This window comes from Dreissena polymorpha, chromosome 12 (assembly GCF_020536995.1).
Source record: "Dreissena polymorpha isolate Duluth1 chromosome 12, UMN_Dpol_1.0, whole genome shotgun sequence".
Classification (NCBI taxonomy): domain Eukaryota; kingdom Metazoa; phylum Mollusca; class Bivalvia; order Myida; family Dreissenidae; genus Dreissena; species Dreissena polymorpha.
In genome coordinates this window covers 7,021,913-7,158,900 of record NC_068366.1, presented here as the reverse complement: position 1 = coordinate 7,158,900, position 136,988 = coordinate 7,021,913, and the positions used below count along the sequence as shown (strand labels likewise).

Sequence of the window (136,988 nt, the reverse complement as noted above, 5' to 3'; positions counted from 1 at the left end):
TTCAAATGTTCTTTTTTATTTTTCTGACGCTTACAAATGCCTTATTTCGTGATGCATTTGATGACGAACTATATACTCTGTTGTCATTAATAAGCATCCTGTTCTAGTCTGTGCAACTACAATTTGATTTGCAAATACGGATTAGTTGGTCAAAATGTCTACAAACTACATGAATAAATCCAGTTCCGTCATCAATATATTTCAAATTCAAATATAAAATGTGTATTCTGCTTGTATAACAGTGATAGTTTATCGGCTTACGTTGCATTTGCTACCTTAATCTCAGTCCTCTAACCGAAAGTTAAGGGAATTAATACTTGCATTTTTTTCTTTTATTGTTTAAATGTGTTTCGACAATTTTGAACTAGATTGCTATCTTATCCACAAAGTGTTTTATTTAACAATTCATACACCCACGTCTTACACGCAGATGAAGTGATATTGTAATTGCTGTTAAATTGTATACCCTTTTTCTGTATATTTGTTTTTTCTGTAATCGTCGTACCGGATTGACAAAAAATATTCAATTATTAAATTAGAATTTCACAATGGAAATATGCATTCATGTTCCCAAGCTTTAATGAATCCGTAATTATTGCTTCAATATTGTACTTGTCAAAGGACAAGTTGACCGGAACGCTCGACCTATCTGACATAAATTTCTCGTATCGCACTCTCTGGTTGCTGTTGTGAAAAAAAAATATGCTCAAAGCTAACCACTTAAAGTTAGTTGATGAAATCCGCTGTTTGTTCTCATGGTTATCAACCTTATTAAAAAGTGCATGTTAAGCAATGCGGTTAGATTATCCACCTCTCACGAATAATATATCAATATCCATGCATGTTCAATAGTGTTTTAAGTGCTTAAGAACGTTGCGTTGACTATGCATAACACTACAGTTTAACATTGTTTAGCATGTTCTCCTTAAAGTGGAAAATTAACATGCCCCTATCGTGGCCTATACGGTCGTTACTATTTTAAAGCAGTGTTTAATTGTATGATCTAGCACAATCATAGGCATTATGCATTGATAAACTCCATTCTGTTCATTCGATTCGGCTTATTGAATCTAGTGAAAAGATGTTTTGCTGTTCACGTCAAAAATAAAAAAGGCACTGTAACAGCCAATTGCGTATTTAAATTCTACATTATTAAAAATTGAAACTAAACCCAAACTCGAATGTGTATATTTCATTTAGAAGACGAAATAACACTATTGCCTGAGATGTGTTATAATATCGGGTTGTTAATGCATACGTCTCAATTAAAATCGGTAAAATATTTAAGCTTCTGTAACACATGTCATCATTAATTGGGAATATACGTGAAATGCTAAATTTCGCAGATAATTTTAGAGAACGACATGCGAAGTGCGAGCGAGTAAGGTTTAGTTTTCTATGGCCCGGGCTTGAATCTAGGAGGTGGATAATTTTTGTAATCAGCTGTCTTTTTCAGGCTTTGATAATTATTTAAGACTATGCCGTGTAATATGATATCAGTAAATACATTGCATGACCTGTTTAAAAACATATCAAAATAAAATATGTAAAAAATCAATTGAATACAAAAGACTCATCCATAGTTTTGAAATATTTTTTTACTATACAAGTATAAGAAGATAATAACTAGTTTTCGCTTATATTGATGAAGTAAAATGATACATGTTTACTCCTTCATACATGTCAATGCTTTTTCACCACAATCCGCAGGTATCAACCACTGCAACGCAGCTATCACTTTTTATGTATTTAACTTTATTTTAAAACGGTGCGTTTTATGATGCGCACCATTTAAATATGTTTAAGGACAATTTCTACAAAAATTGGAAACTTGAGCTGAATAATTAGAGCTAGGGCTTATGCATTTTTGAGATTTTAAAAGGCAACTTTATCTAACAAGTATAATAGCTAACACGTTTAGAAGTGTCTTAAGTTGACTTTGTGTATCCTCACATAGAATGAAAGTTGATTCCATATAAAGAGGGACATTGTAATTGTTGTCATATGCTCGGAGATAAGTACCACTTTGTTATTGAATTTAACTTATATACAGAAAAAAACAATGCTGTACGTGGATAACTACTATTGGAAAAAAGACAAATATGTTTCAATGTCTTGAATAATTGAAATGCGAAAATGTTTGAACCAATAACAATCTTTCATTATATGTGAACAAAGCCTTTAAACTTAGAAACTTGTTTAATCTCTTTTATGATTAGACAATTTGAACACATTCGTACATAACCATTGTATATAGATTTATCATGAAAACAAGGAGAGAACTCTGGCTTTATTTTTGTTTGATTATGAAAATGTACTCTACTTTTATACAACATACAAGTCACTTGACCACTCGCTTGTTTTATACATAGAATTTATATGCTGTATACTCATGGACAATTGTCTACTGCTTAAGCAATAAATTGTAAAACTGGTATCATACATGTGCTCGTTCTTCTCAGTATGCAAGTGTGGTTATTGATCTAAACCCGTTAGAAACACAAATATAACAAATTTTATTCTCATATATAGTAATTACATAATGGTATAATCGGTGTTATTATCCTGCATATCAAACAATACTTCATTTTCCAAAATTGTCACAATAATAATGTAACAGTGTATGCAATACGTGTGAATGGGATTATTACTGTTATCTTTAATGCTTGGTAGTATATTCTCACAATACGCTTGAAAATGAAGGATTTCCGATAAAAACGTGTCCGTATTTTCCTTTTGTAACATTGAAATTGTTCCTAATGAAAAACCTACTATAATAATGGAAATCTGTATTATGCTAGTTATGCTATAAAATAATAATACAAATTGTGTCTGCACATGTTTTTGAACAGTTGATATTTGGAAGCACAATCCAATGCGTTATGACTAGATTATGCAGGTTCTGATAAGATAGCATAACATAAATTAAAAAAAATGCCCGTAATATTTAAAAATGGTATAAATATAATACAAATGCGTTCTAGAATTTCAAGCGACTTTCTACTGCGTGTCCTTTGTAATCTGCGCCGTTAATTCATAGAAAGTACACACATTCTGACAATTTGTCCATAAACCTGTTATCGTAAATAGATATACTAAATGTATAATATGGCTTTGATGAACAGAAAGGCGCACATATATGGTACATACCGGTATTGCAACAACAATATATAACAGGAGTACAACGATTCCACACTTATTTACATTCCAAAGCATACATTTTAGCGGTTTGGGATGGCTGATCACCTGAATAATAAATTATAAATTAACATGATAACGAGATTCGCTCAGTTTTCAAGTTAGCATTCTAAGTTTGCATAATTATCCATGTTTGCGGATTTTCCCATCTTGTAAACCTCTTTTCAAAGGCCGTTGTTTGCTCATCCAGCTTGTTAGATTGTTAACTGAATAAATTAAGGTTAACTACCTTTAGGCATCGATATGCTTTTTCGACTGTCGGTTAAAGCACAATCATTGTTCAAATATAAATGTGCCGTATATATTGTTCACCAAAATTTACATTCATGTATTGTCTCTTACTTTAGGCACCACATCCAGTTACCAGTGTTAGACATTGTCGCAACATCCCATCGTTCTCCAAAAAGCATTATATTGGACGTTTTGGTATGCTTTTGATCTCATTTGAACGTTAGCAACGATTGTCCTTACCGTGTTTTCCTTCATAAAGAAAAACTAATTCTTGAAGGCGTTTCCTGCGTTATCATTGACTTCAATGTTTTAACTCAACTATTTCTAGATTTAATTGTGTGCAACTTCTTATTGCATATTCAATTGATAAACTCACTGTTTGTGATGATTCCAAACAGATTTTTAACCTGATAATTGTGCGTAATCAAGTTACTGGATATTTCAATTTTGCTGGAAAACAAATAACGAACCATTTGTTTGCCAATTATAATTGCATTAGCAATGTTATTTGGAAAACACACATCGAGAACAACCCACAAATTGTTTCGAGTATTGTTTGATATTCTTACATGACAAAGCAAGAGATGCCGTTTGAATATAATTATCCCATTGTTTTTTTCAAACATGATATATGCAAGAAACACAACTTACTGTGTAACACGTTTAAATTGTGCTAATTAGAATTGGGAACTTTGTGTAGCACATTATAATCTTGTTGATGAATAAATTGAGCAGATAGTAAATAGTAAACTTCCTTTCCATCACATTCAAGTTGTCGAAGCCTTGGGAAGTGTAGAAACATTCTAATTATATCGGGAAACACATTGTCGGAAGTAAGCATTTTATAACTGACGCGAGTTAATGCAGCGAACATATCGTCTTCTGAAATTATTGCTTGAGCTGAAATAATAAAAGTGCATGTCGATTGCAATTTAGCCAGATATATGTTATACTTAATTACTTTCATGTGAGAACGACACACTCATTTTATATGAAAATTTAAGTATAATGTTTCTAATATATGGATCGAAAAAAGTGAATCTGATTAGGGAAAATGTACATCATTTAGATATATTATAAGGTTATTTAAAACCGTAAACAATACTGGATGTCATATTTGAAAATGTTTCGTCGTGTAGGTATGGGGATTTAAAATTGATACATGGCTGAATCTGGGAATTAAAAACTTAAGACGTAATCTTGATTATTTCCCTTCGAAATATTGCAATCATTATGATTTTAACATTTAATTGAAAAAATATCTTTTTCGATTGGATTGTTGTTTGATCTGAATAATAAATAATGTAATCACATAAACACAAGTATTGTTGCGAATAGTCATGTGCCTATTGGGATGTTTGGTAATTAAATGCCTCAGTTAAATTGACATTGATTGTAGTTGGTAAGTAAATGCTTGCAGATAGAAAATCACGATTTATATGTCAAACTGTCCGACATTTAGTAAATGGCACTAAATAAACCCCGTTTTAATCTACCGAATTTGTATTATAGTGTGTTAATGGTCAAAGTATGTAGTGGTTTTGTGAAGTGTCAAACGGATTCAGCCACTTTCCAAAAGTTACACATTGGTCAATTCGCTGTACGTGTATTCGATGTGTTTTTTATTTGCAGTATCAAGTGCATTTGTGATGACTCAAGTTGTGTGGCAGTGAGGCAGTTGCCATTTGCAACGTCAACCTGATTGTACAAGTGTTGATCGACTTGTGCAACTAGAGATTTTCTTATATGCGATTACCAAAGAACTTATAAAAATGTAAGATTTCATTCTGGATGGTCACTTGCAAAGATTTATTGTTTCTAGTTATGTGTTGCCATAGTTGAAAGTGTTTATTCGAAAAGACACATTTACTTAACTAAGCTGTTATTAAATGTATCATTCAAAAAGAGCTTAACGTTCACTAGGCATACTATAATAGTTCGTTTATAAATTAACACATGTGTGAGTACGATAATATTCTGAGGAAATATGAATATTAACATTTTTTTTAATATAAAAAAGATACATTCATATCCGAGACAGCCCAGTCGGATGTAATAGGTATCGTATGTTGGCGCTATGCAACCCGCGACCAGGGACGTGCATATACGTTTGTGTTATCATCGTATTTCGTAACCTCACTACATAAAACGTCTTAATAAATGTTTGACGAAAACGAGTGAGGTAATATTTTTGTAAAAAGCTACAAAACTAAGCATGTTTAGTTCGACTCGTAGTATTTAATGCTAAGATAAAATTTAATACAACTTCTTGAACATGTGTCCAATTATTACGAATAGACATATTCAAACAAATATTCTTGAAATGTGTGCGTGTAATGACTGCTTATTGTGAACATCTGACTGGAATGCAATCAATTCTCAACGTGATAGTTAGCAAGGCAATACAACTTATGATGATTTTAATTCAACTTATAGATTAATACAAATAGGTAAAGTAATTGAAAATGTTTATTGTTGGATTCTAATATAATAAGTGATGGGTCTACAGGAAATAAACATAGGCGTCTGTCTGTTTGTTTTTTCCTTCCGCGGGGAAGTTCCCAACACGTTTTAAATAAAAACTTAATCTGGTTGTTCCTAACAAATTGCAGCTAAAAACAAATAACTTGTTAATAATTTAAAGTCAATCCTGAAAAAAAACAATTTACTGCCTGAAAAATTGGAAATATTATAATTGAGAAACACGTTTAAAAAGGAACAAGTATTTAAATTCAAGAAAAATTGAGAAGCGGTGTTTAACAAACACTTCATACCTGTTAGCCGTTTCTTAAACAAATAAACCCAAAACTCAAATCGTGCATTACACGTCCGTATCTCATTCAAGACATTGTTGAACATCGGTGTGAGGAGCAATCCTGAAAAAAGCAATTCATGATTTTTATATTTCTGTTAACAAAAGACTGTAGAACCAAAATTATTATTGGACAGATCGAACAGTTATATTTATTATTTCGTAATTTAATTTGGACATCCTTTATCACAAAAATAGTTTACAAAACGTGTTTGAATTGGTCCCAGGTTCGATCCCAAGCTTTTTGTTTAAAGACACCATGTTCTTTCTTGGCCGTACATGAGGATGCCTTGGTTGTATACAATTGTGTTTTCAAAGCTGACATGGTATTACTTAATTGATAAAAATATAAACATTAGTTTTACCACTAATTTTGCATTTCAGCACAGCTAAACCAAATTGTTGTATAAATTGTTGTTATATTGAAACAATTAAAATAAGTTATCGACATTTTAACACAACACCTTTCTAAATTTGCCTTAAGAAAAAGCGAAAACTAAAACGCATAAAAACTACTTCTATGCAAATGATCATACTATTTATAAAATTAAAAGTCATTTCCAAGTTGTTTAAGATAATTCGATGCATTTTTAATGTACAAATAACATACGTCAAACGAGTTATGTCGTTGTATTTAGACTGCCCCTCGAATTCAAAAGTCCCAAAATATAGACAAGAGGGCCATGATGGCCATGAATCGCTCACCTGACTAACCAAATACAATCCCAACCCAGTTTTTATCAAAATAAACATTCTGACCAAATTTCAAAAAGATTGGATGAAAAGTGTGACCTCTATTGTCTACACAAGGTTTTTCTAATATTTGACCTATTGACCTAGTTTTTGACCCAAGGTGACCCTAATACAATCCCAACACAGATATATCAATATAAACATTCTGATCATTTTTTTAAAGATTGGATGAAAACTGTGACCTCTATTGTCAACACAAGGTTTTTCTATTATTTGACCTAGTGACCTATTTTTTTAACCAAGATGACCTAAATTCAATCCCAACCCAGATTTCATAAAGATAAACATTCTGACCAAAGTTCATTAAGATTGGATGAAAACTGCGACCTCTATTGTCTATACAAGGTTTTTCTATTATTTCACCTAGTGACCTAGTTTTTGACCTAGTGACCTAGTTTTTGACCCCAGATGACCCAAATACAATTCAAACACAGATTTCATCAAGATAAACATTCCGACTAAATTTCATAAAGATTGGATGAAAACTGTGACCTCTACTGTCTACACAAACAAATTGTTGACGGTTTTTCGATTATTTGACCAAGTGACCTAGATTTTGACCTCAGATGACCCAAATACAAACCCAACCCAGATTTCATCAAGATAAACATTCTGATCAAATTTCATAAAGAGTGGATGAAAACTGCGACCTCTATTGTCTACGCAAGGTTTTTTCTATTATTTGACCTAGTTTTTGACCTAGTGACCTAGTTTTTTACCCCAGATGATCCAAATACATTCCCAAGGCAGATTTTATCCAGATAAACATTTTGACCAAATTTCATAAAGATTGGATAAAAACTGCAACCTCTATTGTCTACACATGGTTTTTCTATTAGTAGACCTAGTTTTTGAACTAGTGACCTAGTTTTTGATCCCAGATGACACAAATACAATCCCAACCCAGATTTCATCAAGATAAACATTCTGACTAAATTTCATAAACATTGGACGAAAACTGTGACCTCTACTTTCTACACAAACAAATTGTTGATGATTTTTCAATTATTTGACCTTGTGACCTAGTTTGTGACCCCAAATGACCTAAATACAATCCCAACTCAGATTTGATCAAGATAAACATGTAGTCCAGGTTTGAGTTCTGGTAAAGTGACATCAACCTAGGTTACTAAACAACCTTACTAAAATGTGCCTTATCAAGAATCCACATGACTCACTCACTCGTGCTTAAACGATCATATAAAGTTAATTTTGACAATACCTCAGCCAAGTTCTAATCTTGATAAAGTGAGGTAAGCAAAAACAAGGTTATCATTTGAATATATAGCCACTTATGAGACTGGGTCAAATAAGTACCAAAAACCAAGAGGGCATGAAAGGCCTAAAGTCGCTCACCTGAGATAACAAGATATTATTGGGACAAATCTTCTGACTAAATGTGGCCTCTAGAGTGTTAACAAGGTTTTACTATAGCCATATTAGAAAAAATGTTTTTCAACCAACGGGCATCATTTTTAAACTCGTCCAAGATATTATTTGGATGAATGTTCTGACCAAGTTTCATGAAGATCGGACAGTAAATGTGGCCTCTAGAGTGTTAACAAGATTTTACTATAGCCATATAAGGAAAATTGCCCAGCCCTTTGGAAGCCATGTTTTTCAAGCAAACATAATTATTTTTTAAACAAATTCAAGATATTATTGAGACCAATCTTCTGACCAAATTTCATGAAGACTGGACAATAAATGTGGCCTCTAGATTGTTAACAAGGATTTACTATAGCCATATATGGAAAAATGCCCCGCCCCCTGGTGGCCATGTTTTTAAAACAACCAAAACCATTTTCGAACTCATCCAAGATATCATTAGGACAACTTTTCTGACAAAGTTTCATGATGATCGGAAAATAAATGTGACCTCTAGAGTGTTAACAAGGTTTTACTATAGCCATATAGGGAAAATTGCCCCGCCCCCTGGCGGCCATGTTTTTCAACCAACCTGCATCATTTTCGAACTCATCCAAAATATTATTAGGATAAATCTTCTGACCAAGTTTCATGAAGATCAGACAATAAATGTGGGATCTAGAGTGTTAACAAGATTTTACAATAGCCATGAATAGACATATAAGGAAAAAGATTGAACAATAAATGTGCCCTCTAGAGAGTTAACAAGGTTAACAAATGTTGACGCCGCACAACGCACAACGGACGACGGACGATGGACAAAAGGCGATCACAAAAGCTCACCATGAGCACGTTGTGCTCAGGTGAGCTAACAATACGAAATACGTTAATGGTAATATGTTATTAACGCCTAATGAGTTATCTTATTCAAATTTCAAACTTGCTTACTGTTGCTTACTGTTGCCCTATTTTCATTTCTAAGCCTCTACGAAGAAACTTTCTCCATCTCGGCACCCACCATGTAATCTCTATTTACTTGAAAATGAAGTCAAATATCTTTAATAAGTTATTCTACACAAATGAACAAGCATACCTGTTTTAATCGCTGGCGGACTTTTTGTGCGGATTTCTGCAAATAAAAATTAATATATTGTATATAATAACTTTTTCGCAAGCTCTCGAGGTCTTTTGCAGGAAATAACTTATATTGGGTTTTCATATTGAAAATCGCAGACGTTTTTGTCATTTGTTATGAAATGAAAAATCAACGAACAAAGAGAATTCTCATAACCGGTAAGGGACATTTATTATCATGCATTGTTTATACGATTTGCTGCCATTTAGAGAATACTTCTATTATTTCTTGTCAAACCATTTACATAGGTATGAGCTTTACTTATTTACTTAAAGTCAGTTCTCAGAATGTGCTTTAGCATGTTTAAAAGCGTTCAAAGTTCAAACTATTCGTTTTGGTCAATAAACTTAAGCTGTATAATGAAAATCGATTAATCCGCTAAAGAAACAGGTGACTCTTGCAATCTCGGCTGCTGAACACGTATAGTAAATTTGCATAAGATATGAAACCATTCATACCTTAGCAGGAGGCACTAAATATAAAAAAAACTTACCTTTCATATTTTCATTTATCAAAAATGACGATGCTTCGTGTACATTCTTGATCAGTTTGCCGGATATATATTGATCTGAAAATATCATTATAAAAGCGTTTCATGTGTTGATCGGCTATAATTCGCCTGCACTGCTGATGACTTATTCCCTTTAAATTTAATCATAACTCAGCGGTATGTTTAATAATTAGTTGAAAATTCACTGAGAATATCGTTCTTATTATGACTGTAAAATAATAATAAACTTTCCGCACAAAAAAACTTATTCTCCCATTTTAACACATGCAAACATTTTCGTCAGTTATATCAATACTTGTCAGAAAAGACTCAATGTTACTAATTATTAAATTAAGATGTTAAATTCAGCGTTCAATCCGCGATATTTGACGGGTCGATTATCTCGCTATGTAATGTTAGCTATCTGGCGATGTCATGAATGTTCATGTCTTCAAAATACTTTTGCTTGATACAATATATAACTAATATAATATAATTTAAACACAGTCAGCCTTATTGTTCGCATACCTAAATATCTGAACAGGACCCAAATAAAAAATAAATGCAATTTCATCAGCGCCCTAACACTACTTTGGGGGAAGGGGTCCGCAGCCCTTAGGAGGGGGAATTTTCGCGGCGTTTCCCTTTTTGGGGGATTTTTTTTACTTTTTTTACTTGCACTATATTCATTGCATTTTTCATAATTGAGTATGTTTGCAAAGATTAAATTGAAATAGAATTGAGATATTATAATCATGAGACACATCTTTCTATTAAAAAAAAAATATTATTTTTTTTTAGGGGAAATTTTTCCCCCCAAAAGGGGAAAAAAGTATACTTTTCAGGTGGGGGACTGCCGCCGAATTTGCAGATTTAATAGATTGAGGGCCCTGTTCATATATTTTTTGATAAGCATAAATTTAAATTTAATTGCTACTTAGGTTTGACACAATTGACATGGTATTTTAGTTAACATTTGTTTAACAAGAGCACTGCATAACGGGTGCCACGCTCGGCTGCGAAAGCTTGTCAGAATATTTTTTTAGAGGTCACAGTGACCTTGACCTTTGACCAAGTGACCCAACAAGAGATGTGTTTGTCAGAAACACAATGTCCCCTACTGCGCCGCATTGAAATAAAATTTATATTTATCATTTGGCAGGTATAGAAATCATCTCCCTTTAAAGGTTATTACTTCCCTTGAATTGTGTCCAATCCAACCGAGGGGTGGGGGTGGGGAGGGCCTCACAGTCAATTATGACCATGTCAGACATCACTGACAACCAAGGCCTGTGGTTTAAAAGAGATCATATTCAGAGTTGATCATGTATCTATGGACATAAGTCCACAGGTATGTAATGAACATCAAAGGAATTATAATTATATCATTTAAAAAAAATTGACAAATCAATCATTTGGGTTATAAATAATCAAAAAAAATAAATCTGTACAGTAACTGTGAAAAGAACTTCAATTATTGGTAAGGAAATATATAATAACAGATTTATAATTACATAAATTACTTCCCTTGAAAATAATTGTCTGTAACAAATCTCTATTTTTAGTAGCAAATAATTAAAAGCCACTACTGTGACTGTAGATTCACCACTCAAAATGTGCAGCTGCATGAGATACACATACAAGCTAAATATATAAAGTGGCTATGTTCAATATTAAATAATTTTCTCACTTTTAAAAGCTTATTACTTCCCTTAAATCTGTATTTTTTACCATAGACCGTGAAGGATGACCTTGACCTTGACCTTTTACCACAACGTGTTTGTCAGAAACACAATGCCGCCTACTGCGCCGCTTTGATTTATTTAACAAAAATATATACGTGGGAAGGTCAGATAACTATGTCCATTTAAAGCTTATTACTTCCCTTGACTTTGTTTTTTCGACCCTGGACCTTGAAGGATGATGTTCACCTTGAAATTTTACCACTCAAAATGTGCAGCTCCATGAGATACACATGCATGTTAAATATCAAGGTGCTATCTTCAATATTTAAAAAGTTATGGCCAATGTTAAGTTTTAGAACGACGCCTACGGCGGACGGCGCCGGCGGACGACGAGCTGGCTATGACAATAGCTCGGGTTTTCTCCGAAAACAGCCTCGCTAATAAAACTATATGCTTATGGTTTTTACTTGTATGCGTTTAGTTAGACAAACAGTATGATTGATTAACTATGCACTTAACTATTTATATTAACTGCTATATATTTCATTTCCGTATTATGCTTAATGGTGTTGAAGCGTACACCAATACTGCATTTCAAATACAAAAAAAATACAAGTCCTTAATTAAACAATATTTGCAAAAAAATCATAATATTTTAATAGGGTACCATTAAACTATTATTGAGGAATAATATAAACATATTTTTACGGAAAATCCTATATAAATGAATGATCTGTAACATTTTTAAACCAGGTTTCGTTATAATAAAATTGACAGATCGCTATTGGATTTCTAACCGCGCCTTCTCAAGATATTTCTGTCAATTGATTAAGTCCACGCTTTCTGAAAGGCTAACCAAATTGTTCATCACAGCGTGTCGATCATTCAAATTATACTTACTCGTAACAATATTTTTAACATCAATACTTCCTCTCTGAAGATAGAGTTTGTTATTGAAATCTCGAAAGCTGAATTTCACATTGATATCCACGTATCACGAGAATTGAAAACAAACATGCCAAAGCAGGATGAACTTTAGAAAAAAATAATGTACCTCTTTTGTTTTTATTATTCCGATCTTGAACTGCTTTTAATAGATGTTCAAGCCAGGCGCTAGCATGTTCAAGTTGTTCTGAAAAAATAGTATGCACGTGTTAATAGGTCGCCGTGGCGTAGCGTAAATGGTATCTGTCAGGCGAGTGGGAGTTATTTGTTCCATCTCCACTGTGGGAGCATTCTTTAGATCTTCCCCATATACACCAAGTAATGGTCCCACCTAGAAGCGTTTCAAAAAATCTTTGGCTTTCGATGCAATCGAGCTCAATTTAATAGGTTTAAAATGAGTTTAATGTGTTGGTCGCATATAATTTGCTTTTACCGCTTATTAAATGTTTAACATTTAGATTATTAATCACATTCAACCCTACATATTGCAGCATGACTCAGCGTTGCGTTTTATAATTGGTTAATAGATTTAATAACATCGTACGTATCCTGACGATTACATAACATAATAATACACGTTCTGAAAGTAACATCATCCATGTTTTAAATATTCAATACAAATGAAACATGCTTGCGAGTTCTTTAGATGCGTGTTAGTAAGACATATGGTTAACGATCATTGTCTCAGCATTAACCTAAGATTGTGCAGTACGCGTCAAATCTGCGATATTAAATGGGCCGATTTTTTCGACAAGAGATGTTGGCTAGCATACTATGTCTAAAATGATGGTGTCTACTAGATCATAAATGTGTGTCATTCCCTTGTTTGGGCTTAGAATCGTTCTAAGTACTGCATTATGCACAATTATAAGAATTGCATTAATTTTCCTGTCGATCATCTATATTTACTTACGACTTATCAATGCCGGAATTCCATTAGTACGAGATTGCGTATTTTGTCTTCGTGCTATTGTCTGTGACTATGAAAAGTATTACATATGACAGTCTTCGCAGCGTTTATAAAGATAAAGTTCCCATTAGTTAATGAAAGCTGCCGTTAATAATGGTTTGATTCCAAAACATTTAATAACCACATATATTGTTTTGTAAAAGAAATAATACGTTTATTCTTGAAATTTTAAATTCTAAAAAAGTACAGTTGAGCTTAATTAGAAATAAAAACTAGTATGATTTAGCAGGATGTTGTATATTACTTAATCATCTAACCTATGGCGATATCATAATGAAACACTTTTGATGCATTAATTAGATTGTTCACCTCTAAACCGGTAAAACATTGTTCTGAAAATAAGAGTATACCCGTGTTTAATGTGTTGGACGCACATAATGCGCATGTAATGCTTCTAATATTATAGTGTATAATTTGCATTAATGAATCATTAATCCCCTTTAAATTGCAGCACGGCACAATGCTGTATTTATACTTTGTTGATAAAAAACGATTTTGTTGACGCACATTTAATGTGGAAATAAAGTCAGTCAAGACCAAATAAAGAATCTTACCTTGATAAGTTACATATGACCGCCTAAACTGGATTTTTTCTTAGAAGTAACTTTCTGTAAACGAAAAATATCCTGAAAGCCGCAAGTGTCGTCCTAGCTAAGCCTATTTGGACTGCAGAGGCTAATCTGGGACAGCACTTTACGCACATGAATTAAACCCCCTTACACAGAGCAAGGTTCATATTTCTTTCAATCACAACATTAATTTCATAAACAGCTGTTAACATAGGTATACTTTTTCTTTGGGTTAGGTCTCATGTACGATAAAATAGCGTCAACAAAATGGAAATCGTGATTAGGGTTATATTTTACTCTATTCTTGCACACGAACTGTGTTTTTCGAGAGAAAATAATATTTGAGCATCGCAATTCTCAAGGGTCACTTAAGGCATAGATTTGCAGATGTTTTTTTTTTCCATTTTTTATTTAACAAGCAATGACTAAAGAGCGTAATGTCGAATGGGCGTATTAAGTTTAAAAAATACATGAAAAATATGTTTACTGCGTAAAAAATACATCGCATTCTTAAAAACAAAAACAAATTGAAAATGACGCCATTTCGTACGCATAACGTCATTTAAACATAGTCAGCCTCGGTAAACAAACCCGCTTTATCTTTTTTACCAAGACAAAAACGGTAATTTCATAGAATAAATATATATTAATGTGTATCATTATGTATGACATAACTGAAAACTTATTTCGTTTGACATTTGCTTCACAAACAATACGTTTATGCTTTTGTTTTATGTGTTAAGTTAGATCAACCAAATTAATTAGACCATTATTGCAATTATTTTCATGAAATGTTGTAAAAGTGTATTATTTAACAATTATTTAAGAATTATAGTTATATCTTACAAACAAGCTTGTATAAAGACATTTATGACACGTTTAAGTCAGGATAAGTTATGGTGAATTTGGTCGATCGCTATTGGATTTACAAACGTGCATGTCAATATATCTCCTTTTATATATAACATAACATATTTTTTTATTGAAAGACGATGCTTTCTGAAAGACTAACGGCATTCTTTGTCACAGCCTGTCGATCAACCAACTTATACTCAATCGTAACCAATATTTTTAACATAAATCCTTCCTCTGAAGATATATTACATTATTGAAATCTCGACAGCTGAACATTAATAGCGACTTTTCATTGGACATTAAAAAAGTATGCTTTAGCAGGATGTAGTGTATAAATAAATCATCTTACCTTTACTGGTATCCAGATTTGATGAAAATGCTTCATATAGATTTTCCATCCCTACTCCGGTAAAAAGTTGTTCTGAAAACAAAATGATGCAAGTGTTTAATGGGTTGGTCGCATATAATTGGTTTGCACTGTTTAATATATAGGATATAGATTGAGCTGGGAGTGATAATATAAAAGTGTTAAATGTGTTGACAGCATAAACTAATCATATTTTGTATTTTATAATTTTATATTACACTCGCACTTAACCTCTTAAAATTACAGAATTGCTCAGCGGTGTGTTTTATAATTTGTTGATAAATTAGAAAAAAATATTGTGATGACAAAAAATTCAATATGGAAATGAAGTCAGTCGTGCAGGAATGAAGATCATAAAAAGAATCAAGCACTTGACGAACTGTTTGGGGTCTCTAAATAACATTTTTTCTAGCCGGTATTTGTTCTGGAATAAAACATCAGTTTGTGTCAGTCGTTGACAAAACATTCACTGATGTGATCGACATTAACATAACTCCTACATAATGATCAGCGCTCTGCGAATTACATTAGCATATAGTTTTGTATATGTTTGTCATATCAAAATTGTATAGAATTTAACAAAGTACTTGAAATTTGAAAATGAAGCCAATATATTTAATACGGTTATTAAAAAAATAAACAAGCGTCCCTGTATTGAACTCTTACAAAAAAGCATCGAACAAAAGGTCATGTTCATGACTGGTTTATAAACGTGATTTGCTGGTTGTGTGTTTAACGAGGACGAACATTTGTTAAAACGGTCACGACAGCGAAACATGTACTGCTCGCGCAGGAAGCCATTTTTCTGGTCGTCTCGATCGAACTTTTTAGCGTCTGCAGTTATCGATTATAAAGGTTGCAAAACACTATATTAAGTATTTTGTCATTCGTATTCAGCGTCAAAATCGTTTCTGGTAGATCGCGTTTTGTTTTTGTTTCTTTCACAAATTAAAAAATACATGCGTTATGGTTACAGAAGGGCACACAAATTAGTGCGAGCGGTAAAAAAAAATCCAGTTTGACAAAAAAGGTGCGGCAAATCCGACGACCAACAGATCAATTTGGTGTGCCCTATGTATTTATTTATAATTATAAGTTATGTCCAAAGCATGTTTTAAAGAGCACCAATTATATTTCAAACTTAAGTAAATACAATTGTGCACTTAAGGGAAATAAAAAAGCAACAGCATAAAATTGTAGAATCAGTGGAATCATCAAGCTTAATAACTTTCTAGAAACGTAGAGCCTTAACGGCCGGTTCCTGGTCAATGTATTTAAGTCTGATTCCCTTTGGATGACATTATAAAAACAGCCACCGTTCAAAACATTGTGTTGCGTTTATTTGAGATTTCATATAACTCATATTTTTATTTTGTTTCAGATTATTTCAAGCCTTTGTATAAATTTAAAGATGAATATATCCTCTTCCGTATATTGCAGTAAAAAAGATATGTCATATAACATCTAAGAAAATGCATCTCTCGTGATTGCAAACACATGCAGTAAACAGGGTGTCGGAAGTGTAATTTCGACAAAAGCTAAGTACCTCATTAAACGAACCCAAAAATTCAGATTGAAACTTAGCCTCCAATTTAATGAACCAAAACCGTCAGAGATTGAACGATTTTTTTACAACTAGAAAAAAGGAACTCGTTAGATATTGACATTGCATTATTTTAATTGTTTCATGACCGAAACAGAATATTGTTCCTATTAAGTTTTCATAGTCAACGCATAAGTCATAATAAATACCACGTATAGTTTTTAGATTACGCATCACGATCACACATTTCGTTACGAATCGGCGACATGAGTATAACCGTGTCATGATCCGAGTGATGAAATATTTCCTTATCATTGTATGTAATACAAAATCCGGAGATGATTAATACACAAACACGGATGATTATTTGTCTAGAAAGTTTCTAGTTAAAAGATTGTTCGAAATTACAACAAAGATGTTACAAACATACATCAGCTATACTGTTTATCTTAACGCATTTGGTAATAGTTCCTGGACGTCTCCCGGAGTTTTTCCTTACATTATTTATGTTAACACTGGACCGGCCCCATATGATATTTATTACCGCCTCAATGTACGATCGGTAGAGTAGCACTGACGTAGCATAGTGGTGGCCTCATTTGTATTCGCACAAGAATACACACTCGCATATTCTAATAGGAACATGAATGACGCTTTTCGAACGTCTCCGATGTTTAACGATGAATAGATTTATGGCGATCAACGTCTGTTGATGTAAGATAGATTAAGATCCATATGTATTATCATCAACACATATAAAACTGAATCAAATACAAAATGCCAAATAATATTGTAATATATGTTCATGACAACTACGCACATATTTTAGCAAAGACTACTTGGCGATGGATGTTGATGGCTGAACCGTAATATCCCTTTAAACAACGTACAAAGCATTGGATCATATATACGGGTCATTCATTTCGTACGCAATCACAATATCCAGTAAACCTTTTGATGTGAGTTATTTTTCCCATAATTACGCAAACAGTCATGCGTATTGTGTTTTTTTATGTCAAATAAAATTGAATGCTACGTATTGTAGTATAACCACAAATGCTACATTATTTTTTATAGTACCCATGGCCTAGTATTGATAGCGGAAAAAAAACACAAGTGTTCATAACTTCCTTGTTCTCTTTGACAATTTGAATGACAAATTGCTGATTGTTTTCTGATATAATGAAAGCAGGTAATGGGTTATTGCATTTCTTACGATACGGTACAGTGTTTTTTGTAAAAGCATGACTACATTTACTGTGGATGAATGCGAATGTTTATATCCTAAGCAAGTTTTTGAATATCCTTGATGACACAATTTGTATATCAACTATAACATGCAAAATAAAGACTTGTTGAGGCAGTATGTTAAATACAGCAGTTTATTTAATTTTAGGGATGAACTTTTAATATTCTTGTAAAATAAATAGCAGACAGTTGTTATCCTTCGGGATAAGACCATAAGATAAAAAATCTTCACACTTTACAGAATTCACGTTATATCCCGACAACAAACGGATTTTCTCTTAATAAAATGCTTTATGATTATAATTGTTACATAAATTTCCCTTTAGACTTTTTGGTTCCGTAACTAGTTTTTTGTACTATAGTAATGGAGTTAAAAAATGCCTGCGCCATGTTGGATGAATACATATGTTGTAATTTGTTGTTGCTGCTACTGGTCTTACTTTTTGAATGACTGCTATGACCGGATTTGTTTCGATTCGCCTAAGCACGTGTAGAATTTGTTTTTTAAGTGACCTCATAGACACGCTTAAGCGACTTGGAACTCAAGATATGTTTTTGCTTTTAAGAACAAGACCAAAACTTCGAAGGTGTACGGAAAAATAGAATTATCCGATGGGTTTTTAAATGTGAATTACTTGTTGTCTGCTTTTTGTTTTGACATATCCATGCAATTGGTTTGAAATGATGCCTTGACAACACAATGTAAATGGCCGAGAATTTAAATCTGGGCACATAAAAGTATTTAAACTCCTAGCGATTTAAATACCATAACAAGACTTTGTACATAGATGACAAGCTCCAATGTCTGATTGACATTATCAATACCCTTCAGACTTTATGGTGCAGTCACCCTGATCCAAGACGACATACCCCATATCAGTGGTAATAAGAATGTTAAGAGTCATATTACATATTTTCAAAATCAATATTGAGTATTTATGAGCAAGTGTTACCTGTGTCTGTAATGGGACTGCTATTAACATTTACAGTTTTGCAAATATTTACCATGATAATCGGTGAAATGAAATGCATCACTACTATATTTTAAATAAATGTTAAACTAGATGTGGATTATTTGTCCGATATACTTTTATACTTCATCACTTAGAACAAAGCATATCTCTACATTTTATCATAAGATACTACTGATACTGACTACTGCAAGTTGATTTGATCATAGTGGTCATGCTTGTCTTTAAACTGTTCATCTAAGTCAATCATTAACAAGTTGTAAGGATAAATCGGTGTTCGTGATAAGATGAAAGTTAAAAGTCTTAAATACTAATATATCAAACAATAAATTGATGAATGTTAATGCTATGTTAATTCTTCTAGTAACATGTTTGAATAAGAGCAAAGTATGGCTTCTAAATCTGATTTCTCAACGACAGCACACACATGTGGAAATTCCTCATTTCGTTATTCTCATGGCTGTGAGTCTTCCTGAGTCGTATTTATCCACTGTGACTATAACACTTACTCAGCAGATATTGGAGCTGGTAATCGTAGTGCATACGTAGTTTTAAAATCCAATATATATCTCCATTTTCATTTGTATGCAATTGTATTTGCCGAGGCTACATACTTATAACGATGACATTGATTAATAAATAGGTAAGACAGATATTTATTACTTGCAATAATCATTTCCAAATCTCTCTTCGTACATCTACCATTTAATTTTTCTTGTAAGATATTGTATGGATGCTGCTGTGTATTTTGTCTACCTAGCAAACATGTATGCCGTGTTACCTCCTTGCACATGCCGACTTAAACAAGAGATTCTCGACATAAATAGTGGTAGGACCAGGGGCAGCACCAACACATTACGTTTGCAATACATTATAAAGAAGTGAAACTCCAGCTGCTGGAGCAGTATTGAATTCTCATTAAAAACAATTAGTTGGTCCTTTATTTAAGGCAAGTGGCCGATTGCCCAATGTCAAATTTGCATTGTTCACCAACAAGGCGCCGTAATGCTGATATCTTATGCAAAATTATAACGAAAAAGTGGTCCATTAAAAGACTGTTTCAAAATAACAAACATGAAAATAATACTCAAAAGCATTCAATAAGATATCGAGCTATATTTCTTAGTAAATGGAGAATAATTTACATTTTCACCCGCCTGTTAGAGCACTAATTGTCTCCCTTAACTGAGAACATATTTTTTAGTACTAATATTACAACAAATGCAAACAGATAACATCTATACCAGACCTGGCAATGCAACGGGAGTAAGATGATGGCTTATTGCGTGTCATATTTACTTTGTAAAGCTATTGTTGCTGAAAGAAAGTCTATAAGAAAGTGTATACGCAACTTAAATAACATGCAACCAGATTGACACATATTTACAAAATGTAGATAAAATATTTACATATATATAATATATATATATATATATGTGTGTGTGTACGTTTAGTAAATTTATTTGTATTATGTATTATTATATGTGTTTATGTTGTTTATGTATGTGTTTATGTATTAATGTATATATGTATTTATTTTGTGTATTTAAGTATGTATGTATTTATCCCCACGCTTTTTGAAAAGCGTCCTGGCCACTATCTCCTCCTACACTATAAGCACTAGAACCTTGAAACTTACACACATGGTAGCTATGAGCATATGTGCGACTCTGCACTATTTGGAATATAATCTGACCCCTGGGCCAAAAGATATGGGGGTTGGGGCGGGTCGGGTCAGAGATTTTCACTCATTGTTTATGTTATTGTACATTAACGTCTTCATTTCTGCACCGATTTACTTCAAATTGATACTGAACCTCTCTTATGACAATACGGTCAATCTCAACTATGCATATCCCCATTACCAACCCTGGGTCGCCCCGCCCACATAGACCACATCCACCCAAAATTGCCTTTACCATAATTTCATCATTTCTACACCGATTCACTTCAAATTGATAATGAAATTCTCTTTTGACAAAACGGTCAATCGCAACTAAGCATGACCCCAGTACCAACCCTGAGGCGCCCCACCCACATAGGCCACACACACACACAATTGCCTTTAACTATAACTTCTTTATTTCTACACCGATTCACTTCTAATTGATACTGAACTTCTCTTATGACAATACGGTTAATCTCAACTATGCATGTCCCAATTACCAACCCTGGGGCGCCCCGCCCAAATAGGCCACACCCACACAAAATTGCATTTTACAATAATTTCTTCATTTCTACACCAATTCACTTCTAATTGATACTGAACTATTCTTATGAAAATACGGTCAATCTCAACTATGCATAGCCCCATTACCAACCCTGTGTACCACGCCCACATAGGCCACACCCAACCACAATTGCCTTTTACTTAACTTATTAATTTCTACACCGATTCACTTCTAATTGATACTGACCTTTTCTTATGACAATACGGTCAATCTCAACTATGCATGGCCCCATTACCAACCCTGGGGCGCCCCTCGGTCAAACATGCGGCGTGGGGATACGCGTCGGCCTCTGCAGCGCCATTTCTAGTTATTTATGTATTTATTTATTTATGTATTTATTTATTTATTTATTATGTATTTATTTATTTGTTTTATTTATTTATTTATTTATTTATTTATTTATGTATTTATTTATTTATGTATTTATTAATACCTTCATGTTGTTTGCCCGATGAGGTATCTCGACACATCACTCGTATCTTGTTATTCATCATGGTTCCGTCGCTCTTACAATTAGAGGTTGTATGCATGGACATTTCTTGAAAAATAAAAGCATTATAAAACATATTAAGCTGAGCCGCAAGCTTGTCTATGGCCGCTGTTGTTAGCTCTATGTACATATATTATATAATTCTACTGTATACATTCATCTCATTGTCGGTAGATTGTTAACCTTGAATATCATAATAACATACTGTAATTGGCAAAATCAAGTAGATGTTTACAATAAAATTTGTTTGCCTATGTTAAAATAAAAATTGAATTCTTCATTCTATATGTATACCTTAATGTAATATAAGTTTAATTTAACAATACAACAATATTTGAAAATAGTTGGCTGATTAAACATGATAGTTAATGGTTGTTTTGCACATTATTATTTAAGTAGTTCTATTATGTTAGGATGAAAATAAATATCAATACATTATTTGATGCATACATAAAGACTCAGACGTAAATAGATGCAAAAACAGGGAAAACGAATTATCATATCACCGGTCACACCAGATATGCCTCCTCTCTACGACCAAAGCTTTCATATTTTGGACAATATGTCGAACGTCTTTGTTGAGAGAATAAAACGCTTAATTTTTTTGCGGAACGTTTAATTAGTGTACATACTTCAATTTGTAAAGCCGTCATTTGATTTGAACGCATATTACTAGTTAAACGTTGAGGGTCGTGGGCGGGGAATAAATTAACGATATTTCCTGAGAGAGGCCCAGGGACTTCCTCGAAGTCTCCTAGCATTGCCAAACGGAAAAAAAGCTGAACAAGAACCAAAATAAAAAGAAATCCGGTCAGGTGATACCTAAACCAACACAATGGAAAGACTGTAGTGGAGAGGCTATGAATACACCCGCTATTTACTTAAAAGGCAATCCTTGTACAAGTAAACGGCCAATACAGTTGCCCTCGGGTTCTTGTTCTGCGTTCTTGACAAAGCCATTGCTCAAATAACGGTTGGAATGGAGCTATGCGTCTTTGATATGTGCGATAGACCAATTTGATCATCGGTGATATCAAGTCGTCTACACTACGTTTGAAGCATGACTTTTACGACACGGATGGGACCTTGACATTTGTACTGCGTTGCTTCTGCGTACACGGGGTTCTAGCAAGGATGATAAAAAGGATAATTCGGCGTTTACTTTGAACATGACAAGCGTAGTCGACGTAAAATAACAGACTAAGGCGTGCATGGCGTTTGAGCGCCGTCCTCATGAGTTCTCACAAAGACCCCGAGGCATCCTTGGCGATGCTACCATATCGGCGTTACTGGGGTATACAAGTTGTAAGTAGAAAGAGAGAGAGTATTTTTTCATTTGACACATCTGTTTGAATGAAAACATAATTCAGAAAAAAATTATTTGCTTATGATAGCTATAAAATATATTTAAGTTAAATGCGTCTTTATAGTAGATAAAACATTTAGGCTGAGAAAAGATGTTATAAACGTTATATTAAAAATATCACAACGAAGACTTATTATAGTTTAATATAAACGCAATGTTTCGTATTTAGAAGTAACGGCGTTATTCGTGATAACCAGGTGAAAATTACTTCACAACAAAGTCCACGTAAGTTTCCGTTTCAATTGCAGATTCTAGGTATTTTTCCAAATATGGCACAAAGTTAGATATTATACCCAATATTTCACGTTACTTGATAAGTCTTAAATTTGGATATCACATTCATCAATAAAAATATATCTAATAATAGCAAACAAAATGCGCATTCAAACATATATAGTTTATACTTACAATCAAACTATCTTTACTTTTATTATGTTTTATAAGTCATTTGTTTTTTTTGCTTGTGTAATATCATCATATCTTCTGAAAATATTAATTTGGAAATTATTCTATTAAACCGCTTAAAAGAAAGTCATAAAACTATTTTACAAGCTTCAATATACAATGTTTCAAATAAGCAACACACAAGACAATTAACAAACATAATTTTTTAAAGCGCCTGACTTCTGTAATAAAATGCCGTTGATCTTAGTAAAGTTCTTGATCAATGCGTCTGCTCCTTAAGTACAAGTCTGCATGTTTAAGTGATATCTTAACACGTTATCAGTAATGCGATAATGTTAAACAGTTTTGTGTTAGACATTCTTTAAGTATCATTTACATAAAATGAGAAATTGGATTGTACGAAATACCGAACCGGAACATATTGGATTTAATGGTTACCTTAAAATACAAAGAGCGCATACAACGTTCGAGTTTAGTTTACAAGATTATAAACGAAGATATTTTTACCAAAATACATGTAAATATATAAACAAAATACAAAACTTATGCAAACTGTGTCATGTAAATGTATAATACGAGTAAGCCTTTGTATATTTTTGCAATTTTGAGAATATACAGTAGGATATGTTTGCGTCCAAACATATGTCCTGCATGCATCAAAGTCAGTGAAACATTTTTCTGTTGTGGATAATTGAATAGTTAATGCCATATATGTATGAAGGAGTATTGTTTTCAAGTAGCGTATCTTGTTATGTTTGATGTGGAATGAAAGTAACACATAATTAAGAGTAGTGTAAAATTTCTGGAATGGATTATTTTTCCTTATGAATTTGTTGTTTTCTCAATTTTCTGTTCCACAATTGATTTCTCATTTTTTCGTAGGAATTGTTTAATTCAAATTGTCAGACTTCAGACTGATGAACAACATTTCTTTAACATGACTATTAAAGCTAGATATTATTCAATGCATGAAAGCATTTTGACTTTAAATTATTCAACCTTTAGACAGAATGAGGAAGGTTTGTTAGACATTATTTAAGTGGTTCAATACAGACGCATAAATGCACACTTCAAGCACTTCGTACTCACTAGGAGTGCTTTCCTTAACAAGAAAGATTTTAAGCTGGTTTGTCCTCATAATGATAAATGTTTATCTGACACTAAGTGATATCTGAACGACACACTCAACTTACTAATACCATCATTATGACTATGCACTCATTAATCATAAGATTAAGCATGCAGTTTTCGAACGGAAAAAGCTTGCTTCATAGGGAAGATTATGTGACGAAAGTGAATACACATGAGTAAAGTAGTAATGACCGATAGCGAGAAAAGTGAAACAATCTGGAAGCATGTGTTTTCTATTCCTTTGTAAATATTGTTCCAAGTTTGATTCATATTTTTTTAATTGATTCAAATGCATTTTCGTGAAATTTCAAATAATGTAAATACTTTTGATTTGTAAGGAATCCTATTCGTAAATGCCATGGTATAATTGTTATTGGAGAAGGTTTTAAACCTATGAAAAAAATAAATGGCATACACTTATCACAAGAGAACTGTCATTCAATGTACAACAAACACAAAAATAACCAATATATTGATAGGATAATGCATGCTGCTAGGAGAATGAGCTTATTAATACCTTTTTTGTAACTCGGCGACCTAACCGGATATAAATTATAGTATCTTACAAATCTTGAAGATAAAACAACTAAAACATACACAATAAGTGTATAGATAATATGTTAAACAACTTGAATCGATTATAATCTTATACGTATTATCACGGTACACACGCTGCTGTTGTTTGTGCACTTGCGTTACGAAACTTGACTCTTAAGGCGCGGTTTTTGTCAATATTTTCCGCTTGATCACCGAAAATCTAATTAGTTTTAACAAAGTTTTAAATCGTTTCTTAACGTCTTGGTTTATTAATTATGCGTGCTTATATGTATTTATTTAATAAAAATAAAATTAATAACGATGTTTAAGTTATGTGGCTAGATCGAGCATGGTTATTATGATGCATTTGATCAAAAACTTCTATCCTGAATACGTTCATTTAATTTCAATATTAATTTATAATTAAAGTTACACTGTCGCTTGGTTGACATCTATTATTATTCCTTTAACAGCCAAAATTAATTTAGGCAACTAGACACACCTATATATATATTGAACACACCGAACCAAAATGAAGAAATAATTTAGAGCGAACAATATCATAGTCGTGTGCTACTTTCGTTTTTAACATTGAAAATTATTTTAACATGTTTCCATAAACGCAAAGCATTTATAAATATAACGCATCCAATTCTTTTAAATTACAACACACTGATTTAATATTTATATTTTAAATATTTACCACACTACAATTTACGAATGCAATATATTAACACTACATGAAGTTATCTAGTTGTCAAATACGCAAACACATACCTTGACAAAATATATGCTTTTCAAACTTCTGACTACTCAAAACAAATAACTTCTATTTCTGGCTCAGTGTTTAAACTCATTTGATTTTTTGCAACGATACCGCTTCTATACGTAAGAGACATTGTTAAGCTTTCTTTACTACTAATCAGTGCGTGATATTATGAAACTGTATGGCGGTGGGAAATCCCAAAAGGGTCATGTTTGTAGCATGAGTAAAACGACTGTACGGACTTGTTTAACGAAATAGGTTGGTTTAATTGTGTGCAGACTTAACACATACCGGTTAATACAATTGTTCTTTGATTGGTGTTATTGTTTATATATATAATACAGTTTAATTTCTAAAAAATAATAGGTTAAATCAATTTATGTGATTATCATGTATTGTGATAGCAGTTTACGTCTACGTATAACACTATTTATATGGTTTGTACTTGCAATGTGCATATAACAAATAGTACACGCGTCTAAGGTAAAATTATTTTAATAGTGTTGTAGCGAACGGCTACGGCGCGATACGGTCTTAATAGAAACGGTGAGTAACTTCCCTTTATTTGTATTAGGTTTCATTGGTTACTTCCCTTAGTCATGAATGTGTATACTTAATATGTAAGTACGCAAACGGGATTTTACTAACAAAGTAAGCTTCATTTTCATTTGATTATCATAAAGTGTCTCTAATTAATATTATAAATACAATATAGTAGTTAATCACTGTATTATTAAACATCTATGATGCAAAGTTCGGTAAACTTCGGCAAAACACGAAGGGCATTCGGAAGCGCAGTAATTTCCAGATCGTGCCTTTCCGTTGGCTAGGTGGCGCTCTGTTCGCCACTATATTAAGGTTTGTCTCATGGTAAGTAGTCAATTCTCTTGCGGATGCTAACGGGATCAAATCTAAAAAGAAAGGAACAGTACTCGCATGAACAGTATTGTGGAGCAGTTGGGTATTTACGTTAATATTAAACAGTGCTGCCCGGGCTGCAGCGTTCCTGTTACTTGTAGAGTGGACTTCAGAACGTTGGAAGCCATTTGGTTCACGAAGTCAATAGGTTCAAGGAAGCCGAAACCAGTAGCTTTACGGAAGCCGGAGGGTTCGTTGAAGGCATCGGTCCCCTCTTTGGTCGCATTGTAAGTATCTGATGCGACTCGATTATTTTAAGTTCATAATCAGAAAGCAGGTATCCTAAGGAAAATTATTAATTACACTGTTTATTGTACTTAACGAAAAAGTAAGCCCTCCGAGGACTTCAGATGGCACATCGTGTGTTTGAGGTCGCGCACACAGCGCTCGGTTGCGGCCTCAGGAAGTCGGCTGCTCCCGCTACAGTGTATTGCATATTAAGTATGAAAAGTGACAATGATTTTAGAAAGATGTCGACGATATATCCGATAAAGGAAACTGATATAAAGTGAACATCTTTAGGGATATTTAAATTTAACATTATATTAAATTTCATAGAAATATTTCAAATGTTATATTTAATTGTTAACATTAATTTGAACAGTTACAAAATCTGTCTAGCTATTGATCCGAGCAATGGGCGGTATTGTTACAATTACATTTATTTGAATTATAAAAAGTTGAATATATATTGAATATAAATTAAAATCATAAAACGTTTGATAACCTAATATTTCGTTTTTATTAACTCACTTTATTATGTTTTGACACATTTCTAGTTTGATCTTGCTCGAAAACCAGTTGTACTTAGAACATTATACATATTGTTTGAAATATGCACATGTAGTTGCACTTTCATCAGATGAATAACCTGTTTTGAGTTTAGATCAACAGCTTTAAAGAGTATTATTGAATAACGTTATATTTCCGGACCATCAATATTCCGGTACACACGTTTGAATGAAGTTATAATTAAGTTTTCCGTCATAAACATTCTCTGGGGTATAGTTTTAAAACAATGATGTTTACAGGAATACGCAGAGCATTTGAGTATTAATGCGCAATAATATCTACAATACATTAAATTAGGCATTGAAAACACATAGTTTCCGCTATAAGTCTAAATATCCATTTAATACAGATTGTTAAATTTCAATGAAATCCCTCACGCTTTGTTTCGAAACAAATTCCGCAAGCATTCAGGTGCCTACATAATTCATGTATATATGCTAGTATAAAAAGGCAGTTATTATTGTGGCAAAGTTCTTAAAAGAGCTACGATCGTCGGCCTTATGGTAATATGAGTATGGGAAATTATGTTTTGATTTTGATTGAAGTCCCACAATCCATTTCTGAGAATCTTGGTTTCGTGTGAACGTAAACCTAGGTAGCACGCCGCACTTTGATTGTTGTATTGTTTGCATTTTCTGTATGACAAATCCAGATATCAAAACTAGTTATTTTATAGCATTTATCCCTTAACATCTATTAAGAATTAATGATTGCTCGGTCGATACACAAGAAGAGCACGTGCTTCAAACTAATAGGCACAAAGTTTCATATATACATGGAAAGGACTGTGGCTTAAATATTTGAATGATAAAGTTCCACATGGATGTATTAACAACAGTTTGCAATTATGGATTTATAAGCGTGAACCTTGATCGGTAAAATAACAGTTAACAATAACAATTTATCACATCTTCTTGCAGAATTATTGTCCACTTAACCAAACGATTGATCAAACATTTGAACGTATAAATCGCATAATCTGTGATGTTGATCTGCGCACAATGAGAACAAAAGTAATATTCATTTTACGGATAATTATTGTGAAATTGGGGAATTTTGTTTAGACTTCACAAGTCGTTTGAAATGGTCCTATCGGTTAATAGCGGCAATACAATTGTCACATTAGATGGGTGGCGTCAGGAGCAAACTCACAATTGTTGTAAATAGCAAAGCGTATTCCGCTTAATTTAACGAGAAAAAAAGCGGTATTGTAATGTTAGTTCATACCCATGTATGAAGACCTAGTTTTGCGTTTCAGATTAGCTTGGTGGGACAAAACTCAAGGAAAAGTGACATAAATAAAAAGACAGAACATTCAACAAATATAGACTAACCCCCATTTTCTGAGTCCATGGCTGGCATACATTATTCAATTCGCAAGAAACGAAGTTCGTTTGTAAAGCAGCAGATGTACTGTTACAAAATATTGATATCAAGTTTGTAAAATTTGAAACCGCATTGAAAAATAACTTCAACATATAACAACTGCTTACTTTAAAGCCCAGCAATATCAGAAATTTGTAAATAAAATTATGGTTTTCAAGAAAGTTCATTAACCTATGGACTGTATGGATTTTTTTAAAAAATAATCTTGTTTAATTTTAATGTATTTAATGATCTACAACAAACTTCAGAATTACACATTGACCAACAATAATAACAAAAATCATATGGTCATCCCTAAGACACTAATTTACTGAATAATACATTGAAGAAATGCATATTCTATTTATTTCCAATGTATAATCTATGACAAGACAATAATTGACTTGAATTTCAAAAGTAATTCACCCTGTGGTATTTGTTTTCAAAATCAAAATTAAGAAAATGACTGTGCGATCAAGACGATAACACATTAGTCGTGTCATTATATAAAAAATATAACCCAACCTCCAAACCATTGCTACAAAAGTTATTATAACTGATCATGTTAGGTTAGAAGGTCTTGTATAACATATCAAAAGTTTACCCAAATCCGATCACCGGAAAGTTTTTTTTTCACGATGGCGTCAAAGATAGCCGCAACAACCTATTAATGCAGATAACTATGTGACCATCCACTCAAATTTCTTAATTTTGGTGTCTTTACGTAGGTTTCGGGTGGCCAAATAACACATCAAGATGATAAAAATCTCTGTTTGTCTATTACGTATCACAACTATCCAACATGGCCTCCAAATGACCGCGAACACAATTACCACAAGTGCGTAACTATTGACTCAAGCGTGTTATTCTTTTTTCGTTTTTTATAGTCAATAGTTTTTCATGTTTTTTTTTATTTATCTCAAGTAAAACATTGAATAACATTTCCGATATTGAAGCTCATGCGTCATAAACAACAAAATATAAATACAAACCAGTATTGTACAAACACATTAGACCAGCGTGTACTAAAGACTGCCTCATACGTGTTGGCTTTTAAAGGTTGTGTCAAGAATGCCATTATATTGCACCCATGTACAAAAGTAATGAAATCTGAGAAATGCAGCGGATTTGTGGAACTTAATGTCCTGAGTAGTGATATAGATTTGTTGGAGATGTCTGTTCTCTTTGCCGCCAATAATGTTAAACACAATATTATTACCATCGACGCCAAAGGTACTTTTCATAGGATGGGTGTCACTGCATATATCGTCCCCGGAACACCGACGCACTTTCTGATTCCGCAAAACAGACCTCAGAGCTGAACACTAGAATAAGACAAACCTTTCTATTTTTGAGTAACGGTTGGTAAGGCATGTTTTTCATGAGATAGTATTCAAGGAACTGTCAAGATTTCTAGATTATGACAAGAGGGTAGATATTGTGTTGGAAGTATCCTTAAGCTTCAGGCAAGCCACACCGCATTGGAAGGGAGTGATGTATATTTTGCATCTGAGAAGTAAGCAACCTGGGAAGTCGTCAGTCAAATTATGGCCTATGACCAATATGTACTCTTGGGACAAATCATGTAGTCTGTATAAAACATTGTTTGCAACCTTGCCATAAGGCAAAACCTTCCCACCATTGTAACATTTGACCAATTCTTATATTGGAAGGCTGCTGAAATCATCATTGATGCCTAACAAAGTAGTTGCGTGAAAAATATTGTTATGATGTTTGGATGTTTTCATACAATCATGAACTTGCTGGGGGTCATAGGATCCCTCCTGGAAGGAACCGGTCTCGTAAACGTACTTGAGGCTGTCTATGGAGAAAATTCAAGTGTGCTCATTATGTCAGGGAAAGCTGTCCATGAGGTTTTGCGGGGTGATTTTCATGTTGACACGTACCTACACAGCGAGCCAATAACCGAAATGACCCAGAAAGATCCCGAGATTCAGATACTGCTGAATAAGATCAAAGAGTTGTACTCTTCTCTTCTTAAGGCCGAGTCAACGCTAGCTGATGCAACATGTTATGAGAATGTCTTGAGAGAGTTATATGAAACATGAACTTGCTCAAACCTCAAACACATTTTGGCTGAATTATCATTTTATGGTAAGCATGGGAAGGATGTTGATCAAGTCCGATCTTACTGGGTGTTGACTACTGCATTTGCAGGAAGTATACGATTGTCTATCCGTCTTTGCTGCAGCTTGGAACTTCAATTACCTGCGATAAGCCTATTACTATCTTCAGCAAGTGAAAAGCCTATAGGAAAAGCCTTACCCAAGTCGTTTATCGAAACATCGTTGAATGTTTTTTTCACGTTGTTCGTAGGAGCAATCAGTGCTGAGCCGGACTAAGCAGTGATCTTGTCATTGAGGAAACATTGATGAGGTCTCTTAAGAGCCCAGTTGGTCTTTCTCGCGGCAGAGACCTTTAGACCATATCATCACCGTTTACATCCGAGTATATCCCTACACAGCTGATCCTACTCTGAGAAACTTCGTCAGTGGGATAGTGGCTGGGTCAGATGTGAACGTGCATGCATTTCAGAAGGTTGGGAACAAGCTCATAAGAGGTATTACACTTGCTTATAAATTTAAGAGAAAAGACAGTACAGCAAAAAGTCTTGGGAAAAGCCCCGCTGCTAAGATTGCTAAAGACCGTGCTATTGATCCTGCCCTTGTGTTCCAGCGTCCCCTTGTAGCATCCAAATCTGGAGATCTTTCCCTTGAAAACGTATTTTCGTATGCACTGAGCCCCATCCTCCTGTCCTCATTGAAACCAAGAACGTACTTCGTAAAGCAGACAAGCCTCATATCATTCAGTCTATTCGAGATCATTCTTGAAACGCATCGATTGAGGCTGTCATGACCTGTATTCCTGAAAGAGATAATTACGTGTTTGATGATGGCTCTACGCTTCATCGTTTACCATGGAAAACGTGAGACACATACACGTATAATGAAATAGCCGAGTCTTATGCAGATTTCACTGTAAGGCATTATGGGCAAGCGACAGTGAAGTTCGATGGTTACGAAAACGGTCCTTCTTATAACGACAGCACAAACCAGAGAAGAGATTAAACAGTGAACCCGATTGTAAATTTCCCCAAAGATGCAGAATACTCATACAAAAGGAAGACAATTACAAAGGCAGGAATGATCCTCTCAATTCAATTCGGAAATATATATGAGGAAACAAATAACTTTTAACTGAAAATAGTGTAAGGGTTATGATTTTCACAATAAGACTATTTCTAATATCAATATATTTTTCTGTATGGAAAATACATATTCGGTTTTAAAATGTTAAAATGTTTCTTGCTTTTACGCAATGATTGCTTGATTTTGTACTGACTTCAAATACGACCCGTATTAAACACTTATTTTAAAGAACCGCGCACACTAAATTATTCATTATCGATATTTTAAATGAATGAAAAGTAAATATTAAGCTGTGGTTACATCCAATGCAATTCAAACTATGCTTGAACCTGTACATACATTTAAAAAGTTACCATGTTTTATATAATCGGTCTTATTTACTACCGATTATATCTTGTTTCTTAATCGGGATCTTTTGGGTATGTAAGAATATATTGATGTTTATTTCGTGTGATTAATGTTATTCATGAACTATTATTTCCATTTCCGCGTAAAGCACTAATTATTGGAATAAAATATTCTACAGTAATTTTTAGAAACATAGGATTTCAGTAACTAACAATAACTAAGCATATATTTTAATATTTGTAATATCAGTTTGCGGTCCAGTTATTATAATTTCTTCGTAATTCTTTACATACCGAATATTCCTGTAGAGTTAACAATATAATGTTATTAATTATAACAATACAATCCAAATACAACTAACATCACTTATCAACTATAAATTACCGCACTTAGATGAATAATACAAACAACAAATAAATATCCAAAAAGAAACTAATTATAAGAACAATACATGTAAAGCGAGACAGAATAATATGGCTCTGCGCGCAGCTTAAATACAAATCATTTACACTGGGTGCTAACTGGAATTAATCGATGTTTCCTTTTTTGATAAGTGCCTAGGTATATTTTTCTGGTTAACCAGTGGCCAATTAACTGGTATTCATAGATTTGTATAATTCCTATGTGTGCTGAATAAGTGACCCTCGATCAGTTTTGCGTACTGTTCTTACCCTGATTTATATTCTTGTAACTGGGATATGTGTTTTGCTGAACAAAATTCTTCTATATTTATAGGTCTTTAACCTCAACCGAAGTATATGTTTTGTTTCGTTTTTGTTAAAAAGAGTTTGCTTTCTAAGTATTTTTTTGCTGTTTTTGGTAACCATTTGCTTTTCTAATATGATTATAAAATATGATAATTATATTTAATATAAAATAATATGAAACTTATATTTAATATAAAAATGAAATTAACAATTTATGTTAATATATTACTCCATGAGTCAGTGTTTTGTTTTTAAAAGGATTACATTAAACTGTGTAGAGGCGTATTCGACTTTTACAACTAATTATTTTGAAAAACTAAATTGACGAAGTTCATTAAAAAAAATACAAGGTCATATGTCACACACTTTTTTAATGTAACTGTATGCAAAAAGTTGTACACGTCAACACAGATGTTTTGGTATTTTTAAAACCCCGTATATTTGTTTCCGATTATACAGAGATAGCACTAACGAACAATCGCGCTCCTTAACCAATTTAAATGGTGTGCATGATATCGCTTCATATACATTCGGCCTAAACCGGGCTTATCAATATCAATGGATATAACATTTTAATATATTAATATATGAACGTCGCGACTGTATGGAAAAAAGCTTCAAAGAAACAAAGTCTTTCATAAAACCATTATTCAGTGTTATTCATGTATATATAATATAAATATAACATGTATATATTATATACGTCAAGGACAATATAAACTATATATTTCTTAATAAGTTTTCAAAGAAATCGCATAATATAAAAGCACGTGTAAAAATAATAATTATACGTTTAATAAAATAACAATATAAAACAAGATAAGTATTGATGCAAAGCATCAACGGGCGTCGGGAATTTAGTGTAAAAGGCACTCAATGAAGTTACATGGTACGATTTTGTTTCTTCTGTAAATATTAATATATTGGCCGATTATTTTAAACAAAATAGAAAAAGATACTGGTATAACCATTATCTATGATTTTGTGTTATAACTCCCAAATAACCATTATCCATGATTTGTGTTGTTACCCAAAATATTTTATAGTTCATTTTCTTTACATTGGTTTCATTTTTTTCCTGGCTCCCGTGTGCAGTTTTCAATAATGGAACAGAACTGTGTAGGTTTTAAAAAATCTACTTCATCTTGTAAGCGTAATTTCATATTTTTCTCAACTTCAAGGGGAGATGATTCTGAACTTATTTTTACGTTGCTCATTTACGATAGGGGTTGAGTTCTCATTGATATGAAAACACTGTAAAAGTTTTAATGTGTTTACGACCCCCCCCACCCTCTTACACATAGATTTCATGGGCACAATAAAAACAAAAAATGGTTACAATAAAACAGCATATTTATTTAAACAAAAATGTTTACATCAAAACAAAAAGTTGACATAGAACACAAATAAAATAATTTGATTCTACTGGGGCTCGAACCTTGGACCTCTCACATGTGAAGCGAGCGTGTAAACACTACACTACGGAACCGCTTGAAACATCACCTTCTAACTAAGATATTAATAAGTGACTGTACTGTAATGGTTATCAATAAAGCAAAAAACCGTGTAATCGCTGTCGTCTTGTATAATTAAAGAAAATACGCGTTAACCAAAACTCGAACAGCAAAAGTCTTCGTTAGTGTTAAAAAAAACCACAAAATAAATATATTTTGACTATGTTTTGTTTTTATACAAATCCGGAAAGTTTCATCGATTCGCGTATTTGCCCAGTCCCTGTGATCTTTTATTATTGGCCAGTCCCTGTGATCAGTTATTAATTAAAAGAATTAGCTTTGCATTATTGGCAATAAATGTTGTGGTGAATGTAATAGGCACAAATGCAGTACTTCTTTACACTAATTTACACAAAAAATCACCACTATGCAAGATATTCTGACAACAAAAATATATGCAATGATCCGTAAAATAACTTCTCCCATAAGCGAAAAAAACGTATTACATACTAGTCGCCGCACTTCACTGCGACGCCAATAGAATTGAACAAACAGTATCATTAAGTGAAGAAGTCGCTATTCAAAGCGCTATTTTATAGCTGTATGGGCATTATTTTACAGTTATTAGGTCATTGCTACATAAACACGAAATTTGTTTGACGTAAAATCACATTATTTCATTGTATTATTATTATTATTATTATTAGTAGTAGTAGTAGTAGTAGTAGTTGTGATAGTAGTAGAAGAAGTAGTAGAAGTGAACCTACAGTAGTAGTAGTTTTATGAGCAGTTGTTGTTGTTGTAGTAGCAGTTGTAGTAGTGGTAGTAGTAGTAGTAGTAGTAGTAGTAGTAGTAGTAGTAGTAGAAGTAGTAGTAGTAGTAGTAGAAGAAGTAGTAGTAGTAGTAGTAGTAGTAGTAGTAGTAGTAGTAGTAGTAGTAGTAGTAGTAGTAGTAGTAGTAGTAGTAGTAGTAGTAGTAGTAGTAGTAGTAGTAGTAGTAGTAGTCGTAGTAGTAGTTGTAGTAGAAGTAGTAGTCGTAGTAGTAGTAGTAGAAGTAGTAGTAGTAGAAGAAGTAGATGTAGTAGTAGTAGTAGTAGTAGTAGTAGTAGTAGTAGTAGTAGTAGTAGTAGTAGTAGTAGTAGAAGTAGTAGTAGTAGTAGTAGTAGTAGTAGAAGTAGTAGTAGTAGTAGTAGATAGTATACGTAGTAGTAGTAGTAGTAGTAGTGAGTAGTATTAGTTGTAGTAGTAGTCGTAGTAGTAGTAGTAGTAGTAGTAGTAGTAGTAGTAGTAGTAGAAGTAGTAGTAGTAGTAGAAGTAGAAGTAGACGTAGTAGTAGTAGTAGTAGTAGTAGTAGTAGTAGGAGTAGTAGTAGTAGTAGTAGTAGTAGAAGTAGTAGTAGTAGTAGTAGTAGTAGTAGTAGTAGTAGTAGTAGGATTAGTAGTAGTAGTAGTAGTAGACGTAGTAGTAGTAGTAGTAGTAGTAGTAGTAGTAGTAGTAGTAGTAGTAGTAGTAGTTGCTGTTGTAGTAGTAGTAGTAGTAGTAGTAGTAGTAGTAGCAGTAGTAGTTGTTGTAGTAGTAGTAGGAGTAGTTGTAGTAGTAGTAGTAGTAGAAGTAGTAGTAGTAGTAGTAGTAGTAGTAGTAGTAGTAGTAGTAGTAGTAGTAGTAGTTAGTAGTAGGAGTGTAGTAGTAGTAGTAGTTGTAGTAGTAGTAGAAGTAGTAGTAGTAGTAGTAGTAGTAGTAGTAGTAGTAGTAGTAGTAGTAGTAGTAGTAGTAGTAGTAGTAGTAGTAGTAGTAGTAGTAGTAGTAGTAGTAGTAGTAGTAGTTGAATTAAAAAATATGATGCAGGCATTTATAAAAGGACTTAGATATATACTTAACATATATATATATCCCATTGCAAAATCTTCAACTGAAATAAATTAATTTGCAAATCGTATCAAACGCCTCCCAGTGGGTACCCATAGGACTTTGCCTATTGTTTTTCGTAAAACTGTATGAAGAGGCTTTGACCGCTTATTTTTATAGCGGTTGAGATATCTATTAGGCAACTTTCGTGAGGTCTATCCTTTGTGATGTGAATTCTTGAGATTGTCATTCAATATATTTATCAATAAAAGTAAGCGATTTACAAACTTCAAACAAAATAATAGAAAAACTATAAGACAGTAACGATATATATATCACACATATCGCCAGTTACGGGGTCTCTGATTTAGAAATATGTCATGAGGTTCCCAATTTAAATACATGTATCTCCATACCCTTTTTTATCCGATATTAACACGAATTAAGGTATATAGGGGTACCTAATATAGTATTATATATAAATACGTTATTTATTTAACGTCTCATACAAGGAAATAAAGTTATATGTTAAAAGTAGTTTATTTATTTTTCAGTTTTCTTTAAAAATTATTTTAAACATGTTTTATTAATAGTGATTGTTGTTTTCGACTTGTTTTCCGATGGGATTTGACAGCACGTGCGTACATATATGTTCTTGATTCCACTTGTTACACCTTTTTAACTATCTTTAACGCACATGTTATGCTATGAATAAAATATATACCAAGTCGGTCTTATTGGATGAATGTTTTTGTTCTTCGGAGAAAAATACAATATATGGCCCGCATATATGAAAATGTATAAGTTTGCGATGTAATTGATCGTAATTTTTTCTTAAATTTTGATTTTGTATGCCGCAGTCCATAAAACAAATATGTTTTATTATAGTTCTAAAACCCCTGAGCTTCCAAACTTCTGAACTTAAGATCTGCACCTATTACACGTGCGTGCCTGTCACCAAAATATTTTGCATTTCTATTGTATAAAAAACATGTCCTTCTCGTTATAGTATTGAATACTCTTACTCTACACCTGTTCCAAAATGTGTTCATATCTCATGTTTCATAAGAATATTTTTGCATAGTATGAATAAATCCCTATTGGAAATATTGACAAGTGACAAAAACCTCAAAGCATTTCTAGCTTTGTTTATTTATATTTGTACGCCCGTCCTTAATGGTATCTTCAGTAATATTTAAGTAGATGCAATAGTCAGGTCAATATAAAATTTGACCTTCCGAAATTGTTCGTCAAATGTATTTTAACTGTTCATGGTAGAGTAGAATGTATTATATAAAAGGTTAACTGATCAGACCGCCGTAGTAAAGATTTTTTTCAAGATGGCCGCTCAAACCTGATCATAACTGTGTACCTATCACTCAAATATGTTTTGGTCTTTATCATGGTTTTGGGTGTATGTGGTGTAGTGGGAGAAAGGAACACAATAAGCTTTTCAGAAACAGTGTACGTTAACTATGTTACACACATATCTAACATCGTCCAAAATGGCAACCGACGCAATCAGTCGATAACTTTGGATGCAAACGTGATGGTTGTAATGTTAAACATCGTTTGGGAGACAAGGAACACATTGATTGACTTGTTGATACCATTTGAATAATCATGGAATCAATTGAATGGCATTCAGCTGTCCACTATCACTACGATGAATATTTCGGAAGTAGCAACTTTATTTCTAAACATGTTATGGCGCAGTGATTCTATGGAATCAATAGACTTCCCATCAAACATTTGAAAAGATTTGAAATGTCCGCTTCATACTTGTTTGGAAGTAGGAATGAACTAGCACATCACTTTATGGTAGGAATAGGTTTTACTAATTTACTAAGGCTGACTTTTTGTCAATGCAGAAAATCCATGAAGATGAATAACAACGTGAGTAGGCAAGAAAAAAGAACCACCATTAATCACGTAACTATCTGTTTCATAAATGCAAGTCATCACAGCCTTACCTGATGCGTCTGCAGCATGATATCTAATTCCCTAAGCGATATGTGGATTTTCAGCTTAACAAAGTAAGTTTTGGCCTCCAAGAAGGCAGGCATGTAGGGGCTCAGTTAATACGACACTACGTCTTCAATGGAAAGATCTCAAGGTTTTGACACCACCACGAAACAATGAAATAGAAGAACAGTATCAATTTCACTTTAAGAAGCAATCTTAACAGCTGACCTATTTGTACTAGTTTTGGTTCTCTCTTTTCTATTGAAGTTATAATCGAAAGCCAACTCCCTTTGATATCTCTTATGATCTTGTTCAAAGCCTCCTTAAATGCTCGACCATTTACATCTGACCCAGCAACTATCCCAATTGCTATAGATTGCCGTGGTGTAATTGATATGGTGTCCGCCTAGCGACCGGGATGTCACGGGTTCTATCCCCACCGTGGGGGCGTTCTTTAGATCTCCCCAAAGACAATGCAAGAACTGGTTCTATGCCCAGGAAACGGACTCGATAGCGTTTATATACGTTTCAGGCTTTCGATGCAATCGAGTTAAAATAAATAGGTGTAAACTTTATACTAACTATCCCAATTACAATGTTTCTCAGACTATGGTAAGCTGTGTAGGATGAGAATGTTGTGATCTTTTCCTGCATGTTCTGGAGATCAGAAGCGTCTCTTTTCATTTGCGCCTGCGTTGAATCTTTGTGTTTTGGGCTTGAAGTATACTCAAACCCGATATTCTCGCGTGTCGGCTATTCTTGCGTTATTACCCGCCTGCCTTTGTTTAAAAATAGACCTTTATGCACAATATAAATGAAAACATTTCTCGCTGCAAATATTAATCGATGTTGGGTAATTTTATGTCCAAATATCATGGAGAACATACTTTGAAGCCGAAAATTACTACAAATGCATCTTGAAATGAAAGTTCCCATGCAACTTTTTCACTTTTTCGAATTTTTGCTAACGTCTATTTGCAGATTCTTGGGTCAGACATTAGTATTATTGTTAAAATTCGGATTATACACAAATAATTTCTCACTTCTTTATATTATATTTTATAATTGTTTCGGCCGGACTCTTAAAATCTTTAAATTTGTCGAGTTAAATTGTTTTTTTTAAGAAAAAAATTGTAACAGTGTTTTAAAAGTACATTCACATTTATCTATGTATTGTGTTATATATTTAAATTATTTAAAATGATATTTTATAAATTAATTATAGCTTTTGATGGTTTCTCCGATCTATGTTCAATTACACTGAACCATTTTTCTACTGGTAGTGGGATATTGAATAACCTATTGGACTTGCCTTACAGTGGCTCAAACAATGCGTATACAACCGAGATATATATAAAAAAATAACATTGTTAAAAACGAGTTTCTCATAATACAACAAACCCCGAACGATAGATCTCGCATGATTTTTAAATAACAAGAACGCATGTTATGATTCTTTATGCGTTTTACAAAGTTCCAAAATATGCTTGTACATAGTATATACTTGAGAAATTGCTATTTGAAAACATTTTGAAATTGTAATTCATACCATTTACGTTGATCATGTCGTAACCTGATAAAGTAGTTAAAACTCATTTAAAAATGTTCATTTGGCTGCATGAACTGACCAGTGTTCGCGCATAATGTTTTAGAATATATAAGTTACAACTATTGGCGAATAATTCTACTTTCCTCGAAACAATAAGAGGCACAATTGTTGGGAACAATATAGCATTGTACTGGTCCAGAACCACAACCACATACATTACATTAGTTCTTTTTTTTTTAAAGCAAATTCGTTTATTTCTGGGTGATGTTTGCTTTCTTGGTGATATTTGCTAACTAATTAAGTAAAATGCTTGACAACAAAACCAATCGCGGGGTCGATTCCCGACTCGGCCGCATAACGAGATTGATGATTGACTGTTTCTTATCCAATCTTCTACTATATCTGATTGTCTTTTTAATAACATTCGTATCCAGGAAAAGAGTGGCAATCAATACTGACCGTTGTAACACGATTGAAATACTGTTTAAACCTGCGGACATCCAAATTAGCAAATTGTATAGATGCTTGATCAGACTTTTTTTTTACGGCGACCTAATGAACCTTCAGTAAACCATTTATCTGAAGCGCAGAAATTCGCTAAATTAAAGATTGATATTTCGCTGAGTTTATTTATAGGGAGAGTCTTTTGTTCGAGCATTTCCTTGCAATCCGAACAAGTTTTTTACTCGAAACGCTGTCATAATACAAGTTTCGCTCAAAGTAATGCAAAATCAATCTGGTCCATTTATGAGATATGCCATGTTTCATTTCAGGTCTCTCTTCCTATCAATAGACGTCCTATTGATGAAGACTTATTTAGTTTCATTTTTACTGAACGTCGTCAAGGTAAGGATACGGTACTGCCAATTGACAAACGGTTTCAGTTACAATTGATCAAGTTGTTCGTTGTAGAGTGTCATTGATTATTAGTGTGCGCATACCTATTTGTGCACAAACGGACGACATAGCACATTCACCGTAACTTACCAAGACGCGAGACTATATATCGAAGAAATATCGCGGAATTGTCATTATTGTATGTTAATGCTCAAAGCAGAGTATGTCAACAAAAGCAACGCATATTATTGAAAGCAAAGTACTGCAATCTGCAGTGACACACAATATGTGCTCGATACACTTTTTTGCGTCGTCTGTCAATACCATGTGTCGCGGTGAGTGGTATTGCATGGCAGTGTATGTTTTGATCGAAGAGTAAAGCACACATTAACACACTATCGGGCAAAAAGTATTATGTACTTCCAACAATACTTCTGTTTCAATGATAAACATAATCAAAATGAAAGATATTATTCAATATTACGAAAGGTTTAACTTTCGTGTTTTTTTACAATTTGGTCTATAATGTACTAGATACAACACTTAGTATGAATACCAGCGTCTAAAATCACAATTCAGCAAAAAGATTGTTGTGCATATTACACATTCACATACACATATAAAAACTCAATCGCTTATGTAAAAACTATGACGTCAATACCAGGACGTTAATATCAATGTTCCATAACGCTGTTAGTTGTCTTAATACAGCTTGCCTAATTGCACTGCATACAATTTAAATTCACACGTCTTTACAACAGTTTGTTTCTTCTACTGGTGCTTTTGTTCTTTAGAGTCATTATCCTCCATCGTTGGAAAGTGTAGGAACATTCGTATTACTTCAGGAAAAATATTTCTGTGCAAAATCAACAGTGAACTCACAATTTCTAATGCAATATTGAGCATTTCGAGCGTGATTTTTACGTAAGCGTTCAACTGTGTTCTGCATTCCTTATCGTTCGATGTTGTTTCTGAAATTATACAAATACAGTTTATAATTGTGTATACATATAAAGTTGTTTATTCTAGGCATCATCAATCATCGATTATAAAATTCCTTAAGCTGTAAGGAACACATGAAAATTGACAAATAGAAAGCAATGCCTTGTGAAATCATGAGCAATGAGCATGTAATTGTAATAATGTAATAATGGTTATGTGTGCATGATATATATAGTCCCCGATCATAGCTATATATATATATATATATATATATATATATATATATATATATATATATATATATATATATATATATATATATATATATAGCTATATATATACATCAATATTTATGATTCGACACATTAATTCAAACCTAAACAAATCAAAGTACTGACAGTACTGGTGTGACGATGCTTGTTAAGAGGATGAATATAAAAGCATCAATTGAAGTTTATCTATATCAGCACATTTGTGTATGTGGGTACGAACATTTTGGGTACTAAACAAATTTGGGCACGAACAAATTATGCCCCAAAAAATTTGGGTACGTCAAAAAGTTTGGGTAAGAAAAAACTTGGGTATGAAAAAAAAATTGGGTACGAAAAGAAAATTGGTAAGAAAAGTTTTGGGTACGAAAAAAACTTGGGAGTACGGGGAAGTAGTACCCGTTGGGAACTTGACCCATTCAGCGAAACTGGGAGGCGCGTTACATTCACGATCAAAACTAAAAGTAACTACATTTGGGGTTTTCCCAGCGTAACCGCGTTTGAAGTGCCAGCTGGCAGTGTCGTGTCTGGTTCCTGTCCCGAACCTCTCGATAAATTTGAAAGAGGACGGAAACCAAGCTGCCTTTACCTTAATCAATGATAATCAGCGAGGTATGCCGATTGAGAAAATTCAGCTTACTCAATCGGACTGGATCGGTCTTTTACATAGGTCGCCATTGTTAAGAATTTGTTCATGGAATGATAACTTAGACGAGCTGCTTCAGTGAAGCAGCATTGTCAACAAAATTGCGGATACGGGCTAATTTAGCGGAGAGAAGGTAAAAACAAATGCAAATGCATCTGTTACAGACGGAAACTGAGTTTCAACGCTACGTTTTTGCTAAATCTATGTATTTATCTTCCGTATGCTTATAATGTTTAGCGAAAGCTAAATATAGATATAATTTGCATAACTCTCGACGCTGCATTTTTTTCGCCTATTGCAAGTATTTATGATCATTTATATATTATTATGTCGATTCAAAACGGACTTTGACCAGGTTTTTGATGTCAACCTCGATACAAAATATATTTCAATGAATTTATGTAAAGTTGATTTCTCGCTATAGGATGTATATGCAAAAACCGATGGACTGTTACTTTAACACCGAGTGTTAAAAAGTTTCGAACCTCAACGGCCGAATACTCGAAGATTAACCGCTATTCATATTTATAAAAAGTTAAGTTGTTATGGATTTTTTGGTTTTATTATCATGTTTTATCCAAAGAAGCACTGCCTTTTACTTACCAGTGTATGCACGAGATTCTATGCGGCGATAATTTGTCATCGTCCCTGAAAAAGCGTATTGTAAACAGTCAATTCACATTGAAACAGCTACTTTCACTTTCGTTCTGTAAACGAATTATTAAAGATCATAATTATGCATCGAATTAAAATATTTTAAGCGTGCTGAAGTAAATGAATAACCTATTTGTGTTCAATTCAAAGGAATGTACAATAATAACTCATGAATTGTGTATATATATATATATTTTTTTTTTATTTTTATTTATTTATTTTTATACTGATTTGTTGAATACTCTTTATAAATATAGTATAATAACTTTTCCTTGAGTATAACAGTCTTTAGTACAGTATGCATGTTCTCTTTGCTCTTCACCAGTTATAAGATCATACAATAACGCCACAGAGTAATACAAACAAAATGAAACTACCATTACTTACCAAAGTAAATAAAGCAATCTATTCCAACATTATTTGCGCGTGTTTTTTAATACTTCTCTACCTAAACTCTATTTTACTTAACTAAAATACATGAGCGAAGCACGCTTTTTGCATTTTCAAATAACGCTGCATTTTGTATTACATAATACTAAACCGATTAGCGATATGATTTTCATTCCGCAATCAATGCATTGTGCATGCTAATTATCTCGTAAATATCAATAATATCAATAAAATCATTCAAGAGGCGGACCAATGACGTACTACATAATGTGATGACAGATACGAATTGTTTGACATGTTAAATAACAATAACATGTATGCAAATAAAATTTTATATCTTATATTAAAATGTGTGTTTTGCCTGAAAAAGTATGTTACAAAAATGACGATGTCAGGCAGCAAGGTTTTCAACGTTGAAGATTGTAAAAATATTATAAGTGACAGTAATTCTGCTCAAAATAGTTCTGCACAACCTACCTAGGCTACACACGAACTTTAAGCGAAATACAAACGTACGTATTTGAGCTGTTAATAGTTTTTAAATTTTAGTTACAGTGGCCTTAACCGCATTGGCAAAAAACATGATATCAAGCTAGGTCTGCATGTAAGCTAACAGCATAATGCTTCATATTACATCAGTTTCATCAATTGAAAGAAAAGGCAAGATTATATGGCACTCATCTATTCACTTTTTTATTTGTAGCAACAGTGACCTTGCATTTTACCCGACGGCCCAAAATGCAATAAATAGCATAGTCTTTAAGAAAAATATATACTTACATAATTTAAATTCAATATCACCATGCAAACTAAAGTTTTTAGCGGAAAATGCGTTTTATTTTAGTTAACGTAACATGGACATTGGACGGATACTCAACATACACTATTAAATAGGACTCCAAGCACGCTCCCCACATTAAAAGTTTCATTTAAATCCGAAAATGCAAACATTTATTGATAGGACAAAGTTATTGACAGGAAACGAAATGGTGAACTGGTTTTGATAAGGGCGCGCAATTAGGTCATATTTGATTTATGAAAGATTCCGCGAATTCGAACATTTTCTTGACGTCATCTCACTGTCTTTTATGTTCGTTTTAACAACACCGTTTTATTTTAGATTGATAAGTATTACTTTCAAAAATATGATTTTTGTGTTATCCCATTATGGCTTGCAGTGCATTGTTTCCGAAAGAATATTAAAATAAATAAGTAAATTCATAAGTCACTTACTCCTGATGACATGTTCACTCCGGTTGCGCGAATCTGAAAAAATTATATAGCCTTTATACAATCGATTTCATTTCAGTTTAAATAATACAAATTTAGAAGGCTTTCGAAGTTTTGTCAAATCTATGCGATTTGTTAGGAGACTACTTAGCTATAAGTTTATATATTCTGATTGCCATGGCATACCTTCGTTCGCAAAATTGCCCCCGGTGTCCGTTAATAACTCTAAAACACAATATACACACTGTTTAATATTAACAATATTTATCGCGAGAACTACTTAAAATAAACACAACAAAATAACCATAAGGCCACGACTTTTTTTTTTATTGGTTTACAAAAATTATTTTGAAAATGGTCCATCGGGCGGTCGAAAAAAAAAAAAAAAAAAAAAACATCATTGGAAAAATAAGTTAATACTAATAACATCAGAACAAAGACATCATATCTTTTATAACCTTAACACAGAGACGAAAAATCAAATTATGCAATGAAATGAAACACATCTATATCTTCAAATGAAATGAGTCACCTAAAAGCACCTTTTGTAACATCAGGCAATTTTAAACACTCCATTAAATGACATGCGTTCTTCTCCCATTAAAACGAAAAACTGCGCTTCATTTCCGTAATTCGATGCGCACCATTACGCAATGCGATGCCCGTTGCATAAATCTTATATAAGATAAACTACTCATACACAAAGTATGTGTTTGCTCTTATTCGACTTATGACATCGTCCATGAAAAAAAATCGAGGTAGATCGATCCCCTCGTCGTCGCGGTAATGTTTGTTAAAGTTGTTGTTGTCATGAAAACTCGTTGATTTACAACGCAAAACGTCTTATTTGAACTGACGCGAATTAATACAATCATATTTGTCAACTTGGCTTTTGCTTTATTTTGATAATTTAATCCAAAGTTTAATGTTAGCAAGTGTTTTTACTGGAATTGTAAACAAGGAGCCAGTTAAAGTCTTTCGAAAATGTGCAGTCTGTGTGAATTGACAGTTTGACGTCATCAAAGGAAAGCCGCTTGCTGTCTGAAGCAATAAAGCGACAAATTTCGCGCCGACAAAATTGGCTTCCTTTGTCTAGCAATCAACATGCCGAACAAATCGTGCGTTTGTTTCTCAATTGCAATCCTCCAATTTAATAATAGCACGTGCATAGCTCCGCCTTCGAATCTTTTGCAGAGAACAGAGGCGGAGTTTAACGGTTAATTGAGCTAGTATTTTACGCAAGTTGAGTTCCGATTTGCCGAAATTACTCGGCCCTAAGCATTAAAACGACAAATACATTTATCAATGATTTTCCGAGATATACCGATTTGTTCCGATTTCCAAACTTTCTGTACAGTTCCTATAAACTATGGCGGACGTGTTTACAAAATTCCTAAACACATATATCGTAAATAATGGCAGTGTTTTATTGGATTATTTATACTAATTATCAAATTGCAAGGTAATACTTTTTCATCTACTATAATATCGGGTTTGTTTAATATAATAAACATGTTAAACAATATAGTTGCGTCACAGACTCGGAAATAAATTTTGATGCGGTCGACATTTTACTGACGCTGATTTTCCTATTGTCTGTAATTAAATAAATTTTGAGCAGTGCCCATAAAAGGACTGGTACATACTGTGTCACATTGAAAAATATCCCGATCTCTGTAATATATGTGAACCAATCGTTGATTGTACTTACTTGATTTTATTCGCAACCGTTCTCAAACCGGCTCGTTTTTTTCTCGTTTCGCTCGTTTTTCAGTGCGGTCGGGAATAAAATATATAAAAAAAAGACGATTTTCCGATTTTATTTTTTTTCCCATTTTCCAAAAATTAGGGTCGGCGGTTTTGTAAACCAAGAAATATAAAAGTCGTGGCCTAATTACTATGACAATATATTGAAATAGCAAATAAGATTATCATGATACGTTACATTCATAGAATTAAGAAATGAAAATAAAGGGCCTATTTAATCGCAAATTTAAAGAAACAGTTACTAACAGTTTTGTAATGCTCAATTTGTTATGGTCGCATCTTTCCATTACAAATATTTTGACGTCATTACTGTTTTCACGTTTTGGAGAGACACTTATATTAACGTACTGGTCTTGCAAGCGAAAGTGCGCCTGTACATCGCCAAAACTTGTGGTAATGTATATTAAAATTTCGTGGTGTAACATTCCGGATAGGCACGGGTACACGGACGCACACAAACATGTAAATGCACTAAAAGTGTAATTTATACATAGTTTACTACCAGAGACTTCGATTCAAACAAAATAATTTAATTTACCTGTCAATTCAATGCAGGCTTTCTTGTGAACATCTGAAATACATAACACAACACAATCATAAAAAATCATAAAACCGTAATGTTAAACATTAGTATATTTCGTGAAGTTAAGTTTTATATGTAAAGTATATGTTTATAAGTTATTACATCGACCAATTGTCCAAACAATACAATTCCTTTTTTGAAACGAATATTGATATGTGTTGGATGAATAAGTTCACGCTTATACATACATAGTTGTTGATTCGTTATAATTTATCGTTAAATCGCACTTTTTCGTTTGTATGTCGCTTATGTTGTTCATGGTAAAAGTTTACTTATTTAATTGTGACACGCCCGGGAATAATACATATAGCATTGTGTAAAATTGTGTTGTTGTTTTACATGCAAATACTTTCTTACTGTTTTTATGTAATGTTTACAGAACATATTATGATCTTAGCTTATTAGACCGAGATTAGCTCAAACATCACAAGTCTGTGAACGATAACGGTGTTAAGACTGTGTTAAGACGGCGTCATTAACGGTTCCGTTAATTTCCACTCTATCGTATTGTGTGTGTGCGTGCGTGCATTCGCTTGAGTGTTCGTGTATGCTCGTGTTCGTGTATGAGTGTGCGTGCGTTAATGTGTTGACTGTGTATACGTTGTTTAAATACAAGCCTGTCAATATTATTTATGCATCTAAAATTGTCAAATAAAATGCACGACACATTTTGATCGATGCTTTAGATTCATGTATTGAATGGTGAATGACAAACTATGCGATGTTCATTTGTGAGAATTGCCATTTATGTGTAAGTTTTGCCAATGGCATACACCATTTGAAAAAATAAGGCATGCATCGTTAACCTTATAACACAAAAATCAGTTGTAAACTATAAGTTTTATAAGTTAGGCATTTAACATTGAATTGTGTGATTAGAATAATGAACACGCAACACACAATCACTAAATGTGTATCCTTTGTGGTAACATATTTTCAATTGTTTTGTTATGTAAAAATACATGAATTAAAAAGCACGAACATCAACACACACGAACAAGTTAACATTTAAACAAATTTGACAATTAAAGTGAGGTTGCAGCACGCGGCTTTGAGCAACATAAGTTAGCGTACCTTTTATTTCCGTAACAGTTTTCTTGTCAGCACCTAAACAGGAAAATTGAAGATATCAATAAATAATGGCAATGTCTATTTAAATATTAGATCTTAAAGATATATTAAATATATTAAAAGCGAATTATGAAAAATTATCCCATATTTATTTAATTTTATTATCGCTGTTTGATTTCCAGAACACATATGATCTTGACATTGTTTTACTGACATAAATGTGGATCGTGCGTTCAAAGGATGTTTACAAATCCAATTTTGTATAAGATTTTAAACATGGCCAGGATGCTTGGTAGATGTGGAAATGTTAGCGTTAACATAATCATTTTAATTACGATAACATATTGACACATATAAATTAAGCATGAACATGCAACTGCATTGATGCGCGGGATAAGCAGTGCAAATACGTTGGCAATTAGCACGGTACATGAACACAGCAAATTGCTTTAAATAACAAAACGTTTAATACAAAAAGCAAACAAACACACCTTTAAGTAAAACTCCTCTTCGATCATGCTTTTCTGAAAAGAATTTGATTTAATGAATTTCGGATTCTTTATAAACAAAACATGTGCCAAAGAAAGAATTAGATTGCGTTGCAACAAAGAATGTTGTTTATAATAGTCAGGTGGTCGTAGTAACAGTCAAGTAACATAAAATCGATTGTTATATGACTGACGGCATTTAATTAAAAATGTAACTATAGTTATGTAATCTCATGTTGAAAAGATCTACCAACATTAGGTCTAGTATTATTCAAAACGCCATATATTAAGACCATGACATTGGCTTTATTTATGTTATATTCTAAGTGACGCATTTGTTTTATGTCGAAAACAAAATAGATTCGGATAACGTTTATACAATGATATATTTGAGTCAATAATACTGCCGTTGCATAAAACAAACTAATAACAACACACTTGTTTTACATAATTTATATATATCTATCATATATAAACTGAAATCATTACTTTAAATCTAGCCTAAAAAAGATCACAATACATTGTGTCATATCAAGAATGACTATAATACAACACCCAAAAGCTCGTATAACATCCCGGAATTGGACATACTTATCAGAGGCGCAAGTGTACGTCCAGTTAGAATAAATCACGTAGGACAATTATCTCGGAAAACATTAAATGTGACTGTTTAAAGTGAAATAGATGTTTAACGTTTTTTAAGGATGGAACTAAGTTTTAAGCTTACTGCAATAAGCACCTATGCGCGGTCTAAAATACGTACGTGAATAACATATGCTAAGCATAAACAAACCTTTCAGTAGTTTTAACCTTCGTTTATTTTCTGAAAAAGAAGAGAATAAACATGCGCTAATAAATTATCGACGCATACAACCAATGCACCAAATTATACACATACATGTTAAATATGTTATTTGTAGCAAACATATTCGGATTATGTTACTACATACATACATATAAATTAATGCTATTGCGATTGCATACACTAAACTTATAAGACCACACTATGGAAAACAATATATCATTTATGAATTGAAACCACAACATTATAAAACTATACTAAAGTTTACCCTTTGAATTTTCAATCGATGTTGTGGACAAAACATTGTTAAATTGTTTTTAATAGTCAGGTGGTCGTAGTAACAGTAAAAAAACATAAACATCTAAGTGACTGACGGAGTTTAATTTAACATGATTCTATAATTATGTTTTCTCATGTTGAAAAGATCTTCCAACATTCGGTCGATTATACTTAAAAAAACAAATATTTTTAAATTATGTAATTGACTTTATTATTGTTATGTTCTAAGTGACGTATTTGTTTTATGTCGAAACAAAGGATTCGGATAACGTTTATAGAATTATATATTGAAGTCAATTATGCGTTGCCGTTGAATGAAATTAACTCATGACAACAAAATTGTTTTACAAAATTTAATACAGTATATCATTAATAAACTGAAAGCATGACTTTAAATCTAGCCTAAACAAAGATCACGATACATTGTGTCCTATCAAGAATGACTATAATACAACACCCAAAAGCTTGAATGATATCCCGGGATTGAAAATAATTATCAGAGGCGCAAGTGTACGTCCAGTTAGAATAAATCATTTCGGTCGCTTATCTCGGAAAACATTAAATGTGACTGTTTAAAATGAAATAGATATTAACTGTTTTTTAAGGATTGAACTAGGTTTTGCTGACTACAATGAACACCTATGCGCGGTCTCAAAAAACGTACGTGAATAACATATGCTAAGCATATACAAACCTTTCAGTAGGTTTAACCTTGGTTTATATTCTGAAAAAAGAGAATAAACATGCGCTAATAAATAATCGACGCATACAGCCAATGCACTAAATTATAGACAAACATGTTTAAAATATTATTTGTAGCAAAAATATTCGGATTATGTGACTTAAAACATACATATAAATTAATGCTATAGCCATTGCATACACGAAACTTATAAGAACACGCTGTACAAAACAAAGCATGCTAATATTGCATTAACGTTTAAATAAAATGTTGACCATTGAGCCGGAGACACATATCTTGCAAGCAACACCTCATCACAAAATGTGAAACATATGGGGATATTTATTCATTAACTAAATGGTGAATGATATATAAATACTCTCCAAGATTGTCTATGGTCATGTGTGAACATTGTCATTTAAGTGTGACCTTAGCCTAATGCATTTGACATTTGTCGAAAATGCGGTGTTATCCTGAAAAGAACAATAAAGTGTATATTTTAAATGTTATAAGTTATTTATCACATGCTATACCCTGTTTCCCATGTAATACAATCATTACATATTTTTTATTACACATGTGTAATTCAACATTTTAAAGCATTTTCATTGGCTTAGTTTTATGTACCAAACGCATTATGTTATTTTGCTGAAATGACGTTGCAACGTCAAATGACGTCACGAAATGTAAACAACATTCGGGATTTATCATTATGTTTGCGTGAATATTTATTTAATTTGCTCATTTAAAAGCATGTGATAAAAAAGATCGTACACTCGTCATATCATACCATATTTTATTAAACTCGTCCAGGAAATTCGTGAGTAAGCTCGCCAAAGGCTCGCTTGCTAACAAAATTCCTGAACTCGTTTAATAACATATGGTATGATATGACAACTCGTGCCAGATCCTTTATGTATTTAACATTTATATTTGTTATAGGGATAAAGGTGTTACACGCGATAATCTGTCACTTCATGGATAACCTTTGTCGTAACCTATTTGAAAATTGTGATTAATTAAAGAAAACTAAACCGAACTTGCACGCGGTTTTGAGGAATATAAGTTAATGTACCTTTTATTTCCGGAACAGTTTTCTTGTCAGCCCCTGCAAATACAGAAACATTAGACGATACCATATTGAAACATTTGACGATATCAATAAGTAATCACAATATATGATATAGTACTAGATCTTATAGATTTATTCAATTTATAAAAAGTTTATTATAAAACAAATTCACTATTGTTTGTTTATGCAATTATTGCTATCCTTTCACTTTCTTGGAAACACATGGTGGTCACCGCGTTTGTATGACTAAACCGGGATCTTGCGTTCAAATATTGTTTATTCATTTACCCTTTTCTCGTTCCAATGACACGCGCTTTTGAACATTTTAAATAAACACAAATAAAACTTACATGAAATTGAGCATATTCATAAACGATACAAGATTTAGTATGCGCCTATCATTTATTAAAGCTGTTAAGCATTGATTTAATCAAATTATTTAGTCAAACAAGTCTATAGCAGAAACCTGTTTTTATACAAAAAATACAAACAAAAATCGGACACATTACTTGATCTGAATCAATCTTATTGCCATTGTATAAAACTAGAGCTTTGTCACAGACGTGACGTATACCCCCACGTGTCGCATTGACACAGACTAGTTTACATGCTGTCTTCACAAAACAAGAGAATCTAATTTATGGCGATTTTTAAGAATTATTATGCCATTATCATTTCGACCTTTGAACTCTTGAATTCTTTCGCATGACACGCCGTCCAATGACTCTGAACACAATAAATGCACATAGTAATTTTTAAATCGCACAAAGAATGACATAGTTATGGCCCGGACAAGCTCATTTATGGCCATTTTTTACTTGTGAACTCCAAGTGTGACATTGACCTTGGAGATATATACGTAATTCTTTCGCGCGACACACCGTCAAATGATTGTGAACAAATGTGCAAAATACTTTTTAATCTCACAATGAATGACATAATTATGGCCCGGACAAGCTCATTTATTGCCATTTGTGACCTTTGAATTCAAAGTGTGACCTTGACCTTGGAGATATGGACGTAATTCTTTCGGGCGACACACCGTTAAATAATGGTGAACAAATATGCCAAATGATTTTAAAATCTCACAATGAACGACATAGTTATGGCCCGGACAAGCTCATGTATGGCCATTTGTTACCTTTGAACTCAAAGTGTTACCTTAACCTTGGAGATATCGACGTAATTCTTTCGCGCGACATTCCGTCCAATAATGGTGAACAAATGTGCCAAATGATTTTAAAATCTCACAATGAACGACATAGTTACGTCCCGGACAAGCTTATTTATGGCAATTTTGTACATTTGAACTCAAAGTGTGACATTGACCTTGGAGATATCGACGTAATTCTTTCGCGCGACACACCATATAATGATGGTGAACAAATGTGCAAAATGAATTTAAAATCTCGCAATGAATGACATAGTTATGGCCCGGACAAGCTCATTTATGGCCATTTTTGACCTTTGAACTTAAAGTGTGACCTTGACCTTGGAAATATCGACGTAATTCTTTCGCGCGACACTACGTCTGATAATGGTGAACAAATGTGCCAAATGATTTTAAATCTCGCAATGAACGACATAGTTATGTCCCGGACAAGCTCATTTATGGCCATTTTTGACCTTTGAACTCAAAGTGTGACCTTGGAGATATCGACGTAATTTTTTCGCTCGACACACCGTCCAATGATGGTAAACAAATTTGCCAAATGATTTTAAACTCTCACAAAAAAGAATAAAGTTATGGCCCAGACAAGCATTTGACCTTTGAACTCAAAGTGTGACCATGACCTTGGAGATATCGACGTACTTTTTTCATACGACACACTATCTCATGATGGTGAACAAATGTATCAAGTAATTTTTAAATCTAACGATAAATGCCATAGTTTTAGTCCGGACAAACTTTCGGTTTAAAACACAATTGACCCCGTGACCTAGTTTTTGACCCGGTATGACCCATATTCAAACTTGACCTAGACATCATCTAGATATAACTTGTAACCAAGGTAGGTGGGGATCGAAGAAAATTTCGGGACAGACCGACAGACCGACCGACAGACAGACCGACAAAGTGACTCCTATATAGCCCCTATTACCAATGGTAATGGGGGTATAATAAAGGGCCTAAAGAAAGAATAACATAACAATACGCATAAAGTAAGCCTTCATGCAAGCTCGTCAAATTCAAAGTTTCATTCAAATCAGTACATGCAAACAGTTAATGACAGCCTAACGTTATTGGCAGGAAACGAAATGGTGAAATGGGTTTGATTAAGACGAGAAATAAGGTCATTTTTGCAGTATTAAAGTTTCCGCGAAATCGAAAACAATTTGACGTTATTTTATTGTCCTTTCATTCATTTGAATAACCCCGTTTCATTTAAGATTGATAAATATTACTTTCAAAAATATTTCGTTTTATCCCATGACTAAAATTTTTTTTGGGTAATCCCATAATGAATTGCAGTGCATGGTTGTCGAAGGGTTATTGAAATAAATAAGTTAATTCAAAAGTCACTTAATCCTGATGACATGTTCAACCCGTTTGCGCAAAGTTGGAAAATTTATATAACCTTTAGAAATTCGATTTTATTTCAGTTTAAATATTACAAATGCACGTTTAGAAGGCTTTCGAAGTTTTGTTAAATCTATGCGATTTTTCAAGAGACTAAAAGCGATCAATTATATATTTTCTTTGTCAAGGCATGCCTTTCTTAGCAATATCGTCATCGGCGTCTATTAATAACTCTACAATACACCAAACAACAAAACAGACATATTAAAATATTAAATTTTGTTAGCACTATATATTGTATTTAAATTCACAATAAAAAAATCATACACAAAGTTGCATTTAATAATTAACACAATGATTATGAAGGAACCATTTGAACGAGGTTTTTATAATATAGTGATTTACAAAATTAATGATAGACGGACAGACAGACTTACGGAAAGATATGACAAACGAAGGATATACCTATTCCTCTCTATAGAAGACTAATAAGCTAATTGTCAAGGCATACCTTCGTTCGCAAAATCGTCCCCGGCGTCCTTTAAGAACTCTGAAATACAAGGTACACATTGTTTTTAACAAAATTTATCTCTAGAATTACTTGAAACATGGGCTGTTTGTAAAACACGCATGCCCTCCAATTGGCTGTCAGATGAAGTGGCAGTCCCATTTTATTGTTTCAAATCACTGTGACCTTTGACCTAGAGTACTGAAAATCAATAGGGGTCATCTGTCAGTCATGATCAATTTCCTTATGAACTTTCCTGATCCCATGCTCAAGTGTTCTTGAGTTATCATTCGGAAACGATTTTACTGCTTCGAGTCACTGTGACCTTGACCTTTGACTTAGTGACCTGAAAATCAATAGAGGTTATCTTCCAGATATGATCAATGTACCTATGAAGTTTCATGATCCTAGACCAAAGCGTTCTTGCGTTATCATCTGGAAACCATTTTACTGTTTCGAGTCACTGTGACCTTGACCTTTGACCTGGTGACCTGAAAATTAATAGGGGTCATCTGTCAGTCATGATAAATGTACCTATGCAGTTTCATGATCCTAGGCCTAAGCATACTTTAGTTATCATCCGGTAACGATTTTAACTGTTTCGAGTCACCGTGACCTTGACCGCTGGCCTCGTCACCTGAAAATCAATAGGGGCCATCTGCCAATCATGATCAATGTACCTAAGAAGTTTCATATCCTAGGCCTAAGCGTTCTTGAGTTAACATCCGGAAAACATTTTACTGTTTCGAGTCACTGTGACTTAAGCTTTGACCTAGTGACGTGAAAATCAATAGGGGGCACCTGCCAGTCATGATCAATGTACCTATGAAGTTTCATGATCCTAGGCCCAAGCATTGTTTAGTTATCATCCGGAAACCATTTTACTGTTTCAAGTCACTATGACCTTGACCTTTGACCTAGTGACCTGAAAATTTACAGGGGTCATCTGCCAGTCATGATCAATGTACCTATGAAGTTTCATGATCCTAGGCCTAAGCTATCTTGAGTTATCATCCAGAAACCATTTGGTGGACGGACCGACAGATTGACGGACCGACGGACGGACCGACCGACATGTGAAAAACAATATACCCCCTCTTCTTCGAAGGGGCCATAATAAACACAACAAAAGAACCATAATTACTATAACAATATATTGTACTAGCTAATTAGTTTCTCACGATAAGCTAAATTCATAGAATTAGCAAATGATAGTGAAGGGAATATTGCATAAACATACAGGAACATTATGGATATCAATAAGTTATGACAATGTCATTTTAAATATTAGATCTTATTGATATATTCAATATATAAAAAGTGTACTATGAAATTTTTTATCATATTTTGTAATTTTATTATCGCTGTTCGATTTCCAGATCTTGACATTGTTTGACTGACACACAAACGGATCGTGCGTTCAAATAATGTTTGCAAATGCATTTTTGTATAACATTTAAAACATGGCAAAGATGCTTGGTAGATGTGAATATGTTAGCGTTAACATAAAAAATTTAATAAAGGTAACAGATTGACAAGTAAAAACTAAGCATGTGCACGCAACTGTATTTATGCGCGGGATGAGCAGTTCATATACGTTGACAATTATTACGGTACATGAACACAGCAAATTGCTTTAAATAACAAAACGTTAAAAACAAATAGCAAACATACACACCTTTACGTGAAACTCCTATGTCTTTGAGTAAAACTCCTATTTGACCTGCAAAAGCATGTGCTTATATGAATTTCGGCTTCATTATAAACAAAACTTGTGCTATAGAAAGAATTATAATGCGTTGCAACAATGCATGTTGTTTATAATAGTCAGGTAGTCGAAGTAAAATCAATTTTTATATGACTGACGAAATTTTATTGAACATGTTACTATACTTATTTTATCTCATGTTCAAAAGATCTATAATAAGTCGAGTATGGTTAAAAAACGACAGATTTTTAGGATATGACATTGACTTTATTTATGTTATGTTTCGAGTGACGTATTTGTTTTATGTCGAAACAAAAGGAGATTCGGATAACGTTTATATAAGTATATATTTGAGTCAATAATACTGCCATTGCATAAAACTAACTAATTATAACATAATTACTTTACATGATTTAATACCGTGTATCATTAATAAACTAAAGCATGACTTCAAAGTTAGCCTAAAAACGATCACCATACATTCTGTCCTATCAACAATGACTATAATACAACACCTAAAAAAGCTTGTATGATATTTCACTTAGGTCGCTGATCTCGGAAAACATTAAATGTGACTGTTTAAATTAAAAATATATGTTGAACGTTTTTTTAAGGATTGAACTAGGTTTTAAGCTGACTGCAATGAACACCTACGCACAGTCTTAAAATAAATACGTGTATAACCGATGCTAAGCATAAACCAACCTTTTAGTAGTTTAAACCTTCGTTTATATTCTGAAAATAAAAGATCAAACATGTGCCAATAAATAACCAACGCATACAACCAATGCACTATTAAACAGTAAAGATATTAAGTATGCAACTGATAAAAGCCGTATTTCAATATTAAGTACGCAAATGATAAAAGCCGTACTTCATATACTCAATTAAACTGAATTAAAAAATAGCATAGCTATATAATACTGTTCTAAATATATACTGGCGATAGGTGTGATAATATATATATATAAATATATAAATATATAAATATATATATATATATATATATATATATATATATATATATATATATATATATATATATATATATATATATATATATATATATATATATATATATATATATTTGTTATGACAATATGTTTCGCTGTTAACTCACTAATTTATTTAGAAAGCAAATTTTCCATCATAATTATACACATACATGTTAAATAAGTTATTTGTAGCAAAACATTCGGCTTATGTTTCTATTAACATTCATGTCAATTAATGCTATAGCCATTGCATACACTTAACAGATAAGAACACGCTCTGGAAAACAATATATCATTTATGAACTGAAACCACATCAATATTAAACTATACTAAAGTTTATCCTTTGAATTTTAGACCGATGTTGTGGACGAAACATTGTTATTTCTTGATATTCTCACAACAGCGTTCTTAAAAAAGTGGTAGCATGCCTATATTGCATTAACGTTTAAATACAATGTTAACCATTGAGCCGGGAACAGAGATCTTGCAAGCAACACGTCATCACAAAATGTGGGGATATTTATTCATTAACTGAATGGTGAATGATATATAAATACTCTCAACGAATTTCTATGGTCATGTGTGAACATTGTCATTTCAGTGTGGCCTTAGCCTAATGCATTTGCTATTTGTCGAAAATGCGTTGTTATCCTGAAAAAAACAATAAAGTGTAAATTTTAAGTAGTATAAGTTATGTATTTAACATTGATATTTATGATAGGGATAAAGGTGTTACACGCGAGCGGCGACAATCTGTCACTTCATGGATAACCTTTGTGGTAACCTATTTGAACATTGTGATTAATGAATGATTACTAAACCGGACTTGCACGCGGTTTTCAGGAACATAAGTTAATGTACCTTTTATTGCCAGCACAGTGTTCTTGTCAGCCCCTGCAAATAAAGAAACAATTGACGATATCAATAAGTAATCAAAATATATGATGTAGTACTAGATCTTATAGATTTATTCAATATATAAAAAGTATATAATAAAAAAATTATATCACTATTGTTTGTTTATGCTATTATCGCTATTCTTGCACATTTTAGCAAACATATGGTCGTTAACGTGTTTGACTGACTTAATGGTACGGAATCCGGATAGGGCCAAGTTGAGGTCAACACACGACATTCAAGCGACATTCTCTCGACGCTCAATACGACGCGCGACAATCATGTGACAATCAATATTTGAGTGTCGCATATCGCGCTGGGTTTTAGAAAAAAATATCGCAGAAAATCTTGACTGTTGACTGGATTGTCGCGCGTCGTATCGAGCGTCGAGAGAATGTCGCTTGAATGTCGTGTGTCGACCTTCGAGCGCTACACTCGACATTCGCTCGACATTCTCTCGACGCACGATACGACGCGCGACATTCAATATGATATATCGCGAAAATGTCGCCTGTCGACCAAAAAATCACTAGGTCGACAAAGGACATTCTCTCGACGCACGACATTCTCTCGACGCACGATATGACACTCGCGCGATATATCGAGCCAATATCGCGCAAGTGTCGTTTGTCGACCGGTGTGGGAGTATTTTTTTCATCTGCATGCAAGGTGTGATAGTAACTTTTTCAGTTTAAGTATAAATAGCGGCATCTAGTAAAAGCAATAACAGCATCAGCAACAGCAACAGTAGCAGCAGCAGCAGCAGTAGTAGCAGCAGCAGCAGCAGTAGCAGCAGTAGCAGCAGTAGCAGCAGTAGCAGCAGTAGCTCAGCTGCAGCAGTAGTAGCAGTAGCAGCAGTAGCAGCAGTAGCAGCAGCAGCAGAAGCAGCAGTAGCTCAGCTGCAGCAGTAGTAGCAGTAGCAGCAGTAGCAGCAGAAGCAGTAGTAGCAGTCGTAACAGAATAAGTAGTTGTTGTAGTAGTAGTAGTAGCTGCAGTAGAAGCAGTAGCAGCAGCATCAGTAGCAGCAGCAGCAGTAGCAGCAGCAGCAATAGCAGCAACAGCAGTAACATCAGTAGCAGCAGTAGTATCATTAGCAGCAGTAGCAAGAGTAACAGTAGTAGCAGTAGTAGCAGAAGTAGCTGCAGTAGTAGTAGTTGTAGTAGCATGAGTAGTAGTAGCAGTAGTAAAAGTAGTAGTAGTAGTTGTAGTAGTAGTAGTAGTAGTAGTTGTAGTAGTAGTAGTAGTAGTAGTAGTTGTAGTAGACGTAGTAGTAGTAGTAGTAGTAGTAGTAGTAGTAGTAGTAGTAGTAGTAGCAGTAGTAGTAGTAGTAGTAGTAGTAGTAGCGGTAGTGGAAGTGAGACTGGTAGTAGTGGTAGTGGTAGTGAGACTCGTGGTTGTGGTAGTAGTAGTTGTAGTAGTTACAGAATCAGGAGTAGTAATAGTAGCAGTAGCAGTGTAGTAGCAGTACCAGCACCACCAGCAGGAGCAGTAGTAGTAGTTGTTGTAGTAGTAGTATTATCTGCAGTAGAAGCAGTAGCAGCAGCAGCAGTAGAAGCAGTAGCAGCAGTAGCGGCAGTAGCAGCAGCAGTAGCAGTATTAGTAGTTGTAGTAGTAGTAGTAGCTTCAGTGCAAGCAGTAGCAGCAGCATCAGTAGCAGCAGCATCAGTAGCAGCATTAGCAGCAGCAGTAGCAGTATTAGTAGTTGTAGTAGTAGTAGTAGTAGCTGCAGTAGAAGCAGAAGCAGCAGTAGCAGCAGCAGGAGGAGCAGCAGCAGCAGTAGCAGTTGTAGCACCAGCAGTAGCACCAGCAGTAGCAGGAGTAACAGCAGTAGCAGCAGTAGCAGCAGTAGCAGAGGTAGCAGGAGTAGCAGTAGTAGCAGTAGTAGCAGAAGTAGCAGCAGTAGAAGCAGTGGTAGCAGTACTAGTAGTAGCAGTAGTAGTAGTAGTAGTAGTAGTAGTAGTAGTAGTAGTAGTAGTAGTAGTAGTAGTAGAAGTAGTAGTAGTAGAAGTAGTAGCGGTAGTGGTAGTGAGACTTTGTATTGGTAGTGGTAGTGGGACTGGTGGTAGTAGTAGTAGTAGTTGTATTAGAGGCAAAATCAGGAGTAGTAACAGTAGCAGTATCAGTGTAGAAGCAGTTGCAGCACACCCAACAGTAGCAGTAGTTGTAGTTGTTGTAATAGTAGTAGTAACTGCAGTAGAAGCAGAAGCAGCAGCAGGAGTAGCAGCAGCCGCAGCAGTAGCAGCAGCAGCAGAAGCAGCAGCAGCAGAAAAAGATGTAGAAGCAGCAGCAGCAGTAGTATCAGCAGCAGTAGCAGCAACAGCAGTAGCAGCAGTAGTAGCAGTAGCAGTAGTAGTAGTAATAGTAGTAGTAGTAGTAGTATTAGTAGAAGTAGTAGTAGTAGTAGTAGTAGTGGTAGTAGTAGTAGCGGTAGTGGTAGTGAGACTGGTAGTAGTGGGTAGTGGTAGTGGAAGTGGGACTGGTGGTAGTGGTAGTAGTAGTTGTAGTAGTAGTAGAATCAGGAGTAGTAATAGTAGCAGTAGCAGTGTAGTAGCAGCTGCAGCACCACCAACAGTAGCAGTAGAAGTTGTTGTTGTAGTATTAGTAGTAGCTGCAGTAGAAGCAGTAGAAGCAGCAGCAGCAGCAGTAGCAGTAGCAGCAGTAGAAGCAGCAGTGGCAGTATTAGTAGCAGTTGTAGTAGTAGTAGTAGCTGCAGTAGAAGCAGTAACAGCAACATCAGTAGAAGCAGTAGCAGTATCAGCAGTAGCGGCAGCAGCAGTAGCAGTAGTAGTAGTTGTTGTAGTAGCAGTAGTAGCTGCAGTACAAGCAGTAGCAGCAGCAGCAGTAGCAGCAGTTGCAGCAGCAGCAGCAGTAGCAGCAGCAGCAGTAGCAGTATAAGTAGCTGTTGTAGTAGTAGCAGTAGCTGCAGAAGAAGCAGAAGCAGCAGTAGCAGCAGAAGCAGTAGCAGCAGCAGCAGTAGCAGCAGCAGCAGTAGCAGTATTAGTAGTTGGTGTAGTAGTAGTAGTAGTAGTAGCTGCAGTAGAATCAGTAGCAGCATTAGCAGCAGCATCAGTATCGGCAGCAGGAGTAGCAGCAGCAGCAGTAGCAGCAGTAGCAGCAGCAGCAGTTGCAGCAGCAGCAGTAGCAGCAGAAGGAGCAGTAGCAGACGTAGCAGCAGTAGCAGGAGTAGCAGTAGTAGCAGTAGTAGCAGTAGTAGTAGTAGTAGTTGCAGTACTAGTAGTAGCAGTATTAGTAGTAAAAGTAGTAGCAGAAGTAGTAGTAGTAGGAGCAGTAGTAGTAGTAGTAGTAGTAGTAGTAGTAGTAGTAGTAGTAGTAGTAGTAGTAGAAGTAGTAGTAGTAGTAGTAGTAGCGGTAGTGGTAGTGAGACTGGTAGTAGTGGTAGTGGTAGTGGGACTGGTGGTAGTGGTAGTAGTAGTTCTAGTAGTAGCAGAATCAGGAGTAGTAATAATAGCAGTAGCAGTGTAGTAGCAGTTGCAGCACCACCAACAGTAGCAGTAGTTGTAGTTGTTGTAATAGTAATAGTAGTTGCAGTAGAAGCAGTAGCAGCAGCAGCAGTAGCAGTAGCAGCAATAGCGGGAGCAGGAGTAGCAGCAGCAGTAGCAGCAGTAGCAGCTGTAGCAGCAGTAGCATTAGTAGCAGCAGTAGCAGCAACAGCAGCAGTAGCAGCAGTAGCAGTAGCAGCAGTAGCAGCAGTAGTAGCAGTAGTTATTGTAGTAGTAGTAGTAGCAGTAGTAGTAGTAGTAGTAGTAGAAGTAGCAGTAGTAGAAGTAGTAGTAGTAGTAGTAAAAGTTGTGGTAGTAATAGTATCAGCAGTAGCAGCTATAGCAGCAATAACAGCAGAATCAGTAGCAGCAGCAGCAGTAGTAGCAGCAGTAGCAGCAGAAGCAGTAGCAGCAGCAGCAGTAGCAGCAGCAGTATCAGCAATAGCAGAAGTAGTAGCTGTAGCAAGAGTACCAGCAGTAGCAGCAGTGGCAGGAGTAGCAGTAGTAGCAGAAGTAGCAGCAGTAGTAGTACCAGCAGCAAAAGCAGCAGTAGCAGCAGCAGCAGTAGCAGCAGCAGTAGCAGCTGTAGCAGTAGTAGCAGTAGTAGCAGCAGTATCAGGGGTAGCAGTAGTAGTAGCAGTAGTAGAAGTGACTGTAGATTCACCACTCAAAATGTGCAGCTCCATGAGATACACATGCATGACAAATATATAAAGTTGCTATGTTCAATATTGAATAATTTTCTCCCTTTTTGAAGCTTATTACTTCCCTTAAATCTGTATTTTTTACCATAGACCGTAAAGGATGACCTTGACCTTGACCTTTTACCACAATGTGTTTGTCAGAAACACAATGCCGCCTGTGTGTTTCAGAGTTTATTTACAGGTCCTACTGGCCTCTTCACGAGGTTACGGTGGCCCGACCTGTCACAATGCCGCCTACTGCGCCGCTTTGATTTATTTAACAAAAATATATACGTGGGCAGGTCAGATAACTATGTCCATTTAAAGCTTATTACTTCCCTTGACTTTGTTTTTTCGACCCTAGACCTTGAAGGATGATGTTCACCTTGAAATTTTACCACTCAAAATGTGCAGCTCCATGAGATACACATGCATGTCAAATATCAAGGTGCTATCTTCAATATTTAAAAGTTATGGCCAATGATTAGGTTTTAGCACGACGCATACGGCGGACGGCGGACGGTGGACGACGAGCTGGCTATGACAATAGCTCGGGTTTTCTCCGAAAACAGCCTCGCTAATAAAACTATGTGCTTATGGTTTTTACTTGTATGCGTTTAGTTAGACAAACAGTATGAATGATTAACTATGCACTTTACTATTTATATTACCTGCTATATATTTCATTTCCGTATTATGCTTAATGGTGTTGAAGCGTACACCAATACTGCATTTCAAATACAATACAATACAAGTCCTTAATTAAACAATATTTGCAATTATTTTTCATAATATTGTAATAGTGTACCATTAAACTATTACTGAGGAATAATATAAACATATTTTTTACGGAAAATCCTATATAAATGAATGATCTGTAACATTTTTAAACCAGGCTTCGTTATAATAAAATTGACAGATCGCTATTGGATTTCTAACCGCGCCTTCTCAAGATATTTCCGTCAATTAATGAAGTCCACGCTTTCTGAAAGGCTAACCAAATTGTTTATCACAGCGTGTCGATCATTCAAATTATACTTACTCGTAACAATATTTTTAACATCAATACTTCCTCTGAAGATAGAGTTTATTATTGAAATCTCGAATTTCACATTGATATCCACATATCATGAGACTTGAAAACAAACATGCCAAAGCAGGATGAACTGTAGAAAAAAAATAATGTTACCTTTTTTGTTTTTATTATTCCAATCTGGAACTGCTTTTAATAGATGTTCAAGCCAGGCGCTGGCATGTTCAGGTTGTTCTGAAAAAATAGTATGCACGTGTTAATAGGTCGCCGTGGCGTAGCGAAAATGGTATCTGTCAGGCGAGTTATTAGTTCCATCTCCACTGTGGGAGCATTCTTTAGATCTTCCCCATATACACCAAGTAATGGTCCCACCTAGAAGCGTTTCAAAAAATCTTTGGCTTTCGATGCAATCGAGCTCAATTAAATAGGTTTAAAATAAGAGTTTAATGTGTTGGTCGCATATAATTCGCTTGTACCGCTTATTAAATGTTTAACATTTAAATTATTAATCACATTCAACCCTTCATATTGCAGCATGACTCAGCGTTGCGTTTTATAATTGGTTAATAGATTCAATAACATCGTTCGTACCATGACGATTACATAACATAATAATACACGTTCTGAAAGTAACCTCATCCATGTATTAAATATTCAATACAAATGAAACATGCTTGCGAGTTCTTTAGATGCGTGTTAGTAAGACATATGGTTAATAATCATTGTCTCATCATTAACTTAAGATTGTGCAGTACGCGTCAAATCTGCGATATTAAACGGGCTGATTTTTTCGACAAGTGATGTTGGCTATCATACTTTGTCTAAAATGATGGTGTCTACTAGATTATAAATGTAGGTCATTCCCTTGTTTAAGCTTAGAATCGTTCTAACTACTGCATTATGCACAACTATAAAAATTGCATTAATTTTCCTGTCGATCATCTATATTTACTTACGACTTATCAATGCCGGAATTCCATTAGTAAGAGATTGCGTATTTTGTCTTCGTGCTATTGTCTGCGACTATGAACAGTATTACATATGTTTATAAAGCGTTTATAAAGATAAAGTTCCCATTAGTTAATGAAAGCTGCCGTTAATAATGGTTTGATTCCAAAACATTTAATAACCACATGTATTGTTTTGTAAAAGAAATAATACGTTTATTCTTGGAATTTTAAATTCTAAACAAGTACAGTTGAGCTTAATTAGAAATAAAAACTAGTATGATTTAGCAGGATGTTGTATATTACTAAATCATCTAACCTATGGCGATATCATAATGAAACACTTTCGATGCATTAAATGGATTGTTCACCTCTAAACCGGTAATACATTGTTCTGAAAATAATAGTATGCCCGTGTTTAATGTGTTGGACGCACATAATTCGCATGTAATGCTTCTAATATTATAGTGTATAATTTGCAATAATGAATCAATAATCCCCTTTAAATTGCAGCACGGCACAATGCTGTATTTATACTTTGTTGATAAAAAACGATTTTGTTGACGCACATTTAATGTGGAAATAAAGTCAGTCAAGACCAAATAAAAAATCTCACCTTGATAAGTTACATTTTACCGCCTAAACTGGATTTTTCTTAGAAGAGACTTTCTTTAAACGAAAAATATCCTGAAAGCCGCAAGTGTCGTCCTAGCTTAGCCTATTTGGACTGCAGAGGCTAATCTGGGACAGCACTTTACGCACATCAATTAAACCCCCTTACACAGAGCAAGGTTCATATTTCTTTCAATCACAACATTAATTTCATAAACAGCTGTTAACATAGGTATACTTTTTCTGTGGGTTAGGTCTCATGTAAGATAAAATAGCGTCAACAAAATGGAAATCGTGATGAGGGTTATATTTAACTCTATACTTGCACACGAACTGTGTTTTTCGAGAGAAAATAATATTTGAGCATCGCAATTCTCAAGGGTCACTTAAGGCATAGATTTGCAGATGTTTTTTCCATTTTTTATTTAACAAGCAAGGACTAAAGAGCGTAATGTCGAATTGGCGTATTAAGTTTAAAAAATATATAAAAAATAAGCTTACAGCGTAAAAAATACATCGCATTCTTAAAAACAAAAACAAATCGAAAATGACGCCATTTCGTATGCATAACGTCATTTAAACATAGTCAGCCTCGGTAAACAAACCCGCTTTATCTTTTTTACCAAGACCAAAACGGTAATTTCATAAAATAAATATATATTAATGTGCATCATTATGTATGACATAACTGACAACTTATTTCGTTTGACATTTGCTTCACAAACAATATGTTTATTCTTTTGTTTTACGTGTTAAGTTAGATCAACCTTATTATTGAGTAACTGCGCACTTACTATTTATATTTACTCTTATCTATTTAAGATACGTTTTGGTGAATTGCAATGATAAGCGGTGTTAAGCGTACAGTAATAAAGCATTTCAAACACACACCAAAAAATCTTAATTAGACCATTATTGCAATTATTTCCATGAAATGTTGTAATAGTGTATCATTTAACAATTTTTTAAGAATTATAGTTATATCTTACAAACAAGTTTGTATAAAGACATTTATTAAGTTGCTATCTTCAATATTGCAAAAGTATTCATAAAATGAGTGATTTTGGCCACATATATTTGACCTCTGACCTTGAAGGATGACCTTGACCTTGACCTTTCACCACTCAAAATGTGCAGCTTCATGAGATACACATGCATGCCAAATATGAAGTTGCTATCTTCAATATAGCAAAAGTTATTGCAAAATGTTAAAGTTGGCGCAAACAGACCAACAGACCAACAGACCAACAGACAGGGCAAAAACAATATGTCCCCCACTACTATAGTGGGGGACATAAAAATGCAACCTCATAAATTAAATACATATCAATTAATCGTTAAATGACTACTTGGGTGTGACGCAACTGAAAACGAGGCCCATTATTATAACATTCCCCCTTTTTGGTCTCAACTAAGATATCAAATTTGAGTACCCAATCAGCTGAGCATTGAGATATTGGAGAAATCGCATAAGTTTTGCGAAAAGACGGACAGACAAACAAACGAACTGGCGGACGGATTGACGGACATGGCGGACGGAAAAGCTGATGTTTTATGTCCTTTGTGCAGGAAAGAAGAGCAGTTTAGAAATAAACGAATTTGTCTGTAGAATGTTCATTCTAAAGGTTTTTTCCGTGTCAAATTTGTGTTTATTGGTGTTATTATGCGTGTTTGTACATTCCTGCTTGGTTCATGTGAGATACATTTCAAAATGTTAAGTCCATATTTTTTACATCACACTTATATTGATAGTATTTTAGTGGCATACATTTTCGTTTTCTTACAAACGTATAATCTCATTTATTTATGAAACTCTAGTCATTACAATACTAATTGATAATAAATGATAGTATTCCTGCTGCTTTTGTTCGTACTTGCTCATTCGCTCAAACAAAACAGTCGTTAATATTACCTTAATGTCACCCACTACTTTGCGCGAAAGTACATATTCATTTCATTCCAACTACTATCAACTGTTGAAAACACAATAGCATCAACGCCGTATCTTTTTAATGATATTTCCTCTTATGTTTCACTTGAACGTGTTAGGCTAGACAATCATTATGCTTAAGTAACTACGTCCACGCACTATGAAAGACTTACAACATTGTTCAACGCCTTCCGATCGGTCAACTTATGCTCAATTATCATTACTATTTTTAATATCGATCTATCCTCTGCAGTCGGAGTTTATTCTTGAAATCAGTGCATAATTATTTAATGTTTGCTTCTATTAATTATTTATTGATATATTTATATTTTACTTTATAGATAAATCTTCTTACTTGTAATGAATTTGAGGTATTCATCAGAAAAAGATAACAACGTTAGAAACTTCTCTTTCCCGTCGCTTATTTTGACTTGTTCTGAAAATAAATATAGGGAAGTGTTGAATATTGTGCTCGCATATTATACCCTTTGCTGACAATATATTTTTAAATGTTATTTTTTAACTTTAGTTACTTTATCAAATGTTTCCTTTAAAATGTATCATATCAAAGTGATGTGTTTTACAATTGGTTACCTAGAAAAGATAGATTTTGTAGATTTATATTTTATTTTTCAAATATAGTCAAGTATTCTCTCCCAAATTGTCCTGCATTGTTGTTGTTGTTGCAACACTTGATGCAAATGACAAGAGCGTTGTTAAAATTTATCAAACATATGTAGATATTTTTTTGAAAGAAAATGGCAAAAAACCACTTGAAGCAAATGATAATTATTTCCTAACAAGTTGTACTCCATAAACAAAACAACGTATCTCTATCAGTTACTGACATAAATTCAATGAGTAGATCGCCCTTATAATTAATGTTACATACTGATTAAAGGCCTGCAAATGACGTTAAGCTTTTTTCTTATACATAAAATTCAAATGAAAACATGTATTTAGAAATAATTGTCAGAACAATTACATAATTACTTATCATTCATACATAGTGGTGTAGCAGGTTTGCAGTCCGCGATATTCAACGGCCCTATTATCTCGAAATGTGATGCTAGTTCTTACAATATAACGAAGGTTTGTGTTCATTAGATTGAATATGTATGTCATACCCTTTTCGATATTAGAATAGTTGTCTTAATTGATGTCCATTTATAATAATCCAGGAGTATCTTCGGTAGTTTTAGAGAAATCGCATGAACAAGTTTTACGGACGGACAGAACAATGAAAAGACAAACAAATTGACGAACATGACTAATGGGAAAATTTTCCTTTACCTGTACTGAAGTAGACGAGTTCATGATTAAAAGATGACAACGTTAGACACTTCTCTTTCCCGTCGCCTATATTAAGTTGTTCTGAAAATAAATATACGGAAGTGTTGAATATTGTGGTCGCATATAATACCCTTTGCTGACAATGTATTGCACATATTTTATTTTATATCTTTAGTTATGTTATCATATGTTTCCATTCAATTGTATCATATCTAAGTGATGTGTTCTACAATTGGTTACCCAGAAATGTTTGATTTTGAAGACGTATATTTTATTTTTCAAATATAGTCAATTATTCTCTCCCAAGTTGTCCTGCACAAATAGCGTTGTTTAAATTTATCAAACATATGCAGATATTTTTTGAAAGAAAATGGCAGAAAAACACTTGATGCAAATAATAATTATTAGCTAACAAGCTGTTCTCCATAAACAAAACAACGTATCTCTATCAGTTGCTGACATAAATTCAATGAGTAGATCGCCCTTATAATTAATGTTACATACTGATTAAAGGCCTGCAAATGACATTAAGCTTTTTTCTTAATCATAAAATTCAAATGAAAACATGTATTTAGAAATAATTGTCAGAACAATTACATAATTACTTATAATTCACAAACAGTGGAGCAGCAGGTTTGCAGTCCGCGATATTCAACGGCCCTATCATCTCAAAATGTGATGCTAGTTCTTACAATATAACGAGTGTTTGTGTTCATTTGATTGCATATGTTTGTCATACTCTTTTCGATATTAGAATAGTTGTCTTAATTGATGTTCATTTGTAATAATCCAAGAAGTATCTTCGGTAGTTTTAGAGGAATCTCATGAACAAGTTTTGCGGACGGACAAATAAATGAAAAGACAAACAAATTGACGAACATGACTGATGGGAAATTTTTCCCTTACCTGTACTGACTTTGAAGTGTTTATCAGAAAAATATAACGTTAGAAGCTTCTCTTTCCCGTCGCCCATTTTGACTTGTTCTGAAAATAAATATACGGAAGTGTTAAATATTGTGGTCGCATATAATACCCTTTGCTGACAATGTATTGTTTATATGTTATTTTATAACTTTAGTTACTTTATTATATGTTTCCTTTAAATTGTATCATATCTAAGTGATGTGTTTTACAATTGGTTACCTAGAAAAGATCGATTGTGTAGACTTGTTTTTTTTCAATTATAGTCAATTATTCTCTCCTAAGTTGTCCTGCACAAATAGCATTGTTTAAATTTATCAAACATATGCAGATATTTTTTGAAAGAAAATGGCAGCAAAAAGCTTGATTCAAATAATAATTATTTCCTAACAAGCTGTTCTCCATAAACAAAACAACGTATCTCTATCAGTTGCTGACATAAATTCAAGGAGTAGATCGCCCTTATAATTAATATTACATACTGATTAAAAGCCTGCAAATGACGTTAAGCTTTTTTCTCATACATAAAATTCAAATGAAAACATGTATTTAGAAATAATTGTCAGAACAATTACATAATTACTTATAATTCACAAATAGTGGTGCAGCAGGTTTGCAGTCCGCGATATTCAACGGCCCTATCATCTCGAAATGTGATGCTAGTTCTTACAATATAACGAACGTTTGTGTTCATTTGATTGCATATGTTTGTCATACCCTTTTCGATATTAGAATAGTTGTCTTAATTGATGTTCATTTATAATAATCCAAGAAGTATCTTCGGTAGTTTTAGAGGAATCTCATGAACAAGTTTTGCGGACGGACAGACAAATGAAAAGACAAACAAATTGAAGAACATGACTGATGAGACATTTTTCCCTTACCTGTACTGACTTTAACGTGTTTATCAGAAAAATATAACTTTAGAAGATTCTCTTTCCCGTCGACCATTTTGACTTGTTCTGAAAATAAATATACGGAAGTGTTGAATATTGTGGTCGCATATAATACCCTTTGCTGACAATGTATTGTTTATATGTTATTTTATAACTTTAGTTACTTTATCATATGTTTCCTTTAAATTGTATCATATCTAAGTGATGTGTTTTACAATTTGTTACCTAGAAAAGATAGATTGTGTAGACTTGTTGTTTTTTTCAATAATAGTCAATTATTCTCTCCTAAGTTGTCCTGCACAAATAGCGTTGTTTAAATTTATCAAACATATGCAGATATTTTTTTGAAAAAAAATGGCAGAAAAACGCTTGATGCAAATAATAATCATTTCCTAACAAGCTGTTCTCCATAAACAAAACAACGTATCTCTATCAGTTGCTGACATAAATTCAATGAGTAGATCGCCCTTATAATTAATGTTACATACTGATTAAACGCCTGTAAATGACGTTAAGCTTTTTTGTTATACATAAAATTCAAATTAAAACATGTATTAAGAAATACTTGTCAGAACAATTACATAATTACTTATAATTCACAAATAGTGGTGCAACAGACTTGCAGTCCGCGAATTTCAACGGCCCTATCATCTCGAAATGTGATGCTAGTTCTTACAATATAACGAGTGTTTGTGTTCATTTGGTTGCATATGTTTGTCATACTCTTTTCGATATTAGAATAGTTGTCTTAATTGATGTTCATTTGTTATAATCCAAGAAGTATCTTCGGTAGTTTTAGAGGAATCTCATGAACAAGTTTTGCGGACGGACAAATAAATGAAAAGACAAACAAATTGACGAACATGACTGATGGGAAATTTTTCCCTTACCTGTACTGACTTTGAAGTGTTTATCAGAAAAATATAACGTTAGAAGCTTCTCTTTTCCGTCGCCCATTTTGACTTGTTCTGAAAATAAATATACGGAAGTGTTAAATATTGTGGTCGCATATAATACCCTTTGCTGACAATGTATTGTTTATATGTTATTTTATAAATTTAGTTACTTTATCATATGTTTCCTTTAAATTGTATCATATCTAAGTGATGTGTTTTACAATTGGTTACCTAGAAAAGATCGATTGTGTAGACTTGTTGTTTTTTTCAATTATAGTCAATTATTCTCTCCTAAGTTGTCCTGCACAAATAGCATTGTTTAAATTTATCAAACATATGCAGATATTTTTTAAAAGAAAATGGCAGCAAAACGCTTGATTCAAATAATAATTATTTCCTAACAAGCTGTTCTCCATAAACAAAACAACGTATCTCTATCAGTTGCTGACATAAATTCAATGAGTAGATCGCCCTTATAATTAATATTACATACTGATTAAAGGCCTGCAAATGACGTTAAGCTTTTTTCTCATACATAAAATTCAAATGAAAACATGTATTTAGAAATAATTGTCAGAACAATTACATAATTACTTATAATTCACAAATAGTGGTGCAGCAGGTTTGCAGTCCGCGATATTCAACGGCCCTATTATCTCGAAATGTGATGCTAGTTCTTACAATATCACGAACGTTTGTGTTCATTTTATTGCATATGTTTGTCATACTCTTTTCGATATTAGAATAGTTGTCTTAATTGATGTTTATTTATAATAATCCAAGAAGTATTTTCGGTAGTTTTAGAGGAATCTCATGAACAAGTTTTGCGGACGGACAGACAAATGAAAAGACAAACAAATTGACGAACATGACTGATGAGACATTTTTCCCTTACCTGTACTGACTTTGACTTGTTTATCAGAAAAATATAACTTTAGAAGATTCTCTTTCCCGTCGACCATTTTGACTTGTTCTGAAAATAAATATACGGAAGTGTTGAATATTGTGGTCGCATATAATACCCTTTGCTGACAATGTATTGTTTATATGTTATTTTATAACTTTAGTTACTTTATCATATGTTTCCTTTAAATTGTATTATATCTAAGTGATGTGTTTTACAATTTGTTACCTAGAAAAGATAGATTGTGTAGACTTGTTGTTTTTTCAATTATAGTCAATTATTCTCTCCCAAGTTGTCCTGCACAAATAGCGTTGTTTAAATTTATCAAACATATGCAGATATTTTTTGAAAGAAAATGGCAAAAAAACGCTTGATGCAAATAATAATTATTTCCTAACAAGCTGTTCTCCATAAACAAAACAACGTATCTCTATCAGTTGCTGACATAAATTCAATGAGTAGATCGCCCTTATAATTAATGTTAATACTGATTAAACGCCTGTAAATGACGTTAAGCTTTTTTGTTATACATAAAATTCAAATTAAAACATGTATTTAGAAATACTTGTCAGAACAATTACATAATTACTTATAATTCACAAATAGTGGTGCAACAGACTTGCAGTCCGCGAATTTCAACGGCCTTATCATCTCGAAATGTGATGCTAGTTCTTACAATATAAAGAATGTTTGTGTTCATTAGATTGAAAATGTTTGTCATACCCTTTTCGATATTAGAATAGTTGCCTTAATTGATGTCCATTTAAAATAATCCAAGAAGTATCTTCGGTAGTTTTGGAAAAATCGCAGGAACAAGATTTTCGGACGGACAGACAAATTAAAAGACAAACACAGTTTGTAAGTTAAATTGATCAATCGTTTAGTAACGTAATCGTTTAGACAAACATATATCATACATCGTGCACAATATATCGCTGTATTTAACCTAACGCTTGAACTCATTTGCCACAGGATTAACGCATGAGCTGCAATTGCGGTCTGAAATTGAACTCGAATATATAAAAGTGTTGAACTCTAAAAGTCTTGAAATAAGTCCAAGTGAAATTATAATTTATTAATGTTCAGATATTATCATTTTTTGGAAACTCAATCTTCATGAATAATGTTTCAAATTTAACACATTTATAGGGGACAAGTTGCTTACATTGTGTGTCTTATTTTAACGTTAAAAAATAAAATGATAACCGCATAATATAATGAATCATACTTAACAAAAGCAATATTATTTCAATGTATAAAATTACTACGGTCATCTCATAAAAAGAAAAGATTATTTTTATTGCTGTTGTGCTTAGTTCTCTCCACGGTGCGATGAGTATGAATGCTTTGATACAAAAAAGGTAACTTCGAACGTTCGATATAAAATCGATACACTTTTCGATTAGATGTTCTACATACTCAGGCTATTGCCGCGATCTATTAATGGACAGAGATGGTCGAGACATTTTATTCTACCAACCTCGAAAAAAAGACGTGTTCCGAGCATAGCTCCTTTCAAATCTCGGCCGCCAGTATACACCACTTGTATTGGTGTTATTGCTCCTTTGCATGGCTTTTATTTTTTGATTTTCTACTTTTTACGTCTGTGTCAATTTCTAATTAATCGGTAGGATTCCTATTATGTTTTTAAACGCATGTGTGGACTTGGGCTTTGGTAATGTATCATACATTGCATACATTTATAAAGTGGTAATAATAAGTTGATGACATTGATGACATTTGTATGACACATATGTCAAACATGAGTGTTGATGCACGTCTCTAGTGAGATAAGAACTCTAGCCTACACTAATCGCGCGTTTGACAACGCTACTACATCGTGAACAATAGTGAGAAAGAGTATAGCGATTTCAAAAACTTTTCATTTGTTATGATTGTATTACTACTACTAATTTTTCGCGCTCGAAAATAGTGAGACATGTAAAACTTATATTAAACATGTACGACATTTGATGAGCGTTCATAAAAACGAGACCTGTATGCTTACCCACCAATATATTAAGACTGATATATAACAATATTTTTTAAACATATAGTGTTGTTGCCATTAATTTGACCCCTTTAAATTGTAAACTGTGATAATTAGTTAATTAATGAAATAATAAAATGAAATACTACAAATACTCAGCATTCAAACAAACATTATACTGTTGAAAACAAAGCAGGAAAGAACAAAGTCTGTACCTCTTGAGATGAAAAACAAAAATGGTGTTGAATATTTCAGAAGATACATAGATGATGATCAACATGAATGCATTCTACTTTCAATTAAACAAAATGTTACACAAAAATAATTTTGCTTGACGCTTTTACAAAAGGTTTCAACAAAAAACAAAATGCTTGTAAGAAAAAAAAACGAAACAAAATTAAAAATATAATATACTGGTGCATAAAGATACAGACATAAGTCCGAGCATAAATCTCAATATCGTAATCGATTAATCCCAATCGTTTTTGAACGAACGATCGTGTTTCATGATCAGAGACACATGCTCAAAGCAAAATCCCCGATCGCTTATGTCATACGGACCGGAACACTTTTCAAATTTCATCTGTAAGTCATGTAGGTAGACATCCGGAAAACGGTTAATATAGTGACAATTTCTTATGCCAAGGACCATAACTTCGCCAAAAATCAATAAACAAGAACAAATTCGATACTTCATATGTATGTACTGTAGGTAGACTCACATACCAAAAATCAGCTTATTATCTGAAATCGGTGCGTAAAAAACTCTGGGAAACGATCATTATATCGAAAATGTATACATCCACTTTTGTCTCAAATTTCTATGGCTTTCACTTAGTATTCTTGATCAGTTAAAGGCCAAAAAGCAGCTCAATATCTTAAAGCGTTGCGTTAAAAACCTTCGGAAAACAGAAGCCGGATGGACAAAAGGACAGACTATAGCGCTATATGCCACCCTATCAGGAGCATAAAAAACAGAAATGAATGTACATCCAAGACCGATTCCAAAATAGCAGGTGTGTTATAGATACCTGTGTAGTCTTCTCCTTGCATTTTAATCATCGATCGTTGTAGCTCACTAGCTTTACTTATGACTGCAATATTTGTCCATTTCTCATTTAAAGAATATTCAATAGTATTCCCCGTGGTCAATACAGATGTGTTCATTTCCTTTGAAAGCATGTCTTCCGATTTCTTTGTTTCTTCCAGGTAATCAAAGAAGACAACATATCCATCCACTGTAGCAAATTGTCCGTTCTTCAAAAATAAAATAAGAAGAATGATAAATTTACCATTCAAATTCCACAAAAATTTCATTCAGAAATCTATTTAATCCATTTACGCATTTCATAATTAAACCAAGGAAAAAACCTTTATCATTTTCTAACAATATATGCACATTTCTTGTATAACATAGATATTGTGAAGTCCAAAATTAATGCAATGCGCATATTTAATATATATTTTGTAATAAGTATATTATATTTTTAAGTCTATGGCGCTATAGAGACTTGTTGACATTGTGTGTTATTAGAAAAAATACGGATCTGTACTGATTACACGGATTAAAGTGTTCTTGCTGCACTTACGATTTTCACAATGACATTACATTCGTAACTTGGCTTTATGTGATAGCGCGAAACAACTCTTTCATTCGGATGTTTAAAACACCGGAGTTTAATTGATGTAAAATGCTACAAATTACACGCGATTACACAATTTACTCGTGTATTAATGGGAAACGGTCTAAAACACAAAAACAGATTAAAAAAACTAGAGCTTTGTCAAGGACGTGACGTATACCCCCACGTGCCGCATTGACACAGACTATTTTGCATGCTGTCTTCACAAAACAAGAGAATCTAATTTATGGCGATTTTTAAGAATTATTATGCCATTGTTATGTATGGCCATTTTGACCTTTGAACTCTTGAATTCTTTCGCATGACACGCCGTCCAATGACTGTGGCCAAAATTAATGTACAGAGTCATTTTTAAATCTCAAAATGAATGCCATAGTTATGGCCCGGACAAGCTCATTTATGGCCAATTTTCACTTTTGAACTCCAAGTGTGACCTTGACATTGGAGATATATACGTAATTCTTTCGCATGGCACATTGTCCAATGATTGTGAACAAATGTACCAAGTAATTTTAAAATCTCACAATGAATGACATAGTTATGGCCCGGACAAGATCATTTATGGCCATTTTTGGCCTTTGAACTCACAGTGTGACCTTGACCTTGGAGATACCGACGTAATTCTTTCGCGCGACACACCGTTCAATGATGGTTTACAAATGTGCCAAATGATTTAAAAATCTCACAATGTACAACTTAGTTATGGCCCGGAAAAGCTCATTTATGGCCATTTTTGACCTTTGAACTTTAAGTGTGACATTGACCTTGGAGATGTTAACGTTATTCTTTCACGTGACACACCGTCCAATAATGTTGAACAAATTTGCCAAATTATTTTAAAATCTCACAATGAATGACATAGTTATGGCCCGGACAAGCTCATTTATGGCCATTTTTGACCTTTGAACTCAAAGTGTAACCTTGCCCTTGGAGATATCGACTTAATTCTTTCGCGCGACACACCGGCCAGTGATGGTGAACAAATGTGCCAAATGATTTTAAAATCTCACAATGAACAACATAGTTATCGCCCGGACAAGCTCATTTATGGCCATGATTAACCTTTGAACTTAAAGTGTGACCTTGACATTGGAGATAAAAACGTTATTCTTTCGCGCGACACACCGTCCAATGATGGTGAATAAATGTGCCAAATTATTTTAAAATCTCACAATGAACGACATAATTATGGCCCGGACAAGCTCATGTCTGGCCATTTTTGATCTTTGAACTCAAAGTGTGACCTTGACCTTGGAGATATCGACGTTATTCTTTCGCGCGACACACCGTTCAATGATGGTGAACACATTTGCCAAATGATTTTTGGCCCGGACAAGCATTTGACCTGTGAACGCCTAGTGTGACCTTGACCTTGGAGATATTGACGTACTTTTTTATACGACACACCGTCCCATGATGATGAACAAATGCACCAGGTTATTTTAAGATCTAACGATAAATGACATAGTTATGGTCTGGACAAATTTTCGGTTTAAAACACACTAAGTGACCCCGTGACCTAGTTTTTGACCCGGCATGACCCATATTCAAACTTGACCTATACATCATCTAGATACAACTTGTGACCAAGTTTGGTGAAGATCGGATGAAATTTCTGGGCAGACCGACAGACGGACAGACCGACCGACGGACCGACCGACCGACCGACAAAGTGACTTCCATATAGCCCCAATTACCAATGGTAATGGGGGTATAATAAACTTTAACACGAAATATCGTTAAAAAAGATATACGGCGTTGATTGTGGTTGGATTTTGTGAAAGGTAAAGAGTTCAATGAATGAGATCAAAGATAGCGAATGTCTTTTTCTGTGCAGTTCTTAGCTGCATGACACGAAGTACGGGATGTTACGCGGAATTTTCGCGGCTTATTTTACATTATTACATATTGCTGGTCATAAGCATATAGATACAAAACAGAAAACCAAAAGAAGAATGGAAGTGAAATTAAAACAGTAAGTCAACCGGCCACACGCGAAGTATCCGTACATATTTTAAATATACATACGCGCGTTCTTCGAACAAACCTGTTTTAGTAGTTTGTCGATTATTAACAGTATCGAGAATCATCGCGCTCATGCTTACTACAGTAGTCAATATGGTAGAATAATTCTTGTTAAATTAATAAAAAATATTATATATCATTTTATTGTTGGAAACACATTAAGAATCTAGTATTGACATACCATAATTATATCGCTGAATATTTTCATTTAACATAATTCTGGTCTAAAGAAAATTCCACAGTCCAGGTTACATGCCAGATTTTCTTGAGTCAGATAGACTTCAGCCCTTATCAGCAATACAATAATGGTCTGGAGCTGTTAATGAGATAACATGCTGAGATTGACCCTTTGAGAAGGTTAACCCGAGAAAGTGATTTATTGCTGCTGACCACAAGTCTTCCAGATAACACAAACACGGGTACCCCACAAACACTTCACCTAGTTCACGCGATTGCGTCTATATTATATAACGATTATTTCACTGGCTGCGAAGTGACCGTGATACTGGCTCTGACAATCCTCTGAAAATTAAAGGTACACGCACAAACTGCATTGATGTCGAGAGTTGAGTGTAAAACTGTTCTATCTATCAATCCTTTTCATTAAAGATAAAAAAAACATGCAGTAAAACAGTGTTACAAAGACGAGTCCATGTTTCCGATGTTCTTGTGGTATGTTCAAATCAGCCAATTGAATAAATGAAGTGTATTCATTCGTATCTAGCCGCGGGAAATTTTATTCGAATTTTATTGGAAACTTACAAAGGTCAGGTAAGGTGAAAAGCTGGCTTATACAGCTACGCCAAAAAAATCTAAATAGTGGTTCTGTTGGTTTTGTTTTTATTGTTGACAAAAAAAAACGTGAAATACGCGTGGTAAAGTTGTAAAAAACAAATGGTAAAGGCTAAAACTTTAAGCTAAGGTTCGAAACCCAAGAGCACTTTTAAAATCCGTTTCTTGATATTACACATAATGTATTAAGTGTAATATCCGAAATTTGTCACGTAAGGAAATTAGCTAACATGTTGCAAACAAGAGTCCTAGATCGCTCATCTATGATATTTACGAATGAAACATAAACGTGTTGATTATTTTATGTTTTTTTACTTAATGTCCCTTTTCTAAGTTTAAAAAGTTTCAACTATTAATATATTAACAAAGCAAGTAACCTCTATGGTAGGCCAAAGTTTAATACTAGGATCATGATTTGAACAAACTTAGTGGAGGACAACCATATTATGTCGTGCACGGAAGGATAGACATCAAAACCGATTTCAAAAAGATGATGTTTATATAAGTCTATATAAAATCAAGTGGCGATTGGGCCTGAAAAATATTTACCCAAACTCAGTAGAAGTCCACTAAAATAGGTTTAAGGGCGGTTTCAAAAATAAAATTACGTATATATGAATAAGGAAAAAAACAAGAGCTGTCAGAGGACAGCGTGCTCGACTATTCGAGTGCTTGACAGTATAACGTAAGTCATCATGGGGAAATTGTTCATATTCAATAATTTATTAGACGATCTTTCAAAATAAAAAAGGAAAAATAATTTTTTTTTTGGGGGGGGGGGAGGGGGGTAGGGGGGTTGAGAGAGGGGTATAATGTGGGGTTGTGGTAATTTATTAGATGATTGTTAAAAAAAAAGTTGGGGGTGGGGGGATAGGGGGTGGGTGGTGAGAGGGGGGTATAATGTGGGGTGTGGTAATTTATTAGATAATGTTTTAAAAAAAATATATCTTTTTTTTTTGGGGCGGGGGGTGGGGGTAGGGGGGTTGGAGAGGGGTATAATGTGGGGGTGTGGTAATAATTTAGATGATGTTTAAAATAAAATGGGTGTGGGGTAGGGTGGTGGGGGTGAGAGGGGGGTATAATGTGGGGTGTGGTAATTTATTAGATGATGTTTAAAAAAAAATAAAACAAGATGTGTTTGTTAAACACAATGTTCCCCCATATGATGTTTGACCTTGTAGGATGACCTTGACCTTGTGAAGGATGACCTTGACCTTGACCTTTCACCACTCAAAATGTGCAGCTCCATGAGATACACATGCATGCCAAATATCAAGTTGCTATCTTCAATATTGCAAAAGTATTAATAAAAAAAGCGATTTGGGCCACATATATTTGACCTCTGACCTTGAAAGATGACCTTGACCTTGACCTTTCACCACTCAAAATGTGCAGCTCCATGAGATGCACATGCATGCCATATATCAAGTTGCTATCTTCAATATTGCAAAAGTATTCATAAAATAAGCGATTTGGGCCACATATATTTGACCTCTGACCTTGAAGGATGACCTTGACCTTGACCTTTCACCACTCAAAATGTGCAGCTCCATGAGATACACATGCATGCCAAATATCAAGTTGCTATCTTCAATATTAAAAAAGTATTCATAAAATGAGTGATTTTTGGCCACATATATTTAACCTCTGACCTTGAAGGATGACCTTGACCTTGACCTTTCACCACTCAAAATGTGCAGCTCCATGAGATACACATGCATGCCAAATATCAAGTTGCTATCTTCAATATAGCAAAAGTTATTGCAAAATGTTAAAGTTGGCGCAAACAGACCAACAGACCAACAGACAGACCAACAGACCAACAGACAGACAGACAGGGCAAAAACAATATGTCCCCCACTACTATAGTGGGGGACATAAAAATGGGGGATGAGGTTGGGGGGGAAAGGAATTCTGGTAGGGGCGTGGGGTATTGTTTGGGTGGAATCCATTGTGGTATTCAGGTAAGTGTTGTTGTGTCAAAGTAATAATAAAATGTGATCATAAATGAAGAAGTTATGGCCATTTAAGCAAAATGTTCAATTATCTAAGTGTAAAAGGGGCCATAATTATGTCAAAATGCTTTATACAGTGGTCTGCTCTTGTTTATAGGTTGGGGTAATGTTGGTAAACAAGTATGCAACATATAAAAGCAATATGTCAAAGGATATAGGAAATATTTGGGGTAGTACGCAAACTTTAACATAGATTTATCAATTATATGCATATTCTAAGTATAAAAGGGGCAATAATTATGACAAAATGCTTGATAGAGTTTTCTGCTCTTGTTTATAGGTTGGGGTAATGTTGGTTAACAAGTATGCAAACTGTCAAAGCAATATGTCAAGGGACAATGAAAATAAATGGGGTAGTACGAAAACTTTAACATTTGCTGCATATTCTAAGTGGAAAAGGGGCCATAATTATGACAAAATGCTTGAAAGAGTTGTCTGCTCTTGTTTATATGTTGGGGTCATGTTGGGTAACAAGTATGCAAAATATGAAAGCAATATGTCAAGGGACAATGAAAATAATTGGGGTAGTACGAAAACTTTAACATTTGCACGCTAACGCAGACGCTAACGCTAACGCAGACGGTCACGCCGATGCCGGGGTGAGTCGGATAGCTCCACTATATATATTTCATATATAATAGTCGATCTAAAAATCACAATTGTGTGGCTAGTTATTATCAAACTTGGTAGATGAATACTATCAGATGTTATATACCACATATTAAACCCTTGACACTTGTGGTTTCAGAGAAAAGTTTTTTTTAAGTTACGTCCAATATACGAATTACAAATCAAGTGACCCTAACACGTTTCCATTGGTGACCCCAAGGGTATGATTTAACAAGAGCTGTCACCATAGGATGACTAATGCCCCCTATAAAAGCTTAATAGAAGTTATAATCTTTTTTCGAAACCTAAACGCGGACCCTAAGTTCAAGGTCACAGGGGTCAAAAATTGTGTGCGTATGAAAAGGCCTTGTCCATGTACACATGCATACCAAATATGAAGGTTATATTTCAAGGGACATAGAAATTATGAGCATTTTTCGAAACCTAAACGCAGATTTCGAAACCTTAACGCGGACCGTAAGTTCAAGGTCAAGGTTACAGGGGTCAAAATATGTGTGCGTATGGAAAGGCCTTGCCCATATACACATGCATACCAAATATGAAGGTTATATCTCAAGGGACATAGAAGTTATGAGTATTTTTCGAAACCTAAACGCAGATTTCGAAACCTTAACGCGGACCCTAAGTTCAAGGTCAAGGTCACAGGGGTTAAACATTTTGTGCGTATGGAAAGGCCTTGTCCATATACACATGCAAACCAAAAATGAAGGTTATATCTCAAGGGACATAGAAGTAATGAGCATTTTTCGAGACCTAAACGCAGATTTTGAAACCTAAACGCGGACCCTAAGTTCAAGGTCAAGGTCACAGGGGTCAACATTCGGGTGCGTATGGACAGGCCTTGTCCATATACACAAGCATACCAAATATGAAGGTTATATCTCAAGGGACATAGAAGTTATGAGCATTTTTCGAAACCTTAACGCAGATTTCGAAACCTAAACGCGGACCATAAGTTCAAGGTCAAGGTCATAGGGGTAAATTTGTGTGCGTATGGAAAGGCCATGTCCATATACACATGCATACCAAATATGAAGGTTATATCTCAAGGGACATAGAAGTTATGAGCATTTTTCGAAACCTAAACGCAGATTACGAAACCTAAACGCAGACCCTAAGTTCAAGGTCAAGGTCACAGGGGTCGAAATTCGTATGCGTATAGAAAGGCCTTGTCTATACACACATGCATACCAAATATGAAGGTTATATCTCAAGAGACATGGAAGTTATGAGCATTTTTTAAAACCTAAACGCAGATTTCGAAACCTTAACGCGGACCCTAAGTTCAAGGTCAAGGTCACAGGGGTAAAAAATTGTGTGCGTTTGGAAAGTCCTTGTCCATATACACATGCATACCAAATATGAAGGTTACATCTCAAGGGACATGGAAGTCATTAGCATTTTTCGAAACCTAAACGCAAAGTGTGACGGAAAGACAGACAGACGGACAGACAGACGGACAGACGGAAAGACGGACAGTGCGATCATTATATGCCACCTTTTCTTCGAAAAGGGGACATAAAAATTATTCAAAGCTTATGTTACATTAACGATATTTAATACCCTGAGCATTGTGGTTTTAGAGAACATGTTTTAAGTGTTCCTTTTTGGTTAATACATTTCTAGTAATATTTACCTACAAATCACATTCATCATAACGATTCGAACAACTTTGTAAGAAGGTTAGCCGGCAATTATTCCTGTGAAGTTTATATAAATCTGTCAGTGGATTCAGAAGAAGAAGCTGTAGTAAGAAAATTTACAATGATAAAGGCTTCAAATAAATACTTTATGCTTAGTTGAGTTAACAATGCAACAGACGATGAACGAGCTCCTTTAATGAACCACCACTTGTAATGCATTAACAAATTAATCGAAATTACGACATTGCGATACGACTTTGGTTGCGGCTTGAACAATAAACATAGGTTGATACAAACACTTAAAACGTACACATATATATAGAAACTTACACGCTTTTTGTAATTACGCTATTGATTAAGCTCTCGTTAGCTTTATCAATGAAAATCAATCGATTTGTTAGAAAAGGTGTGTTCCTGATCTTTTAAAAAGTTTTCATTTTGAAGGCATTTGATTAACAAATGTTAAACTGGCTTTAGAAAACTAGGCGTAATTATTATTATAAACGGAGCTTTACCGTGCGCATACTTAAAATTTACAGTCTTTGTATCTTACTTTCAGCAATATAACAATTCCATGAAAACGCTTAAAGCAAGAGCTTGATCAATAAGATGGCTCTTAAACATAAAAAACAATGAACATGAACATAAAATAGTCTTAAAGCATTTATCTGTGCGCCATATCCAGTCTTTATTCCAACTTACTAACTCATTCTCTCTTAGAAGCATATTAAAATTAATTTGTCAATTTATAAATTCATAAAGATAACTGTTTAACATGTGCTTTGAAAAATACTGATGAAGAGTTTCTGCTAGATGTGTGCTATGTATATAAAAAAAAAACTAAATAATTATTAACGTCAATCTTAGGTCACCTTTCAAGGACACCCACGTAGATTTCATGGCTTATATTAAGTATATCTGTATATCGCTTTTCTTGTCAAGTTTTTCTTCAAAATATTTGTGGCGGCAATACTGCGTTCTGATTTATTCACAACCGACTCGTATGCTTGAATTATGTGTAACAATTATAACAGGCCCCGTATTCACATAACAGTTTTTGCAATCGAAAATCGATTTTGCTTGTCATTAAAAATGGATTTCCGTTGTAGTTGATAGGCTAAAATGAACATCGATGTCAGTTAAAATCGATTTTCGATTGCAAAAATGTTTTGTGAACACGAGGCCAGGTCTAACATAGTCCAAATATAAGTATGTTCAAAATAATTTTAAATGTACATGGTTTTCGAGATAAAGTTGCATGTTTAACTTATTGTGTTTGACATTTGTTCAAAGAAGTAAGCTTCGCACAGACGTACACGCGTGCAGACGGGCAGCGGGAATGTTAGATGCCGCATTCGACGACAGATGACATCAAATTACTGTAATTGTATTCGCTGCAAGCATGCTCTGCTATGCTTTAGAAGTGCGTTCTTACTTACGTAGACTGAATCTGACGTAAGTGTTAAAATATTTGTAAAGATGTTTTGCATCCAATATTTATTAGGATCGGGCAGTGTTTTTTCACGTTAAGCTTAATTTGTACCAAAATAATATACATCGATTATTTTAAGGTGTTTAAGGTCCCATTATTATACAATATGTGCACAGTATAATATATTTACAAATGTTAAATGTCCTTGATTAAAGGAAAAGTACTAGGTATCGAGTCTTTCTATCGTTTCTATCCCTACATTTTGGAGTGTACAAAGAGTCGTCGTGTGTGTATGCATAATTATTTCTATACCAGAAACGAAATAGAGACTGTGTTGATATGCACTTTATCTTGCTTTGGAAACAATTGATCTAAAATTATATTAAAACTTCTCATACGATGTGTCACGTAAACTATGTCACCTACCAGTATTAGGTGGTCAATATTTTCATTTGGAACTTGACAGTTGCGGGTATATGCCATCTTACTTTAATGGTGTAGCCAACTTGTTAAAAAGCATCATGTGTGTCCTGAAATAAAATCGAGTCATATCACCTGTATATGCATGTAAAATGACAATTGTTTGTTATTGAACAAAAGTTGAATATCGAAACTTAAAGGGGCTTTTTCACGTTTTGGTTAATTGACAAAATTAAAAAAAAATTGTTTCAGATTCGAAAATGTTCGTTGTAGTTATGATATTTGTAAGGAAACAGTAACACTAAACATTTACCATGCTCTTAAATATCCATTATATACATCTTTTGACGATGTAAAAATCTGAAAATTAAAAAGCGTAGTAACGCGAAACGATTGAATAATTTGGAGAGTTCTGTTGTTGTCGTTATATTTTGTGAAACTACGAGGATTGCTTGTATAAAGTTTAAACAAGGGCTGTTTGTAAAACATGCATGCCCCCATATGGGCTGTCAGTTGTAGTGGCAGCCATTGTGTGAATACGGTTTTTGTCACTGTGACCTTGACCTTTGACCTAGTGACCTGAAAATCAATAGGGGTCATCAGCGAGTCATGATCAATGTACCTATGAAGTTTTATGATCCTAAGCGTAAGCCTTCTTGAGATATAAACCGGAAACCATTTTACTGTGTCGAGTCACCGGGACCTAGACCTTTGACCTAGTGACCTGAAAATCAATAGGGGGTCATCAGCGAATCAAGATCAATGTACTTATGAAGTTTCATGATCCTAGGCCTAATTATTCTTGAGCTATCATCAGGAAACAATTTTACTGTTTCGAGTCACTGTGACCTTGACCTTTGACCTAGTGACCTGAGAATTTATAGGGGTCACCGGCAAGTCATGGTCAATGTACCTATGAAGTTTGATGATCCTAGGCGTAAGCTTTCTTGAGTTATCATTCGGAAACTATTTTACTGTGTCGAGTCACCGTGACCTTGACCTTTGACCTAGTGATCTGAACATCAATAGGGGTCATTTGCCAGTCAAAATCAATTTACAAATGAAGTTTCATGATCCTAGGCGTGAGCGTTCTTGAGTTATCATCCGGAAACCATTTTTCTGTGTCAAGTCACTGTGACCTTGGCCTTTGACCTAGTGACCTGAAAATGATCAATATACCTTTGAAGTTTCATGATCCTAGGCGCAAGCGTTGTTTAATTGTCATCCGGAAACCGATTTACTATTTCGAGTCACTGTGACCTTGATATTTGACCTAGTGACCTCAAAATCAATAGGGGTCATTTGCCAGTCATGAGCAATGTACCTATGAAGTTTCCAGATCCTAGGCCTAAGCGTTCTTGAGTTATCATCCGGGAACCATCTGGTGAACGGACGGACGGACGGACCGACCGACCGACCTACCGATATGAGCAAAACAATATACCCCTCATCTTCGAAGGAGGGCATAAATAGTTCAAACAAGAGCACCGCCTTGCGGTTGCAGACCGCTCATCTATTTTTCTTTTTTAGCTGTAGGGACTTATCTCAATTTCAATCACAAAGGAGAGAGGGGTGGAGTGGAGAGGGGTGTATAGTGTGAGGGTGTGGTCATTTATCACATTATATTCCAAAAAATGCAAAAAAAATGGAAAAAAAAATTTTTTGGGGGGTGGGGGATTCTTGGGTGGGATGGTTGGACGGTATTTCAAAAATTAAATAATAAAAATAAATATTTGTGTTTTTTAACCATGTTTGAAAAAAACAAGAGATGTGTTTGTAAGAAACACAATGCCCCCTATTGCGGTGCATTTAAAATTTTTATTGTTTGTTTTGTTACCTTTGACCTTGAAGGAGGACCTTGACCTTGAACTTCCACCACTCAAAATGTGCAGCTTCATGAAAAGGCCGCTTTGAAATATTATTTGTTTGACCTTGAAGGATGACCTTGACCTTGAAGGATGACCTTGACCTTGTACTTCCACCACTCAAAATGTGCAAGTTCATGATAACGCCCTTTTGAAATTATTTTTTTGACCTTTGACCTTGAAGGATGACCTTGACCTTGAAGAATGACCTTGACCTTGAACTTCCACCACTCAAAATGTGCAGCTTCATGAGAACGCCGCTTTGAGTTTATTTTTTTTAAATGACCCTTGACCTTGAAGGATGACCTTGACCTTGAACTTCCACCACTCAAAATGTGCAGCTTCATGAGAACGCCGCTTTGAACTCTTTTTTTTGACCTTGAAGGATGACCTTGACCTTGAACTACCACCACTCAAAATGTGCAGCTTCATGATAACGCCGCTTTGAATTTTTTTATTTTGTTTGACCCTGACCTTGAAGGATGACCTTGACCTTGAAGGATGACCTTGACCTTGAACCTACACCTCTCAAAATGTGCAGCTTCATGATAACGCCGCTTTGAATTATTTTTTTGACCTTTGACCTTGAAGGATGACCTTGACCATGAAAAATGACCTTGACCTTGAACTTCCACCACTCAAAATGTGCAGCTTCATGATAATGCCGCTTTGAAATTTTTTTTTTGTTTTTGACCTTTGACCTTGAAGGATGACCTTGACCTTGAAGGATGACCTTCAACTTCCACCACTCAAAATGTGCAGCTTCATGAGATACACATGCATGCCAAATATCAAGTTTTTACCTAAATATTAAAAAAGTTATGGCCAATGTTAGTTTTTCGGACGGACAGACGCCATATATTTGACATTTGACCTTGAAGGATGACCTTCACCTCCATCTTTCACCACTCAAAATGTTCAGCTCCATGAGATACACATGCATGCTAAATATCAAGCTGCTATCTTCAAAATTGAAAAACATATGGTCAATGTTAAAGTTTTCGGACGGACAGACACCATAAATTTGACATTTGACCTTGAAGGATAACCATGACCTTGACCTTTCACCACTCAAAATGTGCAGCTCCATGAGATACACATGCATGCCAAAAATCAAGTTGCTATCTTAAAAAGTTAAAATATTATGGCCAATGTTAAAGTTTTTTTCGGACGGACAGACAGACTGACTGACACTGACGGACAGTTCAACGGCTATATGCCACCCTACCGGGGGCCATAAAAATTAATTGTTTTGGGTTGGGGGTGGGAGGGTGTGGTGGTCATTTATTACATGATCTTTAATTAAACAAAAATAATGGGGGGGGGATTGAGGGGGGGGATTGAGGGGGGATTCGGGGGGGGGTTCGGGGGGAATGGGGGATGGTTTGGACGAAGTCAATTGTGGTATGTCAGGTAAGAGATGTTTTGTCAAAGTATCAATCGAATCTAATCATAAATAAAGAAGTTATGGCAATTTTAGCAAAATTTAATAATTTGACCTTGAGAGTCAAGGTTATTCAAAGTTCAAGGTAAAATTCAACTTGCCAGGTACAGTACTCTCATGATAGCATGAAAGTATTTAAAGTTTAAAAGCAACAGCCTTGATACTTTAGAAGTAAAGTGGATCTAAACACAAAATGTAACCATATATTCAAAGTTAATAAGTCAAAAAAGGGCCATAATTCCGAAAAAATGACAACCAGAGTTATGCAACTTGTCCTTTACTGTCCCTTTATGATAGTTTGCGAGTGTTGCAAGTATTAAAGCAATACCTATGATACTTAAGGGGTAAAGTGGACCAAAACACAAAACTTAACCAAATTTTCAAGTATAAAGGGCCCATAATTCCGTCAAAATGCCAGTCAGAGTTACATAACTTTGCCTGCACAGTCCCGTAACGATAGTTAATAAGTGTTGCAAGTATGAAAGCAATGGCTTTGATACTTTAGGAAAAAAGTGGACCTTAACACAAAACTTAACCAAATTTTCAATTTTCTAAGTATAAAAAGGGCACATAATTCTGTCAAAATGCCAGTCAGAGTTACATAACTTTGCCTGCACAGTCCCCTTACATAGTTAGTAAGTGTTGCAAGTATGAAAGCAATGGCTTTGATACTTCAGGGAAAAAGTGGACCTAAACACAAAACTTAACCAAATTTTCAATTTTTTAAGTATAAAAAGGGCACATTATTCTGTCTAAATGCCAGTCAGTGTTACATAACTTTGCCTGCACAGTCCCCTTAGGATAGTTAGTATGTGTTGCAAGTATGAAAGAAATAGCATTGATACTTAAGAAATATAATGAACCTAAATACAAAACTTAACCAAATATTCCATTTTCTAAGTATAAAAAGGGCACATAATTCTGTCAAAATGCAAGCCAGAATTATCTGACTTTGCCTGCCCAGTCCCCTCATGATAGTAAGTAAGTGTACCAAGTTTGAATGCAATAGCATTGATACTTTATGAGAAAAGTGTACCTAAACGCAAAACGAAACCGGACGCCGACGCCGACAACGACGCCGACGCCGACACCGACGCCGACGCCGACGCCAAGGTGATGACAATAGCTCATTTTTTTTTCAAAAAATTGATGAGCTTAAAATGAAACACAAAACACAAGAACACATTAAACGTAATGTGCACGTTGTAATTGATAACGGTGATTAATCTTTCAACTTGTCCATCGCAGTTGTATACGTTAAGGTGTTATATGTTGACGTTTGCAGTGTACAGTGGGTGGGGAACGCGATTTCTTCTTTAATTCGAAGGGGTGAATTTCGAGGATCTGGAATTCCCTGAGGAAGCTGCTTTTGTTCGGGATTCAGTGAACACAAAATACACCAACCAACCGTAACTCAGTCAATATAAACGCTATTTTAATATGAACTCAAACTAGTTTTTATTAGTGGCTAAGCTTTAAAGTTAAATATAATATTGATACTCGCGTACAGGTTCTATTGTACTTGAAATACTTTCTTGTTCAATTCGTTCTACGTACCTATTTAAATTTATTGCAACAAATACACGTATCATACCTGTGACATAGTAATTATTAATTCATATACATACAAATCGATCGTAACCTACGTTCACTTTAAACATTTATTGTTGCTGTTAATCCAAACACAGAGAACACTTAATCTTTAAGCAGTAGTATACGTATACATCTATGAAATTCAATACGTTATTAACAATTGGGTAGTCACACGTGACAAAAACGGATAATGGCAAGCCATTTTGGTTGACTCAAATTACACACATTTTAAACAACATGTCAGTGAAGTAAGCCAATTTACAATATTTTCCTAATTTAGGCCAAACAAAAAAGGTCCGTTTCTGGTCTCCTTGAAAAAAACAGGGTCGGTAGGTAGGGATGTTTTGTTTTTTTTGTTGTTGTTTTTTTGGGGGGTACTAGAATGGAAGGCTACTAAAGCTTATAATAAGAAAATACATGTGTATACATGCTTTGTTTGCTTTATATAACATCGTATATGAACGAAAATGAACGAAAAATTTTCTTTTCAATTTTTTTGGCGACCCCAATAAAATGTTGAGGGTCGGCGCCATGGTCACGGACACGGTCGGGCGACCCGAAACGGATCTATTTTTTCGGCTTTAAATGTATCGTAAAAGTTATCTGTATATTGAACGAAATAGTAAACCCAGTCAAACAATTTAATCCGATTATCCCGCTTACAAGTATAACTGAAATGTTAAACACATTCAGTAAAAAAAACAAATTCAATCAATTAATAAGTAACCGCTAAATAGTAACTAATTTGCTGTTTTACACATTAAAAACAAAAGCATGTTCATATAATTTTATTCACACTAACAGTATGTAATTGTCTATTTTCTATCGCAATTACGCATATTGTAATAAGACTGGTTCTTCCTTTATGCCTTTAACCGACTTTACCTTGTTTAAAGGGATCTTTTCACGTTTTGGTAAATTGACAAAATTGAAAAAAGTTGTTTCAGATTCGCAAATTTTCGTTTTAGTTATGATATTTGTGAGAAAAAAGAATTACTGAACATTTACCATGGTCTAATATAGCCATTATATGCATCTTTTGATGATTTTAAAACCTAAAAATTATAAAGCGTTGCAACGCAAAACGATTGAATAATTTGGAGAGTTCTGCTGTTGTCGTTAAATTTTGTGACACTACGAAGATTGCTTTTATAAGGTATAAAATACGTCATCTATGTATACTCTGCAGAATAGCCGAGAGGGTAAAAGCGTTTTTACTTCAGGGCCACGGCAGGACTCCAGGGGTCACTGGTTCGAAACCTGCTCCAGGCAAAGTTTTTTCCCTTTTTTAATTTTATTCTTTATTTTTACTGCAGCTTTTACAATCAAATGTTTACATTTATCAATAGAAAGCATTTAATGAATAACTTCAGAACATGCCAAAATCTGTGAAAAGGCACCTTTAAAGTCTATAATCCGGTGAGCATACTTTTAAAACTACGCTAACAAGTGCACCGACATTCTTTGTTGCCGTGGTATACACAGCGAAAGAGTTCAAGCCGCTCACCAATCTCTTGCACGACGGTTACATAACATTCACCTCTGTGTTGGGCTCAGAACGGACTATTGTTATGAAAGCGTCTCATTTATGTCATGATCATTCCAAGCGTTCATCATTGAAGTTACAGTATACTAAACGATCTCTTGCACGACGGTTAAATTGCATTCACTGCATTAAAGAAAACCATCTCATACCATGATATCTTATATCAGTCTTAATTCATTATTATAAAATTGATATGGTTTTATGATGTTAAGAAACCAACATACATACACACCTCGAAGCAATTCCTAACGTCACTCAATAAAAATTATGTTCCATTGTTTACATTTGTGAAGTGCGTGGAATGATTCCATCTGCGTAAATGGGCAATAAAATAGTTACAAAGAGTTGCATTAAAACTCGCAAGTTTTTGCACGATTTATCGTACATTTAAAAGTCATATTTCTTAATTTAATGCAGGCGATCTTAAATATCCAATCAAATATACATTGAATGCGTTTGTTCGGTTTTACCTATTTGATAGGCAAAATGGCAAGCCAGAGTTGAATGTGAGAGCAAGGAACGACAACTCTGCGTGGAGATTGGCCGCTCACATGCTCCGATTACCAGTCCAATCATTTAACTTTTCAGCGATAGACAAAGGAGAATAACCTGCCTTTTATAAATGAACATTAACAATAAAAGTTTTTGTATCTGTTATATGACCACATGAACCTAAGAGAGAGACATTTCAGATTAAAAGGACCACCATAGATATATTGCAGATGATACAGAAGAACATACAAGAGATACAAAATTGTGCTTCAACCACAATCCAAGATGATTACGAAGGTTATACAAAACCACATGCATGTATTGAAAAATATGATTTCGTAATGATCGGACATTTCGGGTATGATTGAAGATGCGTATTATAAATCTGCCACATACGCTCTTAAAATAATGTACACAATACTCTTTCCTTCCCATATTTGATTATGTATTTCTTCAAATCTGCTGTTGTCACATGAACAAATAGCTATTGTGTAGTAATAAACAATCGCAAGATTCAATGACCATTGTTCTAGTGTTCTATATTCCATTCCACTCCCATACAAATGCCTGTCCTTGTTTTAACACGCACGTCCCTCATGTGACAAAGGGTGTTTATTAATTGACTTTATGTAGTGCATCACATATTAAGAACTTACGAACTTGGTGCAATAATTTTAAATAAGACACACTGACAGTGATACAAATAATTGCTTTTAAATAATGAATTTAAATGGTAAAATAAAGTTTATATTAACTAGCATTATTATGAATTGAAAAAACTTCCACTAATTCATTTTAAAATGTATGAATTTGTATTATGTATTATAATATTACAGTTTAAAAAAAAGTATTGTTTCCTTTTCGAATCGCATATCGCCCTATGTTGAATATACTTGTATTAAAATTAAAATTATATACATATATGTATATGTTTACTCAATAGACTAGACCTATTTGTCATAATTATATTAATGCCGTGAACATATTTTAATGGCAAGTGTTCATTATGTATATTGATAGTATATAAAAATCAGAAATGTATAATTAAATGAAAATAATCATGGTTATTCTGTAAATGCTGCATAAAACACAATTGCTTATATTTTATAAAATAAGACAAACCTCGAAATCGTTGCATTTTCATAGCGGATGTCCGTGTCATATGACACCAAAATGAAGTAATAAATATCCCCGTGTGTACAAAAAGAACGTACATGAATATCAAATTTATCAAGATAACGTAGTATAATGTACACGTACTGAATTGTTAAACACCAACTGCGTACTGATAAGATGAACATAAAACTCCACTCAAATAATTTTGCACAGGCATATGAACGAAGAATACTGACTATTAAACCATGTAAATGCTGTTTAAACGATCTCAAGCTTCGCCGAACAAATATAACCACTTTAACACACTTCAATACAGACTCATGTAGATCCTGGTGACACGTGTATCTATTTTCAATAGCGCTTAAAGGGGCCTTTTCACGTTTCGGTATTTTGACAAAATTAAAAACAGTTGTTTCAGATTCGCAAATATTCGTTTTAGTTATGATATTTGTGAGGAAATAGTAATACTGAACATTTACCATGCTCTTAAATATCCATTATAAATATATATCTTTTGACGATTTGAAAACCTGAAAATTATAAAGCATTGCAACGCGAAACGATTGAATAATTTGGAAAGTTCTGTTGTTGTCGTTATATTTTGTGAAACTACGAGGAAAGCTTGTATAAAGTAAAAAAATACATCCTTTAAAGCATGAGCACGGAAAGCCGAGATGTCTAAGTGCGAGACTTATAACTCCAGGCCTTCAGGGGTCAGTGGTTCGAGCCCACTTGACGGTTACTTTTTTGTCTTATTTTTAATTGCATTCTTGTTTTTTGTACTGGAGATTTTGTTGGTCCCATGTTTTAATTTATCAATATAAAGCATTTAATGACAAACTTCAATACATGTCAAAATCTGTGAAATGGACCCGTTAATACCGTTAATACAACATTACCCTCACCGACACACTAAATATCTCATTTTATTATATACCTATTTAATGCTTTTAACAAAATACAGGTTGTATCAATCGTTGAAATAAAAAATCCCGTATTACGCTACTCGCTGTTTCCAATTCCTTATTACCATACTAGCCGGACTACTTCGACCCATTTAATAACGTCACATTACACGCACCGAAAATAGAAATATTTTATATTATGAAATATATTACGTGGCACATAATGTGACGTCATTTCTGTGACAAAACACAATAGTTTTATCTAAACTCTGTAAGGACATGTCGGAAGTGGTGTTTTTTTAGCAGTAAACTATGTGTTAAAAACGTATTTTGGAGTGTGTGTTTATCATGCATAAATGTATATTTCGATAGGAATACAATAAAATAGTGTGGTTCAAACTAAGTTTCGATAAAGACATGGAAGATAGAAGTGGAAGTGCATATCGTTTTAACGTTTTTGTTATAAACATCGGATTAAAGTTGTCAACTTAATTGTTATAAAAATTGGATTAACGATGGCATTAAGGTAAGCGTGTCGGAAACCTGTGTTTTCCCGGTTCAAATGTTTACACGTTAATTTACATAAACTGTATTCATACGCGTCTTAAATAAACAATTGCGTACCGTTTTAGTCATTGTTTTTTCAGTTTTGTTAAAGTAAAAAATAAATTTGTTACCTGTTTTCGTTAGTTGTTGTATATAATAAAAGGAATATTACGCTAGTCAATTGTTCCAAGAGTTTGTATCACTCTCGTGGCTTGTGCTATTTCGCATCACACTCGAGGCTCCGCCTCTCGTGTGATAAGTCATCACACAAGCCACTCGAGTGATACAAACTCTTGGAACAATTGACAAGCGTAATATTATATTCCGTATATATCCCTGATCATCCACACGATACGACTCGGGTTAAACTGTTCAAGAGGTTACGGAGTTACGCTGTAGTGACAGGCAATGGTATTACCATCATACCATTTGGTATAGGGTTAGCTTCTAGATAACCTGGCTCAAAGATCTATAAATAAACCGCTTATTTATAGATAATGGCCCTATTCCATTACGCCCAAGCCCAAACAAGCACACGATTCGCTACGATTTATCACATTTATTGAATCGGGAAGACTTGTGACAGTCTACGATTCAGTTACGACACTGGAACGATGGAGTTACGACGAATCGTGGGGTTCTGTTAAAGTCTTGCGAATAGGGTAGCGACTTCACTACGATGTGTAAGAATCTATTGCGACTGTACTACGAACGATGCAGATCGGCCTAAACTAAACTAGGACCTCACCGAACGCACCCATGAATTAGGCTCCAATATCTATTGGCATTGATCAATACAATGTGACCTACATTCTTCTGTGTGCAAGTACATGTGTAAGAAGGTCTCCGTTCCGATTTTTTTTCTTCCCCCTGCCCTTGCATTTTCTTGCAATTTTTGATAATTTTCACTTAATAATCGATTAGTTGTGTACGGCATTTTTGATAATAAAAAAATTACCTGTTATTCATACAAAGCCCTAACAACTGAATGACTGAACAAAAATCGAGAAGCACTGTTTATATACCACACCCATTCTCTGAAAATCGTAACTGCTTCGTAACTAAATCGCGAGAATCTTAGCGAGCTCGCAACTCACTCGAGGTGAACTCGTGAGAGTCTTGACAAAGTCGTAGCTGATTCGTTGACAGATCACGTGATGACCGATTACCCGATTGAGTCACGAATTACCTACGATTCCATTACGACGCCCAAGAACGTATTACGACGCTGTTGCGAGTCAACTAGGGCTGAAACAATACATTCGAATATTCGAATTACTCGAATACGGCTGTGGACGAATCGTATTCGTTATTCGCCACCTCCCGAACCGAATATTTGACGAATACAAACAATGTGGTTTCGAGTTTGAAAGTTTATGTTTAATCATCTTATCTTACCATACAAATGAAGGTTCATACAATTAACCCCTATATTTAAATGTTTTTCTCCTTATTCTGGCGTTTTTCATCATGTTACCCCACCCACTATGTTACACAGTGAGGTTATCAACAAAAATGGCGGGCACTGGTCGAATATTTACGACATTGAATTTAAAAATCTTTCGATTGATGTTTAATGCAGTGTTGTTGTTTTTTTTTTCCTTCTTTGGACGGGTCCGGTAAACGGACCCGTTCCCAATGACTTACAGAGCCGTTCCCAAAATGAACCGGACCCGTCCCAATTTCCGAAAACAAAAACAAAAAATCCCAATCAAAATAGAGTAAACAATCCCCGAAAACGACTTCGGCTTATATGGCCTTTTTAAAGATAAGCGAAATTCATATTGCCCTCATTTTATAGTAAATCCACAAACACTACCTGTAAAGCAACCTCCCATTTAAATTCCAGCAAACACAATATATTTCCTCACACTAATAATCCAATCTTGTTAAATCTCCGATAGTTTTCACACATTGCATCCTCTTAGGGCATAGTATGGAGCAAATGTATTGATGCTGTATATGACAGTACTGCATGTTGCCGGTAACGTAGTATTGATCAATGCCTTTTGGCAATTTGCCACCTGTTGAGGGTGTTACAATGTTACAGTTTTAACTTCTAGAAATCGGCCCTAACGTCAAAGACCTTTGATGTCTACCGACAGCATTGACTGCTTTCAGATCATTTTGAGGAATCGGTTTAATTGATGTCATTTAAGAACAATGTGGTGATTGTCAAAGTTTTTTGTTTGTGTTTTGATGTTTCTACTGGAATTTGATAAAAGGGTAATTATAATGTTTTATTTAGAAGACAAAATTAATATTTAATGTATAATACCAAAACTATCCCCCCTCCAAAAAAACATTATTTTTATTTTAATTGTGGGATGGATGGGTAGTGTATGTAAATACAATTTATATTAAGCACTTTCATGCACAATGAATGCAGTAAGATGGTTGTTTATTGTGCTGTTTTCTTCATATTTGTGTGTTGATTCATAATCACCAATGCACATCTTGTATTCCCAATGGCATGGGTACTGGACCCGTTCCCAAATGGGTGAAAAAAATCACTGTAAATTAATGTTTATCTTGGTAAATACGGGTGATTTGATGCTCAAACATACAAACAAAGGATAAGCAGATGGAATTTCTTTTTTGTTTATCTTTACGACAATGATTGTGCAACTTATCAACTAAAAATGTGAATGGGTACAGTCACTTATGTGTCAACAGTTGACTCTTAATAGTTCTACACAAGGATTTATTTGGTACTAGTTATGTTTTCTCAAAAAAAGTTTCAAAACTGTGTTCAAATTTTAAGCAGTGCTAGTCAGTGTTCTGTTATTTCACAGTGTTATATTTCATATGTTCGGTATGCAATTATACTCAATTAATCAAATTGACAGATACTCATAGTTTCATACTATATAATGTCATGTCAAGTTGTCTGTATTAGTTTTGTTCATTTAAATTCATATTCGCGAATAAATATTTGTATTCGCCACCCTGTATTCGTGATACGTATCGTATTCGTCACCTTGTGTATTCGTTACAGCCCTAGAGTCAACTGCGATTAAATTCAGTCTTGGAGATCCTGGCCATACTTTAAACACGTTTTAAATCTGGCAACGCTTTTTCGGGAGCTCACGAGTTGCAGGAATCACTTATGACCGGCCCATGACTAGCTACGAATGAGTAAGGACCTTCGCCGATTGAGCTACGAATGTTCTCGACCTCAAAATATTTGAAATCGGGACAAATCGTGGGGAATCGGGTCGTAGCTGAATACCCCCTATAAAGAATAACATTGGCTTAGGCTACGGTATCTCGATCTTCTCGATTATTTACTAAAACTAATGACAGAAAATGCCATTTTAGGTATTGAACTCACTAAATACTATAATATTGAATATAAATATGTATTTATACTTTGTTTTTATATTTTATAGAAACGCGCTTAAACAATCATGTTCATTCATTAAGACGCTTATTAATTATAAAATATGATACAATTAATCAATTATATGTCATAATTTATGTCTATGTGCATGTGTGTGCATTCAAAACGTGTTCTTATGTAAAAGTCTTCAGGGAAATATCGGTGAAGTTCTGTGAGTATGAAGTATTCACAGTGTTCACAGTGAAATCCAAGTTTAAGCTCTCAAAGACGCGTAAATATTTCAAGGCATTTTTTCAAATAATATAATAATGTATGCGCAAATTTGGTTTCTATGATAGCACATACTATATGTGAAATAAAGATTATTAAGAGCATCTTAAAAATATATTTCTTTCTTCCATTATCGTAGTTTCATAAAAATTGAATAAACACATGTGATGTTGATGATGATGATGATGATGATGATGATGACGCTCGACCAACCGACCAACAGACTGACGAAATGTACGAACAAACGGATTGAGGTCACAATTAAAATATTGTTGGTTTGCCCTTTACCGACCCTTGATTTTACAGGTGGGTAGGTAGGTAGAAAAATTATTTTATTTTATTTGAGGAATTATATTTTTAATACACTAATAGTCTATGAATATTTATAACACTGGTATTAAAGCACTGTTGCAGTGTAAGAAGTCCTATGTAGCTTCACCATATCTTGTTTGCTGTTTTCTTGCATATATTAATATCAAATTCATGCTTGTGTGTTATTACATCAAATATGTGTTCAATCAATGATGTTCATTGCCCTGAATGTAAATAAAATATCTACAATAAGGAAAACATCAATACCACTTATTGTAACAAAATATTTATAAATTATGATGTCAATGTAATTGTGTCAACTATCGTGCATGGGTTTTAGTTACTTCGATTTGCAGTAAGTATAAAACTAATTAAAATCAGTTTTCACTTGAATGAGTGAATGAAACAAACGTAAAGCAAACCGTTTAAGAAGCTATAGAAATCATTTGACTGACTGTGACAACCAAATTTAAACAAAATAAATCGTTTCAATTTGTCATCTAAGTTCTAACTTCAGGTTAAAAGCGAAAGTAGATTAACATGTGCAAATATTTACTTCATTTGAAAACTGTTATCCATTTCAAACTGAAATTCTCCGTTAAATAAAAATAAAAAAGATGTTCAAAGCACAAGAGATGCTGTGCTTTTAATTTGTTTAGATCGTATTCAAAATTGAACAGAAGTTTACATGTTGACCTTCATTGAGGATTAACACTGTCCGCCATTTTCATGATTTTGATTGTTTTGACAGGAAGCGAAAAACTCTTCTATTACCTGTGCAAAACAAATTTAAAAACTCGTAAATTAATTTCTTTTTACTGAAAATAGTTATACAATTTATTTTTAAACCATATGTGATATGAAACCATGCATGACATGTCTTTAAAAAAATAATTTCGAAATCGGAACCACATGTACTTTATTGTTTTAAACAAAATGGCGGACTAAGTTGACAGTTTATAGACGCTTGCATAACTGCGCTAAGACGGTTGACATAATCATTGATTTAATTGATAATGCACTATATCAAATATTATTTTTTTCTAACTATGTCTGAATAAAACATAAGCATGCAAGGAAATGCATTTTTGGAACGAGTTTATTGTTGTTGTTTTTTTTAACGAACTCCTGAATGGAACACAATCTATGAGCTAGGAATGGGGTTACCAAAAAAATCTCTCTACTTGACACATCTTCGCGACCAGTTTTAGAATATAACTACTCAGAAATGGAAATTCTTTCAGAATAAATTTAATTTAATAAACGAGCACAGATAAGGATGAAAACAAACAACAAATAGATCGATTTTATATAGGCAATATAGTAACTGATGTGAACCTTTATATGTCTGTAAAAACTTACCTTAATACATATAAAATAAATTCCCTGCCTAACTGTAATTGTTTTTGTTTAATAGTTCACACCAATTTTGACATTCTTTGTCTCTGTTTCAGCATTTTTAACGCGATATTTTTTCATTACCACTTTGTTCATCACAAACCGATTATCTCGTTATGATCGGATACTGTCCAAACAAAACATGATGTCATAAACGTAGGGACCTATAATTGGGTCCCTTTATAAAGAACATGTGGCAGACGACAATTTAGGATACCTCCATGTCATCTCTTGGCATATTGAGCAGTCATTTGAGCCAAATTTTTAAGCCAAAATACTGTTGCTTCAAGAAATATGTTAGCATGTTTTTTTTTAATGAAGGCATTTGTCCGAAATGGATTATAATAGCCAGTTTAATCATAATAATAAAGTGTTTAATAACTATAAATTTAAAATAGTGTACACATTACTGCCACACAATTAACGTATTTAACAGGTACCGGCAAATGTAAAGTCCACGTGTAATGATTGCATGTTACTGTAGTGAAGGAAACACCATCATAAAAAAAGCAATCACGTTAGGGGTAAAAAAATAAATACTTTCGTAAAATAAATATAATACATTTATGGTATAATAACATGCTAGATTGTAGCACTCATTATCACTGATAAAGAGATTTCAATATACATTTAAAGTCAGTTCAATTTTCATAATATGCAGGGGTTTTTTTTCAATTTGTATGCTAAAATGTATTAATATTGTCATTCAATGTAAACGAAACCAAAATTCATTCAATGTAAAAGAACATTACCACAATATTAAAAGATTTTAATGTATCCCGCGTTTTTAGGGCTTTGTTTTATAATTGATTCAATGCAACTCTTACAATTTCAATCGCTGATGAAAAATAACAATATCACATCTTCCACTTACAATTATAATCAAATTATTATATGTGGTATTATATTTGAAATATCATTTATTAAAGTCTTACTATAAGAAAAAATACGGCTAATTTATAGTTTTGTTTTGTGAAATTGTCAGTATATATCTAGTCTTCCGACCACCTTTACTCTGATGCTAATAAATAATTCGTATTTTTATAAAGAGGAAATTATATTAATGAATGTACATTATTTGGTACTAAATATGTTATATTTGCCCTATAATTTAGGTGTTTGAAAGTCTATATCGGATTTTTTTCTCTCCATTTATTTACTAAACAAACGCTCTTTATACATGTTTTACGTTACTGCAACCAGAGCTTTTTTTGCCAACCAGTCAGTGCGCATACGCGGAATATCCAGAATGTAAACAATAACAATCGACTGGTCTATACATCAGTAAGGGTGTACTAATGATTGATAATCGTTTTAGCGTCATCAATATTTATAAATTGTAAATACATTTGCCGTACCATGTCCTATTATTCCAAAATATTGACTACAGTATATGTCATTCACAGCTGTTGATAATGACTCCTAACACTTCCCATATACATTTGGTTTAAAATCATATCTCGCAATATTGAACGCTTAATTACGACAACCAGTTTTGAAAAAAGGTCGAACATAAATCAACCTTTACAACAATAATTGTTGCGCAGACACCATTTTTAAACAGAAGATTACTCCACGAGGTCGGTTATTCACGTAAAAAACAGTCATTTAATGAGCGAACGCATGCAAAACATCATTAAGTCCATATACAGTTAAGAGCGGTGTATGCACTTATTCGTTATTGAACATATTCCTCTTAATTAAGAACAATATATTTAAAGAACATACTTTTTTCTCTTCGATGATAGAAGCTTGTCACCGTTCGCCTACCAATTTCACTCCTCTGCACTTAACCTACTGCAAGATGGCTAACCTTGTCGAACGTTCGCTTCGCACGTACACCACTTTGACGGTTGGGATTGGTGGAATGTTTAAGACTTCCTAGTCAAAGATCCTAGTAACAAGTGGGCTGTAAGCAAATAAACAATACAGCCTTGTGCGTTCCGGCCGTTGTACCATTTCCGCCCTTAGTCTTACTTGAAATGACAAGTGATACTTGAAAAAAATTGCGATTGCTATAAAGCGGCCCCTACATGTGTAGAAACCGCGCTCTATGAAAACCGATTTTATTGAATGTGCGTAAAGTGTCGTCCCAGATTAGCTTGTGCGGTACCCTTCGTGGGTGTATAAATGCCTGTAATTTAGTATGTGTTTAAATAGATTTTAACAGAATTAATTTGTGATTACAGGTTTTTAAGTTATAATGTTTAACAAAAATTTGCACATTCATTATAATTTTAATTCTATTTGTCTTTATTGTAAAATATGTGTTTAAAAGCGGGTGCTGTTAAGTGTAAATTAGCTTTTTGCACAAAATGAAATTGATATCTACCAATGGGTTTGTGTGGGTTTGTGTTCGAGAGTGCAGTAATTTTCATGGAATGAATACTGGGTATAAGGATAATTTATAGAATGTAAAGAACTTAAAAAGCCGATTCAAATTAAAGTATATGCTGGATATTTTATACGGGTTCTAAGATATCACATTACACTGAAACATTTTACTGTGAGTGCTTTAAACTTTTCATTCACTTGGAGACTTTTATTAAAATTTGTAAGCAAACAAATACAACAATTATTTCACAATTTAAGTAAAAAAAACGACGCGACTTTTCCCAATCTGAAAGGCCCCAGTCCTGTTCTCGAAATGGTGAAGAATTAAAAAAAAACATTTCTAACTTAGCCAAGTGACTTGCGGAATAAATTGAAGTAAGTAAACGATGGACAATTTAAGAAACATATACTTCGTTAAAACGAAAGCAATTTAAAACATGTGTGTTCCCATACTGCTCGGGTCCAAGAAATATATCCAAATCATCCCAAAAAATGAAATGCTGCAAGCTATAGATCCCGCAATTACGTATTTGCTGAGTCTTCTTATGCCATTTGCGAGTTTTAAATTGGTTAAATACATTCATATTGAACTGTTCAGTACGACTAAAATTATAGTCAAAGATATACATTTTCGTGTGAAAAGAAATAAGTGCGGATACTTTGTTAGCGGTGTAAGGGCCTCAGCAAAAATATCTTTAAGTAAAAATATATAGTTTGTACATGAAGAAACACCTGTTTGGACTCCGGACCATTTTAAAGGGACCTGATCACGTTTTGATAAATTGAAAAAAAAATGAAACATAAAATGTTCAGATTTGGAAATGTTTGTTGTGTTGTTTTTTTTAAGAAAACAGTAATGCGAGAGTTGCCTTCAAAATGAACAAAAGAAATCCGTGTTTTTCAAGTACATGCACGGTTTTCTCGAACCATTGTTGTGTTAGCAGTTGTGCTATATACTATACTGCAGTGTACATGCAATTTGTCAATAATATTCAACATGCATCAGAAGAAAATTAGTGAAGCTGTGAAGGGCATTGTTTTAGGCCTTTTGAGATGCAAATGCAGTTACAGAAGCATTCAAATGAACTAAAATGGTGGACCATCTATTTCTTTGGGAAGTATTCGGAATATTCGACATTACGCTACTGTATAGCGCAGAACAACGCCTGGTGGTGCTACAATATCAACTTCAAGTAGACGTCCATATAAGGTCACGCCTGACGTCGTATGCAAAATTCGTCGGTGGATCTCTTAAATCAATCCGCCGACCCAGAGAAAAAAAGGCATTGGACCAGGAATGTCCAAGGGAACAGTATACTGCATCATTAGGCATGTTGTGAAAGCAAAACTACGGAAGAAGTTCAAGGTTCATCAGCTCAACATGGCACAGATTCAGAAGCGCAGGGCCAGGTCTTGGAAGCTATATATCTAAAGCTTAAATGTGGCAAGTGGAGAGATTTTGTTACATCTGACGAGCGATGTTTTATCTTGGTGGAATTTATGGAAAAAGAAGAGTATGTCAGAATGGGAGAAAACGTTGGCGATAACCTGAAGTTTGTAAAACGTGATGCGTTTGCCCGTGGCTTCATGGCGTGTGCTGCTTTACCGTCCAGAGGTAAATCAGTGATCAGAATAATTCCCAAAGGGACCAAGGTAAACTCAAAATACTATATCAATAAATTTCTGAAACAATTTATACGAAACGATGTACCGAGACTCTTTCCGGTGGATAAACACGTCATGACTTTCCATCAGGAAAGTGCATCTAGCCACAATTTTAAACACTGTTTTCTAAATAAAATATCAAAACATAAGTTCATAACACCCGAAGAATGGACTTAAGTCTCTAGATGCGGCCAAAATGGATTTTGGTAAATGGGGATACTAAAACGACGCTTACAGAATCGACACGTAAACTCACTTTCTGGTCTAAAAAGAGCTCTAAAGGACGAATGGCGCAAATTGGAACAAACAACCATCAACTACACGTTGAAATCTTATCAATTTAAAGCATTTAAATACAAACTTCAAACCAGGTCAAAAATCAGTAAACAAGCCCCTTTAATATATACAGATTTATCATATCCGTTTTATGCGGCGGCCACTAAAAAACGGAAACCGTCGCTTGCTGAAACAATAACAACATTATTGTCCTTAATTCATGACTCACTGACTCACTGTTCTTTTTCCACGAATGGTGTATTTTTAGTTTGGTTTTGGAATAGTTTGCAAACGGATAAACTGCACGATGCGGAGTGTTTATATCGTTATTCAAAAACGTTTTCCTGCCAACAAGCAGTGTCCATATTGCAAACTACTAGAAGTTGGTATACACATGTTTTAATAAAACGTACTTAACCCACCGCGAACGACAACGAAATGATGGTCAGAACATTTATCATTATACTCAGTTATATACATGGTTAATTTGTAAATTCACATATTCATTAAAAAAATATAAGAAATTACTTGACGTACACATTATTACCTTTTTATAAATTATTCACTCGAAATGCATTCAAGTAAGAGTTTTCAATAATTCATGAATCAAATTAACTTAATTGACTCGCGTCATGCGAAAATTGGTCCTATGCCATATGCGTCCAGCGTAGCTTGAGACCTGCCTGCGCATTTGCGCAGTCTGGATAGGCGATACCCAATCCGCTAATGAGACCACGAAACCTTAGGTAACATTATAGCGGACAGCGTAGATCTTGGCCGCCCGTAGTTAAAGCCGATTTTTGCATGTCCGTGAATATAACGAATACCCATATAACATAATCTAAAAACCACCAAGAATTGTTTTATGTCAGATATTGCTGACAGTCAGATCCTCGGACTTGCCTAATTTACAAAAAAGGCGTAAAAAAGTTGTTTGTTTTCACCAACCCAATTGCACTAACGTCCCTACGTGTTTGTACGAACCACACTCTAATCTTCGGTATTGCAATATTAGTTTTCGATCATATTCACTAAATTAACTATAACATAAAAGAAAACAATCGATCAACTTTACTTAACTGACTTCAAATTGACCAAAACCATATAAATATAATGTTAAATACAGAGTGGGGTGGTAAAGGTGGTAGAGATGGTTGGAGTGGTAAAGGTGGTATATAGAGTTGGGGTGGTAGGGTTGATATAGATAATTGTGGTGGTAAAGACGGTATGGCTGTTTGTTGTGGTAAAGGTGTTATAGATTGTTGGGGTGGTAAAGGTGGTAAAGATGGTTTGGGTGGTAAAGGTGGTATAGATGGTTTGGGTGGTAGGGGTGATATAGCTGGTTGGGGTGGTAACGATGGTATAGATGGTTTGGTAGGTAAAGGTTGTATAAATGTTTGGGATGATAAAGGTGGTATAGATGAATAGATGAATGGGTGGCAAAAGGTGGTATAGAAGGTTGGGTTGGTAGGGGTGGTATAGCTGGTTGGGGTGGTAACTGTGGTAAAGATGGTTGGGTAGGTAAAGGTGGTATAGATTGTAGGGTAGGCAAAGGTGGTCTAGATGGTTGGGGTAGTAAAGGTGGTATAGATGGTTGGGGTGGTAGGGGTGGCATAGCTGGTTGGAGTGGTATAGATGGTTTGGAAGGTTAAGGTGGTATAGATGATTAGGGTGGTAAAGTTGGTTTAATTGGTTGGGGTAGTACAGGTGGTATAGATGATTGTGGTGGTGGGGTTGGTATATATGGTTGGGGTAGAAACGTTGGTATAGATGGTTGGAATGGTAGGAGTGGTATAGATGGTTGGGGTAGTACAGGTGGTATAGATGGTGTGGGTGGTAAAGGTGTTACAGATGATTGCGGGAGTAAAGGTGATATTGATGTTTGGGGAGGTAGGGTTGGTATAGATGGTTGGAGTGGTAACTGTGGTAAAGATGGTTGGGTATGCAAAGATGGTCTAGATGGTTGGAGTGTTAAATGTGGTATAGATGGTTGGAGTGGTAAAGATGGTATAGATGGTTGGAGTAGTACAGGTGTTATAGATGGTTGGGGTGTTAGGGTTGGTATAGATGGTTGAGGTGAAAAGGTGGTATAGTTGGTTGGGTTGGTAAAAGTGGTATAAATGATTGGAGTGTTAAAGGTGGTTTAGATTGTTGGGGTGGTAAAGTTGGTATAGATGGTTGGGGTAGAAAAGGTGGTATTGATAGCTGGGATGGTAGAGGTGGTATAAATGGTTCGGGTAGAACAAGTGGTATAGATGTTTGGGGTGATATGGTTGGTATAGATGGTTGGGGAAGTACATGTGTTATAGATGGTTGAGGTGGTAGGGGTGACATAGATGCTTGGGTGGTAAAGGTGATATAGATGTTTGGAGTGGTAAAGGTGATCTAGATGGTTGGTGTGGTAAAAGTGGTATAGATGGTTTGGTTTGGTAAAGATGGTATAGATATTTGGGGTGGTAAAGGTGATATAGATAGTTGGGGTGGTAAAGGTGATATAGATGATTGGGGTGGTAAAGGTGGTATAGATGGTTGGGGTGGTAAAGATGATATAGATGGTTGATATGGTAAAGGTGGTATAGATGGTTGGGGTGGTAAAGGTGGTATAGATGGTTGGGGTTGGTAAAGATGATATAGATGGCTGGGGTGGTAGGGTGGTATAGATGGTTGGAGTGGTAAAGATGATATAGATGCTTGTTGTGGTAAAGGTGATATAGATGGTTGAAGTGGTAAAGGTGGTATAGATGCTTGGGTGGTAAAGATGATATAGATGGTTGGGGGGGTAGAGGTGGTATATATGGTTGGAGTGGTAAAGGTGGAATAGATGGTTGGAGTGGTAAAGATGGTATAGATGGTTGGTGTGGTAAAGGTGATATAGATGGTTGGGGTGGTAAAGGGGGTCTAGATGGTTGGAGTGGTAAAGGTGATATAGATCGTTGGAATGGTAAAGGTGGTATAGATGGTTGGGGGTAGTACAGGTGGTTTAGAGGGTTGGGTGGTAAAGGTGATATAGATGGTTGGAGTGGTAAAGGAAATATAGATGGTTGGAGTGGTAGTGGTGGTATAGTTGGTTGAGGTAGTAAAGGTGGCATAGTTGGTTGGGTGGATTAAGGTGTTATAGATGGTTGGGTGGTAAAGTAGGTAATGCTGGTATATATGTTATAGATGGTTGCGGTGGTTAAGGTAGTTAAGGTGATTAAGATACTGTAGGTTGTTTGGAAGATGGTGGGGGTTATTAAGATGGTAACGTATTTATTGAACGTGTTTCTTACGTATATGATTGTAAATATATAAGGACAGAAGCCCCAATATAGCCATGTGTTGAAATAAATTTTCAGAATAGAGCTTTTTAATAAGATTGTTTTAGTCGGCGATGTATATCTGTCTGTCTACTAAAAAAATGCATACGTGTATTTTATGTAGAGAAGATATCGGATTAATTGATTAAATAATTTAATTCAATACTGCGCAAAACTTGCATGTTGGTTTGCTTGTGATTTATTTGGGGAAAACACGTTTAATGAAGACTATTAACGAAAAACGAGACTTATATTGGTATATACTTAATATAACTTTACTGTGTATCATTCAATTTCTTCGCAGCAATGTTTTAACATTCCTTAATTCCATTCACTCCAGCCACGATTACGCTTTTAGCGCGAGACGTAACGATTACTTTGTACAAATTATAAATATATTCATTCATATAAATCAATACTTAACTGCTTTAACCATCGATACGCTGTATAATGTTTTAAATCAATATCGCTGTCAATAAGAAATTTAGTCATTATTGGATATCACTATACATACCTAGCAATTGACTTCCCAATCCGGTCGGCATTCCGAGCGCTGAAAACAAACACTTGAAATATCGATTAAAATGTTAAATTTTAAGAACGGATCTTCTCTACATGCGTAAAATGTACAGCCATATTTATACAGACAGAACAGACAGTTTATTTGCGAATCATATGCAGCTTATCGTCAAAACAAAACAACAAGCCATAATCATTCAATACGCAATACAGATGTGTCATTATTACAACAACAACAGTGTATACACCAAATGACTACTATTTTACCAGACGCAGAAAATACGATATCAGAGTATGAGAGTCATACATTTTTCAGATCAAACATAGAGCATCGAGGCAGGCATGGGATAATACTGAATGCCTTTGTAAATTATGGCTGATTCGTTTTTGTTTGGAGATCCAACGAGATCCAACCCACTTATATCACAATAATTGTGTTTGGAATAATGATAGGTAGCTTTACAAAATAAACATTTAAAGTGTAAAATATTAAAATATGCACACCCAATTCAATTTTCATATCAAGGTATATTCGCTCTCAATACCAAAGAAATCAACTATTTGTATTTGAATGAACAAGAAAGGATCATGAAAAAGAATTTATATGTTTGTAGTAACTTGTTTTCTTATCAATTATTGTATGAATGTTATTCATATGTCATGTTAGAAGCATAATAATAAAAACTGTTTACAGCAAGCAAGGATCATGTTACGTAAACACAATGAATCCATTGACGGCTTTTCGTATGCCTTCTTAAATGTCTTTATACTGTGAAAGTCAATACACGCAAGACCTTTTTAAACATTACATCAGCTGCGCCATCCAAACCTGTTATACAAAAAAGATGCAGGAATTATACATTATTTTTACCACGCCTTATAACTTGTAAAATGTTAGTTTTAGGCTATTTTGAATAAATCACGAGCATTGCATTCAACAGCATTTATTATATGATATACATGCAACCATTTCGAATGTGGTTTTAACAATACATGTTACAATAATCGTTATGCAAACACCATACATACATACACCGTAGTGTATCTTTTGTATTTCCTCAAATTGGATTAATACTGTCTCACAATACGCAATATTAAATACATGTATATCCTTACAATTCATGTAATTGCGTTTTAATACGATGACATTTACATATTTTCCATTATGGCCATTATTTGGAACGCATTATAGGCACACGTAAAACGAAAGTGAAAAAAGGGAAACAAAGTCAAAGCAATTAATTGTTTACTGATAAATAATGCGTCACATTAATACAGTTATATATAATTATGTATGTTTTGTTAGTCAAATCGATCACTAAATGTAATATATATTTAAAATAAAAATGTATTTCGAACTCGTTGTGAGCACAGTGTATCTTATATAACAATGAAAAGCACGGCCAAATGTTGTCATGATACGCCAACGTTAACATTAACTCAGTATTTTAAATTTTAAATCTATTTGATTGTATTTTCATATTCTTATACTTATGTGTAAATGTACCTTATTTGTTAGCAAATACGTTGGATTTCAGTTACACATACGATGATAACACGTATATCAGCGATTAAAAGTCTATGGTTTCACAATTGTCTATTTCCGGGGTCTATTAATAGATAAGCTACATGTATATAGCGTTTGGTCTGAGGTCAGACATTTCTTCTTTGAATGCCTATGGACAGTTTACAAATGGGTAAATTAATTATTAAAAAATATTTTTTATTCATGATGCGATATTGAGTACGTCATTTCACGAAAATGTTTTAACATATAATTATTTAAAACAATTATCAAGCTTATAATAAGTAGTAATTCCTGAGTGTATAGTGACATAGAATTGCTGCGATAACCTACTACTCAGAAGTACGAACAAGATTTACGCTTTGCTACGAATGTTATACTTTTCTATATTCTTTGATATTATAAATTGTGTATTGGTAATTTACATAATAGTACCCACTAGTGATATGCGTCACATTTACTGAGACTGCTAGGTTATCAAATATCTACCTTGGTTAATAAAAAGTGGCCGAAGCCATCAGCAATACCAGAAATATACGGGGTTTTGTTTATGTTGATGTTTAGTTAGTTTGTTGTTATTTGTGTTTGTTCGTTGTTTGTGTTTTTTATTTACTGAATTTGGTTTAATATCATGTGACGTAAATTATTATACGCTCTCTGTCATGTTAACTTACATGTGCGTTGTATCAAACTTGTGCAAATTTTATTTTCATTATCTATTCATAATTCGAAATATAACACGTTTATATTCATTGTTTATCCGTTTTTTTTAAGTAAAACTTAAGTATTGGCGTTTGTTGGTACTTTGAGTCCAGTGTTTCGTTAGGCAGGTAACCCTGAAACAGAAAAGGACTTTGAACGCTATCAAGACAATAGTCGGCTATATCCTTTGAAAGAGAGCTGGACTATTCGAGGGTCGTGTGGTTAGAGTCCACATTACAGTTTTCATAACATGTGTGGGGATATGTCTTGAAATAATTCATACGGCCAGTGTAGCACTTAAATTTTATAGCCTCAGTTCATAGCCTTAGCATGAGCACTTAAATCTGGTTAACCTGCTGTACTATGAAAAGTGTGAGTACGGTGTCACTTACCACCGTGATATGAGTTACTTTTTAATTCGCCTGAGCAAAGCTTGAATCCCACTCATCCCCGTCCATGTCCACTTCAACAATATAACACTGCTAGAAGGGCTTTGCAATTTCTGATTTATTTGTCAGATTAAGAGAAAAAATAATGTGTAAATAAGATCGTGTATGAAACATATAGAAATGGAAATAACCTTGCAAAAAACAGTTTAAACGTCTCTTACATTTTCTTAACCACATTTTTGTAGTCAACAACTACTTTTTTCGAGAATTGTAAATGGTTATTATAAAAAATTGTTCACATATTTTGTTCGTAAAAAAATATCATTACATGAACTTATTAGCACAAATGTTATATATTGAGTAGTTTTTAAGATTAATAATTACAAGAAACAAATAAATAAAAAAGCGCTCCTCTTAACTAGGCATGCTTATTAATCATTTGGTATTTGAAACGCTATGTGGGTTTGACACGATGTTTTTTTATTTTAATTTCTAAGAGTTCACATGTTCGGTATTTTAATAGCACATTAACAAATTTAATGTAGCCCTTCGTCACTCCATGTGATCTCATATCTATTTTATTAACAGCATATTCATGGTAGAGATATTTCAGAAAACGAGTCTTATCAGAGGTGGTAATCACTAAGCGATCAAGATGGCGTCCCTGTCTAGACAGGTATTCTTTGAGGTGTCACACACTTATCATTATTGTGAATTTTTATTGCAGCTCACTTTCCGGTCATATCAGTGCGACAGTTATTAGCTTTTATTTCGCATGAATATTCGCTTTTTCACGACTTAACTCGCTACGAATTTTCTGAATGTAGCTATTATTTTGTGATCCCGATAAAAAAAATATCATATTTAGTAAATTTCCGATAAAGCGGAAATTGAAAGGAAAATAAACATTGTTGCTGATATGGTTGGAATGTAAGCGGCATTTAAACAAAAGATAACAAAATAATAACGGGTATAAAACGGCGAAAGGACCTTGATTACCCCTCTCTGCTGATGGGACTGTTCGATAATTGCTATTACTTGTGATTTTATGCTGCATATATAATAGAAATCGAGTATTTCGGTAAGAACTATAGTGTGTAATTTCATAAACATCTGTGACAGCGCACAGTTAAATAAGGATTTAAAAAAAAAAGAAATGCAATAAAATTATAAAAGAAAAAATGCCTGTAATTACTTTTAATATAGCATAGATTGTGCATCAGCTTTTAAGCTCCGTAATAAATTTTTTTTATAGGGACCTAGATTTTCTTATTCGTAAAAATGTCATTAAACTATAATAGTCTTTAATATTCAACATAGCAAGAACAAAAGTTGAAAAAATGCCGTTCCCGGGATTTCAACCCGGGAAACTCTGAAAGCAAAAGCAGACGCGCTACCACTGCAACACGAAGCCTTTCTTTTTAATTTGCGAAGTTCGAGGTTCGAGTTCCCACTTAGGGAAACATTTTGTTATTATAGTCCTATTAGACTATTCCAATTTTTAAAGTGTTGGTAGAGCCTGTACATGGTGGGGAAGCAAATGAAGCTGCTTGTCCACAACTTGCTCAGCCTGGCCATCCCTGCGGTCGCCATGGCAATTCTTATTAAGACCTCTTGGACAGGGCTGCACCCAAGTACTTGAAGTTGGTCACTTATTCAAGCTTCTCGTCGTTCATGGTGATGTTTGCACTTTTGTTGGTCGAGCTGTTCACAATATCTTCGACTTTTTCGTGCTGACCTCCAACCCGTATGCTCCCCCCCCCCCCCGCTCTGTCACTTGCTGATGTAGTGCACTCCAAGACTACTACTGACGACAGCTGATTTAATTATGAACATTGTAAAATTATATTATATAATAATAGTACTTAGTTAAGTTTACCGGCAGCCAAACAAATAAGTTAACTATCAATTCAGCTACATTCAGATTAATTTTAACAACTTCTGGTATGTTATTATATATGTATGCATAAAACATATATTTCATTGTAAAAAGCAGCAAACACAAAAACAATAAAATCTAAGCTCTGGCGAGAAAACAATTGTTCTTTATAATCGATATATTAGTAATCATCCATTATAAATAATGTAGATTATCATACAAAAAATAATCAATTATCGCGTTTCTGGGAAAAATGTTTACATTTACACCGCATAAACACGCTGGGTATGCGGATACTTTGATAACAGATGGCACTTCGATACCAGATAACAACAAAAGCCTAGCGCGAGAGGTAAGTTCATCAGCTTTTTTAAAAGTTATATCATAAAGATTAGTTTTTTAGACAAGGCGCATGGTCGAGTTTATAAATGGTGTGTCCTTTTCTATTGCAAAGAAAAACATCACGGAAGAATGGTAGATTTTTCAAAAAAGGAAAAATAAACGGTCGGAAAACAGCATTAACTGGATGAACAGTAAACATTTCAACAAAATAAAACTACTAAGAAATATTAAACGAAATTGTTTGTTATTCTAGCATGTAGAGTAATAACTGTGAAAATTTGATAGTATTCAATGAAATATAAACGAAGATAGAGCATGTTTTAATAGGTGATATTCATGAAGTTGCGGATACTTTGATTCCCGATAGAGGGCACTTCGAATAACACCCTGATAACCGAGTTTTATCTTCTACCTCAAATGCATTTATGTTTATTATGGTTATTCTTACCAAACATTTTGAAGTACGAATCAATTTGCATTGTCAAGCCCGACACATTGGGAATCTATGCATAACGTAATAACATACACATGTAAAATATAACCAATGGCGTTGTTCATTTTCAAAAATCTAACTACTATTAATTTATATGATTAATATTATTAGTGCAAATTTTTAATAAGATTCAAATGCTTATTTCTGAAGTAATATATTTCAAGTGACGACCGAAAATAATTGTCTACATGATAAACTTGTTTAAATTGGTACATTGAGATTTAAGAAAATTGAAAATATAACGGATCATGTGGATCAACACGACTGTGTTCAAGTGAACTTATAGCAGGACTCTATATAAGGGGAGCAAGGAGTCTTAAAGCGAGAGTAAAAACGATTTTGTCAAATTTCTATGAATGTATATAAAATGTGTAAACAACTTATTATGCATATATTTCAATATAAATTAGAATAAAAGTTAAGAAAAACATGTGTCGAAAAATAAGCCAGATATTTAATTTTGAAATCGAAAATGCCTGTACAGTCGAATTCGCCAGCATGTATATCATGCATGTACGATGTGAATCTAAATGTAGTTTTACGGATCATTTAATTTCCTGCAACGATATATATTCATACGACACACGAAGACTAACTCCGATCCTCGTTAAAAGACGAATGCTTCGGTTATTGTAGGAACATATGTACGAAATATCATCGTCACAATCGGCTCGGGCGATAGTTTGTATTTGCTGCATTTTATGAATTTCGCCTTCAATGAATAATTTTTCTTGCCTATTTTGTGTTATTGCAACATATTTTTATGAATATATAACCATTTAACACATATAAAAATCGTATAGTCTCGCTTTAAAGCGGCCAATACACCTCATAAAATCCTATGTCATTGGTGGTCATTAGAGTCGCACCATGTAGACGATACTAATGCGTAGCCACAAAATTTAAAAGATTGGAAAACTCCCTTTATATTGAGCTCTAATTATAGGAATCACTTCCCTTTACACTTCCCTTTCCCTTTTATCATCATATTCAAAAGGAATAAGAACATGTTTCGGTAATTCGTTTTTAATTTACATCAGTACATACATAGTTATGTATCGCCTGCTTACTACATGTATTGCAGTATTCCACAGCGAATTCTGCATTTCTGATTCACTAAATAGTGTGTTATATCTGGTAGAAAGTGTCGAGTTATCTGGAATCGAAGTGCCATTGTCTTTGAGATGATCGGTAAAAGAAGTGTCCATGAAAATTTGGCATCCGACTCTTAAAACATTTGAATTTCCTCAAATACGTTATTCAACTAAAATTTAACATGTTGTAACATTAATGGACATATTGATATTATATATTGATTAGTTGTCACGTTCTTGATTTATTTCCAAGTATTTTTATTTTGTTTAAATACGTACTGATCATCGAATTCATGACGATTATCGAAGGAATTTTATCTCTTTTTTATAATCTACTGTTTTTTTCACGACTTTCTTGCTCCGCAATACGAAGTACTATACCATTAATCGACCAAACAAGGTTCCCTTTTTGCTTGGTACAAATAATATTAAACGAAGAAAATATTAACAAATACTAAACGCGCACCATCAATTTCTTTCGCCTTCAACATGTACTAGCTTTCAAGCATCAAACTGATTTTCAGCAACACCCGCATTTGAACACAGGGAATACAGCAATGCTCAGTGTCAGCCCCAACAATAGTGCTCCGTTAATGTCCATAACTAATATACCGGAGAGTATACTATCCGATCTTGTAGTCGCCGCATGTTCCTACGTATATCTCATGACTTAATTCTACATGTAAGCTCTGTGTTTCTTCTTCATTTCTGTTTCTTTCCTATCATCACTATTCTGAACTGGCAGATGAAGAAACATACGTATGTGTTCGGGGAAAACGTTGACATACGTCAACATTGAATACGAGCATTTCCCCATAGCGCTTGTAAAATCATTTCCTGTAAATTGAGGATATACTATAACAAGCGTGAGCTTCATTTCCTTTCCGTTTCCTTTTTTCTTAAAGGGTAAGGTATATGTGCTGGTTTCTGGCTCGAACGTTTGGACAGACTGCATGTCATATCCCGCTGCAAAATAACAACGGGCAATCATTCTCGTATTTACCGCTATATATTTCCTTTATAGAACTGCGTAACAAAAGCGGACATTATACTTCATAGAGTCGCAGGCGCAATTGGAATAGATATATCAATGTGTTAATCGTGTTTTTCGTTCTTAATGTATACAAAACGATCAAAGGAAGGGCCCTCTTGGTATTGGACTTAACATTATACCATTTTCGATTATGTATAAAGATGACTTAATATGAAGTTTAAATATCTAAATATTGCAGCATTTTGTGCTTCGCAATAACATTATTATTTTGTTAAAGGCATTAATATAGTGCAAAATGTATTGTATATAAATTGTAATAGACTTGAATAAATGTTCAATAACTCGCATGCTGTTTATTATAGTTAAATAATCCATGTATATGAGATAGTTTTATTTTCACTTATATAACATATATTTGCGTTATAACTGAAACATTTATAGAGAAGGAGTCCGAATCAAAAGTGTCATTTCAAGGCCATTGAAATGCCTCTACAATGCTGACATTAAGTCATAACATGTATTTCCATACCTTTCTTGATGATGTTTTCTATCAGCCACATTGCATATATGAACAGCTTTAGCTTAAACAGTTTTAGCTTGAACAGCTTTAGCTTGAACAGCTTTAGCTTCGTGTCCATATCCTTATACGCATGGATGTTAATAAGCGGCCTAAAGTGTATCTTGTATTTGTATACCAGCTTATTTGTGGCGCCTGAAACAAAGTAAATTGAAATCGGGATAGTAATTAGTAACAACTAAGCAGACATTCTTTCTGCCAGAACTAGAACGAAAGCCGTTGTATGTAAAAAGATATAAATAAAATTGCATGAAATTCAAAGAAAACACAAGCAAACTGATGCAGGTAAGTGCACTTTTATTTAAATTTATGTAACTTAGTCAATTTGGCTTAAGCACCTTTTCCAGACCGTCACTTAATCATTTGTCTTGCACGTTTGACTAATGCACTACATATGTCAGACATGCGGAGAAAATGGTTCTCCCGAATGATCGACGCCCACGGATCTGTGCCAGTGACACAATAAAAAGTAAAAGTTCAAAAAGTTTCATTATACAGCGTTTACAACAATATCACGCATTCTTTATAATGGATTCAGCGAATTCACGACATACCCTTAAAATAACCATTCGATGATAACTTGAATGTTGATAAGGCTAATAACTTATCTTTTTCAGATATATTTTTTCAAGCTTACATTATCCTTCATCGAAACAGTTTTGATGCCATCGAACATGTGTTCCGCCGTTTGCCCGACAATGCTGCTTATTAATACACAGTAATTAGGATAAATTATTCCATTGTAAATGAAAGACGCTTCGTTGTTTCCCAATTGCAATACTTAAAAGGTAACCTGACCATATAATGTTTACCGTTTCTTTTATAATTATAGAAATATTAGATAAGACGATGTGTTCTTTAGATAAACACATATATTTGCTAGATAAACACATATATTTGCTATTAAACTCCTCCAACAAACAAAACATTTAGAAGAACCTATTTCGATTTCAATAATACTGAATTTAATTGTTTCAATATCAAACGTTTATTTCAGAACAAAATTAAATAAATACAATGTTCAGATCATCGACAATAAACACTTATTTCGTACTTATATTATCTGGAATATGTAATTAACTGTATGCGATAATTCAAATCGGGTAACATTTCATTTACGTACCGTTCTCGAAAATGTATTGCGACTTGGACTCGGCATTGATTGGATTCAGAAACTGTTGTTTGCACATCCCGATGTCGTCCTCATAAATACGCTGCAATATGCAAAAGACGCCATTAAATACCGCTATTAAAGGAATATTGCATTAATACTTGAATATTTTCATAATAAGAATAGTTACATGTTCAGCTAAATCCCGTGTTTTACTTGCAATTACATAATATAATGTATTGAATAACGCACATTCATATCATTGCAACTATAAAATGTTGGCAAGTAAACCATGTAAAAGAAAACGTATTTAATGATTTTTTTTTAAATAAATTATTGTTGGGTATTATTGTGTTGACGTATGTACCCAATTTTGCTTAAATATTCGATCAGCGTACGATGTTAAAAACGTATTCAGTATGGAGGCATATATGGTACACCCTAATATATGGTCATGCCTGATTAGTTTATATCGACTTACTGTGAAATAACATGGTATGTCGTCATACGGTTTTGTAGGCTCTTCCCTCTAAATTTTACTCGCCATAACGATATTAAGTTAAAGTCTCGACGTAAATGTTTCCGACTTTTGCCGAAAAAAATATTTGGTGGACATAATCTAAGTCGACAAATCAAAATACTTTTTGGCGTCATGCTCTTGTGAAAATGACTTGCCATCATAGTTTTATTCGACACAATGAGTTATCCTATGGAAGCGTATATGGTACACCCTGATGCTGTGATTATGTCAACATTCTATGACGGCATGATATGAAAAAGGTGTCATGGCGTAAAAATTAAATCATAATGTCGACTAATACTATGATGGCAAGTCATTTTCACATGAGAATGACGTCAAAAATTATGTTGATTTGTCGACTTAGATCATGTCGACCAAATATTTTTTCCAGAGAAGCCGGAAACATTTACTTCGAGACTTTAACTTAATGTTGTTATGGCGAGTAAAATTAAGAGGGAAAAACCTACAGAATTATGACGACATACCATTTTATCACACAGTAAATCGATATAAACATATCCGGCATGACCATATTATTGGGGTGTACCATATTCTAAAACGGAAAGATATGAAAAAGGTGTCATGTTGTAAACAATAACTCATCGTGTCGACTAAAACTATGATGGCAAGTCATTTTCACAAGAGCACGACGCAAAAAATTATGTTGATTTGTCGACTTAGGTAATGTCGACCAAATATTTTTTCGGGAAATGCCGGAAACATTTATATCGAGATTTAAACTTACTGTCGTTATTGCGAGTAAAATTTAGTGGGAAAAAGCTAGAAAACTATGTCGACATACCATGTTATTACACAGTAAGTCGAAATAAATTAATCCGGCATGGTCATATTATTGGGGTGTACCATATACGCTTCCGTAGCTTCCATATATTCAGCCTCTTTTTAATTGTAAGATGACATTGGCTGGCGCTCAATTTACAACGCCTTTAAGTATTTGCCACTCGGGTTCAATTATCTTAATTTGCTGGTCTTTTACTGTTATATCACCATAAGCGGTCAAATACCCAGACATCGGTTGATTCTGTGTGTATTCGTTATATTGAGTTACATCGTTAATTTTCGTTGTTACCTTTGCACGCATCTTTTGCACACGTTCTCGTCGGTAGCTTGCCCACATGACCATCGAATGTAATATTACATGTATGTATTATTTTAGAATTGGTTGGACACAATGCGTGGGCTGCGGTCGTGATAGAATAAGAACAAGAAACCGTCGGAGACGGGTAATGCTCCCCAAAGGGTTTTTGGTCACAATATTGCACTATATATTCAGATAAAAGGAAACGTCTTGAGGGCACAGTAGTTGGGGGGACAAGAATTTTTTTTTTGAAAATTTCAAAGGGCCATAAATCTGTGAAAAATCATCCGACCAGAACCCGCTAATAATATGCACAACTCCTCTTGGTAGTGAAGTTTCCCATAAAGTTTCATTGAATTCCGGTCATTAATTGCTGAGAAATAGCCCGGACAAAAATTATGCACGGACGGACACACGGACGGACAGACGAATTGGCGACTATATGCTCCCCCCAAAACTGTTTAGGGGAGCATAAAAAGATTTAGACTGTTATCCTACGCATGGGCGATTTGTGAATTTACACTTGTTGTGGTTTTTAAGATATCAACTGTACCTAAAGAATTTGAAACGGAAATTAAACTGGACTCGAAAAAATCGATCACTGTTGCAAATTTCAATTATACGTTATTTTACGAATTAATTAACAAAATCAGAATGCAATCGACTAGCTTAATTCACCTTGTTATAAACTACGCTCACTCGTAAAAAAATACGTGAAACTTTGAAAATGTCTCGTGAATAATATTGTGTTTAATGAATTGTGTGTAGTTATTTATATAAAATAATATTGTCACAGGTCGATAATTGAATCGTTTATAAGCAAAATGTATAAATGCTTGAAATGGATTTGTTTTACCTTACATCACCTGATCTATGCAGTTGAGATCCGTCCGTCACGTTAGTCGTATTCGTAGACGTACGTAGGCGTAGGTAGACGAAAAACGTAGCAATAAGTAGGATACCGTATCAGGTAAACTAACATTTATATTTATCTTCACCTGTCCACTCTCCTTTGTTATGCTAATTCCCCTCTAGCGCTGACCAATCGTATGTATATAACATCAACCGATGATGATATGCCTTTGATGTTGTATGCATAGATGACCAGCATTCTTGCTATTCATAAATATTATATTATTTAAATATATATTTGCAGGTAATTGCGTACCATGTTGCTTTAGTAACATTGTTTCATGTCTCTGTAGGTTTTGAGCCAGTTCCATATTGTATTTCAAGCTTGTAACCTGTACGTTAGATTGATTTACCTGTGTGACCTTATTTCAAGTATTTATAACATCCGTCGTCGCCATCGTTATTTACGTTAACATTGTTAACATTGCTGTCAGGTATGGGTACGAATATTGATTAATCGATAATGATATGCCTTTGGTGTTGTATGCATAGATAACCAGCATTCTTGCTATTCCTAAAAATATATTATTTAAATATATATTTGCAATGTGTTGTATTTTACCTGCCGTTAGACCAGATTAGAACACTATTGCAACCTTAGAACCCAGAACACCAAATACTACTGAACTATAACAGTACACAACTGTTAAACTGGCGCCAAACGTGGGGCTGCTGGCAGGGGTAACAATTCAGCATCATGGATGAATACAGATGTCTAGCTCGGTACCGAGGTATTTTATAGAAATGCAACATGTATACATATGAATTGGAAGGCAAGTGGGCCCTACCTACCTTTCTCACACCGTATTACGCGTCACGTCGATGACAGAGTGTGCCGTCGAAGACAGGCAGTTGGTCTCGACCGCGAACAATAGGTAGGTTATAAATTCTGTCGGTATAACTATATCACGCAAGTCAAGCCAAAATCATTGCTACGAACATTGACTGAGGACGCCACCAGGTAATTTTGGACTCATTGTTCAAGTGTTTAAACAAATGTGAACGAGTTTAAAGTTACAGTTTCCGAAACATCATTGAAAAAGACTGATTTTTGTTCAACATGTCTCAAGTTTGAAAATAATGACTGGATTTCGTGTTATATACTTACGCATTTATCCCTTGAGTATACGTAAGCCAAATATCTGCCCCTTGAGTTGTTTCATGAACATGTCACAGGCGTCCAAACTGACCCCTTCGGAAAAGAATTGACGCCTTAGTAGGCAGATATGTATGATTAATCATGCCGATGATGACAGAATCGCTGTAGAAGATGCTAACGAAGATGACAGTCTGATCAAATAACTATTTTATTTATTTCTCTCTTGTTTTTGTACTTGTATACACAATTAGGAAGCGAAACTGTCCTTTGTAATATACACTTGGAGACTTTTCTAACGCAACACATATTCAAATCAATATAGCTCCCTTATTAAAAAAAATTGTAGAAATTTGGACTCAAACTTATTGAACACATATGTAACATCATGTAAAATTTATTGAAATTGGTCAACATGAAAATATCCAACATAACACATTAAAAAAAAAATAATCACTGAAAAAGAAAAATTCTCAAAATCGTACATCGTAAAATAATAATGTGCACAGTAAAACGAATTAACTTATACTTCTTAATGTCTTTACATTGCGCTCATAAATTTTCATACGAGACTTATTGCTTTTCTTATTAATATTATGTTTTCCTGGTGTAATAACCCACCGAGAATAATGAACTTGAAATTAAATTGGAATAATATAGCGTTGTACTACACTTGATGACTTTTCGAACGCAGCATTTTCAAACTTAATTTTCTTCGTTATGAGTTAATATTCTGATTTAACAATGTACATGTGATCATTTGACTACAGTATGTGCAAGCAAAAGATAAAATCATTCAACCGTGACGATTGGATGCTTCAGCAAGTGGGAAAGGTAGCCTTCAACATGCCGATTGCGCTGTTGCGCTCCTGAAATTGTATACGAGTCATATTGATTTTTTAATTAATTTTATGTTTTCCTGGTGTATCAACCCATCTGAAATAAAGCAATTGAAATAAAATTAGAATCATATTGGATTTCACCATTTTCATGTGCAAAAAGTTGAAACCACATCTACCCCACGTGCAAAAGCGACCGATTGTAACGGATGAATAAATTTATCATTATCTCTCACAGAATATAGTCAAATGATCACATGTGCAATTTTAAATCAAAATTTTAACTCATAAATTGGATATTCAAGTGTGAAAAGTGTTGCGTTAGGAAAGTCTTTAAGTGTATTCTCAAGACGGGAAGGTTATGTGTGCTGTACGTTTAACAGACCTACAGCCTCGTCTATTTCCTCGTCGTAAGCTGCCATTGTTAATTAACTGGGACATGTAAATAATATTTGCCTTATTGTTCTTCGTACATATCTAGAATATTCCATCAAAAATAATTTCTTCATGTGAATCGCTGCATGTGCAGAGCAATTTGATCGTACAAATTATTTTTCTCTCGTATAACTGCGTGCAGAGAACGTCTTTTCGACAAACATACAGCACACATCATCTTCCCGTCTTAATAGTATATTACAAAGGACAGTTTTGCTTCTTAATTGTGTATACAAGTACAAAAAGAAGAGAGAAATAAATAAAATATTTATTTTCACAATCTGTCATATTCGTTATCACCCTCTGTCATCGACGCGACGCGTAATACGGTGTGTTTCTTCTACTATAAACTCTGTTATCTATTATAGCTAGATAGCAGGATTGTCAGGATATCCAACGTTTAACCCCGGGAATAGGATTGTTTTCGCCGACAGACTATTCCACTGATGTTCTAAGGGATCAAAACTTTGGTGTCATTATTAGTGGCACTGCTATGACAATGGAGTTATTTCATATAAACTCTATTTTGTGTGTCATTGTGTTTATCATAGACATAGTGATTAGTGTAATTCATATGGAAGTGGTAATGTTGTTTTATTTTTGTGCATAATTGTCTTTGTTTAAACTTGTTCACATTATATACACAGGTAGATTCGGCCAACATTTTAAAATCCGTATTACAATAGATACCTGGCGGTCAGTCGGCTGTTTATAGGTCAGTGATCAACTGTCTGTCATAACATAGATAAGGTGTATTGTTGCGTGAATTACCCACTTTACCTTGGCACTTGTATTTTTGGGGGTTTAGAACTATAACTATAACTATAACTATATATATATATATATATATATATATATATATATATATATATATATATATATATATATATATATATATCACTTTTCTATAAATCATAGAAAAGATCTAGTAGATTGTAGGAGTTACACCTAGTTACATATATTAGTTACATATATTTGTTACATATATTAGGTTATACAAATCATGGTATAGTTTTGCCTCGATTAGCATGTATTCTAATTTTAACCACTTGAAGAAAATAAATTATCTGAAAAAGACCTGAGAAATAGAAATTATATGCATTTAAATGCTTATTATTTCATACAGTAATCATACGTGAAATATTTCATTTTTGCAAACTATACATTACTTTGTAATTATGAAATTGGTAGAGTAAATTAAAACAAAAAGTCGTCAATTATTGAAATTCCATCGCGACTTATACAGTTTGTTCGGAGTTTTCGCGTATAGGTATACATTTGATAAATCGTAAAGTGACGTTTGCGATTTATAGATGTAAGGAAGTTTCTCAGTCGAAAAAACTTCTTAGACTAAGTCGGATTTTGACAGCATGTGAAAAATCAAAGCATAAACTCTCAAAGTTTATCGATAATTTTTCACATGTTATTGACCGTATTAAATTTCACCAGCAATAGATTACCGTCGCCGCGATAGCCGTGACAGTTGAGCCATTGGTTAGAGCGGCATTAGACTGTTTGAGTGTTGGTTCGAAGTTGGAATCATCAGCGGAGCACATTTTTTCAAGTTTTTTTTGCAAGATAATAAATATTGGTTGAATAGTAAATATATACATACAAAACATGTATTGCCATAAAGGTATAATTTCACCCTATTTAATAATAGACATAATGTGTGTTGTATATCCTATACTATAAACACTTTCTCTATAATATTGGTTCAACAATAATACAATACATAGGTTATAAATGTGTGTTGTTTACTTGTTATAAATTGACATAAATTATAAAACATATAATATGGTGTTGAAATATAATACTTGCAAAGAAAAATAAACAGTAAAGCGTGTACAGATACATATATAATAATAAGAATCAAGAATTTACTGAGGTATTGAGGATAAAATATAAAAGTTGTGAATACATGATAGAGATTTGTCAAAAGTGCATTGAAAAATACAGGATATATGGTGTAGGATAAATGCCATTGCGTGATACTGTGACAGTGAAAGCAGTTAGCTGATGAAGTTGGTGTATACACTGTAAGTGTTGTGAAAGTATAAAAAGTTTAATAAGATAATATTTGAGATATATGGTGAACGAGGAGTACCATTGCTAGAAAAGGGTTTGAAAAGTTGAACTTTAATTGAAGTGACTACTTTGAAAGTAGCTTTAGAAGTAAAGTGTACTAGAAAGACTATTGACTAGGAACTTGTGAATTGAATGGTTTGGTTGTAAGGAGTATATATACTTGAAAGCCATACTAGTATAAGTGGATGTGAAGTTGTGGAGTACTGACGTAGGTGAACTTCCGTGAATGAAACAATGAGACATTGCATAGGTTATAATATAATTGAATTGATCTAAACCGTATTTACCACATATATTACACTATAGATGAGGATCATATAGTCAGTGAAAGGGAGAAGAGAGCATTAAGAAGGAACAAAGAAAGGGAAATTCGAGAAATAATTTTACAAAGAGATCAATTATTAAGGGAGCATAGAGCACAAATGTCTCAACTGGAGTCATCTGACACACCAACAGATAGGGACATATTAGCTCAACACGATGATAATAGGAGTCAAAGAAGACTATCAATTGTTACTACAGAACTTAGTGGGCTTACAATAAATCCATCAGCATAATTGACTGGTTTTATAGATAGAGACATGAGACATCTATAGATAGAGACATGAGCAGACAAATTGCTTATATTCAAGGCACAAGACCAAGTTGATGCAACAGAAACCAGAGCCCACCTATGGATACACCTATTAGTAGTAAGCTTGATTACGCTTTTGACACCTCATTGGAAATGTTTTCGGAGCGTGAGAGATAATAGATTACAAGGTTTGTCAAGTAGTATGTTCAACACTGCAGATGAGGCTGAAAGTGACAACCAGAAGAGCGCGGTACAAAGAGATGTAGAACCCATTTTGAGGAAAGAGTTAGAGAAAAATGAGGTTACACTTCATGATAGAGAGAGGTTATTAATGAATAGGGACCAATATATGCAAGCGTAAGAGAGGAAGCTAGAAGATTTTGAGAAAGCTATGGTCGACAGAATAAATAAGATAGAACAAGAATACAAAATAAAGGAAACAAAAATGAATGAGAAGGAGTCAGAATTACATCTGTATATGAGAGATACAGAGAAAAGAATACATGAAATGCTACAGGACACTGAAATGAAACATAAGCGTAAAGACCAGAAATTGTTGGACAAAGAAAGAAATATAGAGAGATTAAAGAAAGAATGGCACGAGAAACTCCTTCACCAAACTATTCAGAAAATACAAGAAGAGGTGATAAGAGATAGAGCTACGTCCTTGCACCGGCATGATTACTCTTTCCAGGAGCAGGAAAATAGAACTGAGAGTCCAAAGGACAGGAAGCATTTGACCTTCTTGAAAGAAGTCACACCAGAGAAGAAAGTTAAAATAGGTGGTGCCTTTAGTAATGAAGTAAAGGTAAAGATATGGAGGTCAAGCAACCGAAAGAGACTACTGAAATGAAGGATGTAGAACGTTCAGATGAAACAGTAAAGAAGTATAATGATAGAATGGATTAAAGATGTCGTGAGAACTCAGAGGATCTGAATAGCAAGTTGAATTTATCATCAGTGTACTGGTAGGGAGCCAGTACCTCGAAATGAAGCCACTTTTAAAGAGTAGAAGTTAGAAGTTGAATGTGTAAAGGTAATATGTTCTGAGATGGCGGTGTTGCAGGCAATAAAGTAAGCCTTAAAAGGACAAGCGAAACGAATCATGCTTCACCTTGGTCATTATGCTTCGGTGGAGATGATAGAAATTAAACTAGAAGATGCATTTGGAAACATAACAAGCAGAGATAGCAAATCGTCCCACTTCTTTTTGGCGGAGCAGAAGGAGGCCGAGTCGATAGTTCAGTGGGTCTCAGGATTGAAGAGATGCTTTAACAAACAAGTAGAAAGACTCCAATAAATGCAAGCGAGAAAGAGGATATGCTGAAAATGAAATTTTGGAGAGGGCTTCAGAATGAAGTATGGAAACATGCAACTTGAGTGAATTTTTAGACAGGCATTTACTATGCAGATTTACGGAACAAGTAACAACTGAAGAGTTTGAAATAAGGGTACAGAGAGAAAAGAAATAGAAAAGTAAAGAGAAACCGTCGTACAAAGCTCGACAGTCTGTTATCAATTCTTCTGATGACAAAGGTAAAGAAATGATGAAACTGCTTATACAGAAGAAGGAGCAATTGGATAAAAAGGTAGATGCACTCCATAAAGAAAACGAGGAATACAAGAGAATAGCAACTACTCCAAAAAATAGAGGCAGGGACTGTATACATTTTAGAGACCGAGGGTATGGTAGAGGCAGAAGCAGTCGCGGTAGAAGAAGAGGAAGTCATAAGTCTTAAAAGGAGCCAAAACGGGTAGGATCAGAAAGAGATAAGATCTCCACCAAAGATTAACATATTTGACAGATTGATCGGGCATTCAAATGATAGCGAAGTAATTATAAATGGTAAACCATCACCTTGCCTGGTTGACATAGGATATATGATCACCACAAGTAGTGAAGATTGGTACAAGCAACTAGACCAGACATACACACTATAGAACAATTCATAGTCAAAGGTGCAGATGGAACTAGTTTACCATATATTGGTTATATCGAGGCAGTTGTCAATGTACCTGGAGTTTCCAATCAAGATATACGTGTACCTGTACTTGTTGTTCCGAATACAGACTACAATTTTGAAGTCCCTGTTATTGTCGGATCCAAAGGCCTAAAGTTCATACCACAGTCCGCTGAAGAAAACTTGAGGACTGGTTGAAGAACAGCTGTTTTTTACAAATCATAAGGAAATTAGCATACAACCCTTTGAATCAATTTCATTGTCAGGGTTTGTCAGGAAGCCCGATACAGTGGATTCTGCAATAACGGAGCCATCTGAAAATGTATCCAGCCGGATTGGAATTTGTTCCGAGTTGTTAACCTTAACAACCCGGGTAAATCATCAAGAGTACCGGTTAAGATTTTCAACATGTCGGCTAAACCGGTGAAGATTCTGCCTATGTCTGTCGTGTGTGAACTACAAGAGTTTAATGTGGTACAAAACTGGGAACCTGGAGAGAATTCTGATAGAGTTCAAAGAGAACCCAACAAGCCTGCCCGTTAGGATCATAAACAAGAATTCATAGGAAATCTCAACCTCAAGATAGATCATTAGATCCTGATCAGAAGAGACAACTGTAAGACCTGTACTACATGTGAAAAGATGTGTTTTAACAAGGTCATTTGGATCTGGGAAACACGAATCAAGTTAAACATGAAATCAAACTGGAAGACGAACGTCAATTCAAAGATCCGTATAGGAGGATTCCATCAGCTTTGTTTAACGAGGTCCGTTAACACCTGCAAGAGATGTTGCAAATGGGAGCCATTCGTCCATAGCACACTCCGTTCTCGTCAAGTGTCGTGATTGTCAGGAAGAAGGATGGACCAATACGATTCTGTATTGACTACAGGAAGCTTAACAATCGAACACACAAGGATGCGTACGCAATTCCAAGGATTGATGACACACTCCATCTACTTTCTGGCTCACATTTTGTCACGAAGCTTGACTTGAAAGCGGGATACTGGCACGTGGAGTTGGCGGAGGATAATAAAGAGAAGACTGCTTTCAAGGTCGGCAATCTTGGCTTCTTTGAGTGCAATCAGATGCCATTTAGTCTATGCAATGCCCCGGCGACCTTTCAAAGGTTCATAAGGCGTTGCATGGGCGAAATGAATCTCGAAGAATGCCTCATATATCTTGACGATATTATTATGTTCTCCTCGTCGATTGCGCAATAGTGGGAGCGTTTAGAAGCTGCGTTTAGTCGAATCAAGGCCTATAAATTGAAGCTTAAGGCTTCAAAATGTGAATTCCTCCAAAGCGAAGTCACCAACCTAGTCCACGGTGTGTCCAAGGACGGCATCAAACCGACCCAGCCAAGATAGATGCGGTTCGCCAATGGCCTGTCACAACTTGTGTTCAGGAGGTACGGAATTTCCTTAAATTCGCCGGCTATTTCCGAAAGTTTGTCCCATGATTTGCCAGTAACGGCCCCTCAATGACTTGCTTGGTGGACCAATGACTGAGAAAAAGAAACCATCACATAAAGTTCCAATTGTGTAAGGAGAGGAGCAGCAGTCAGCGTTTAAAACCATCATTGAGAAGCTCACATCACCATCAGTATTGGCATACGAGGATTACTCCAAGGCATTCATACTGCATAATGATGCATCTATCAGTGAAATTGGAGCAGTCTTACTACAGAAGAGGACGGCACGGAGAGACCCATCGCATACGCCAGCAGGAGTCTCAAGCCCTCCGAACGGAACTACCATTCAAGTAGACTGGAATTGCTTGCACTTAAATGGGCAGTGACGGACAAATTCCATGACTACTTGTATGGAGCGAGGTTCGAGGTGCTTACGGACAATAACCCACTCACCTATGTCAAAATGACTGCAAAGCTCGATGCCACTGGTCACCGCTGGAAAGCTGCCTTAGCGAACTACAACTACGACATCAGCTATCACAGTGGAAGGTAGAACACTGATGCGGACTCTTTGTCTCGTCAGAGGAGCAGGAGTGAAGACAAGCCAGATGACTTCAAGAAGGTTTATAGCGATGCGGTGAAGGCATTACTTTGTGTCAGACATTGTTTTTCGTCCTATGCTATAGGTCCAGATGCCAGCGACGAGGTGGATGATGATGATGACGTAGCTGATAGATCTCAATGTGGACGCCAATAAAACACATGCACTGACCACACAGGATTGCATCAAAGGGCAGGATGCGGATCCCATCATTTCGACAGTGAAGACTTGTGTTTCAATTATAGAACTGGATTTATTTACACTACCGAAATTCAGCCAAATTTATCGAAAACTTTTCTAAGCAGGTCGAACTTTTCACATTAGATCGGGTTTCCGGGGGTGTATATTATATGATGATTATGGTACTGTTATGTGTAAGCTTACCAAAGATTAATTTAAAAATAGGATAAACATAATTAGAATTCTAGTATCAAATAGACACGGCCGTTAATCACAAACGAACACTCTTTTTTGAATGCATTAATGAGCCAATGCTACTTCCGAAGTGGCGCTCAGGCCCGGATGTTTTAAAATTTAACGGATAATTTTATAGGGAAATTATGTTTTATATGTTTCTTTTAACATATTTCGCATTATTTTTTTAACTAGGCCAGTGAAGTGCGATTCAGCGATTATAAAGTCATTCAAATATGTACAGAATCATACAATCACAAATAATTAATTTTGAAACGTGATGACCTTTATAAGTTGTGACATGGTAAAATTCGTAACAGCAAATCGATGTGTTTTGCCCGTGTAACGAGCTAATACCCAGCCAATTAAATCGTTCATTACATAAAACGATTGCTTTGAACCTGTACAAGTTAATGCGTGCACAAAAACATCGGCTTCTAGCCAATCTAATAGATAAATTTGCATTTTTCAAAAAGAGATGGAGCAAATGCCAAGGAGGAAGCGCTCAGAATAGGAGGTTGCGCCAATGCACATGTATAGCTATTTTAAAGTGAAATATTTTATTTAATGGTTTCTATTATGTTTACAGGCCTTACATTTTTTTTTTGTAAGTTGACCACTTCAGAACACTTGAATCGCGTGCGTATTTAATTAGAACAAGTAGTTTTCTAATAATGTCTTGATAGATTTGTATTATTCAAACATTAAACATGTTTTATACATGTTAACGAAAAAAGACCGAGCTATTTTCTTATTTTTTTGGAGTTGAAAGTGGGAAAAAAAAACATATACGACCTTATTAAGATTCTTTCACCTTGGCCTTTTAGTAAATTAAGCATTTTGATTAAGGGACACAAATCATCGTTTCAAGAAGAAGTATTTTCTCAATATTATTTCGTGAATTGTTATACTGTATACAAATATTGCTGTCGATGAACTGTTTTCATAATGTTCAACATTAAGCTGTTGGTTTTATTGAGTATTACACATATTTGGTATATATCGTACAATATGTTTTTTTCATGTTGGTGACTTCTTAATTGAGTTGATCTCTTATATATATAAAAAACCATCTTATTTATTATAGAAAGTGTTTATGTTCTGGGCTTTCTATGAACTTTAAAAAAATAAATTAAATATAACAAGTAACAGTATCTATCAAATGTACGCCATGTGATAATGTCATTGCGATACGACTGTTTATTGATAATACTGCATTGGCGCCACCACCTATCATTATCGACATCTCCTTAGAATTGGCTCCATCTCTTTTGGAAAATTATCTACTACGTCGGCAAGAAGAAAATATATTATTTTGCATGCAGTATCTGATCTATGTTGTACGCAATCGTTTTAGGTCGTAAGCGATTTATTTGGGTGGTAATTTGCTCTTTACACATGAAAAACTCATCGTAATGCTTTATAAAACTCCACCATGCCACAACTCATAAAGGTTCTCACGTTTTTAAAAGGGTTGAGAATGTATATTTCTGTACAATTTTGGATGAATATATCTTTGCTGAATCGCACTGCATTGCCCTATTTTAAAAATAGTGCGAAATATATTTTTTTTAATCACCTGTTAAATGATCCATGAAATTTCAAAACATCCGGGCCTAAGCGCCACCTTGGAAGTTGCATTGGCTCATTTATTAATGCATCTCAAAATAAGAGGTGGCGCGCGTGAGTAACGGCCGTGATAAGCAAACATCATCATTTTTTTTCCAAAACCACCAACATTGTTGACATAAGCAAATTCTGGAAATAACAACAGCAGCCAATTCGCACATGCGCAATTCGGATACTGAACCGAACATCAACAGAGTTTTACTAATCAACATCACGCTTGATTTAAATATCGCGAGCAAAGTGGAAAGGATGTTATTTATGGTGAAGTCATGCGTATATTTGAGAAAAATACTTAAAAGCCTTTAATTTAAAATTCTGTGTTCCGACCAGAAATAAAGTCTTCAAATTTAACGTACCATTAATTAATACTTTTCACACTTAACAGTTTACAAATTTAACCAATTAATACTGTATAATACATACTTACCGTTCCATAATCCACCACAAACATATTGTTGTTGTTTTTTCACCTGAAGGGAGAAATAGGACAGTTGAGTCATCTATTGTTCTCTTATATCTTTCACAAGTTACAAACTGAAATACAGCAGTAAAAGTTTCAGAACTTAAAATAGTAAATAACGAGAAGTTACAACAGAAACAAAGCAGCCATTTAAAAATCTTAAAACACGTATAATTATTACTATAAAAACTATGCTAAGCAATTAACAAAAACATTTAGCATATTTATTTTTTATAGAAAAATTAAAACGACAAATTTATTTCCACTGCTGAGTCGATACAAACGCATGTATTAGTGAGAGAATAAAACTCTGGCTATCTCTCTTATATCCACATTATACTGTGGGTTTTCCCAACAGTGTATCTGGATTACGTACGTTACTGCTTTTGCCGGTAGTATCATGAGTATTTTTAAATTTGTAAAAATAATTCCGACGTTGTTCTTTTATAAGCTCGTGTGATATCAGCATTTTAGATTTTTCATTCATAAAATATGTGTTAATATTTTGAAATAAACTGAAATCTTACCGAAAGTAAAACATTTGCAATAAAAAAAATAGTTGGTATCCCAGTGTTTTACATTTCTTGCGCAGTCGTTATGTTTCATTTTCACTGGTATCTTGACTGCGAAATGTCAGCGGCTATTTATAAACTCTTATATACTTATATATATTTATAAAGTCCACGTGTAACAGTTTGATCATGTGCGGATGGTAATTGCTTTCACCAGCTTGTGCCAAGGACGATGCCAGCGGTTTACCAAAAATATGTGCTTGACGTGATGTATGTAAAGCATTATACGTAAGAACCCTTACGATGATAACGACAACGTAAACCCATAATATAGTCATAACAATTCCATTGCCATATGGACTAAGTTAACACTGAAAAATAAACACACACAAAAATTAGCTCCATTGCAGGAATGATTTAAAGTGTCATATAATGTTAAAATAAATATAAAGAAGTGAAGTTTAATTGTAAAATTATTATCTTTTCACGCACATCTACTGTTTAACCAACGAAGCATGTGTTTGTTTTCTCTTCGATTAAAAGCCTTTTGAAAACCGCATTAAGTCTGTGTTTATTTCTTTGTTATTTATTCCTAAAAAAAATCGTTATCGTGTCTGGTATTACTCTTTGTTTTGCTCACCTCGACCAAATTGTACTGATCAGCATATTTATACTTTGTTAATTTCATTTCTTATGCTGTATGCATGTGTTGGTACATGATTTAAAGGAACATGTTCACTTATTGATGAATGATACATTGTGCATGTGAAATAAACAATCCCATTCGTGATTAAAGGGGTTTGCATGTTGATTTTTAAAAGCCCAGCGTGTAGTTCTGTGCTTAAATCTTTCAAGCCAAGACATCGAATTACACTATGCGAATTACGCCACTATCTGCAAACAAGCTCCGTGAAGAAACTCGTTACTCAATTAACACACACCGTGATTTGCATGATTTGTTGTTTTAATAACACGCAAAAAAAGAACATACATTACAGGTAAATCGATTGCTTCATAAGAATTGCGCACGTATATAATGTAACGATAGCTTACATAAACGCATGACATCTGAAATTTCTTATTTAACAACCAGACCGTTGACGCATTTTTAACAATATTAAAATTATTAACCATCTTAAATGAATATTCCGTATCACGTGACTGTAAACGCTCCTACCTTCCGACATATTCGAGCACTAAATAATGTTGAGTGTGCATTTGAACGGTGAATACGTCGTAAAACAGCTTGAGCCAAACTCATCCGACTGACCCTATTGTTTGTGCCGTTTATACATTTTTTTGTATTTAATGTTGACTTTTTGCTTACGGTCCCTGCTAAACCAATTTATGCCTAGTGTCTGTAAAAAATGCCTTGGCAAACAGCGTAGACCCAGATGACACGCCGCAAGATGCGGCGTCTCATCAGGATCTGCGCTGTGTGCTTAAAAGAATTTCTGTAAAAACTATTCTAAATATAGAAATAAATATACTAGACATCCCTAACTTTGGAAATACATTGATCCAATTTAGAAGGGTGGAAGAGTCCACTAAGCATAAATGGGTTAAGTCGACCAGTCACCGTATTCAGTTTTATTAAATGTTAACTATGTGCTATTTTGTTACATTCAATTGAATTCGCAAAATAAACGTGAAACTCAAACAAAAAATATAAATGTAAAATAGATTGATGGATAATGTATGCATGTCGGTATTTGCCATTGTTTATTGCAATAAATATAGTTTGCTTGTAAAACTCTCACACCGATTTGGTATGAAATATTACACGCATAAATGCCACTCATTATTCTATGATCTCAAGAAAGCAAGTAATATAATAAAATATACATACAACGACATAAAATGAAGAGAAAAACGTACCGTAAGATAGTAGAAAACGACATGTCCTCTACGTACGCAAAACATGGTTTTCCATTTGACCTATAAATAGAAATGATGTTTCGACTTGTTCATCCACATAAGTCAAGGGGGTGAACCCCAGGGGGGTGAACGCAACCGATGCTTCAATTGGGTTTAAAATAGAGAGTTCAACTTTGTAGTAAAGACGGTGGGTTGTTGTTGACGATGTTAAATTAAGCTGTACATTTTTAAAGTGAGTTGTTTATTGTTGAATATTTTAAAGGGGCCTTTTCACAGATTTTGGCATGTTTTGAAGTTGGTCATTAAATGCTTTATATAAATAAATGTAAACATTGGATCTTAAAAGCTCCAGTAAAACATCAAGAATAAAATTTAAAAAAGGAAAAAAAGTAGACCGCATCGGGACTCGAACAGGTGACCCCCCCCCCCGAGTCCTGGAGTAAAAACCAATTAGACCGCTCGGCCATCCTGCCAAGTATCTATACGAGAAGTATTTTATACTTTATATTAGTAATCTTCGTAGTTTCACAAAATTAAACGACAAAAACAGAACTCTACAAATTATTAAATCGTTTCGCGTTGCAACGCTTTATAATTTTCAGGTTTTTAAATCGTCAAAAGATGCATAAAATGGCTATATTAGACCATGGTAAATGTTCAGTATTACTGTTTCCTCACAAATAGCATAACTTAAACGAAAATTTGCGAATCTAAAACAACTTTTTTCAAATTTGTCAATTTACCAAAACGTGAAAATATCCCTTTAAAATGATTGTTCTTCAAAGAAAATATATTATTTTATGTTTATAATTACATGTAATTCTGCGAACATGCGCCAAATGATGAGAATGTTATGTACGTTGCTAACGCAACACATCCTTTCTTATAACATGTATGAAGAATGTTTAGAAACAAATGTGTGATTTTAACCCATTTAAGCCTTATGGACGCTCCCATCCTTCTAAATTGGATCAATTTATTTCCAAAATTAGGGATGTCTAGTATATTTATTTCTATATTTAGAATATTTCTTACAGTAATTCCTTTAAGCAAACAGCGCAGACCCAGATAAGACGCCGAATGATCGCATCATGCGGCGTCTTATCTGGGTCTACGCTGTTTGCCAAGGCCTTTTTTTCTAGACGCTAGGCAAAATGGGTTAAGTTACTCGAAATGGCGCCCCTCCTGCTTTTGTATTCATTATATACAAACTTTTAGAATGTCAAACTAAGAACTTTAAAACCGAAACACTGATGTATATATCGATACAAAAATACATTGTTTTGAGGACACCGTTACATTATATTCAGTGGTACGAGTCTCATCTAGACTGTTCGCTTGTACAGCTATCAAGCGTCGATCAACGTGCACATCGTAGTTTTGCGTGACGGACATACAAATGCATATGTGTAAAGTGTCGTCACTTTCCGCCTCAACTGGATTTTTGCTAAGGGTATACTTTATGTAAACGAAAAATACCATAAAAGAGGAAAGTGTCGTCCCTGATAAGCCTGTGTGGACTGCACAGGCAAATCTGGGACGACACTTTACGCACGTTTATTAAACCCCCTTTTCACAGAGTACGGCCCAAATTAGAACGCTACTGCTCGCTTTGCAGATCATAGAAAAAGCAATGTATCTACGTCACAAAATTGCGCTGGTTGCAGGTGTCTGTTTCGGTCGATGGATGAACAATTGATGTAACGAAACGTATTGTTTACTATGGTACTGACATTGATAACTTTTCTAATAACTATTCAATATAATACTGAAAAGTGCTTTTAAAGTTGACACTATCTCACTGCTTACTCTGGGCCAATATTCACCAACAATTCTTAAGCAATTCTAAGACTTAAGAATAAAGAAAATTATTTCGTCTGAGAAAAAATTCTTAAATCTGATTAACGAACACATATTGCTAATGAAAATTCTTAAGAAGAAAGAAGAATGTATATCTGTTGTCGATAAGCCCTCATCATGCTTGATGGGATAACATGAATTCCTGAAGAGTGTTTGAGCCTTATCGGTGTGATTCAACCCTTTGCATGCTGGGAAATTTGTCGTCTGCTAAAATGTCGTCTGCTGAATTTCTAAAATTAGCATTATCTTCGATTTTTTTCAAAGAATATTATCAGAATAGCAAACAGTTTGGATCCTGATGAGACGCCACGTTCTGTGGCGTCTCATCTGGATCCAAACTGTTCGCAAAGGCCTTCAAAATTCGGTTCCCGCACTGAAAGGTTTAACAAATGTATTTTACACTGTATTTAGGGGTTACGTAAAACAGTTAAACACAGTTTCAATATAACATGCGAACGGGTTTTAATTTATTTTAGCATGCATGTGTGAGTAATGTGTCGCTGTGTTATTGTTTTATTTTTGTTTTGTTTTTATTATTTATAAAAAAAATAATAAACTATGAATTTTTAAGAGTGGCCTCTTAATTAGATGAAACATTGGATGTAAGGACTTGTATAGTGGTTTTATATTTTATTTCCGGACAGTTTTTTATATTCAGGCATATGAGACTTTACATTCAATAAACGCATCGAACAAAATGAGACATCTCAAGTTTGAGGAAGTTAACCCATTTATGTCTAGCGTCCTGAAAAAAGGACATTGCAAACAGCGTAGACCCAGATGAGACGCCGCATCATGCGGCGTCTCATCTGGGTCTGCGCTGTTTGCTTAAATGAATTTCTTTATGAAATATTCTAAAAATAGAAATAAATATACTTGACACCCCTAATTTTGGAAATAAATTGATCCAATTTAGAAGGATGGGAGAATCCACTGGGCATAAATGGGTTAATTTAAGTATCATACTCATTGTTCGAGTGCATGTTAGGCATATGAAACCCGCGATTTGTAGGCGTGTCATCCTTAAACCATTGAGATATATATGTTTCCTTGCCAATACCGAAATGCAATATTTCAATATAAGACACATACCAGTATTTCTTTTTCATTAAATAATAGGTCAGGGATGATATCAAATTGTGCCGTCCAAGAATGTATTTACCGGTTACAGAACACAGTTTCGCATCTCCAATCCCCGATCCGGTAGACCAATTAAAACGGTCTTTTTCCCGCGGTTAAAAAAAGTATAAAACTTGACAGAAATTAGATTTGAATTAAGTCGTTTATTATATATGCACACAGACGTGAAATAGCAATTTGGCGAAGGCAGGAGGCATACCCGAGTGTACAATATTTAACATATTAAGAAAACACTATTAAAAGGAACTATAATTGGAAGCATACAGATGTGATAAAATATATTGATATTTTAAAAACAATGAAAATACAATAAGGAATTTTGCAACATTTATTGCTGAAAAAAAAATAAAAAAGTAAACATAGTTCAAATTGGTTTTCTTCATATATCATTTTATTGTTTTGATAACTTTACTAAGTTTATTAACTTACATTCGATTCCACGGTTTATTAGCACACTGCATGTCTAAAAGCTTGTATAATTATTTGATCTTGTAATCATACATTACGTAGTTGTTACAATTAGTATTGATTTAACTTAAATTTCCAATTTACATTTACGTCATTGTCCACGTGTTGACTCAATTGTGTGTTTACGGTGTGTGTTATGTATTCTGGGCCTTTTCGAAAAAAAAATCTGTAATGACCATCAGATGAAATAGTTCAGAAAATGTGTACCGGTATATGTATTACATTTGCAAACAAGTAAAACTACATGAAACTATCATATTCTTATGAAACAGCAGACACACTATTCAGATGATAAATGCATTCTTCTTAGCTTTACCAATGCACTTCACGCGGATGA

At 34.3% G+C, this 136,988-nt stretch overlaps 2 protein-coding genes across 17 annotated transcripts in view; both read right to left on the bottom strand.

Moving 5' to 3' along the window:
• Positions 1 to 40,038: 40,038 nt before the first annotated feature.
• Positions 40,039 to 107,695, bottom strand: LOC127853800 (uncharacterized). 14 transcript variants are annotated; one of them, XM_052388567.1, is made up of 25 exons: positions 107,641 to 107,695; positions 101,284 to 101,464; positions 84,732 to 84,835; positions 75,157 to 75,382; positions 72,127 to 72,204; positions 71,226 to 71,303; positions 70,324 to 70,401; positions 69,425 to 69,502; positions 68,519 to 68,599; positions 67,581 to 67,661; positions 63,893 to 63,970; positions 58,485 to 58,517; positions 57,333 to 57,362; positions 56,598 to 56,642; positions 54,923 to 54,961; positions 51,894 to 51,926; positions 50,831 to 50,860; positions 49,849 to 49,878; positions 49,059 to 49,091; positions 48,571 to 48,603; positions 47,452 to 47,484; positions 45,333 to 45,371; positions 45,150 to 45,182; positions 43,476 to 43,520; positions 40,039 to 41,986 (listed from the first exon to the last, which is right to left on the bottom strand). In XM_052388567.1, exons 3-25 carry the CDS (start codon positions 84,786 to 84,788, stop codon positions 41,787 to 41,789), a joined length of 1,491 nt encoding a protein of 496 aa, XP_052244527.1. In that variant the 5' UTR covers positions 84,789 to 84,835; positions 101,284 to 101,464; positions 107,641 to 107,695; the 3' UTR covers positions 40,039 to 41,786. The 14 variants fall into 14 exon arrangements, with proteins under 14 accessions (XP_052244527.1, XP_052244528.1, XP_052244526.1 ...); XM_052388568.1 differs by lacking the exon at positions 107,641 to 107,695 and having other exon boundaries at positions 101,284 to 101,499; XM_052388566.1 differs by lacking the exons at positions 101,284 to 101,464; positions 107,641 to 107,695 and adding an exon at positions 92,788 to 93,063.
• Positions 107,696 to 112,871: 5,176 nt separating this feature from the next.
• LOC127854112 (uncharacterized) overlaps positions 112,872 to 136,988 on the bottom strand; it is a 24,418-nt gene continuing 301 nt past the window's right edge. Inside the window, exons 2-7 of one of the 3 annotated variants that reach the window (XR_008036920.1) lie at positions 133,184 to 133,243; positions 130,761 to 130,803; positions 126,361 to 126,589; positions 116,764 to 116,854; positions 115,593 to 115,775; positions 112,872 to 115,035 (exon numbers count right to left, since the gene is read on the bottom strand). Coding sequence is in view for 2 of the 3 variants with exons in the window: in XM_052389112.1 (XP_052245072.1) it covers positions 114,746 to 115,035; positions 115,593 to 115,775; positions 116,764 to 116,854; positions 123,113 to 123,274 (726 nt within the window). In the remaining variant the exon portion in view is untranslated. Of the gene's footprint in view, positions 115,036 to 115,592; positions 115,776 to 116,763; positions 116,855 to 123,112; positions 123,325 to 126,360; positions 126,590 to 130,760; positions 130,804 to 133,183; positions 133,244 to 136,988 lie in introns of those variants that run through there. The other 2 variants (XM_052389113.1, XM_052389112.1) reach the window with 2 other exon arrangements.

Coding starts and splice junctions, on each gene's coding strand:
- LOC127853800 (XM_052388567.1), bottom strand. CDS start 84,788: ATGGCATATACCCGCAACTGTCAAGTTCCAAATGAAAATATTGACCAC. Junction 56,643..57,332: donor AAGGTTTAAACTACTAAAAG/GTTGGTTTATGC, acceptor ATGCTTTTGCAG/GTCAAATAGGAGTTTTACTC. Junction 49,879..50,830: donor AAGGTTAAACCTACTGAAAG/GTTTGTATATGC, acceptor CTTCTTTTTCAG/AAAATAAACGAAGGTTAAAA.